The sequence below is a fragment of the Littorina saxatilis genome, linkage group LG17 (assembly GCF_037325665.1).
Source record: "Littorina saxatilis isolate snail1 linkage group LG17, US_GU_Lsax_2.0, whole genome shotgun sequence".
NCBI classification, from domain to species: Eukaryota; Metazoa; Mollusca; class Gastropoda; order Littorinimorpha; family Littorinidae; genus Littorina; species Littorina saxatilis.
In genome coordinates this window covers 12043553-12175084 of record NC_090261.1, presented here as the reverse complement: position 1 = coordinate 12175084, position 131532 = coordinate 12043553, and the positions used below count along the sequence as shown (strand labels likewise).

The 131532-nt window shown below is 41.1% G+C and overlaps 3 protein-coding genes across 19 annotated transcripts; 2 read left to right on the top strand and 1 right to left on the bottom strand.

Annotated features, from left to right (window-relative positions):
- Window positions 1-10506: 10506 nt before the first annotated feature.
- Window positions 10507-17281, bottom strand: LOC138952327 (DNA-directed RNA polymerase II subunit RPB7). 3 transcript variants are annotated; one of them, XR_011451348.1, is made up of 9 exons: window positions 17134-17281; window positions 15285-15394; window positions 13341-13500; window positions 12869-12919; window positions 12476-12541; window positions 12061-12132; window positions 11559-11592; window positions 11090-11178; window positions 10507-11009 (listed from the first exon to the last, which is right to left on the bottom strand). XR_011451348.1 is itself a non-coding variant. In XM_070323967.1 (8 exons), the coding sequence occupies exons 1-8, from the start codon at window positions 17143-17145 to the stop codon at window positions 11165-11167; spliced, it is 519 nt and encodes a 172-aa protein (XP_070180068.1). In that variant the 5' UTR covers window positions 17146-17281; the 3' UTR covers window positions 11026-11164. The 3 variants fall into 3 exon arrangements, 1 of the variants encoding a protein (XP_070180068.1); XR_011451347.1 differs by having other exon boundaries at window positions 10507-11019; window positions 11092-11178; XM_070323967.1 differs by lacking the exon at window positions 10507-11009 and having other exon boundaries at window positions 11026-11178.
- A 142-nt stretch (window positions 17282-17423) lies between these two features.
- LOC138953461 (tubulin polyglutamylase TTLL5-like) lies at window positions 17424-78959 on the top strand. Of its 10 annotated transcripts, none has more exons than XM_070325285.1 (36): window positions 17424-17561; window positions 19480-19736; window positions 20150-20176; window positions 21386-21495; window positions 21922-22111; window positions 23406-23469; window positions 23944-24010; window positions 25309-25391; window positions 26141-26210; window positions 26665-26749; window positions 28716-28817; window positions 29197-29288; window positions 30016-30123; window positions 30467-30548; window positions 31010-31071; window positions 32137-32228; window positions 33349-33381; window positions 39401-39576; window positions 41322-41384; window positions 42144-42203; window positions 42440-42491; window positions 42877-42979; window positions 43613-43689; window positions 44033-44380; window positions 45716-45862; window positions 47118-47230; window positions 47872-48089; window positions 50746-50889; window positions 53297-53383; window positions 55967-55996; window positions 65635-65712; window positions 67434-67741; window positions 70545-70739; window positions 71481-71668; window positions 74205-74299; window positions 74876-78959. In XM_070325285.1, the coding sequence occupies exons 2-36, from the start codon at window positions 19603-19605 to the stop codon at window positions 74881-74883; spliced, it is 3891 nt and encodes a 1296-aa protein (XP_070181386.1). In that variant the 5' UTR covers window positions 17424-17561; window positions 19480-19602; the 3' UTR covers window positions 74884-78959. The 10 variants fall into 10 exon arrangements, with proteins under 10 accessions (XP_070181386.1, XP_070181385.1, XP_070181387.1 ...); XM_070325284.1 differs by having other exon boundaries at window positions 74205-74312; XM_070325286.1 differs by lacking the exon at window positions 33349-33381 and adding an exon at window positions 32474-32485 and having other exon boundaries at window positions 74205-74312.
- Window positions 78960-79792: 833 nt separating this feature from the next.
- Window positions 79793-126982, top strand: LOC138953464 (nucleolar and coiled-body phosphoprotein 1-like). 6 transcript variants are annotated; one of them, XM_070325301.1, is made up of 14 exons: window positions 79793-79853; window positions 90007-90127; window positions 92377-92493; window positions 93151-93237; window positions 93740-93994; window positions 96152-96271; window positions 98557-98769; window positions 100117-100332; window positions 111251-111441; window positions 113162-113211; window positions 113767-113847; window positions 118781-120421; window positions 121129-121244; window positions 122673-126982. In XM_070325301.1, exons 2-14 carry the CDS (start codon window positions 90116-90118, stop codon window positions 122679-122681), a joined length of 3108 nt encoding a protein of 1035 aa, XP_070181402.1. In that variant the 5' UTR covers window positions 79793-79853; window positions 90007-90115; the 3' UTR covers window positions 122682-126982. The 6 variants fall into 6 exon arrangements, with proteins under 6 accessions (XP_070181402.1, XP_070181404.1, XP_070181405.1 ...); XM_070325303.1 differs by lacking the exon at window positions 96152-96271 and adding an exon at window positions 95264-95287; XM_070325304.1 differs by lacking the exon at window positions 96152-96271.
- Window positions 126983-131532: the final 4550 nt, after the last annotated feature.

Sequence of the window (131532 nt, the reverse complement as noted above, 5' to 3'; positions counted from 1 at the left end):
CACTGCCGCAGAATCAATGACTATCGACTTCGACCCAACGTGTGAAAAGCCCAAGACACAAGCCAGCAGGGCAAAAGGGATAAGAAGGGGAAAGGGTGAGAACTGCGCCAAGGGAGAGCACTGTGCTAAGGGAGAGAATTGTGCTGGGAGCGCCATCATCTGTAGCCCTCTTGTCTCCCTTTGCCCCCTAGGTCCCGGCCTTACGTCTGAGGGGTCGATCTTCAAGGTCTTCCTTCCTTCCACCCCTTTTACTTTTCATCAACCCTCCGACGCTGACTTCCCTTCCCCGTAATCCGCGCAGCGTTCAGGCTTGCAGGCCAAGTGCAGTGAGGTACAAATTTCAAGTGTCTGGAGGTGAAAATTTACTTGATTTCGAGAACAGAGGTTGGGCTTCCAAAATGAAAAGGGGAGAAGAGTTGGGAATGGTGAGATGGAGAGGTGGAGGGAAGGTGAGGGTGGGAGGAGGAGAGGCCAAACAAGTCATGTTAAGCTTGCCAGACAATAGGGGGGGGGGGGGGGATTGACAGTACTAAAACAGATTTGAAACTAACTAAGCCAAACATTATTCTGTGGTATCTCATGTGTTATTGATCTGCTCTGACTATAAATTAATCTGTCAATACTGTCTTCGCTCGATTATTTTTTAGATGAAGAATAGGAAGACCAAAAAGTTCTATGAGACAAACTGACGACTATGACAAAGAATGAATAAGAAGTTTGACAACTGACGACAACAATGCCCCATGTTGTCAGCACCAACAATACCAAATAACGATCAAGGTAGTTAATAAGTAAAGATTGAAGCAAGTTCACGTTACGGCAAAAAATAATGAACTCTGACGCCACAGCGAGGGCTCAAAACTGGAGCAAACTCAAACCACAACCGGCAAAGAAGAAAAAAGTGAATGCTGATGCCATAGCGCGAACTCAAGCTGAACCCTGCAACAAGCAGACGATCGACACGCCTGCAGGAAAGCCATTAGGCTAATGGAACGAGACCTTCGCTAGATTCCTTCTCCGTCCCATCAAGATATCAGATCGGAACAGAAGCTTCTTCGTTGAATAACTGTTTCATCCTTCTCCGTTCCATCAAGATATCAGATCGGAACAGAAGCTAGCTTCTTCGTTGAATAACTGTTTCATCCTTCTCCGTTCCATCAAGATATCAGATCGGAACAGAAGCTTCTTCGTTGAATAACTGTTTCATCCTTCTCCGTCCCATCAAGATATCAGATCGGAACAGAAGCTTCTTTGTTGAATAACTGTTTCATCCTTCTCCGTCCCATCAAGATATCAGATCGGAACAGAAGCTTCTTCGTTGAATAACTGTTTCATCCTTCTCCGTCCCATCAAGATATCAGATCGGAACAGAAGCTTCTTCGTTGAATAACTGTTTCATCCTTCTCCGTTCCATCAAGATATCAGATCGGAACAGAAGCTTCTTCGTTGAATAACTGTTTCATCCTTCTCCATCTCATCGAGATATCAGATCGGAACAGAAGCTTCTTCGTTGAATAACTGTTTCATCCTTCTCCGTTCCATGAACTGAGGTCGGCCGGGGTTCTCGGTAATTGAACTTTGACGCGAATGGCGACTATTCTTGCAACCGATGTTCTACCTGCGTTGCATTGAATTATCATCTTCCTAGCCTACACCAGTATCCTTCCAGTACCTGTCCGAAGCTATATCTTCTGTTCGAATCCAGCATTTCAAGAGTGCAAACGCGTATAGGGTTGGCTGTCGGTAAGAAGCTTCTATTCTTCTCATTGAATCCAGCATTTGATCGCACCCTGGTGTACTTTGAATACCTGTCAGAAACCAACTTTTCCGTTTGAATCCAGCATTTCAATACGGACCAGTATACTTACGAGTATATATCAAAAGCTACAACGTCCTCTACCTTCGTTCCATGTGCTCACTAATCTTTTGTAACTATGCCCTATTATTTCTTGTTGGCTACCCACAAACATCAAAGACATTCAAACGAGTTTAACTTTTGAATACACGCCATTATACGCGAATATCTGTCAGAGGCCAACTCGTCTGTTCAAATCTAGAATTTGACTGGCATCGGGTGCCACCTTTCCAGCAGCCCTCATGGTGACTTTTCAGCCCCACCTTTGGCCTCATGCTGTCACCATCCCATATTCTGCACAGATCAGCGCATCACGGTGCATTGAATGGCTCGAGGAGTAAACGAGGGGTGAGAGTCGCTGTGGTGATTGGCAGGACGAAAGACCTAAATGAGGTGGAGTGTCTCTCATTTACTCAGCGTCGTGTACGGCCAGTGTCGCACCCTGCAATCAACGATCTGGAGTCGGGGCTTGCAAGACATTCACGGGTAATATTAGGTCTGAGACTCCAAGCCCTAAGCTAAAGGCGTGTGGATGTCAACCGGTCCATTCAGACAGCAGTGATGCCCGCCGCCTAGTGCACATCAGTATGCTTCGAATATCTATCAGAAGCCAGCTCTTCTTTTCCAATTCAGCATATGAATGCACACAGATACTAGTATATGTCCATGTCTCTGTCAGAAGCCACCAGTCAAAGCCCTAATCCCAAGGACTGACAATATGACCCGTTCGGACAGCAGTGGTGCCTAATAGTGCATATCAGTATGCTTCGAGTACTGTATCCGTCAGAAGCCTACTCTTCTGTTCGATTCCAGCATTTGAGTGCACTTAAAGTTAATGTCAGATGCTAACTCTAGCGTTCGAAATCTGAGTGCGCACTAGTATACTGTTATCATCGGTTAGGATTCACGTCTACTGATAAAATTCAGCATTTTAGCGATCACCATGCAGTATACTGTCGTTAACCTTCCAAAGCCAGCTCTTCTGTTCGAATCCAATACATGAGTGTATTCGAACCCTGCATCTCCAAGTTAGCTTTTCCTACGTCATACTATGTCACCGTCCTATATTCTGTACAGATCAGCGCACCAAAGGTGCATTGAATAGCTCGAGGAGTAAACGAGGGGTGAGAGTCGCTGTGGTGATTGACAGGACGAAAGACCTGAATGAGGTGGAGTGTCTCTCATTTACTCAGCGTCGTGTACAGCCAGTGTCGCACCCTACAATCAACGATCTGGAGTCGGGGCGGGCAAGACATTCACGGTTAATGGTAGGTCTGAGACTCCAAGCCCTAAGCCCAAGAGTCGTTGCTGTCAACACGGTCCATTCGGACAGCAATGGTGTCTGTCCAGATCAATAGGGTCGCTGACTTTCATGATTGTTTCTTCATGGAGGTTCGCGTGGTTTTATTTCAGAGAGTTTGGTGTCCAAGTGCTGGCTGGCGTGTTTCTGATAGGACTTTCACGGTGAGGAACGGGTTTGTAAAAAAAAAAAAAAAAAAAAAAAGGTGGGCATTAATTAAAGAGTCGTGGTCAACGCTACAGGGACAAATGAGAGTTCGTAATTTGTATTATAAGCGCATAGTGCTTTTAGTTATGCGCTATAGAAATCTCCTTAATAAATAAATAAATAAATAAATAAATAAATTCCTGCCTCTGATTTATGCTGAATTGGGGTGAGGTCGGGATAGAACAGGCTCGTAACTTAAAGAGATAGTGGACTGAGCTGATCATTCTGTGAGTGTTAGTGTCGACGACCTAAAGCCATGCTTCTGGAGCGAGGGGGCGGGTCAGCAAAATAATAGGAGAGTCAGAAATGGTCAACTGTGAGTCCTCTGAATGATGGTTCACGGATGTTTCAATCCAAGTGATCAATCAAATTATATGTGACCCTCCACCACGAAATGAGTCGCATGTCACCTTTGCATGATTTTCATATTTTTACATTTTCCTAAAGAATTTTTATGCTCTATCCAGTGGTGAAAACCGTTTTAGAAAAGAGCGAAAACTGTTTGAGTTATAAGCATGTGACTAAGTTGACCCTCACACTGTTACCAGACACTCCCCGGACTAATATTAAGCCTAGCGCAGAACCGCGCGAGGTGACATGCGACTCATTTCGTGGTGGAGGGTCACATATAGTCACTGACTTTCATCCCATGCGATCAAGGTAAATCTCCCTATATTTTGGTCCGGTGTGGTTGGAAAATCCAGAGTGTGTCCTAGGGTTAGGCTTACTGCCAGGCTATCCAGCTCTAACGTCACAGACATTTGGCGCTTGACTATCGTCACGCACCGAATAGGTCCGCGTAGTCTTCGTTACTTTAGTCATGGGCCCCCAGATAGGCTTGGGTCGTGTTCACGTCATACTTTAACATGTTACAAGTTACAATCTTTCCCGTTTAAACCATCACGGACTGCATGACAGACAGGTTTGGCTGTTGCGTGGAGTAAGAGCATTCTTCCACTTGGACACATACCAACAATCACCACCTTGGCTGCTTCCTGTGAAGAAAGGGAGTTTTGTAGTTCATTCATTTTGCAGATTGGTATCAGTTACAAAGTTGTTTCATAAATAAAATCTTAATCTGCACAGAAGCAGCTGCGCGTTGTTTTCAGGTATTTGTTCAAGTGGAGGGATTGTCTTCTTCTCGTGAGACCTTCGCCTCCCAAAATGTTGTTTTTAAGTACTTTTTTTTTAAATTACTATTTCATTTCCTTACATTTAATTTTTTGAACCGATGTCAACACCAATTTTTACCCCACCAGAAAACACACAGACACACACACACACACACACACACACACACACACACACACACACACGCGCGCGCGTTCTTTGTCGAGACCTTCACTTCTTCAGTTTTTGCTTTATATTTCACTTCACTAGGTTTTAACCGGTGTCAACAACATTTTTACCCATGCCAAAAAAAAAAAAAAAAAAAAAAAAAAAAAAAAAAGAGAAATCACAGCGGGGGAGGCCACCAGTGTCGCCAAGAAAGAAACCCGCCCCTTGTCCGGTCGGGGCCGCAAAATCGAAAGTTATTTACTCGCGGACGACAGGAAAGCAAAGAAAAAGCACAGAAAAAAAGAGAGGTGAAGAAGAGGAATCTCGCCACTCCCCTTGTTTCCCCGTTCGATCGGAAGAGGTGAAGCATAGTGGAGAGAGCCGGGAGGAGATCTGAGACAAGCGTTCGATCCTCCACAGGCCAGCACCACTGCCACCGGGCACTGCCGCCAAGAATGAAAGGGGGCGGGCAGTTGGAACAGGGGAGGGGGTTCAGGGCCCACTTGAAAGGGAAACCGTTCACCAAACACCGGGAAACCTTAAAAAAAAAAAGTTAAAAGGAAGAAAAAAAAGATGTTTGGAGAAAAGGGTGGGGATGAAAGGAGACAGTGGTTGAGGTGACGGTCTGAAATCTGAAGTTGTGAAAACAGAATAGTAAAAGCCTGCCAGAAGGGCGAAGTAAGTGGGGAGAGTGTGTGTGTGTGTGTGTGTGTGTGTGTGTGTGTGTGTGTGTGTGTGTGTGTGTGTGTGTGTGTGTGTGTGTGTGTGTGTGTGCGCGCGCTCGTGTGTGTATGTGTGTATGTTTGACCACGACGTTTGCTTCGTCTTTCGCAAGACCCGACGTGAAGTGAATCTAGATATTCGGGTGTCTGTATGCCATTGAGATCAATACAATTTTTCCTTTGGGATGTATCAGTGATTAAAATCCACCGTTAACTGTAAACATCGGTCAGTCAGTCAATCAGCCAATCAAACAGTCGGTCAATCAATCAGTCAGACGAACGCAAAGAACAATAGAATCAGTGAATCAATCAAAAGCGATCTTGCCAAGATTTAAGAAAGAATTACCAAGCACAAACATTACGATGAAACCACAAACTATAAACAGGGACGGAGGGTTACCGTTAGCTTGACACATCCAGCAACTAGCCATTGAGAAGTCATCGCAAAGCAACCCATTATAAGGTCATGACGAAAGAAAATCGCTTATTAAGTGCAAAATTCACTGAGTATGCAAGAAAGTAAGATTGACTTTACTTTTGATTTGGAACATCCAGTGCAACATGCCCCCTTACAGGCCTAACACACACAGCGCCCCGATGACAAAGGGTGCCATCTGCTGGATGGTCTGTTGTGTCTAACAAGAGCAAGACCTATCCAGCAGAGCATTCTTAGCTTCAAAGCTTCCGAACTATCCCTGCGCTATCATGAAAATGATACATTCATTCCAGATGACGATTTTTGTACAAGGCCAAACCGGGCAAAAATATATGTGGTTTAGGGTAACGTGACCAAAAAAGATAAGGTTGGTCGGTCTTTTTTTCCTTTTTTTATTTTTTATTTGTTTAAAGATTTAGTCGAGTTTAGTAAAGGAGGTTACTTCCCTTAGTCTCGGTATGGTACGCAAAATGTGCCAAAAGTTGATTTTTTTTTTGGAAATGAAAAAAACTCTTTTAGGGTCGGCGGGAAAAAATAGGGTCGGTCGGGTTATCCTAAACAAACGTATACTTTAGTTTGGCCTAACGACGGGCGCAGTGGCGTGGTGGTAAGACGTCGGCCTCCTAATCGGGAGGTCGTGAGTTCGAATCCCGGTCGCTGCCGCCTGGTGGGTTAAGAGTGGAGATTTCTCCCAGGTCAACTTATGTGCAGACCTGCTAGTGACTTAACCCCCTTCGTGTGTACACGCAAGCACAAGAGCAAGTGCGCACGGAAAAGATCCTGTAATCCATGTCAGAGTTCGGTGGGAGTTATAGAAACACGAAAATACACAGCATGCCTCCCCCGAAATCGGCGTATGGCTGCCTGAATGGCGGGGTAAAAACGGTCATACACGTCAAAACCCACTCGTGCTAAAAACACGAGTGAACGTGGGAGTCTAAGCCCATGAACGAAGAAGAAGAAGAAGAAGAAGAAGAAGAAGAAGTTTGGCCTAACAGCTCCTTCGTGGACTTGCGCCTTGCAGACAGCGCGGTGTCCCCGTAGTTCAACGTTCAGTTACCTGGTTACAACCAAGATGACCGAATGCTTGATAAACTGGTGCTTTTATACACGGGCAATTGACTGAGGCTTTGGCTTTAGTCCTCGACAAATATGATAGTTTTAGAGTTCCGCGAGCAAAACAACAACAAATACGATCGTTGAGAACAACTATAGATGTAATCAGGTATGTATCATAGCCTTTCTTGATTTATACAAACTAACGTTAGTAAACTGAAAATAAAAACAACAAGAAGGGCAAAGCCCATACGACTCACATGCTTGACCTTGACATGACCTTGACCTTCAGGGTCAAGGTCAAATAACTAAACCTAGCAATGACATCATACACTAAGAACTGCTTTACACATTTTTCCTACCAAAATACATGTGACCTTGACCTTGGGTCAAGGTCATCCAAGGTCATGCAACACAAAGCTGTTAATTCAAGACATAGGAAGTACAATGGTGCTCATTGGCTCTTTCTACCATGAGATATGGTCACTTTTAGTGGTTCACTACCTTATTTTGGTCACATTTCATAAGGGTCAAAGTGACCTTGACCTTGATCATATGTGACCAAATGTGTCTCATGATGAAAGCATAACATGTGCCCCACATAATTTTTAAGTTTGAAACAGTTATCATCCATAGTTCAGGGTCAAGGTCACTTCAAAATATGTATACAATCTAACTTTGAAGAGCTCCTGTGACCTTGACCTTGAAGCAAGGTAAACCAAACTGGTATCAAAAGATGGGGCTTACTTTGCCCTATATATCATATATAGGTGAGGTATTCAATCTCAAAAACTTCAGAGAAAATGGGAAAAATGGGAAAAATAGCTGTTTTTTAGACAACATTTATGGCCCCTGCGACCTTGACCTTGAAGCAAGGTCAAGATGCTATGTATGTTTTTGGGGGCCTTGTCATCATACACCATCTTGCCAAATTTGGTACTGATAGACTGAATAGTGTCCAAGAAATATCCAACGGACGGACGGACGGACGGACGGACGGACGACTCGGGTGAGTACATAGACTCACTTTTGCTTCGCATGTGAGTCAAAAAAACGTTTTATGTCTAATGTTTTTGCTTTTTGTGATGGAGTAGCTGTACATTCTCAGCATTCGGCATCGCAAAAATGCAAGACATGACGTAAAATGCAAGACATGACGTAAAATGCAAGACATGACGTTAAATCAATCTGCAAACGCCAGTGGTTGCACAGAGAAATAACTTGGAGAGAAGGGGGGAGAGAGGGAAGAGGGGGGGGGGGGGGGTATTAGAGAGAGCTGTACTTTATTCAACAAGGATTCGGATTCAAGGATGAGACTTTAATTACATGTCTTTTACAAATATCATCAAATACAGAGAGAGAGAGTCTTTAGCGAAAGGCTGTAAGAGACTGTGTGTGCCGTGCGTGTGTGTGCGTGCGTGTATGCGTGCGCGCGCGCGCGTGCGTCTGTACATGCATGTGTGCTTGCATGCGTGCGTGGGTGTTCACACTCTTCTGATCATCTACATCCAAAAGAGACTCTCAGGGCGTATTGAGAAAAAGTGAGAGAAGAAAAAAGTTCCCAAAAGAGAGTCACGTCAGCGTGATTGTTATCTGTCAGGCGGTTGTCATCAAAGACTACCCACCCCCGCACTGTCTGTCTGACGGAGACTGAGGTCGCTCATGTCAGATGAGAGGCAGAGTATCAAACAGAACGCTGTTCAAACTGTCTTTCCATCCCCCAGCTGGACGGCTCGATCACCGCCGGTCAATGCAGAAGAACACACCCCTCCCTCCCCCCCACACACAAAACCTATCATAACCTTCTCACCACCCCCAATCCCCCCCCCCCCCCCCCCCCGCCTTCCCCCGTCTTTTGTCCATCGATTTCCACTGCTCCCTGGATGAGAATCAACTTGAAAGTGAAGCCATGACTGCACTGGGAATCAAATCGGTAACAGTGTTGCTTCTCGGTCAAGGATATCCGGCCGCCACTTGTGGTGGAACTGTACCAAAAAACATAATGTAAAGGCACGCACTCCTTCTGAAAACATCATCATCTCAGATGTGGCCAGGCTTTTACATGGGAGAAGACCATCCCTCCACTGGGTCACATACCAAAAGTTAAGTCTGGGTGCTCTCTGAGCACAGATGGATTTTTTTGTTAAAGAATTTATTACGTGAAATCTTTAATGGCTTTTTTTAAGAAATTGATTCATCAAAACATTCCAACTCACTACAGCAAGACTCCTGTCCAATCCAAGAGAAAATGAAAACAGTGAATGCCTGCTCAGTCCGTCATCAAAGCTCCTAATGTCACAAACATCTTCAAGTTTTTATATCTTTTGCAATACATAAACAAAAACGGCCAAAAGTCAAGTTTAAACCAGACAGCTGACCCCCCCCCCCCCCCACACACACACACACACACACAGCTCCTTCCTCCGTAACAATGAATATGAGAAAAAGGGAATCTGAAGCTTTGGACTGAAATAAATTGGCATTAATTAGTGCTCACGTGTAAAAAACAACAACCGTGTAACAGGTAAAAAGACCCGCCTCATCAACTGACTGTAAGCAAAAATCGTCATTCCTCTGCTAAATTACAGAAATATTCCAGCAACGAGAAGAGTCAATTCTTTAACTATTCCAGATGATATTCCTTTACTTCCAATTATACCGTTTCTGCTTCGCATACTTTCTGCTAACCAAAGAGTCAGTATAAAGTGTATAACAATGCCTGCGTACAATTTACAGTGTGCACCCACAGTTCAAGGGAGGCTACTCCTTCAGAAATAGGTCTCGCTACAATTTTCAATGATTTCCCTTGAATATGCAATTCAGTTCTCTCTTTACCTTGAGCATTGACCTATATTAGAGTCCCTGCCTTGAGCAAAGAGTGCCGACATTTTAGCCAATAAGACATTAGCTCATTTCACTCTGTCTTGTTTTTTAAATTTCAAACAGCATTTTGGAAAGAGGGCTTTAAGTTGCACAACACTCTTTCTAATTATGTGCTTATAAACATCAGTGGATGAACATTTCATTTACGTATCTTACATTTTTAGTTTATTTGACTCGACATAGTAAAACCCATCTATGTCCAACATTTTTGTAAAATTATGACACACTGAACAAGTTAATATTTTCAGTGTCAACTCTGTATCCCTGTAAATTCCATACTTTCAGAGATCTGATAAATAAAGGGAAGTAAGCACTCTAAACGCATACATGTGTAATGGAGTGCGAGTTATTCGGAACCTCCAGTGATGAGGTACCAGGAGACAGGTTCCGCATAACTCTCACTTACCCTATTGCACATGTCGGATGCATTTAGAGCGCCTATTTCCCTTTGTTTATCAGATTTCTAACCAGCGCTATATGCCTCATTTGTTTCAGATTTTCAATACTTTCAGTTCAGTTGAATTCCAGAAACTTCGGTATTTGTTTCAGGTGCATGTAGAAGCTTTAAATTTCTGAAGTTAGAAAGAATCTGTTTTTGCATATCATTAGCATCCTTTGCTCTTGCTCATAACATTATCGACCAATACTAGTACCATTTGTGTCAAAAATGTCCAAAATGCATATAAGGTCATATTTAGTCATCAGTTTTGTTCAATGCTTTTTGATTAACAATACATCCAGAGTTAAAACAAACAAAAACCATGCAAAATAGGCTTGTGACAAACATTTAGTTTATTTTGGCATAGACATACAAATTTCACTCCCATGCACAACATTTTTGTCACTTGTTTATTCATACAAACACTCCATACACTGGTCAGGCACAATTTCATTTTTCACAAAATCTGCAATCTCATTATTTCAGCACAAATATACAGCAACAAATATCAACCAGCATGAGCATACATTTGAAAAACTGTTTTATTGCTCAATGGAAGATGTTTTAATGAAAGGTTTTTTTCTTCACAAACTTTGTTCAACTGTTGAAAACACACTGCCACTTGCAATCACAAAATCTTGTTTTCATGCAAACTGTCATTATCTCTTTATTACTCTGAACATCATCAACTTGTCAAAAGTTTCTCATAAACAGCACCTTATTAAAGATTGCACCCACAACTTTTACTGTAAAATACTGTTTGTTTTTTTATCAGCACATCAAACCTATGTTTACCTCTCTATCACACACACACACACACTCTCTGTCTCTCTGTCTCTCTCTGTCTCTCTCTCTCTCTCTCTCTCTCTCTCTCTCTCTCTCTCTCTCTCTCTCTCTGTCTCTCTGTCTCTCTCTCAAACCCACACAGCCATTCATTCCTTTGCAGTGAAACAGTTCCTGTGCAGACTGGGCACCATTGTTTCAAACCTCAGCTCACCAAACCTGTAAAAAAAATATTATCAATAAATAAGTATGGCGTACCACACGTTTGGGAACAGAGTTTTGACATTAAAATATAAGTTGTATGCACACAAAAAATTAAAGTTTATGCAACGTGTTATTACAATTTACAGACCAAAATACACACTCTAAAACTGAATTTCCAAACATACTTTATTTGTACGTAATCTTCCTTACTGATTTCCAGATGACAGCTGCATACTGTTAATTTATGAATGGATCCTAATCCTTATTCAAATTTCTTGAAAACATTTAGAAAGCAATCAAATTGGTTGAATTATTTAATAGCCATTTTTCACCCAGTTTTCAAGAATTCTGTCTTTCACCTAACTGCATTTAATATGTATGGATATCTTACTCACCCAAAAAGTCATCCATAAGCGAGCCAATCGCAAACTGAAATGAAAGCAAGAACAAATTACATCGAAAGAAGAAAAAGCCAAAGGCAAAACTCTGTAGTTTACAGTGATCAAACTTACAACACTAGTTAAATGTGTATCATGAAAGACTGTACTATTCACTATGGACACTATGTGAACTCTTCTGCCTTAACAAATTACTGTTTCAATAAAAGAATGGTAATGTTTTATCAGGACAAAAGAGTGGTTAAATCCCCACCCCCTCCCTCCTCCTATGCAACAGCGCTTAACTTTCAAAATTAAACTTAAAGCTGGTATCCAGCCTGAAAGTGAAACGAAATTCAATTTTTGTAGCTGACAACTGCAGAACTAAACCTGTCTACTAGCCTTTGAAAATTAGGTCTGAAACACCATTCTCAAACCTTAGTTCAACCCAATACATTTACTTTATGAATTGAAAACTTCTTTAAAAATATCCACCCAGAAACAAAATGTAACAACTCACAATGTCTTTGGCATCCACACGTGTGCCGACAATTTTTATTCTGATTTCATCATCCTGTTGAATAACAGTGTCCTGAAAGATACCCAAAATAAAATTAACACTGAAAAGAGCACATCCATTATCAAATACATGTATAATTTAATGATGTTATGACAAACTTGCAGGAAAAATAGCTAAACTGAGCATGTCGCTTGTCAACTCATGCAGATGAAGAAATTAATATGCCTTCAAGTTCAACAATAATAACAAGAATATGCACACTTCTTGATAAACTCAATTGCATTTCCAGAAATAAAGTTCTAAACCTTCACACAAATGTCAATAGCTCTAAGCTGCAAGGTAGTGAATAACATGACGTTGAATAGCAAAGCACATCACTGAATAATAGGGTAAGACAACAAAGAACTTGGCTTACCTCATCCTTAGTTTTGTAGCAGGGAGGGCTAGAGTTAGGATCAAACTCCATGTCAGCTGGGATTGACTGCAAAAACAGCAACAAGAAATGAACACAAGTCACTGCATGAAGAAACAATTCAAAGAAATTTCAGAACTTGAAGACAATGTAGAAGATTAATTCAACGAGTCCTATTCCTTGCATCATAGAGTTAAATTGCACACCGGAAAATGTATGTATGGCACTTGGCTTTACATTTTTTTCTGTAACTGACAATCTTCTCTATTATGCAAAAACATGCATCAGTACATGAAAAGGGACACACAAAATTTATGCCGAGGTTTTAAAATTCATCGATAATCTCCCAGGTTATATAAAAATGTTTAGTAATAAACTCATTTTAGATTTACTCACATGTCTGGAGATAAAACAGGACAGAGGGCCCACTTCTGTGAACAGTCCAACCTTTGGTTGAAAAAAAAAAGAGAAGAAAAAAAATCAGCATCGAGAGTTAAGTGTCTATTAAAAAAAATATCAGCTATTACCCTTTACATGAGAATCAAATCAATGATTGAGAAAACAACTAGTATTACTATTACTAACACTGCACTGACATGAGTTCAGGCTCTAAGACCTAGGACACATCTAGGTACAAAAGACAATCATGAAAGGTACGTATTTTACAACCAGGGTTATAATATCTGAATTATAAGGACACTATTAAAACTTTAAAAAAATTAGAAGCTGAAAATTGTTTACATTTTAAAAATAAAATGTAACAAACTTTGCGATTGCAACATAAATATTTTTCAAAAAGGCATATCTCCCTTTCAAACAAGCACACATCAGCAAAATTACAATAAAACAAATGACAAAGGCAAACTACCTTGTTAACCTGAGTTACAACTGCATCAAGGACTTCCCCCTTGAAAGGTCTGAAGACAATGGCTTTATACTTCACAGGATAGATGACAAAGCCACGGCTTGGCTGAATCAGTCCAGCCCCAATGTTGTCAATGGTTGTCACAGCAATGACAAAGCCATATCTGAAAGTGAAAGAATTATCAAAACTCCTCAGTTAGAGACAACTACTGTATCAACTGCTAAACAAAGGGAAGTAAGCCCTCTAAATGCATGTTGCGACCCATCTCGTCATCGGCGCTTTTCCGGAAATGACCTGATGGCCGCCATTGTAGGAATTCCAACTTTGCGCTACGCAATTCTAGAAATGTACCGCGCGCATAGTGAGAATTCTGCTCTTTCTTAGAATGCGATGTAAAATGATACAAGTCATGATGGCCCATGATGATCCTTGTGTTTTAAAGTGATCAATGCTTAGTCTTGAAAAAGCAGATGCATTGTATAACGCACCAAACCAACCAAATTACAAAAAGCAAAAACACTTTTGATAACTTCGGCGGGCTGTAACAACACAGTTCAACGACCCATCCCACTCAACCAAAACGCACCAATTTTACGTAATTTTTAACGTTTCAGATCTTACATTTTACAACAACAAAAACACAACAAGAGTGTTCCGATATAACTTTTCACTGGTAACTATCGATTGTAATAATTTTTTACTCAGTCAGTCTTACCTGATTATATATTAAACTCACACAGTCTCTCTGGGCTGCAGAGACAGCATTACGTCCCTTTACTGAGTAGGCTCTTGTCACTGCATGGTAATCTAGGCTCTTGAAACGTAATGTGCAAGTCTGTGCGCTATATTGATGTGATTGATTGTTGCAAAATGTTGATTCAAATTAAAGATGATTTCAGCCTGTTGTAACAAACTAACACTCTACTCTGAGAAAAAAAAATCATTGTGTTCAAAATAGATCGAGACAGCAGCAACTAGCTAGCTGCATTCGCTGAGTGTCACTGAGAGAAGTGTTACACAGTGTACACCCCCCCCCCCCCCCCACACTCCCAATTCAAGACTTCTCCTGTATAAGACCTTGCTTTTTCATATACCTTATTCATGACCTGTGAAAAGGGTATACTTTTTTGTGCCAGTTGAAGGGTTGCCATTTCTAGAACGAGGCAGCTGGTTTCCGGAAATGCGGCGCTTTGTTGGAAATCAAATGAGGTTTCGGGAAATCCCGATTATTCTAACTCTGCCCCGGATTCTTACTTTGCGCCCAACATGCATATATATGACATGTGTAAAACTACTAAAACAGTAAAAGAGTAAGTGAGTTATTTGGAACCATTCTCCTGGCACCTGAGAGAATAACAAGCATTGAAATTAACAAGCGACTTTCATCCTCAAAAAGTCAAGTTCCCTTTTTTCTTTGAATCGCCCACTTGTTTTCGAAGACAGGCCAGGCCGATGGTCTTATGCAATGTAGTGACTCACTGACTGACTGAATGCTGTCTGCTTTCCTAGCTAAATTTGTATTGAGATACATTTTTAGAGAGAAAGAGAATTTTGTGAGACACAGTCGAGAGTGGACCTGTTTTGTTACTGTTAATGAGCTCCATATAACAAGAAGCAGTCAACTTTGTATTTTTGTGGCCATGGCCACCCGACTTCAGTCAGGTTGGCGAGTCGGACAAGAGAAGAGAGACCCACGTCACACAGGAATAAAGAATGCCATGCCAGTGCTTTCTGCTGCTGTTGTTGACAGATCTATGGAGAGACCTAACAAGACTTGAATGTCTGTGTGTATGTCCACAAGCGATAGTCCACAGACTTCAGCCCTAACACATCGTAACCTCAAATCATAATCAATGTTTATATGCCATTGTTTTTTGAACCTGGTACTGTCACAGTACCAATGGTAATTCAATTCTGTACTACAAGTCTACATGTGCATGTACTCACTTTCCAGTGCAAGTCCCTTCCACCTCAGTGAAGAGTTTCTGTTTGACTATGTTCAGAAGATTTGGTCCAAAGTAGCGAGGATGAAGGAGAATCTCATGCTCCAAAGATACCTAAAAATTGAAAACACTACATTAGTAGTATGTAAGCTTACAATTACATCATGTGATAGTGATAGTGATACCTGCATTATATGGGTCATTCTCAGAAATGGTGGTCCAAAGTGTTACTGTACATACAAAGTAAAAAATAAAGTGTCAAGAAATACAAAATAATTGTTTTTACTATGAAGTCTATTGTTTGCTATACATAAAAATGCAAAAAATTAGACAAAAAGAGTTATTGGTTGCTGAATAAGAGACGTTTTAAAGTGTTGTATAAATTTACGTGATGAATGTTGTAACATGGAAACCAAATTCCAACTTTAAACCACCTAAGCCTTCAATCCTTTGTGCATTTTTTATCAGTTCTGCAGTATTTTTGTGTTCTACCCAACACATTCTAGTTATGAAAGGTAAGGACTTCAACTAATATTGGTAAAAAAATGACATTTGGAACTGACTAAGGTGAATGTCGCAACACAGAAACGAAATGCTTGAACCACTTTCGGTTCCTGTGCGACAGACATGAATCTGCACTGTTTGGCCTTTCCTGCCGGCAAAACCCGTCTGACCCAAAATAACTACACAAAACACAATTCGTCAGAGTTTGCTGTATTTGTTGAAAGTTCCTGTTGCGTTCAGATTACCCATTTTAAGTACTTGATGAATGTCGAACATCGACAATCAGAGGATACGAAAACTTCTTGGCTGCTTTGTTCCGCTAAACTTCGCGCTTTGAGACTGAGAGACTGTTTGCACTCGATATCCTTCCGACACTACATTGTCGCCATCCGCGGTGTGTAAGTTTGTGACAAAGCTTTGCAGGCTCGACAATTAAGTAAAAACTATCTTCAGTCGTAACGTAGGTCGGGAAACGACGCCATGAGTTTCAGCAAATGATATGATTCTGATGTTTTCTGTGAATATTTGGCTGTGATTCAAAGGACATTTTCTTGTTCGAACTTCCTGTGCGCCAAAGAGCTTAAAATAGCCGTGATGTGGCAAAGTCATGGAGCACATTGCTGTCCGATGTTCGCGCGTCGAGTCCGGATACGATGCGTTACCACATTCATAATATTTTGTTCGAAGCCCGTAACTTCAAATTCAGCGTGAGTTTTTGCAAAGATGTGTTGCTACGTCCAAGACTGAACTCCTGACTGTCGATTGCAGTAATTTGTTGGTGTTTGCATGTTTGCATTTAGCCATGAGACTGAACATGTTGTTGATCACGAAAGTCGTGTAACGCTTCGGAGATCCGGAAACGGCCGAACTTCGCAATTGAAAAGCACACAAAAACAACACCAACGTATAGAAACCATTTTTATTGACATACAACAATGCTTTAATGTCTCAGGAATAGATTCAGATAAAAAAAGTCGTGGTAGAAATAATTTTAATTTACTTTTTCATGATTTCAAATGTGTCACCCCTACTGAGGCTACTCACTCTCACTGGACCACCATTTCTGAGAATGACCCATATATATTCAAGCATACTATTAACCAATCAAACGCTAAAAGATGGCAACGTTTGTTGTAACAAAGCATTGGTCATTTAATATATATATTTTTTCATTTATAAAACAAAAATACACATTTGAAAATACAATTTACACACATCAACTGTGATTAGACAAAGGATTATGTAGCGCACAAACAATGGACACAAGAGAATTCCAAATTTGCATCCAAAATAATTACTTGTCACAAAACCGCTGATTAAAGTTTGAAACGAAAGTAAATGTTAGTTACGTGGTAAAACATCTTCGAGATGGTCGGCTGCCACTGCCAGTGTCAAACGCGCACACTAGCGGAAGTTGAGATTCTGCACTAGTAAAGACATTACTCATTTTAGTATATAGTTTCGCATATAAGAAACCAGGACATTTTAAATAAATCAAAAGCGAAAGTTTATTCATTTGTATAAAATCATTTAATTTTTTTATGATAACGTAACAGACAAACTTCCAAGAACACTTAAGTTTTCCAATCCTATTTTCTACTTTCGGTTTTCACTTAAAAGGTGAACTTCTGTCGAACTGCGCGTGTCCAAACATGATGGCGGTTTAGTCTCTTCCTGTCAATCAGCTGCCCCAATTACTCACGGAAAAGGGCATATTTGATTGAAATTACGTCTTATGAGTCAGTTTTTACATCATCTGGATTCATGGAGAAGTCAGGTTAGTTGTTTGGCATTCATTTTTTCTTTAAGTTTTCTGTGCGGTTTGGCGTTTTGGTCCCTAGCGACGTTGGGCGCTTGAAAGCTTTCTTCAAGCTTTCTTCAAAGTTCAAGGTGTATTGGGCCATCTACACACTCATGGTTCTACAATTGGAAGTGTTGTTTAGCAGCTTAGTTTGTCATTCGTAGTATAAAATATTCATTTGATTAAATCTGTTCAGTTCTTAATTGATATGTTGAAGATTTGTTCTATTGTTATTTTGAAAAAGACAACTTCCGGTGAAACAGGTGCGAATACCTTCAGGGTTGCAACCATGACAACATGTAAACTGCCAGCATTTGTCTAATGTTAGTTTATCTTTAAGCATGATTAGTGATTAAACAATTCGTCCATAAGCGCTGTAGTAAATCTGGGTGTCCATTATCTCTTTTATGAGCGTTTTTCCAGCTCTTTGCGTCAGTTTTAGTTGATCTACCACGTACAGTCTATCGAGGTCCAGTTTCGTTTGCATAGGGACTGCAGCTTACAGTAACAAACATACCCATGTGCAGTGCCAAGTCAAAATGCTGTGTGTGTGTGTTTGTGTGTGGTTTTTATTTTTAATTGGTCCATGCAAAATCTGACATGTACAAGTTGTAGACAAGTTGAATATGCTTAGGTAGGAAGAAGAGTTAAAAGACATTCAGTTCCAATATCAGTGTTTAGCTTTCGTGCAAGCTTGCTTGAATGCTGATAGCATAAGTTTAGGATGCGAAGGGTAAGCTTGCAAAACAAATTGTAGTCAAGTTATACACAGATAAAAGAAACAACATCCACTATTGAAAACGAAGGCTAGCTCCAAGTCCAAGCAATATTCTATACCAGATAAGTAGAGCCTTTGCATGGGAGACGTATGGCACCTTACGTGACTGCTGAGTAGCTTTTGCCCAGGCCTGTGTCCATAAGGGATTAGATTTTATCCAAACTGTGGCCCTGCACGCTACTCAGTATTGTTTAGGCCATGCCTGATCAATCAGCAACAATGAATGGGCTCGAAAATATATTACATTAGCTGTGCCTTGAGGTGTTAAGTTGTGCAAAGGCAGTGGTTATAGTGGTAATTGCTGAGATCAGATAGCTTAGCTTTCTAGTCAAGCATGTAAATGAAGAAATATTGCACCGGTTTGTATTAATAATGTTATGCATTATCATGATTATGTGTAATCACGCAATGAGCAAGAGAAGTTTTCTCTTCTCCAATAGCTCGACTTTTACTGCTTTTTTCTCTGAACAATTCTAAGCTAACCATAGCTTCTTTGCTTTTATTGGAACTCATGGTTGTGTGTTTTTGTTAGTGTTGGTTGTTACTGTTAGATTGTATTTATAAGCAAAACTTACAACCCAACTCCTGTCAGAAATGACATGTATAGTATACACAGCTAATTGCTTTAATGTTTCCATCAAGTTTGACAGTTCACTCAGACTTTTCAATAGTGATTTTCACCTGTAGCTTCATAACCTGAAAAGGAGTATGGTATTATAGAATATATATATGCTGCAGAACTTGGAAACAAACAGTTGACGTTAGCAGATCTATCTCAAGAGCAAAAAGTAATATGTCGCTGTAACTGAATACTCCAACAAACTTTGGTTCTGGCTAAATGCAACTACAGGAATGTTGCTGGGATTCTTCAGCAAAATGGCCATACAATTTTTTGACACATTTTGGAAGTTGACGGCAGTTCTTGGTGACACTTTTTTCCCAGTGTGAAATTAAAAAGTTTGTCAGCTCAGTGTTAACGTGACGGCAAAATTGTTTGTCAATTTAAAAAGAATTTTTTAGCTTTTTGCTAATTTAAACCAAGATCCCATAACTGATATTGCCATGCGTTCACTTTTAGTTTTGTTATACAGCTCTTGCTCTGTGTTTCATTTTCAGCAAAGGAAGCAAGACAGGAGGAGTTAATGTCATGAACTTCTCAGAACCGTACAACAGGAGGAACAGAAGACTGATTGACTGACCACTGAAACAGAGTCTAGGGGTATTTTGATTGGGTGAAGTATGGCGTCACGGGTGAACGATTCTGACGGAGGTGGGTCCCTGACGCCATCCGAGCAGAGCGACGGAGAGGAGCGCAGCGAACACGACTCAGACTATGAGACTGATGACGGGGAAGAAGAAGAAGATGACAGTCGGTAAGTGGAGAAAAAATGTTCTTGTGGTATTGAACATAAGCAGGGTTGGTTGTTGCTAGTATTTATTATCCTTCAGCTAATTTGAGAAAATGGCTGTGAAGGTATTGGCATTAGGGTTAGAAGTTTCAGGCAGTTCTTGGCGTAATCTTTCCCCCACTGGGGGAGGGGGGGGGGGGGTGGTCAAAAGAGGTTTTTCTGACGCTTGGAAATTCTGGCCACAGGGATATTGACTGTCAATGTAAAAATAAATGTGTCTGAAATGTATAGGATAACAAAGTCTTTGAGCAACATCAACAAAACGAGACACACTCAGACATGTGCACTCTGACATCACAACAAGTCCATTGCATTGATTCTTTTGTGTTCTTCATTAATTTGTTCCCAGTACATGTGTATTTCCTGGGTTGTTTCAGTTTCAGGAAGAAAAGACAACGTACTAGGTAATTTCCTGCAGCTGTAGCCAAAAAGTACAAATAATTTCTCTGCAGTGCTAATGCTTTACAACTTTATCAGTGTTTTGGGTATTCAGAACTGTTTTTACATCAAGTGTAATTGTCAGTCTGTATAAAAAATAAGCTAGAGTACAGTACACATTATCACAAGGAATTTTTTTAAAACTGCTTTCATCGGTTGTACATTGTACTTGTAGTCTATGGCTACAATGAAGATACTGTTCAATGCTCTGCAAAAAATTATTTGAGCTACACAGATCTTTGAAGTAGTTTGGTGTCTGCTAAGTGCTGTAGCACCAAAGCAAGTCTGTTTTTCTTTTCTTTTTTATGTCTGTTTGTTTGATTGGCTACAGAAATGCAGCATTTTGCCTTCTGTCTTCCATCAAGTTTAATATGTGTAGCCTGTGTTTGAGTTTAGAAATTATAGAATTGTTTTGACGTTTCGTTATCTTTTCCATATGCCTGTTACAATTTACAGTTTGATTAGGCTCAAACTGCATCTTTACTTAACTTTTCCATTTCTTCGTTCCATTGACTTCTGCAGCAGGAGTCAGTGTGTTTCTCTGTGTGCCTGTACATGTGTGCGTATGTGCTGAAATCTGTGTGTTTGCCTTCTTAAAATAATTTAGCCAGGTAGCGTAACTGTCAATTACCTAGAAACGTCTTATTTCTGAATCTATTGTGGGTTTGAAGGAACTTGATTGATACACTAACAGTAACACTTCAGCTGTCGAAAAATTATTCTCTAATTCTCTCTCTTGATCTTTTTTCTCTCTGTCTCTGACGTTGCTTAACCTGTGGCCAGGACCCTTGTTTAGAAAACGCAGATGAATATTAAACTGTTAACTGCAGTTAGCACCTCATTGTAGTTTTTAATTAGCGCATAACCCAGTCCAGTCCTAAATAAGCGACAATGCTTTGGCCTGTAGGACAAGAAGTCTGAAGTGTTTAGACTAAGATAGAATTGTAGCTTTGTTATTTTGTCGTTGTTTTTGTTGTTGTTTAATTTTTCTTTGATCCAAGCATTTTGGAAGTTGTTTTGATTTTTCAGTTTCAGTTACAGCTTGTACGCCATTTGAAACATTTTTTACGTGAAAAATGTGTGATTTGTATGCTTTTCTATTTTCCTTGTTCTAAGATCCATTGAGCTCCATTCCTTGTAGCTGTTTCCATCTTCAATCAGAATATTGTGTGCAGGGACAAAAACCTCAACATTATTTGGACTGGGTTCGCCAAGAAAACACCCACTGTTTTGTTCAACGCCGGCAGTGTTCTCCAAAAACACTTGAACTTCAAAACTGTTGGAGGTATGAAATAGCATGCTTACGTTTATGTGTCGTGATGTAATCACAAAAATAAAAAAAACACAACTATTGTGCATTTGAGCTGTGTTGATTTGCATCTGTATTTCACATTGCCACAGTTTTCTTTCAGAAAGTTAAAACAATAAAAGCATACCGTATGACAAGAAGGGGCAGTGTCATTTTAAGTACCAGGGATGCAACTAGGATTTATTTTTCAGCAACATTATCCACAGTCATAGTCTTTGGTGTCATGTTTCCCCCATCATTAATGTTTTTGTCTGTCAATAATGTTGTGGTTCTAGTTAGTGTTTGTCTGTGAATACATTTGAATTGTCAGATTCTGTTTTGCTCCAAGTTAGGGTTTTTTACGTGGAATCTTAAGGTTTTACATGTATTCGCAATGCATCTGGTCCTGCATTCTTTTTACAGAGAGGTATCACCTGGCCTTCAAGTTTGGGTCGACAGAATGCAAGATTATCCGCAACATCCTGGCAGCTCATGGATTTCATGAGGTCCACCCCAACAGCCAGGACTACAACATTGTGTGGACCAACTCTCATCTCAAGCCTTTCACACTACGCACCATGACAGAGTTTCAGAAAATCAACCACTTCCCCAGGTCTGATGAATGATAATTGATCTTGGTTAGGAAAGAATATGAAATAAAAAATGGTAAATCAGAAATGTTTAGAAGGATGGGTTAGAAGAGGAGTGGTGCTAGCTTGGAGTGTTGTTTTCAAGTACAGCTGTAGTTAACTAGGTTAACCCTTTTGCTGTCTAACGTAGGACGTCAGCTTACGTTCTGGGTAACTTGCTTTAACGGGCAACAAAACCATTCAATAAACAACAAAGAGGAAGAACGACAACAAAAAGCAAACAATGTGTGCATGTGTGGTGTTTTCATTTATACATTAAGGGCACAGTGTACTGTAAGTTGTCAATTCAGGTAAATACAAGTTCTTCTTCTTCTTCTTCGTTCATGGGCTTAGACTCCCACGTTCACTCATGTTTTAAGCACGAGTGGATTTTTACGTGTATGACCGTTTTTACCCCGCCATTCAGGCAGCATACGCCGATTTCGGGGGAGGCATGCTGGGTATTTTCATGTTTCTATAACCCACCGAACTCTGACATGGATTACAGGATCTTTTCCGTGCGCACTTGGTCTTGTGCTTGCGTGTACACACGAAGGGGGTTAAGTCACTAGCAGGTCTGCACATAAGTTGACCTGGGAGATCGGAAAAATCTCCACTCTTAACCCACCAGGCGGCAGCGACCGGGATTCGAACTCACGACCTCCCGATTAGGAGGCCGACGTCTTACCACTGCGCTGCGCCACTGCGCCCGTCGGTAAATACAAGTAAATGCAAAGGTCTATAAAAATTATTTACTGGAAACGAAACAGGTAAAGTGTGAAAATACCAAATCAATGTCAGTTTGTCAAACAATTACTCAGAACTGCCAGATAATTTAGCCTGAAAAATAATGTCCTTGACTAATTCATTCCTAGGGGAGCTTATAATGTGTCTCTTTTGGTACATGTAACACTGGCTGAAAATCTAGTGTGACCAGTGAAGGATGTTGCACAGGATTTCAGAGTTGTTCAACTCTTCTTGATGTTCATTCTCATAATTTTGTTTAAGCTCACCATAGGTATAGCTTTTATTTCCTTTCATGTCAAGTACGGTGTTTTATAATCATATACTCATTTATTTCTACAGTTCTAGGACATCCTGCTCGCTGGCGCACGCGCAGAGAAACATTTTCCCTCTTTATCTTCACTGAGCTGGCTGCAAAATCCCTCCAGCGGGAGGTGTTTTTAAACAGGCCATGCACTGATTTTCCCTTGACTGTCTAAGATATCTCTTGTTTTAATTCCATTCTTAAGTTATCATCATTTGTATGTGGATCAGGTCTTACGAGTTGACGAGAAAAGACAGACTGTACAAGAACATTCAGCGCATGCAGCAGATAAAGGTACAGTATCTGTTGTTTGAGTCTGCTTCTAAACATTTCACTGATGGGTATTGTTTAAGGGAGGAAACGTGAGAGGAAGCATATAGGTCATAGTTGACGTTGAAATGAACACGTTGTCGGTCAATGAAATCATGGGTAGGTTGACAATGTACACTTATACACAGAGTTAACACTCAGCATATTTATTTAACTTTGAGGTGATGGAGAAAAATATCTCTTTTTTATTCATTTTATTTTGTTTCAAAATTAGCAACGTGGTGTGCATCTCATGAGTAAGAATGATTTAGTTTCTGTGATACTGTGGAACCGACTTTTGGACCCGACTTTCCAGTTTTATTGTAGAGGCATTAGGGTGGGGTTCCGCTGTATTAACTCTTCCTCTATCTCTACCGTAATCTCTGTTTCCAATGTTGTTGAAAAGAAAGACATAGACAATAATGAAGCTAATCTTTACACATGTCTTCATGTTTTCAGGGTGCAAAGCACTTTGATTTTGTGCCACAAAGCTTTGTCCTGCCTGGGGAATATCAGGAATTTTGTTGTGAGTACTTTTTCCTTATTTCTGTTGTTAGAATGTGTGAAACGGATGTTCTTTTGGAACCAAGGAAACAAATTGTTGGATAAGAATTAAGATTTTTGAGAGTGTTTAATTGACTTCCGTGGGTGGGATTCTTCCGGTATATGCCGGAAATCCGGACTTGCAACGTCTGTGGTGACGTTTTTTTGGTTGATGATTATACAAATCCTTCAGCGTCTTGGGGCCCCCAGACCCCCCCCCCCCCCCCCCCCCTTAAAATTCTTCAGGATTCATGACATTTTTCTGTCCCACCCATGGACTTCTCTTCTTTACTCCAGTATTTAAATGTTAGAATTTTGAAAGTAAAAAACAAAACAAAAACTTATTTACATGGCTTGCATGGGTAAAAAAAAAAGAACAAAGAAACAACAAGAAGAATCAATAAGGCTGTAAGTGTTACAAAATTCAAGAAGCCAAAAATAGACAAGATAATATTTTTGGTGGTGACTTGTGGAATCCAGCTATAACGAACCTGGGTATAACGAAATCCCTCTTATAACAAACTGCCATTGATTTCTCGGCAGACAGCCTTCTATTTCTTACTTGTTACTTTCCGGCTACATCAAACCTTTTGAACTCATTTTGCATTACGAACCCCTCTTTTAACAAACACGTTTTCATCGGCCCAGAGCCGCTTTGTCTCTAAAAGTCACAAGGCTACAACGATCTGCGTGTGAGGCAAGATCAAAGGCAGGTCCATTGTGATAGCTGGGGGGCCTTGTTTATAGACACTGACCTTCTTCCCAGGGGTCATTGACCCAGTTTTAGCTATGAGAGGTGGTTCCCCTTTCATATGAGAGAGGAAACACTTACCTATGGGGAGTTTAACCTATAGGGCGGTCTCTTTGATGTCTTGAGAGGAAACTTGGCCAGGGTAGTACATGCACCAGAACTGGTGGACACCATGAAATCGGAGATTGATCAGAATGTACATGTACATGCTTTTACACGACTTTTTAAATTTTACTTCTAAAATTGTGACAGTAAAGTGAACATTTGAACTATGCCTCTCTCTATGGATTATATTATGAAGCTGTTGAAAACATGCAGAGATTGTACTCTCCAAGGAAAGATCGATGGGACGATCATTTGAAGGTGAGTGGGAAAACTTGTCTTAAGGCCATTTAGGGTTGAAAACTCTACAGCGAATTGCTGATATAACGAACTAAAATGTATCTCCCTTGAGATTCGTTGTACCCGGACTTCACTGTATTCTGTCTTGTTTATTACATGACACTGTTTTCTCTTTGTGATGATTGCAGCACAATTTCTGAAGGACAGGGGGCCATGGATTGTCAAACCTGTGGCCTCATCCCGCGGCCGTGGTGTCTTCCTTTGCAACCATGTAAGTTGGACCAGACAAGACATGTTTACATCATTTATGATTTTTCATTCATTTCATTGTCCAGTAGTTTTCATGAGTCCATTTAGCCAGCACTACAATATTAGTGTTTACACACAGAGCTTTGCTCACAAACATACTACAGGGACTGGGTGGCCGAGTGGTAACGCACTTGCGCTCGGAAGCGAGAGGTTGCGTGTTCAGGCCTGGGTCAGGCCGCAATTTTCTCCCCCCTTTCCTAACCTAGGTGGTGGGTTCAAGTGCTAGTCTTTCAGATGAGACGAAAAACTGAGGTCCCTTCGTGTACACTACATTGGGGTGTGCACGTTAAAGATCCCACGATTGACAAAAGGGTCTTTCCTGGCAAAATTGTATAGGCATAGATAAAAATGTCCACCAAATACCCGTGTGACTTGAAATAAAGTGTAAAAAAATTCCATCTCACACGGCATTAAGTCTCAGGGCTTGGTAACATGAATACACGCATGCAGGGAAAAAAAATTTAAAAAATGGGTAGCGCCGTATACTGTATGGCAGCTCGCTTTCCCCAGGGAGAAAGCAGCCCAAATTTCTGTGAGGTTACCCTCATGGACTATATAAAAATCTTATCCTTATATAATGCATTCATTATTGTCCAATCTGAGGGGTTTGGGTCTGATTGTATTTTTGGAGGTGTTCAATACAGATTGGGGGGGGGGGGGGGGGTGGATGTTCCCTTGTACATGCAAGTGTTTGTGTATGTCTGTTTACAGCCTGACCAAGTGCCATTAGATGAGAACCTGATCGTGTCTCACTACCTCCACAACCCTCTCGTCATTGATGGTATGTTGTGAAATATCCCCATCCTTTAACTCATTATACATGTAGCGTTGGCCAGTTTAAAGACTGAATAGCAATGCCACTCTGTATAGTAAAGTATCTTTTTAATAACTTAATCCTTTCAATAACTGAACTGTTCCTTTTTATTGACTTTGTTTCCATCTGGATTTAAAATCCTTTTGTAATTTGTCTTGGTAATTAAGACATTTCAGATTGTATGATTGTATTTATTTTTATTTTTTGTACAGTTCTTTAAGCAGGATATTCCTGGTTAATGCCATTTATGAAAACAATGTTATTATTAGTAGTATTAATGACATGTGTGTTTTCTTTTAAATACTGAGTTTTGATCTTGATATTGAATCATGTACCAATAATCTTGATACTTTGGGCAACACGTGTTTGAACACATTTTCAACATTGTTTTAACCTTACTCTATCAGTACTTCTTTTGCAGGTTTCAAGTTTGACGTACGTCTGTATGTTGCTGTGACGTCCTATGACCCCCTGGTCATCTACCTGTATGAGGAAGGCCTCACTCGGTAAGTTGTGATCATGGCAACAGTGTGGTCCAGTTACAGTCGAACTCGCTTAAGACGAATCACTGGGGATCGGAAAAAAAGTTCGTCTTAACCAAAATTCGTATTAAGAAAATTGATTGATTTTTTTTTTTTAAGTCTTGTACATTTTATGGTGTTTCAATTTGTTTCTTTCGCAACTTTCATGCTGCTTCACGTTTGGACAATAAAGTGACATATTCAGTTACATGTTCATGTGTGTCTCATGTTGAGTGATGATTGTTGAGTTTGAGTGAGAGTGAGCACACAGATGTTTCATCCATTGCCGATAACTCACCTTGCCGCTTTCAATGGAAAGCAACGGCAGGTCACCCTACACATCCTACACATCAATGTAGGAATACGAACAAGACCTTCAACTTCGCAATTACCCGGACGTTTTTTGCGTTTTAACAGCATTTATATCGACTACAGCGAGGTTTGCCATGTGCGTTATCCCAACCGGAAGCGCGAGCATTTCCGATCCGAATGTTTAGGCTTATGGGATACCGCGTACAAAGTACCGAGCGCCCGCGAAGGTTACATAAGGCGTATGAATACTTCGGTCATCACAAACTGCGATGACTTTTGCGGGCAGCGTAGCTACGGAACGCAGTACGCTTGAACGCTGATAGAACTGAAAGAGGTTGTATCGAAGAATAACAACAATAAACCGCGCCCGCTTGGAAAGAAAACCAAACACTCATATTTTAAATTGTTTTGTGAGTACAGTGTAATCAGTTTAACTTTATTCAGTGATCGGTTGAGCGATGGTTCAAGCAGTCGACGCAAGGGAAGACTTTGACACATTCAAACTTCTCAAATTCCCATGATTTGTCGATCTCGGAAAGATTTCGTCATAAGCGTGAGTAAATTACAGACATTATGCATGCTTGGGAATCCAAAAAGTGCTCGTTATAAGCATAAATTCGTTACAAAGAATTCGTTTTAAGCATTTTTTTTAAGCATGAAGAAAGAGGTATTCAGTTGGGAACTTAAAACTAATACGTTATAAGTCAAAATTCGTAACTAGCGTGTTCGTTTTAGGTGGGTTCGACTGTAGTTGTCCGGCAGTTCGGTTTTATCGGAATCCTCATGTTGGATGAGAAATTTTGCTGTTGACTGAATCCCCCATCTCCCAGCCACCCCTTTTTCATGCCTAGAAAAGTCTGAGAAAATCTGCTCTTAAAAAGGAGTGAGTTTTACAATGGAAGAACATTTTATTGCATGAACAGAAAAATTGAAAAAAGTTAGGAAGTTTTAAGTTGGGGGTTTCTGTAAAGGGGTTTCTACTGTTTTCTCATTTCTTCTTCTTCTTCTTCTGCGTTCGTGGGCTGAAACTGCCACGTACACTCGTGTTTTTTGCACGAGTGGAATTTTACGTGTATGACCGTTTTTCACCCCGCCATTTAGGCAGCCATACGCCGTTTTCGGAGGAAGCATGCTGGGTATTTTCGTGTTTCTATAACCCACCGAACTCTGACATGGATTACAGGATCTTTTTCGTGCGCACTTGGTCTTGTGCTTGCGTGTACACACGGGGGTGTTCGGACACCGAGGAGAGTCTGCACACAAAGTTGACTCTGAGAAATAAATCTCTCGCCGAACGTGGGGACGAACTCACGCTGACAGCGGCCAACTGGATACAAATCCAGCGCGCTACCGACTGAGCTACATCCCCGCCCTGTGTTTTCTCATGATTACTGCAGTTCAAACACCTGCGTCCAAGCACATAAGTATCAATCACGTAAGGGCAGTAGTGATTCTTTAAACATTATTTAAGTCCATTCCATTATTATAAGCATACAGGCATGTTGTTGCAATGTATGTTAACAGTTGTTGTCATCACGTTTCATGAAAAGTGTGACTCTAGTTACTCCCTAGTTTGTAGGAAGGAAAATGTTCAGTGTATAAGTTTTAATGTTACAACATACCTTCTTTCATTTCAAAGGTTTGCAACAGTGAAGTACGAGCGCAGCACAAAGCACATCCGCAACCAGTGCATGCATCTGACAAACTACAGCGTCAACAAGAGGAGCAACGACTACGTCAAGTGAGTGTCATTCATTTCCCCATGAGAAACAGCAACAGCAACAGTTTTATGCATTTTAGAGCTGTAGGGAATAAACTATGCTCATGAATGCTGCACACAATCCCCAACCCCCCCCCTCTCCCCTATGTGCACACACACATTCACTTACACACACACACCCCTGTTAGCATTTTACCATTGTTGCCCAGATCTGTTTTTCCGTAAAGCCTGTGCTTAATTGAGCCGAAGTCGACTACGTGAAGACTTAGCAAAGTCTTTTTACCAAAAACTCAGTGCTAAAGCTCCGTGCTGCCAGCTTCGCGAAGTATACTTTGTGTAGTCGAGGTATCTCCTCAATATGCACCCCCCCTTTCCATGCTTTTTATGTGTTCTTCTCCAGGAATGATGATCCTGACGTAGAGGACTATGGAAACAAGTGGTCCATGGGAGCCATGCTGCGATACTTGCGATCCATGGGCAGGGACACTGCAGGTAAGTGCAACATCTGATCTTTCTTCTTCTTCTACTTCTTCTTCTTCTTTTTCTTCTTCTTCTTCTTCTTCTTCTTCTTCTGCGTTCATGGGCTGAAACTCCCACGTACATGTGTTTATTTGCACGACCGGGTTTCTACGTGATGTATGCTTTGTATTTTGTTTTTCTATAACCCACTGAACTCTGACACGGTGCGCATTTGATCTTGTGCTTGCGTGTACACACGAAGGGGGATAAGGCACTAGCAGGGCTGCACATACGTTGACCTAGGAATTCGAACCCACGACCTGCCGCTTGGGAGGCTGGCATCTTGTCCACTAAGCCACTGCGCCTGTCCATCTGGTCTTTCAATTCATACTTTATTATCCCATTGCTGGAAAAGCGAGTGGAAAGCTAGCAGCAGTAAAAGTCGCACTACCCAAGTGTATGCTGTTTAGATGTAATTAGCCACATGCACTTCCGGTAGAAATGACTGAGGTCTTATTAAGTGCCAGATGGTCACCTAAAGTTGAGCTGTGTTCAAAACCTGTGACTCCAGGACAAGTCCAGTGCTCTCTGCAGACTGAGCTACCACACATTGCCTCCCCAACTTACCTGGAAGACATGTAGATGCTCTCACTGAATACTAGACAGACACATTTTTCATTTTGAACTAAATGCTTGAAAAAGTCGTACAGCTCTATCACAGTTAATTTTGTGGGTACAAGGTTTGGTGGTGTGTTTGCAGCTCTGATGATGCGGATAGAGGACGTGGTGATCAAGACACTGCTGTCTGTGGAGCTCTCCATCGCCACCGCCTGCAAGATGTTCATGCCTTACAGGAGCAACTGCTTTGGTTAGTCCCTCATCATCTCATTTGTTGCTTCTCTTTTTCTCTTGTTTTTTTGTTCGGTCTTCTTTGTTTTTGCTTTGGGGTGTGTGTCCATGTGTTGTAGTTGTGCTTAGCAATTTTACCTTTGGCTTGTGTGTGTGTGTGTGTGTATATATGCAAGTGGGCAGTGTCGTAGTCCAACCTGCTCATGCATGTGTTAGCACAGACTGGGTGTAAGTGCTGTTGTTTATGATTGTACTTTTTTTGACTCCTGTTCCTTAGCATCCATGTGCATGAGCAGAGTTTAAATGTGTTAAATGCCTTTTTTCCCCCTGGGTTTTAATGTGTACCTAACTTTTCACTGCAGAGCTGTATGGTTTTGACATTCTGGTGGACAACGACCTCAAACCCTGGGTCCTGGAAGTCAACTTGTCCCCTTCCCTCGCCTGGTAAGTAAATCATGTATCAGGTAACACTTCTGCAGATTTAATACCCCCAACCCATCCCCGCCCCCACCCCCATCCCCCCCCCACCCCCACCCCCCATCCCCCCCCATCCCCCCCCATCCCCACACACATGCAAAGAAATGTTATGAAAGAGTTCATCGGTTATTTTTTGTCTCTGTTGCTGGCGGGCGCAGTGGCGTGGTGGTAAGACGTCGGCCTCCTAATTGGGATGTGAGTTCGAATCCCGGTCGCTGCCGCCTGGTGGGTTAAGAGTGGAGATTTTTCCGATCTCAAATGGGCAAACGAGCTCACACGTAACCGGAGAATTCTGGAACGCTGAAGAAGAAGAAGTCTCTGTTGCAAATGTCATAGATGTCACTTCTGTTAGATTTTGAGGGGATAGTTCCCTGTACTTTTAACACATGTTGTATTGTACGAGTGTATAGTTTATCCTTCTGTTTCAGTGACAGTCCACTGGATCTGAAGATCAAGGGAAACATGTTGTGTGATCTCTTCAGTCTGGCTGGTGAGTTTGTGTCTTGACATCAAGGGATGAACAGATTGTGTTGGTTATGCATTTTAAGCTCTTCACAACAATCAGTCACCAGCTCAGGGATGATTTTGAAGGCTTGATTATTAGCTTCCCTTTCGGAAATGATGCTTTTACACAGCAGACACAAACAAAACATACACACACACACACTCACACACACACACACACACACACACACACACACACACACACACACACACACACACACACACACACACACACACACACACTTTTTTCCTTCCATTTAGGCAGTCATATTTCATTTTTGAGTCTCTTGAGAAAATGTGACTCTATGTAATCGGTCAGTGTTAGTCTGTCCGGCCGGCCGTCCGGCCGGCCGGCCGTCCGGCCGGCCGGCCGTAGACACCACCTTAACGTTGGACTTTTCTCGGAAACTATCAAAGCGATCGGGCTCATATTTTGTTTAGTCGTGACCTCCAATGACCTCTACACTTTAACGATGGTTTCGTTGACCTTGGACCTTTTTCAAGGTCACAGGTCAGCGTCAAAGGAAAAATTAGACATTTTATATCTTTTCTCGGAAACTATCAAAGCGATCGGGCTCATATTTTGTTTAGTCGTGACCTCCAATGACCTCTACACTTTAACGATGGTTTCGTTGACCTTTGACCTTTTTCAAGGTCACAGGTCAGCGTCAAAGGAAAAATTAGACATTTTATATCTTTGACAAAGTTCATCGGATGTGATTGAAACTTTGTAGGATTATTCTTTATATCAAAGTATTTACATCTGTAGCCTTTTACGAACGTTATCAGAAAAACAAGGGAGATAACTAGCCTTTTCTGTTCGGCAACACACAACTTAACGTTGGGCTTTTCTCGGAAACTATAAAAGTGACCGGGCTCAAATTTTATGTGAACGTGACTCATTGTGTTGTGAATAGCAATTTCTTCCTGTCCATCTGATACCTCATATAATATTCAGAACTGCGAAAGTGACTCGATCGAGCGTTTGCTCTTCTTGTTAGTGTTTGTACTTCTACAATCTTTTATTAACCCAGAGTTCTGTTCTTTGCAGGAATTGTTGCTCATGACCCCATGATGAGATCTCAACAGCAGCAGAATCGCAGGAACACAGAACTCGCTTCCAAACTTGCTGGACGTGCCAAGGTGGGTTTTGAACTCGGATTTCATGTGTTGAATTTGGTATGGACTCATCCATATGTTTGGGTTGTTTCTTTTTGTTGAAATGAAAGGAAACAATTAAGAAATCTTGAACTTTTTTGGACATTGGTTGGTTTTTGTGTGTGTTTTTGTGTGTTATTTATTAATTTGTTGGTTGGGTTTAAACTGTTTTCATTCATTCGCTTTGACGGTTCAATAGATAAGTCCTATGAAATTCTGCTTTTTTTCAGATTCGCACGAAGGTGATCATCTTCAGACATTTTAATTAAGAGCATGCTTTAAATATGCATTTGTATCACCATTACTTTGCACACAAGTGGCCCGAAAGTCTTTGGAACTTGGTGTTTACTGTGTTTTTTTCTAATTAGTCATTACTTTGCATGTCAGTTTTATTCATGTGGTAGTTAAGCATTCTAGTATTGTGGCATCCTCTTTTTTCCAGTTCTGACAGTTATACACCCTTGTTGTGTTCATGGGAATACCGTAGCATGTTTATTCTGTTTATAATAACCCGCCCCACCCACCCTTTGCCACAGTTGATGCAAGTAGAATAATCAGTCCTTGAATTGTTCAAAGTTAAGACTTGTTAGGAATCACAAAATTTTGGCTTCCGTCATTTGTGCTCATTGTTGTGTTTTGTGTGTTCGTTTTGGTTGTTGTTGGTGTTGTTGTTGATTTTGTTGTTGATTTTGTTGTTTCCATTGTTTGTTTGTTTTGTTGTTCTTGATCCAAACACCTTGCGTTGATCCAAACAATGTGTTTTTGTTGACTGAATTTATACTATAAAAGTAATTGTTTTCTGTTCTTTCAAAATGCCTTTTCAGTCAGGCACAATTCTGTAGATTTAGTTTCTTCACGCAGAGTTTATTGTAAACCGACCCCACCGATCCCCACCCCCACTCCCATGCCTTCAACTATGTCCCATTGAAAGTTGGTTGAGGGGGTCAAATGACAGAGAGAGAGGGGGAGAGAGATGTCTTTTTCCATGCTGTGCAGTTTTTCACGCTAGAATGCAACCGACTGACAGCTCTTATCAAGTCTCCATGGGCTTTGTCTTTGGATGCATGATTATTTCTACATTAGATTTATCTTTTTCTCCCATTAGAGTGCTTTTACTAGACCAGTGTCAGCAAGGCCGGTGAGTTGTCTCTCCCTGTTGCTTGGCTTGCCTCCCTTGTATATCTTCTCTTGTCTTCAAAGACCTGAACTGTCTTTGGGATTTGTCTTCTGCAAGCATGTGCTCTACTATTCTATATATATATTCACTGTCCTTTGCCACCCATCATTTGTAAACTTACAAGAAAATCATATATTTTGCACCTCAGTTTTCTGATTCCTCTACTATTTTGTTTATGATATTTATTTATTTTCACACTGTAGTTCATTGTTGTACTGTTTGTATTTGAATCTGAAATTTGATTTTCCTTCAATATTTGTTTACCTCTTTTCCTTCTGTGTGCTTTGGGGATGTTTTATCTTCATCTAGGATTTTCATTTACAAATGAAGGAAGAGAATTAAAATATTATTTTGGATTCCGGACTGTATAGTAAGATCTAATTGTTATGAGGAGTTGTTAACAAACACAAATTGCAAGAGTTTCAAACGTTTTGCTCTTTCTTTCATTATTTTCAGTTAGATTGGTGAGGAAGAGGGATTAGTTATCATTGTGTATAAATGTGATCATCGAGTGTTTAGAGATATTTTATCCCTTGGGTAAACAGTAGCCAACATGTTCACCATTAAAGATCTGTTCAAACTTTCACAAACGATGAGAGCAATTCTTTTCACTTGGACATGTGCCAAAAATGAACATCCTGGCAGCTTCCTATGCAAAATGGTCATTTGGGGGGAAATTTCCTGACAGTGACACCAGTGTCAACTTACCAAATTAATTCAGCCACTCTTCACAGGGAGCAGCCAAGGTGTTGATTTCTTGTATGTGTCTGAGTGAAAGGGTGCTCTTAATTCATGTTAAAGCCTGCAGGTCAAACGTGGGCTGTTCAAAATGATTATGTTACCATGAGGAAAAACAGTACTTTTAAACTCTATGTGTATGAGTGAAAGGATGCTCTTAATTCATGTTAAAGCCTGGTCAAACGTGGGCTGTTCAAAATGATTATGTTACCATGAGGAAAAACAGTACTTTTAAACTCTATGTGTATGAGTGAAAGGATGCTCTTAATTCATGTTAAAGCCTGGTCAAACGTGGGCTGTTCAAAATGATTATGTTACCGTGAGGAAAAACAGTACTTTTAAACTCTATGTGTATGAGTGAAAGGATGCTCTTAATTCATGTTAAAGCCTGGTCAAACGTGGGCTGTTCAAAATGATTATGTTACCGTGAGGAAAAACAGTACTTTTAAACTCTATGTGTATGAGTGAAAGGATGCTCTTAATTCATGTTAAAGCCTGGTCAAACGTGGGCTGTTCAAAATGATTATGTTACCGTGAGGAAAAACAGTACTTTTAAACTCTATGTGTATGAGTGAAAGGATGCTCTTAATTCATGTTAAAGCCTGGTCAAACGTGGGCTGTTCAAAATGATTATGTTACCATGAGGAAAAACAGTACTTTTAAACTCTATGTGTATGAGTGAAAGGATGCTCTTAATTCATGTTAAAGCCTGGTCAAACGTGGGCTGTTCAAAATGATTATGTTACCATGAGGAAAAACAGTACTTTTAAACTCTATGTGTATGAGTGAAAGGATGCTCTTAATTCATGTTAAAGCCTGGTCAAACGTGGGCTGTTCAAAATGATTATGTTACCATGAGGAAAAACAGTACTTTTAAACTCTATGTGTATGAGTGAAAGGATGCTCTTAATTCATGTTAAAGCCTGGTCAAACGTGGGCTGTTGAAAATGATTATGTTACTGTGAGGAAAAACAGTACTTTTAAACTCTATGTGTATGAGTGAAAGGATGCTCTTAATTCATGTTAAAGCCTGGTCAAACGTGGGCTGTTCAAAATGATTATGTTACCGTGAGGAAAAACAGTACTTTTAAACTCTATGTGTATGAGTGTTTGATCTGTGTGTTAGTTTTAATTTTTTTTGTCCCCAGTCTGCGTGTGTTTATGTGGTTGTGCTTGCATGTGCAAATTCATACTGTGGTACATTGCTTTAAAAATGACGTGATTGCATTAGATGCGGTCATCTGGTTGTATCTTGACAGTCCTTTTTCTGTGCATCATGAGCTGTACCTTTGCTAAATATGTTTTGTGTTCGTAATTTTCATTACAGTATCCTGCAGTAATGGTAAATCAGGGATGTTGCCTGTGTATGCTAACAATGTGAACATATTGGTGATGGGATTGCTGAGGTCAGCGAAATAATTCTTAATGTCAGTTTGAAAGGGGACTTGTGCTTCTGCAATTAAATACTGGCTTATATTTAAGCAAACCAAACAGTAACAACAACAAAAATATGACTATTTTATGGTTTCTTTTGGCCGCTTGTGCATTTCAGCCGAACCCCGCTTCTAGGACGTCCAAAAGTCTGACAAAAAGTAGGTTTTAACAAGTCGTACGAAGTGATATAAAAACATTTAGTCAGTCGTTATCAAGCTTTAAAGATCAATAACCAAAAAAAAAACCAGTCATCGCTGAGACTACCTTGATAGTCTCAGCGAACCCGAAGACTGGGGCTTGTCACCCTCGTCTTCGCGAAGCACGCGACCGACTTACTGAACCTATTTTCTTTCATTCTGAGCACATTTTTAAAGTAAACCTGACATATCTATATATTTATGAATTCAGGAGAAGGTGGAGAATACAATGCGATCATTTTTTAATCTGTAACGGAAAATTCGATTTTAATGACAACTTTAATTAGCAAACTAATTTTCTCATTTTTAAGCTCCTAAGCTCAAATGCAATACCATAGTCCGGACTTGGTCGAAGATTGCTTGACCAAAATTTCAATGTACTTGGTTGAAAAAAGAGGGTGTGACAGCTAGTGCGGCCTCAACTTTCAATAAAAGCCGGATATGACGTCATCAAAGATATTTATCGAAAAAATGAAAACAATTCTGGGGATATCATACCCAGGAACTCTCATGTGAAGTTTCATGAAGATCGGTCCAGTAGTTTTATCGGAATCGTTCTGCACGCGCACACATACATACACACACACACACATACACCACCATCCTCGTCTCGATTCCCCGTCTATGTTAAAACATTTAGTCAAAACTAAATGTAAAAAGGAGGGAGTCTTCAAATGAGGTAAATTTACAGAGGTTATAATGAATAGAACATCTGTAAAAGCAAGATTTTAAAAAGGAGAAGGCCTTAAATTAGGGAATCTTAAAAGGTGGGTTTTACTGTATGAGGAGGTGTCCAGCTTATGAAAGTTACTATGGTTGAGGTGGTTTTGTGTGCATGAATGTTGTTTCGGAGTGTCTCGCTGCTTTATAAAGTTCAAATTATCTACAAACTTCTTAGTATGTTACTGACTGCTCTCAGTTCAGTATGATGTGTACATATATATAGGTATTTGCTCCTATACTCAGTTTTTTTTCGTGTGAATGTTTGTCACAAATCTGTGGAATTGTATTCACTGTTACTTTTGTACATTTGCCCAAAACAGAGATTGTTACACAGCAATTTCAGACAAACTATACTGTTTATTATATACCAAGCAACAAAAGAAACGCGAAAAAAATCGGCATTGTTTGATTGACAAAACCTCGAACAATTTTAGAGTTAGAATGATCAAACCACAAAATATTGATGAAGGCATGTTTGACCTAGCTGTTGTGTGATTATTTTGATGCTGCGACTGTTTCAACACACGGGACAAGCAGGTTTAACGTTAATGAAGCTTTGGAGGTCTTGCTCAGTCAGTCTTCATCGCGTTTTCTGGGCACTGATCGGACACCACTGGTGGCTTCCAGTGATGCTCCTGGTAGTGTCAGTGGCTGTATTGAATTGATCTCGAAGACGTTGTGGCAGGAAATTGCGATCTTGTCTTATTGAGGTAATGCGTATATATAATCCACTGCGTTGCATAACTGCAGCACTTCCAATGTCAACAAAACATTGCGGAAGGTGATAGACTGTTGACATGTGTACGTTTAAAGCACATGCCAGCGCTTCTGGATCATCCCCAGCTCTAAATCGACCTGGCATTTTGATGGTGTCAATCTTGGCATCCTCCAGGCTGTTTCAAAAATGAGACTGGCAGCAAGCGTGTCTCTTTTAGTTGCTAATGCATTAGTGAACACGTCTCACACATCAGATTTCTCCTGCTCCACTTGCACGTGCTGCGAGCGCGCATTATGTGTTTAACGTTAAACCTGTTTGTCCCGTGTGTTAAAACAGTCGCAGCATCAAAATAATCACACAACCGCTAGGTCAAACATGCCTCATCATCAAACGTTTGTCGTTTGATAATTCTAACTCTATAAATGTTCAAGATTTTGTCAAGCAAACAATGCAGAATTTTTTCGCGTTTCTTTTGTTGCTCGGTATACTATACATGTACTATATTGTGCCTTATTTTCCAATTATGCTTGGTGTGATTAGAAGTGCTTTGTATTTCTGTTTATTCAAGTGCTGCACAATATATACCATGGTATTGATGTTTTTCATTCAAAATTAAAATGGAATGATGAAAAACCAGCTCAAGTTGATCTGGAAAATGAAAGTTTTATGACGGGAGTGCAGGCACTTTCATTTTTGTGACAAAAATTATTACAGGGCAGATTTGCAGCCAATTTTGCATAAACAGGTATTTTTCAAGGTATTAACCAAATGGTTTCGGAATTGTTTTGAATATTTTCTCTTAGGTTGGCCAGACTGGTGTGTTAGTCGAACAATTGTCAACATGGACCTTTGGTTATGGGAACATAAAGTCTTTTTAACAAATATTTTACGCATGTTATTTATTTCTTCTTCTTCATTGTTTACAGGTTAACTTTTTAACATTTGGTATAATTTTTCAAATTTTGGGAAAATATGCATGGAAACTATTTGGAACTAAACAGTTCAGAAAGAACAGAAAAAAGACTAAGTCTGTAATATTTGTGTTTGCTTTTGTAACCTTCAGACAGTTGCCTTTGGCATAAAACTTTTCTGTAGGTTTTCATTTGTTGTCTATTCTTTCAGTAAAAGGTGTACATGAAAATATATGGGTACATTTACTTTATTTTCTCAGTCAATGATTTTTATTTTCAGTTGCATGTGCATGTATTTATTTTTATTTTTGCTGTCCATTCCTATGGTGTGTTTTTCGGAAATGCCTACCCTTAATAATACTTTTGTGAAATACACAATTCCCTTTGTTGTACCCTTCATTTCTTTTGATAGCTTGAAACATTTCATAATTTGTCATTCCCTGCCATTAGTTTTAAGAGTCTACCCCAAGGATTTTGAAGTTCATTATATCTTCCTTTAATACTTTTGTGAAGTTCCCTTTGTCCTACCCTTAATTTCTATTGAAATACGTGTGTGTGATTTTTTTATAGTTACCAACAATTCACCTGATTTTTCATTCCCTGCCATTAGTTTTAAGAGTCTTAGTACCCCAGGGACATTGAAGTTAAAAATAATGGAAACCTGTCTCTCTTTTGTTTTGCCTGTGTGCTCTAAAGTTGTGGTATGTAGTTTGGAAGAGACGATAAAAAATGGGAGGAATAATGCTTTTTGATGCAGATTTGTGAGGTATAATATGTTCATTCATGTCTTACACTTAGTTACAGACATACTGTTTAGAAATGTATATGCCGGCATACATGTCAAATTAAGTTAGACAACCACTTAGTATCACACAGAGCTACAATTCCTGAAAACTAGTAGCCCAGTGGGGAATTGTCTGTTTCTCATGTAATTCAAATGAGTTCTACTCACTCAGACTGCAGGTATATATATGATGGTGACTTTTAATAGAGTCTTCTTTTCCTTGTAAAAATCGAACTTTGTGGTAGGAATCAAAACTCTGCTATGGAAATTGTGTTAGTTAATTCATCTGCAGCTTTTCTCAAGATGGTCATCATGTTTTCCTATGTCACTTTTACTTTAAACTTGTTTCAATTTATGCATTTGTAGATTTTCTTTCTTTCTTTTTTTCTTCTTTTGTTCCTTCTCTTCTTTTTTTTGTATCTCAAGATTGATACATGTGGTCATCATGGTTTTCTATGTTTCATTTTTAATACAGAAAGCTCGACCGCTGTCAGCCACAGCCAAACCTGGTTCAGCACAGGGTTCGAAGACAGGCATGGCGGGGTTGAACAGCGACGAGATCAAGATAGTCCGCCGGACCAAGGAGGAGGAGCAGAGGAAAGGGGGATGGATCCGTGTCTTCCCGAGTGCTGATACCTGGGATGTGTATGGGTGAGTGGCGGAGTGTATTCTTGTGTTGAGGAATAAAGAAGTTCATAATGTCAATCTTTTGTTGTTTTCATCTTTAAAAGTTAGCAGTACATCTCTTTTTTCATACAGTGGAACCGCCCTTGACCCAAATTTAAGACTTCCTCCCTTTTAAGACCCTGTTTTCTCAGACTTTCTGTTCATTACCTCCCTTTTAAGCCCCTGTTTTCTCAGACTTTCTGTTCATTACCTCCCTCCTTTTTAAGAACTTTTTTTCTCAGACTTTCTGTTCATAACCTCCCTTTTAAGACCCTGTTTTCTCAGACTTTCTGTTCATAACCTCCCTTTTAAGAACTTTTTTTCTCAGACTTTCTGTTCATAACCTCCCTCCTTTTTAAGAACTTTTTTTCTCAGACTTTCTGTTCATAACCTCCCTTTGACCCTGTTTTCTCAGACTTTCTGTTCATTACCTCCCTTTTAAGACTTCCTCCTTTCTCAGACTTTCTGTTCATTACCTCCCTTTTAAGACCCTGTTTTCTCAGACTTTCTGTTCATTACCTCCCTTTTAAGACCATGTTTTCTCAGACGTTCTGTTCATTACCTCCCTTTTAAGACCCTTTTTTCTCAGACTTTCTGTTCATTACCTCCCTTTTAAGACCCTGTTTTCTCAGACTTTCTGTTCATTACCTCCCTTTTAAGCCCCTGTTTTCTCAGACTTTCTGTTCATTACCTCCCATTTAAGACCCTGTTTTCTCAGACTTTCTGTTCATAACCTCCCTTTGACCCTGTTTTCTCAGACTTTCTGTTCATTACCTCCCTTTTAAGACCCTGTTTTCTCAGACTTTCTGTTCATAACCTCCCTTTTAAGACTTCCTCCTTTTAAAAGACATGATTTTTCTCACATTTGTGGATGTCTTAAAAGGGAGGTTTGTTTGTTTGTTTGCTTAACGCCCAGCCGACCACGAAGGGCCATATCAGGGCGGTGCTGCTTTGACATATAACGTGCGCCACACACAAGACAGAAGTCGCAGCACAGGCTTCATGTCTCACCCAGTCACATTATTCTGACACCGGACCAACCAGTCCTAAGCACTAACCCCATAATGCCAGACGCCAGGCGGAGCAGCCACTAGATTGCCAATTTTAAAGTCTTAGGTATGACCCGGCCGGGGTTCGAACCCACGACCTCCCGACCACGGGGCGGACGCCTTACCACTAGGCCAACCGTGCCAGTTTAAAAAGGAGGTTCCACTGTATATGCTGGTACCTGTGATGTCAGGTCCCTCTAAAGAGAGGACATGTCCCAATAAAGGACACCTTCTGTAGTCCTAGACTGCGTATTATCTTTACCAATCTCTACCTGTCATGACAGGCCACCTGCAATGTAGGGACACTTTCGGCTGGTCTCAAGGGTGTCCTTTCATCACAGTGAGACCTCCCAAAATCTGAGAAAATAAGATTTGGAATGAGATGGGGACCATGTTGTTATTATTATTGTTGTTTATGGAGTAACATGAAAGAGAGAGAGAGAAAGAGAGAGAGACACACACACAAACATCTACATCCACATGTCCATACACACACACACACACACACACACACACACACACACACACACACACACACACACACACAAACAAACACACAAACACACCCATAGAGTGACAGGGATAAAGAGAGAATGTACAAGATATGATCTTACCTCATCCTCTTCACAAGACTCACCAACTAGTTCTACATAATTGACTTATATGACTTAATTGTTGCAGGCCCTTTTTACAGTTCAACACAACTCACAACCTCATGCTGCACCAGAGGCTGTACCCAGAAAGGTAGCTATTGTTCTGTTTCATAACATTTATTTCTGCTACTGTTCCTCCGGGCAAAATTACCTGTTTGCTTATAATATATGCTGTTATAGTGTTATCCCTCAGATGTAAATGAACATGAAAATGAACATGAAAGCATAATGACATTGTTTGTCATTTTAACCGCTTTGGTTGTAATTGTATGTGCATGCATCTCTGTCTATCTGTGTTAATCTCTCTCTCTCTCTCTCTCTCTCTCTCTCTCTCTCTCTCTCTCTCTCTCTCTCTCTCTCTCTCTCTCTCTCTCTCTCTCTCTCTTTCTCTCTTTCTCTCTCTCTCTCTCCCTCTCTCTCTCTCTCTTTCTCTCTCTCTCTCCCTCCCTCCCCTCTCTCTCTCGCTCCCTCCCCCTCTCTCCCTCCCTCCCTCCCCTCTCTCTCTCTCTCTCCCTCCCTCCCTCCCTCTCTCTCTCTCTCTCTCTCTCCCTCCCTCCCTCCCTCCCCCTCCCTCCCTCCCTCTCCCTCCCTCCTCTCTCTCCCTCCCTCTCTCTCCCTCCCTCCCTCCCTCAGTCCCTCCCTCCATCTCTCTCTCTCTCTCTCTCTCTCTCTCCCTCCCTCTCTCTCTCTCTCTCTCTCCCTCCCTCCCTCCCTCTCTCTCTCTCTCTCTGTATGCCTCTTTGCTGTCTGTCTGTGTTGGTGGGCTTTCTTTACATTGTGCTTTTATGCATATTGCGCTTGTACAGATTTGTGCAAAAAAATCATGTTTTGTTTTCTTTTGTTCCTCAAGACACAAGATGAGTGGTACGAAATCTCCTGCTTCCAGTTTGTCTTCAGCTTCAAGGTCAAGGTAAGATCAGTCAGTTCCATTTTGACCCTTTGTGTGTGTTTGCTTTGTTGCTTGGATTTAAATGAATATTTGCTGAAATAAAGATGAAATGTTGCTGCTTTTCGTACTGCTGATTTGTGATTTTTTTCCAGTCATCTTTTTATCATATTAAAAACCTGCTGGCCTGCAAAGCTGCTGCCCTAAATGGGTTCAAGAATCGTTTCTTTAAACTGACAACGATTGTGTGTGTGTTTTAGGACAGGGTACTTGCAGGTGACAGGAACGTCTCACACCAGACTTGACGCCGAGGTAAGACACATATATATTTCTAGTGAAGGAGCTACTTTTTGAGGTTATAAACATATATTTCTGGTTAACAAGCTACTTTTACCTGTTTCGAAAGTGATCAGCAAGCTGATCATTGGCTCAGAATTTTTAGACAAGTTTGCATCAGAGTTGTTCCTGGTTTGTAGTGTAAATAAGTGAAATAAAATAAAAAGAGGTTTTACTTTTTTTTAGTAGCCAGTATGTTTGATTTGCAACAGTTCTAGAATGATTTTGTTTGATTAAATTGTAATGCTTTAAATCCCCCAGAGCATTTTGATTGAGCAGACCTTGCTTTGTGCATCCAGAACATAAACGAAAGTTAAAGAAAAATTAATGAAGACATCAATACAACTTTTTTTCTATGCAGAGAACCATCGAATCCTACACATTGGCTATGGTTCGTGCAAGGCAGTACGAACGTAAGCTTGGTTCCAGATCTCGCAGAAAGAAAAAGGGTTTACTCAGAAAAGGTGAGGACATCTTTTATTTTCCACTGCAAATTGTCATCAACATTTGGACTCACTGGAGTAATCAGTGAGTCTAAGTAATGAGCAGTGTCCGTCTGTGTGGGCGGGCGGTCAAAATGTCAGGTTTTAAGGATCGATACCTGAAGTAAAAACTTACAGATGTTATGATAAGAAAATCTGAGAAAGGGTGATAAAAGGTGGGAGCTGTTCAATTTGGGGGAAGGGGGTGAGGTAAAAGAGGGGCCTCTCGTGTATTAATGTCATTTTAACTGGTTGAGTAAATTGGGGGCCCGCTAGCTTAGTTGGTAGAGCACTGGACTTCTGATCCGAGGATCACGGTTCAAATTGGGGCTGGGAAACATCAGTCAACTTTATGTGCAGACTCAGTGGTTGTATCCCTGTTCCACCTCCGTTTCATCACTGTGGCACGTAAAAGACCTCAGTCATTCGGCCATAAGTGCAGGTGGCTGATTACGCCTAAACACACACACACCTGGGTAGCGCAACTCTGTTGCTGCTGGCTTTCCACTGGGAGGAAGCGACCCGAATTTCCAAGCAATGGGACAATAAAGTAACGAAGATTAAAATTAAATTAAATGAAAATTGAGTGATGTTGTACGTGATTGATGTTTTCAGGCTCGCGGCCAAGACTTGCACAGGGTCTGGCTGATGATGAAGAGGAAGGGGAGAACCAGTCTGGCGAAGAGGACGAGGTAAGATCATTCAATTGCATTCTCACTGTGTCTCTGCCACTCTGTGTGTATTTGTATGCTTGTTTGTGTGTGAGTATGGGCATGTGGATGTATGTGTGTTTGTGTCTCTCTCTCTCTCTCTCTCTCTCTCTCTCTCTCTCTCTCTCTCTCTCTCTCTCTCTCTCTCTCTCTCTCTCTCTCTCTCTCTCTCTCTCTCTCTCTCTCTCTCTCTCTCTCTCTCTCTCTCTCTTTCATGTAAAAAATATCAAAACGGAACTCTGACCTTTAATTTCTCTTTTACAAGTGTGAAAATATACTTCCAATACAACAAGTGAAAAAAACGCTTGCAACACTTTACTCACAGGGAGACGGCAGAGGCAAACAAGACGACAGTCACCCCAAACCCTCCTCCTCCTCCACCTCCGCCACAAACCAGGAGGCCGCTGCCGCCGCGGCCAACCCACAAGACACAGCAGAGGTCAAAGTTCTTGAGGTGAAGGTCGAGGCTCCGCACCCCTTGCCTCTACCTGTCCCAACCCCACCCCCTGAGCCCAAGTACGATGTTGTGGACCGGCTGGTGAAAGGGGGAACGTTGACCAAGGTTCAGGCGCGGTCAGCATTTGCCATGTACCTTGTTCGAGTCCAGCAGCGACTGATTTCTGAGAGCGGGCCTCTGCTGCAAGATGACGTCGATGCTTTGAACGAACAGATGGTGGGTGCTTGGGGTCTTGTGTTTTGTTCATTTTAGAAAAGGTTGTATTGGAGGTTGCTTGTGCAGTGGAAACCCCTTTTCTAAGGCCCCATATTTTATGTATAAGAGATCACAGTGTGGTGTCTTGAATGAATTTAAGCAGAAAATGAGAAAAAAACATGAAATCTGACAAATATTTTAGTGACTTTTACTTTTGTGTGCTTGATCTTAAAATGGTGGCTTTGGAAGGTGGCTTTGGAAGGTGGAGACAAATTAGAATGATCATATCAAAACAAACAAGTCGCGTAAGGCGAAAATACAACATTTAGTCAAGTAGCTGTCGAACTCGCAGAATGAAACTGAACGCAATGCCATTTTTCAGCAAGACCGTATACTCGTAGCATCATCAGTCCACCGCTCATGGCAAAGGCAGTGAAATTGACAAGAAGAGCGGGGTAGTAGTTGCGCTAAGAAGGATAGCACGCTTTTCTGTACCTCTCTTTGTTTTAACTTTCTGAGCGTGTTTTTAATCCAAACATATCATATCAATATGTTTTTGGAATGAGGAACCGACAAGGAATAAGATGAAAGTGTTTTTAAATTGATTTCGACAATTTAATTTTGATAATAATTTTTATATATTTAATTTTCAGAGCTTGTTTTTACTCCAAATGTAACATATTTATATGTTTTTGGAATCAGAAAATGATGGAGAATAAGATGAACGTAAATTTGGATCGTTTTATAAATGTTTATTTTTTTTTTACAATTTTCAGATTTTTAATGACCAAAGTCATTAATTAATTTTTAAGCCACCAAGCTGAAATGCAATACCGAAGTCCGGGCTTCGTCGAAGATTACTTGACCAAAATTTCAACAAATTTGGTTGAAAAATGAGAGCGTGACAGTGCCGCCTCAACTTTCACGAAAAGCCGGATATGACGTCATAAAAGATATTTATCAAAAAAATGAAAAAAACGTCTGGGGATTTCATACCCAGGAACTCTCATGTCAAATTTCATAAAGATCGGTCCAGTAGTTTAGTCTGAATCACTCTACACACACACACAGACAGACACACACACACACACACACACGCACGCACGCACGCACATACACCACGACCCTCGTCTCGATTCCCCCTCTACGTTAAAACATTTAGTCAAAACTTGACTAAATGTAAAAAGACAAATTCGTTCATAAATGTCTGCATATTTAATGCAGACAATCCGGATAGAGAAGCTTCCCTTAAAAACCACTGTATGTGCCATGTCAAATGGATTTTCTTTGGTTTTTCTTTTGGTTTATTTGGTTTTTTTAATCATGAATTTGATTCAATGGTCTTTCTGTGTGCAGGACCTTGTGCTGAGATTTCTCAAGCGTGCGGCTGTCAACTTGCAACAGACTTTCCGAGTGGTTGTTCCGAGTCGAAAGCTGTCGCTTGGGGACCGGCGTCGAATCCTAGCCAAGCAGCTAGGGGATTTTGTGCACATCTACAATAAGGTACCAGCGTTGTGGGTTGTTTTTTGGGGTTGTTTTTGTTCACTGCCAGCGTTTGTAGTCCTGGGATGGTAGGCAGGAGTCGAATTAAAACTATTTGGCCTGGGATAAACGGCATTGAAGGCAGGGCCGGACTAGGCGAAGAGGAGGGGGGGGGTTGCCAGTGGTGGCCCAGGGGGATGTCCCCCCTGGCGGCAGGGGCGGATCAGTTCATTTTATGACTGTTTTTTTTCAAAAGTATATTGTGAAGATATGGGTGTGAAGGCGCGAAGCGCCGAGCCGACGGCGCGAAGCGCCTAGCTTGCTAGGGGGGTCCGGGGGCATGCCCCCCCCGGAAAATTTTGAAAAAAAGGATGCAAAATGGTGCAATCTGGTGCATTCTGAGGATGATCATTACCAGTTTCAGGCAGCAGATTTTGTCACTGATTAATACCCCAAAAATTGAAACTCAATGTAAAATAAAGAAATGCATACCTCATTCAATATTTTTATTCTTTGGCTGGGGGGGGGGGGGGGGGGGGTCCGGAAACCCTAGAACCCACCCCCTCCCCTCGTTGTGGGGGTCAGGGGGCGAAGCCTTCTGAAGCTGACGGGTAGGTCATATTCTGAGATAGGAAAATGGTCGCTCCTTGCATGAAACGGTATAAAATAAGCAATAATAAAAAAAAAAAATTAAATAAGTAAGGTACATGTTTAGGCTAGGGGGGGGGGTTGCGCAACCCCCATAACCCCCCCGGTAGTCCGGCCCTGGAAGGTACAGTATATCCAAGACTAAAGTCTCTAACTTCGAATCTTGCATATCGGCCATGGTCAGCTTTGTTTGTTTGTTTTCATCTAAACACTCATCTTTGTTTTGCTTTGTTGCTGTTGTTTTTTTCTTTCATTTTTACCCCCATTTCTTTACACTGTTAAGCAGAGTTTTAGCAGGGGGCCGACTAATCTTAAATATGTTAAATGAATTTGTACTTTTTGTAGACGTGTTTCATACAGAATACAGTGTCAATCTAGATCTTTGGGGAAGGGATTTCAAAGAAGTTTCTCATTTCAGTAATGTTGTAAATGTGGTGTTGTCTTTCTGTCAGTAGCACTAGCAGTGTTATCTAGGATCTAGTGATTTATGATTCCTGTTGGGATACTGAAGCTATTTGTTCTTTCTGCGTGTATGTCAGCGAGAGCCCACTTCCTCATGTCTCTCGCTGATAAAATGCTTTTAGCGTGATATTGAGCTAAAGGTGTTTGTTTGTTTTCATTGGTGCAGGAGACAGACCAACTGAAACAACAGGTGAAGGCAGAAAAGCAGATCCGAGTGCTACGAGATTCTGACGAAAAACTGGACGACCGCAAGTTTGATTTCTTTGTCACCACTGCTGCGTCAGTTTGTTCAGCTTTTTTTGCTGTCTCTGCCTCTTTCTCTGTGTCTCTCTCTGTGTCTCTCTCTCTCACTCACCCCCCCCCCCCCCCCCCCTCACACACACACATACCTCCTCCTCCTTCTCCCCCCCCCCCACCCCCAATAGAAGACTTTGACACTACAAACTGGTCAGTGGTCACTATTCAGCAGATGGGCTTGCATATGGAAAATTGGGAAATGTATTGTATTTTTCCAATATTCTGTCTGTAAATTTAACTTGGTTTTAACCCTTCCTCCTTTTAAATGTAACTGAGTGTCGGAGCACAACAATCACCTTTGGAGGCGAAGCCCAGTCAAACAGGGGTGAGAAGTTTAGAGCTAATTTCTTAGCCCTATAAAAACTGTTATGGGTACACACAAGTTCCCAAGAACATACAAGGAGACTGCAGCAGCCAGACCCTATCACAAACAGAACAATGCACAAGTGTCGACGACATATAAGAAACGTCGCGCTCCTCAACGGCCGACAATGCAGAGCCTGCTCTGAAGGGTGACGCTGTAGTCTCCCTGTCACATAATGATTATCTCAATTTTGTTAGAAGTTAAGGGGGAATACCAATGTACACTTAACTAACTTCGCTTGTGGTTTTTCCCTGTGCAGTGAGGGCGAGCTGGAAGAAGTGCTGACCACGTACACCAAGTTGAACAAGTCGGCCAGCATTTTCCTGGGCAGCAACTCCACTGCAGCAGTCAGTCCCACCAAGCCCGCCCACAACCCTGTGCCCGCCCCCTCCATGCAGCGTGCAGAAATGCTGCACCGGCGCCGCGAGGCCAGCGAAGGAGACTCCAAGGGAATGGGAGAGAACGACCCTCAGAGAAGTAAGGAGACTAATCATAATACAGTGGAACCCCCCTTTTTTTTCTTCTTCTTCTTCTTCGTTCGTGGGCTGAAACTCCCACGTACACTCGTGTTTTTTGCACGAGTGGAATTTTACGTGTATGACCGTTTTTTACCCCGCCATTTAGGCAGCCATACGCCGTTTTCGGAGGAAGCATGCTGGGTATTTTCGTGTTTCTATAACCCATCGAACTCTGACATGGATTACAGGATCTTTTTCGTGAGCACTTGGTCTTGTGCTTGCGTGTACACACGGGGGTGTTCGGACACCGAGGAGAGTCTGCACACAAAGTTGACCCTGAGAAATAAATCTCTCGCCGAACGTGGGGACGAACTCACGCTGACAGCGGCCAACTGGATACAAATCCAGCGCGCTACCGACTGAGCTACATCCCCGCCAACCCCCCTTTTAAGACCCCTGGATTTAAGACCTCCGTCATGCCAACCTCCTTTTTAAGACCTGATTTTCTCAGATTTGTGGAGGTCTGTCAAGGGGGGTTCTACTGTACTACATTCATATATGTGACCCTCCACCACGAAATGAGTCGCATGTCACCTTTGCATGATTTTCATATTTTTACATTTTCCTAAAGAGTTTTTTATGCTCTATCCAGTGGTGAAAACCGTTTTAGAAAAGAGCAAAAACTGTTTGAGTTATAAGCCTGTGACTTAGGTGATCCTCCCACTGTTACCAGACACTCCCCGGACTTATATTAAGCCTAGCGCAGAACCGCGCGAGGTAACATGCGACTCATTTCGTGGTGGAGGGTCACATATAAGTGTTTTCCTTACAGCACAAAGCGCTTTACAATGTAAAGCAATGTTTAGAGAATGGTGTTTCTCTTGTCACTGTTGTGTCATTTGTTAGTGGTTTCCACAGTACTTCAATAAAAAACTACCGTATTTGACGGACTACAAGCCGCGACTTTTTTTCCCAAAAAAATCGCATTGCGGCTTATAAAAAGATGCGGCTAAAACGTTACCTAAACTTGAATAGCATTCACCTAATGGAAGTCGCCGCGGATTTTCATTTCGCTTGATTAGCGATTACAGGTACTTTATTAGCTCTCTACTCAAGACTCGGCGCTTTTCTCTTTCTTTCGCGAATCTTCGTTTGTCAACAAGTCGTCGTGACAAGATAGCGTACAGAGAAACACTGGCTGGATGTATCAGGATCTCACGCGAGATTTCGTTTTTTTGTGTCGCGATAGTTGGAGGAGCGAGAGCCGCCATGTTGTGTTTTCATCTGCTCGAAATGTGCGCAAATGTCGTAAATCATCCCAAAAAAGCTTATTCTGGGCGGGACTACATGTGTGTGTTGGTTACAAATTGTGTGTGTGATATTTTTCTTCAAACTTTTTCACTTTTCTTCTTTGTTTCACTTGTTTATTCTCGGAGCCGATTTCACCAAATACCGTACTTTCGTTTGCCTGGTTGTTTTGATTGATTGACACGATCTGATTATATTTTTTTCGACGGCGGCTAATATAGTGACGCGGCCTATACGTGGCTCGTCCCAATTTTTTTCTTAAAAGTCCGGGGTGCGGCTTATAAAACGGTGCGTCTTGTAATCCGTCAAATACGGTAGTTCATCATCTCAGATTTGGCATAAGGCCATCCTTCCCCTTGGACCTATACAAAAAATCAGCATCCTGACTGGTTCTGTGTAAAAGCCTGGCATTGGCAAGATCTGAGATTGTCAGCTAATCGTGTATATGAGAAGGACTGTGCTTCGATTGGCATTAAGATTTGGCAGCGGGGTGAATGGGAGTGTGTGTGTGTGTGTGTGTGTGTGTGTGTGTGTGTGTGTGTGCGTGTGTGTGTGTGTGTGTGTGTGTGTGTGTGTGTGTGTGTGTACACAGTCATTTTTAGAAAGGCAAGAGATGCAGGCTTTTTGTGTTATTCAGAGATAGATTATAATGGCTTTCAAGAGATTTCATCTTGCTTCTAGCAATCTCTGCTGGAAAACATTTTCTGACAGAAGTTTTGCAGTGGTATTTGCATCGTTAGATCTGGTTCCAGGCCAGATAATCCTTCAAGGCATTTATTTGCCTGTGCATCTGTTTTACTTATCTGTTTTGCTTATTTTTGTATAGTTTTGATAAATGAAGCAGCTGAGTTAGTCTTTTTTTACTTGTTTCACATAAATATTATTGCTTAATGTGGTTTTTGTTTGGGGTATTTTGTTCATTTTCTCAGCATATCGAACTAACTTTTAGTAAGCATAGATCAGATCAAAGAAAAAATTTTAATCCAACTTTCTCGACAAGCACATTTTTGGGCAGCACTTTCCCCAGGGAGAAAGCAGTCCAAATGTCCATGAGGGTAATCTTACAAGAGTATGATGCTTTGCCTTGCCTTTACCTTATGGTTCATTTGCCTGAAGAGACTGCATGTAAAGCTACACAATTTTGTTTACCAATCTATTATTTTGAAGAAGAAATGATTTCTTTGCCACTGACTTTTTTGCTCTGGACAGTTTTGTTAGCTTTTAGCTGTTCAGTACATAAATGATTGTATCATCATGCATCAACATTGAGAAAATCACAAGATAATGTGATCAATGCCATTACATGTAGTATTAACTTTTCTTACCTTTGTTAAGAATCTTTTTTTCATTTTTTTCTACTAACGTAGTACGTAGCGCTTCCTCAGTGGACATTCGCGAGACGGGGGGAGCTGGGGGTTACTCTGCGTCCTCCACGTCCTACATCAACGCTGTGTCCATCTACTCGCAAAAGTTGAGTCGCCCTCGCTCGGCTAGCATTTACAAACCTCCAGGTAACTAGATTTTTCTGTCATATTGCATGCTATGTTTGGAGACCCTGTGTGCAAATTCTGGTATAAACTGCATGAAACTGAGTTTGAAGTGAGAAGTTTGAGTAGAGTTTGGTTGAGTCTCCTTTGCTCAGCTAGCACTTACAAACCTCCAGGTAACTAATTTGTTTCTGTCATAATGCTAAGTGTGGAGACACTGTGTGCAAATTCTGGGATAAACTGCATGAAACTGAGTTTGAAGTGAGAAATTTGAGTAGAGAACTGATGCCAAGTTTGAAGTAAGAAGTTTGAGTAGAGTTTGGTTGACTCACCGTTGCTCAGCTAGTGACCCTTCAGGTAACTAGATTTTTTCTGTCATAGTGCATCCTGTTTGTAGACCGTGTGTGCAAATTACGGAAATCTTATGTCAAGTTTGAAGTGAGAAGTTTGAGTAGAGTCCAGCTGAGTTAACAGTTAACACTTCTTTAGAGCCGCCAAATATTAGATTTTTTCTGTCACACTGCATGTTGTTTGTAGACTGTGTGTGCAAATTACAGTAAACTGAAGCTGAGTTGGAAATGAGAAGTTTGAGTTTGAGTAGAGTTGGATTGGTCAACCGTAGACCTACAGGACATCTGCAGGTCTTCCTTTTTAAACTATTTTGAGTGCTTGAGCCCTTTATATACTTGTGTGGATCTTTGCAGCTAAAAACTACAGTGGTACCAGTGATGTAAGGCCCCTCCAATGTGATACAGTCCTCCCTTATGTTGGTCCTTTGCCTATTATTTCTGTTAAAATCTACCTGTCATGACAGTCCTCCTGCAATGTAGGCATGCTTTTGGCTGGTCCCGAGGGTTTCCTTTCATCACAGGTACCACTGTACTGAAAGCTTTTGTGTCAGATTTGTCACAACTGTTGATGGGTCATAACACTATCACACAGATGACTTGGTGCCTTATATTCTGTTTTTCACCCTCAGTACTAACTTTTTGTTTTTAAAAATTCAATTGAAGTTCTGTCCCTGTTTTGATGATCTGTTGGGCATAACAGATTCACTTTTCCCTGTCAAGTATTGAAGTTTTTACTTCTGCCTTTTAAAAATATTCCGGACTTACAATTCTGTTTGCTCTCTGTTTGTTTTTCTTTTTTTCCGGGGTAGGGTGAGGGGGGGGGGGGGGTCTAATCCTTCCACAAAAATGCAGAAAAGAATCAAACAATAAATCCTCTGTCATATGGCATGCAAGAGTGAATATGGGATGCAACATCACCTTCCAGAGTTTTAAAATCAGTTCTTCAGGTGATAGAAAACACAAACAGCAAGATTTTGTCTCACACTTGCATGCAAATGTAAAAACATGTTCATGCTGCAATGCAAAACATGATCTGCTACAATCGTTGGCTAACTTCTCTACATTGATTTAAAGGGTATGCTGAAAATACTGGTTTTCTGTCTGTTTCTTAATTTGTTACTGGTATTTTCTTTTCTTCTGTCTTCCTTTCGTCTTTGTATTTCATTTTCGTTTCAAGGTAAACCAGATTTTTTGTTTCTTTGTGAAATATCCCTACCTGATTCTAAATTGATAAAGGAATTGTGTATGCTGTCATTTTTCTTTGTTCAAATATTTTAAGATACAAGAAGATGAAATGACTTATGTGTGCAACTATTTAACTGTACTGTGTCAGCTAGGACACACACAATATGCATCTAAATCACATGATTGTGATGCATATCTGTCTGTGTGATGTGTGTTTTAGTCTCTGTGTGCATGCGTTGGAGTGTTTGCACACATTCAAATATCAGGAAAAGCTTTCCAGATGATAAGGGTTTCAGCAAACAGTTATGCAAGCATGGAATATCTCCTGGCTATAGGCATTAATGTTTTAATAACATGTGCAGATGATTGACAATCAATTTAGGGAGCTGGTATGTGTTGGGGGGAGGGGAGGGCCGGGGGGGGGGGGGGGGGGTGTAGGATGAGAAGACAGGTTTTGTATTTGAGAGATCACAGGACATGCAGTAAGTTTTGTATGACATTTTTCAAGCAGTTTTATGAAAAATGAAAATGAAAATTTGTCTCTAAAACATGTTTTCCACTCCAAATCTTAAACCAAGTGTATCATTGTTAAAGGTTGAGGCAGACAGGTTGAGCTCAGTTTTAACCTCTTTCAGTCCCATCTGTTGTACTTCTAGATTTCTGTCAAACATTGGTATTTTTACCAGCCTGACACAATGTAAATTTCATTGTTCATCTGCTTGTATCTTTTGATGAAAAGTAAAACGCCATTCTTTTATTTGACAAGTATAAATCAAGTGACATCAAGGCTAAAATATTAGCTGTTTCTAATTTGAAACTTTAGAGTTGTAAGTGTTAAACTATTAAAGGCGAATGCAGTAAGCAATTTTCAATCAGTCTAAAAATGATGTGTACAGTGAAACAACAGCCTGCTACTGCTAGCGCTCCTCTAGCATGGACAGAGGGGAATAAAAGATTGGAATCCTATGAACTGTACCCACTTCGTGAGTCAAGCTAATCTTCTCCTGTTTCACATTGTTGTTGTGGACTTGCAAAAGAAGCTTACAGCTGCTTCAGTGTTTCCCTGTTGCAATTCATCCGCTTTGATCCGTGCAATAGTCTTTGGTTTCCTAGTGTACAGTGGAATACTTCTTCTAAGACCCCTACAAATGTGAAAAAGGAAGGTCAAGGAGGGATCGATCAGTCTCAAAATTGGCAGGTGTTAAGTAGAAAAAATCTGAGGGAAAAAAACCCTCTTAACTTGGGGGGGGGGGGGGGGGGGGGGGGATCTTAACCACAATTTAGTAGGATTCACGGATCAGAGAAATGACATCTCATACAAAGTCCTAACAAGTGTTTGCTTTGTTGACAATTTTAACATGTCCGCTAAATCATCAACACTCATGTAGATGCAGGTATGTCATCATATTTTGCATTGCTTTGTTTAGTTGAAGTTTGTTCAATTGGCATTTGGCTTATCACACCATTTTTGGCACGCTTTGCTGATAGTTGATGATAGTTAATAATTACATTGTGGTGTTTGTGGCTGCTTCGGACTTGTTTGTTTGTTTGTTTGCTGGTTTATTTGTTTGTTGTTGCTTTGTTGGTTAGTTTGTGTGTTTGTTTGCAAGATCGGGATGTGTGTGGAAGGGTGGGAACAGGGGTTACATGAGGGAGAGAGGATGAGGGGCCAGTCAGGAGAGAAGAACATTAGATTCAGGAATATTTGGATTTGTTTGGATCATTTACTGTTGTGTTATGTTGTTTAGTTATTGTGTTCTTACCTGTTACACTTTATATTAGTTAAATTGAATTGTATGGAAGATGTGTTTCATTTTTACATTTAGTCAAGTTTTGACTAAATGTTTTAACGTAGAGGGGGGAATCGAGACGAGGGTCGTGGTGTATGTGCGTGTGTGTGTCTGTCTGTGTGTGTGTGTAGAGCGATTCAGACTAAACTACTGGACCGATCTTTATGAAATTTGACATGAGAGTTCCTGGGTATGAAATCCCCATACGTTTTTTTCATTTTTTCAATAAATGTCTTTGATGACGTCATATCCGGCTTTTCGTGAAAGTTGAGGCGGCACTGTCACGCTCTCATTTTTCAACCAAATTGGTTGAAATTTTGGTCAAGTAATCTTCGACGAATGCCGGGGTTTGGTATTGCATTTCAGCTTGGTGGCTTAAAAATTGATTAATGACTTTGGTCATTAAAAATCTGAAAATTGTAAAAAAAATATTTTTTTTATAAAACGATCCAAATTTACGTTCATCTTATTCTTTATCATTGTCTGATTCCAAAAACATATAAATATGTTATATTTGGATTAAAAACAAGCTCTGAAAATTAAAAATATAAAAATTATTATCAAAATTAAATTGTCCTAATTAATTTAAAAACACCTTCATCTTATTCCTTGTCGGTTCCTGATTCCAAAAACATATAGATATGATATGTTTGGATTAAAAACACGCTCAGAAAGTTAAAACGAACAGAGGTACAGAAAAGCGTGCTATCCTTCTCAGCGCAAGTACTACCCCGCTCTTCTTGTCAATTTCACTGCCTTTGTCGTGCGCGGTGGACTGACGATGCTACGAGTGTGGCATTGCGTTCAGTTTCATTCTGTGAGTTCGACAGCTACTTGACTAAATGTTGTATTTTCGCCTTACGCGACTTGTTCTTTCTCAGTTGCTTTAAATTGGATGCATGTTGGTTCGCTACCTGTTGCACTTATGTACATGTATTGACATTTCAAGGGCAGACTGCTAGAAAAACAATTAAGCCTTCAGACATAAATACATGTATATAATAATAATACTACTACTGTATATATACATCTTGTCTCCAACATTTCATCAGCATTTAGTTTCCTATAAGTATAACATGTGATCAGTGTGCTAAGACATGAAAGTCACTGTCTTAATTTTCTTCAGTTGATCAGTCTGCTAAAAATGCTATTACAATGTATTTATTACAACGGATTAGTTCTTTCTTTATTGTTTTTTTTTGTCTCCCATAATATAACCCCCCCCCCCCCCCCCCCACCCTTTCCTTAGGTAGACCTTTCTTCACTTCAATTCCTTTCAGAATTATCTGTTATGTACATTCATCTTTGCTGCTATAGTTGTAAATAAGTGGATGAAGTATTTCGTTGGAGATGAAAGAAGTTTTGCTGGAGTTTACCTGTGAAGGTTACATGGAAAAATGTTTTTCTATAATGATGTCTGTTATTTTCCTCCCATGTGAGCTCTTTTTTGGTTGATTATATAAGGCACAAAAAAAAATAGTCTGTTTACGGTAACCCGACCGACCCTATTTTTTTCGCGCGACCCTAGACTTTTTTTTGGCATTTGGGAAAAATAAAAAAAGATTAAAATTAAAAAAAATATCTTTTGTTTTTTTTGCAAAATAACGTAAAAATATGGTGGTTTTTTTTTTTTTTAAATCCCGACCTACCGACCCTATTTTTTGGGCCTATGTTACCGTAAACAGACCTTTGTTTTTTGCCTAACCAGTATGCATGTGCATGTTTGTATATTGCACAGGTATCACACTGTAACACTTCTTGTATTAATTATTTCAGAGCTGTTCACTGCTCTTGATTCAGATGAAGGTAATAATTAAATTGGCTTTTGTGCAGCTGGAATATTTTCTGAACATGTTTCATTTACTTTCCATTTTACATTTCCCTTGATTTCTCTGTTCAAAAGTAGTAGTAAGAGCAACTTGTTGGTGTTGGGGACATTTGTCTTACAGTTACTTTGTAGTTTTTACTTTGTAGTTTTCATGTTTCTGTTCAATTTTCAAATAACAATAAACCCTTTTTTACATGGCGCCACTCAATCTTTCATCTTTCTTTTTCTTTTAGTTAATAATTTGACCTTCCTTGCATACTTCTCTTCAATTTTTTCTTTCACATTACATTTTTTGACAGGATCAGATAAATGGATAGAGAGATATCTGAACATGCAACAGACACATTCTTCAGATCACTTGAGAAAAATAAAATCTGTTTCATTTGCCATTGCCGTTGTTTTTTGTGTGTGCAGTTTTTGTTTATTGTTTTGCAGAGCGCAGCTAGGCTAGAACACTTTTTAAAAACCCTAACAGCTTTTCTAATGCTGCAAAGCTTTTTTAATTCTGCAAGAACCTGATCTGGACAGAATACCCTGTTTATTATTTACGCCTTCAATTTTGATAAACTAATTATTATTGCCAAGGCAGTTGAAAACATCAGGATTAGCGCAAATGCTGGCAAACTTTGTGGATTTGGAAAGATTTTGAAGAACGACTACAGCTGTTTCCACAGCTGTTAATGTCTAGCAGTTTAATCTTCCCATCTGCTGACTGTAAAAAGTTCACATTGCTTATGTACATATGCTGTAGAGTAGTCATGAAATAGATAGAATGTTTCTGTTTCTCTAGTACCTTTTATTTTATACAATATCCTTTTCCTTTATCAGAGGTAATTAGTGTGTGTGTGTAGAGCAATTCAGAGTAAACTACTATAGACGGATCTTTATAAAATTTGACAGGAAAGTTCCTGGGTATGATATCCACGGACGTTTTTTTCATTTTTGACTCACATGCGAAGCAAAAGTGAGTCTATGTACTCACCCGAGTTGTCCGTCCGTCCGTCCGTCCGTCCGTCCGTCCGTCCGTCCGTCCGTCCGTCCGTCCGTCCGTCCGTCCCGGCGTCCGTCCGTCCGGAAAACTTTAACGTTCGATATTTCTTGGACACTATTCAGTCTATCAGTACCAAATTTGGCAAGATGGTGTATGATGACAAGGCCCCAAAAAACATACATAGCATCTTGACCTTGCTTCAAGGTCAAGGTCGCAGGGGCCATAAATGTTGCCTAAAAAACAGCTATTTTTCCCATTTTTCCCATTTTCTCTGAAGTTTTTGAGATTTAATACCTCACCTATATATGATATATAGGGCAAAGTAAGCCCCATCTTTTGATACCAGTTTGGTTTACCTTGCTTCAAGGTCAAGGTCACAGGAGCTCTTCAAAGTTGGATTGTATACATATTTTGAAGTGACCTTGACCCTGAACTATGGAAGATAACTGTTTCAAACTTAAAAATTATGTGGGGCACATGTTATGCTTTCATCATGAGACACATTTGGTCACATATGATCAAGGTCAAGGTCACTTTGACCCTTATGAAATGTGACCAAAAAAAGGTAGTGAACCACTAAAAGTGACCATATCTCATGGTAGAAAGAGCCAATAAGCACCATTGTACTTCCTATGTCTTGAATTAACAGCTTTGTGTTGCATGACTTTGGATGACCTTGACCTTGGGGTCAAGGTCACATGTATTTTGGTAGGAAAAATGTGTAAAGCAGTTCTTAGTGTATGATGTCATTGCTAGGTTTAGCTGAAGGTCAAGGTCATGTCAAGGTCAAGGTCAAGCATGTGAGTCGTATGGGCTTTGCCCTTCTTGTTTGGATAAATGTCTTTGATGACGTCATATCCGGCTTTTTGTAAAAGTTGAGGGGGCACTGTCACACCCTCATTTTTCAATCAAATTGATTGAAATTTTGGCAAAGCAATCTTCGACGAAGGCCAGACTTTGGTATTGCATTTCAGCTTGGAGGCTTAAAAATTAATTAACGACTTTGGTCATTAAAAAACTGAAAATTGTAATTAACATTTCTTTTTCATAAAACGATCCAAAATTACGTTCATCTTATTCTTCATTATTTTCTGATTCCAGAAACATATAAATATGTTATACTCGGATTAAAAACAAGCTCTGAAAATTAAACATATAAAAATTATGATTAAAATAAAATTTCCGAAATCGATTTTAAAACAATTTCATCTTATTCCTTGTCGGTTCCTGATTCCAAAAACATATAGATATGATATATGTTTGGATTAAAAACACGCTCAGAATGTTAAAATGAAGAGAGGTACAGAAAAGCGTGCTGTGCAGTACAGCGCTACCGCGCTAAACAGACTCATCAATTTCACTGCCTTCTACGGACTATTTAATTGCATACCAAAACATTCTCAGTAAGTTATTGTAAGGATGTTCCCGTTTGGTGAGCGTTCAAATGGAAGGGACACTGTTTGTACTGTGTGTAAAAGCCTGACAGTATCTGTGATGGTTTACGGGAGGCTTACTGTCCGGGCGTGATTTCCGGGATATTCATAACAGCCGTCCAGCACCAAAACGAGGCGCCATTGTTGTAAAGGGCCTAGTCCACGAAAATAAATTCTTTGAAAATTTCTCACGCTCGACAGAAAGCAGGCAGGATGTTCCCGTTCGGTAAGCGTTTAAATGGAAGTATGCTTGTACTGTATGTAGACGCTCGGGGAGCTCTGTGATGGTTTACGGGAGGCTTACTGTGCCTTTAAGTCAACACCTTTTTTTTTCAACTGAAAGACTGTTGGGTTCCTCTCTCTCTCTCTCTCGCTCTCTCTCTCTCTCTCTCTCTCTCTCTCTCTCTCTCTCTCTCTCTCTCTCTCTCTCTCTCTCTCTCTCTCTCTCTCTCTCTCTCTCTCTCTCTCTCTCTCTCTCTCTCTCTCTGAAAAATAAAGTTCCATCATCTCTCGATCTCTCTCTCTTTCTCTCTCTCTCTCTCTCTCTCTCTCTCTCTCTCTCTCTCTCTCTCTCTCTCTCTCTCTCTCTCTCTCTCTCTCTCTCTCTCACATGGTATTGCAGAGGTGTTTCTTTTCAGCAAAAGCAGTGGATTAAAGTTGCTAATTAAGTTTGTTACATACTCCTGTGGTATGAGAGCAATTCCTTGCGATGGAGACACTGCATTTAGAAAAATAAATGCTCTCATTGAACAAGCATGTACAGATCAGTTTGAATCACACTTTTCTTCCATTGTGACAAATATTTTGTTGAATATAATTATGGTACGCTATAGTATACAATAGATGTTTGAACAACATGTTTCAGCTGCAAGACTACAAATGTTCCGGTTACTATTGATATACTCTGCCAGTCTCAAAGAAACTCTTTCATGCTTTTATGGGCTTAGTTATTTTCTTTAACGTTAACAGTGGTTCAGTGTTTATTGTTTTCATTTAGTCATCTCTTTTAGTTCATGAGTTACATAGATGAAAAACTTAGTGATAGCAGGATAAGTCATTTAGTAAGATTTTTAAAGGATATATAGCACATTAATTACTTGACTTTTCAGCGTGACGCCATGTAACATGTTTTCTTGGTTGATCACATAAACTCTACATCTTATAGTTGTGTTTTATTCCCCTTACCTTTGTCAGTTTGTTCAGTGTTTTGCATTATTTATATTGGTTATGATATTGTGCACATGAAAATAAATACTATTGATGCAGGTGATATTCAGTAATTGTGATCTGCTCATACTTGTCAGAGCATAGTAACTTGTCGTTAATTGTTATATCTGTCTGCTGATCTATTTTGGTTCATCCTTGAATGCTTTGATGTACAAAATATGAGCAGGATTTACATGATATACAAAACGAGAGTTGGAACTTTTTTTGTTCAGCAAATTCTAAGTGAATTAAGGGGTATTTTTTAAATTTCTTTCTTTTTGTTATTTTCCTACTTAATTTTTAATTTCTCTTTATTTGAGATTAAATTACATATTCTTACGCAACTCACATAGAAAGCATTAACTTCAGTTAAAGTGCTAGGACACTGAACTACGCTTCACCCCAAAGGGGAAGCAACCCCCTAAAAAAGAACGGCCTTGACCTCTAACCCAAGCTATACAAGAGTCGAGGTCATACCGTCACGTGACCTATCACGCGTGACTCAACTGCCGCCATGTTGAAACCTCACTCCCACTTCAGTCACCAAGTAGTTCGGACGCTTTTTACACTACGCTGCGGGCTTTTAGCCTACTGTCTTCTAGACAGTGTTTCACCCCGTCTACAGGTCCCTGCTTCTCATGCACAAGTTTGGGTGAGCTCGTTCTAATTGTTTGCTTTTGCTTGCGTTTGTTTCTTTCTCCGTTGTTCGGTCTGGTTGTTGTTTATCAATATCATAACTCAGACTGGTTTTTTGTCAGCAATGGCTGACAAGGAGAAATAGAAACCACAGACTAGTCAGTAGCTGCTGAGGTTTCTCCTATTAAGTTTCGCATAAAGAGAAAGGCAAAGGCACTACCATTTCTGTTCTTGACCCAGCTTCTCTTACTACTACGTCTGTTAATAGCCTTGAATGGTTGAAAACGACGTTAAAGGCATATGTACGCGCTCCCGTGTTTACAAAGTGTAGTTTGTCTATAATCGATGTCAAACGCACCATAAGACCATGTAATGACGATATGTCGCCATGCGCCGACCATATACTTGTTTTACAGCTTGTTCTAGCCTCTGAAAGTGAGGATGTCAACAAAGACGCGGAGGTATTTCCCTTGCGTCAACGCTACCTCTGTGGCAAATCTAGATAAATAGGACGATCTAGATCAAAATAAAATTGCAATATCTTGCAGGGAACTTAATTTAGCATGTCTCCAGCTGTGGGTAAAGCAATTAGTGTGTATAGTCATCGAGTACATATGGCTTTAAACACTATATGAAGAAGAAAGAAAGAATGTCTGTTAAATTTCGGACCCTATGAGTCCAATCATGCCGGTGCTGAAGCAGGTTAAATTTAGGTTACTTCAGCCAAGGCAAACACAGTGGGAAAGAATACTTGTGTTAAAGATGGTTTTTCTTCCCTTTTTTGAGATGTTTTCGACCCAAATGTATAACATGTTGCCATTCGTCGATTTTGTGCTCGCTCCCGGCGGGAGTGGGCGACGCGGCTTGTTGTCACGCATCGAGGTTCCGCCTTCATGCACAGTCACTTCGGCTGACGTGCACGCAGAGGAGTGTGTTTACTTCATACGAGGAGCTTTCACGCTCTACAGGTTAGTCAAGTTCACCGGTAGCCAGGTTCTCTGGTGAAAGTGTTCAAGTTGGGCCGGAACTAGTAGCCCCCCCGCCACGGCCGGGGGGTGAAAGTACGACTCCCCGGAGGCTATCGCTCTTAGCAAGCGGAACTCGGGGGGTCGACACCGGACAACAAGTTGGGCCGGAACTAGTAGCCCCCCCGCCACGGCCGGGGGGTGAAAGTACGACTCCCCGGAGGCTATCGCTCTTAGCAAGCGGAACTCGGGGGGTCGACACCGGACAACAAGTTGGGCCGGAACTAGTAGCCCCCCCGCCACGGCCGGGGGGTGAAAGTTCGACTTTCCCAGAGGCTATCGCTCTTAGCAAGCGGAACTCACGGGGGGTCGACACCGGACAACGAGACAGTTGTACTCACAGGCAGACTGGTTTGTCTCCGGTGAATGTAAACAAGTCTCAACTTCCTCCCTCTGGGCAGGAAGCTGCTTTCGGGCAGGCTTTGCACGGTTCTTCCGTTTTGCAATCAGCCTCGCCTGTGGTGGATCGTTTTAGTGACGCAGCTAGTCACAGTGACTTTCACGGTCCGGCCACAGCAGATTCGGAGTTCGACGATTCTCACTCAGTTTCTGAGGAGGAAGTTGATGTCAAGTTGTCACTCAGACTTAAACCGGCTATGGTTACTGCAGCTCAGGTGTCTGCTAAGTACTTCGCTGAAGGGGTGACAGCTATGACAAGCTCTGCGGCACCACCACCCTCAGTGGTGGGTGATTTCCGCCCTGCTTTAATGGAAGTTCAGGGATATCGTTTTAGCGAGTCTCCTTCTGTTGCTTACGAACTTTCCAGGGTGCTGGCTAGAACTTCGGGTTCTGAGAATAGCTTGCCTGTGGATACTGTGCCTTTACTGGCTGCACACGGTCAGGCTCCTGATGCTGCTCAGCCATGGCTTGCCTCAGACCAGTTACGGAGGTCGAGCACTTCGTTTCATTCACGCAAGTTTGCTCTCTCCCGTCGTCATCACAGTCTTATTGAGACTTACGCTTTGCCGAGTGCACCGCTTCCGGTCACTCCGGAGTCGGCTAATCTCAGAGAGGAGGAAGATACTCGTTGGAACTTGCGTCTCTTTCAGAGACACTTCTTCGATCTCTTTCGCGGTCGATCGCGGTGTCGTCGGATCCTTTCGTATTTCGAAACGACTCTAGCGTGAAAGACGTCCCCATACTCCTGGCCTCTTTGGCTAAGGTTTCAGCCGAACAAATGTCAGTCGTGGCACGGTTGTACGCACTTGCGGTTTACACACGCAGGGACGCTTTCTTGTCTGGCTCTAGAATTTTAACTTGGGGAAGTTTTCTCATATGATTCTCCTTTTCCACCACTTCCTTTGTGGGCAGCGATGCGGCGTTGCTTTCGCTTGCGTCACCCGCGCAAGTAACGCTTCACTCGCTGAGCGATATCCGTAGTCCTAGGTTACACCAAGCCTAAGAACTTAGTTTATTCTTTTCTTCGTACTACGGAACCGCTTCCGGTTGCACCGGACTTGTCGATCATACATCTTAACGTTTATAGCAAGGAGAAACTGTCTGTTTTCAAGAACAATGATCTCCTGGCTGTGGAAGATTGTGGCCGCTCTTCTTTCTATTATCCGCGTCTTGGTACAAGACTTTGATTCGTTCTTTCCCTTGTGCGGTTTCCTACTCACGGGATGCCTTTGTGTTCTGTCGGGACACATATACAAAGGGTTTAGCTTTGCTGTTCGTCTGGGAAAAGGCCGCGGCCGACAGTATTGTTCTGTCGGTGAGACTTAAATCTCTTCCTTGCTCGAGGGTCTTCTTTGCGAATCCTCTTATTTGCACACGGACTCTTCTCTAACAGAGAGAATCTCACAGCAAAAGGAAAAGCCCACGGCAGGCCTCGGCTTCTCTTATCAGAGAAAAGCGCTAAGCTGGCCGTTCTCAGCTTTGGTTTTTTATCTTCTTCTCGGCATGGCACGTTGCCAAATACCCGCCAACCACTTTATCTCCTCGAGGCGATTTAGCGGTAGGGTTCAGTGGGCAAACAATAGCATGCTTTCATGCATACTCTTGGCACTTGTCAACTGGAGTCTTAGCGTTCGGCTCCACTCTTCTCTCTGCCTCTGTGTTTTCCCACAGCGGCTGGAGGGGCGTTTAGAACTTCCACTTTATTGAGGGAGGCACTGGGGCCCTTCCTGTTGGGTCACTTATATAGATCGTGCATATATTTAATTCAGATCTTCAGGGCTCTGGTTTCGTTTTCTAAGCAATCAAATGAAGAGCTGGAACATGTTAGTGTCTTTTCTTGACTGGTTCACAGACACAACCAATCTTTGGGTTCTCACACCACTGCTCATGCAGGGCGTTCCCGTTGGTTCTCTCTCCACCAGCGAAGCAGTTCTGTCTCTTGCGGATTTCTTTCCTCTTGTCAGGGGAGAACATGTGTTGATTCAATCAGACAACACCACAGTGGTCTTTTATCTCAATAAGCAGGGGGTGGCATCTCGCCCCTTATCACTGCCACAGCGAGCATGCGAGGTTTTGATGTGGTTTTTACCACCACGAGATCTTTTTAGCAGTGAAGTACCTTTCTGAGAGGCTCTATGTTTTTATTGGCAGACTCTGGTCAGTCGGCCAAGAATGTCCACTCGGATTGGACCCTATCTCACTACGCGCTTCTACTCCTTCTGGTGAATTTGGAGAAGCCGCTGATAGAAGTTTTGCCTCTCGGTACTATCACCTTCTGCTAAATGTTCGTCTCCCTGTTCCCGGATAATACTCTCGATTTTACTTTGAGCGGCCTGTTGGTCGCACATTATGGGCCCATTCAATCTTGGTTGCCAGTCCTTTGGGCTGGCAAGAGGGCGCCGTTTTTACACTCGAGCCACACGGGTGTCTACTGTAAGGGAATCATTGAGACGCTCAGGGGCTTCTGCCCCAACTCTGGATTTGGTCTAGAGATTCCATAGGGGTTCAGCGTCTTCGTTTTGTGTCACTTTGACTGGCTTGGAACTAATGGCGTATATTAACGGAAAGAACTCCACTTCTCTCCGTTCAATGCGGGTGGCGAACCACCTATCCTGGCTTTCCGATTTTTCTCCCACGTCTCTGAATTAAGACTTTATGTGATTTCAGTTGCACTGACACAGCTAGGTCGCAAAATATTTTCACTTGGGTTCTTTGTAGCCAGCGTGATTAAAGGGAACCTCCCTTTGGTTGGCTGAAAGCAAATCTCCAGTCCCGACTTGGGACTTGCTCCTAGTTTTGGAGTTTTTGAGTTCGGATTGTTTAATCCTTGACAAAATTAGCCTCTTCTAGAGGCAATGATTTAGTGAAGTCAACCTTAGCTAAATGGACTGCCACATTGATTAGGCATGCCTACAGTGGTGGCAAGGAAAAGGGGGGGGGGGCAGTCAGTCCTCCCTTTTCAGGCAGCACGGGCTCAAGAGGTCAGAGTGTAGGCCTCTTCTTTACCTGTTCTCAAGTCTGAGAGACTTACATAAGTCATGAATGCAGCTCATTGAACGTTCAGGGACGTAGTCATGAGTTTCTATCGGCGGGGTATTTTAAGTACCCGCTATCTTAGCACACATCTACTAGACATCTTCTGCAGAAGATGTCTTTTTATGTTTTCCTGGGGACGTATCTGGTGCTCGGCAGAACAGAAATTTCGGTTTGCTAGCTATTGTAGCTACAGGCCAGATACTTGCAAGATGTTAACTGTGAGTTCTTTTGCCCACCACCTAGATTAGCAATCTGCTTTCTATGTGAGTTGCGTAAGAATATGTAATTTAATATAAAATTTCAAAAATAAATTTTGATTTAATTAATATACTTACCAACTCACATATTGAATTCCCTCCCAGCCTGCCCCGCAAATTTTTTTAAAGGGGGTATATGTTTTAATACGGGATGAGTTTCACCGGTATACATCCTGCGCAGGCGCAGTACACCGGTAGTGGAAATAACAGCTAAGGACCATGCCTTATATGGCATACGGTTTTTGTTTCAGAGTTATTTCCCTATGTTGCCATGCAAGAGTGCTTCAATGTCTTATCGCAAAACGAAGTTATTGCTTAGGGTTTCCCTAAAAATGAACAGATCACTTCAGTGGGAGTGAGGTTTCAACATGGCGGCAGTTGAGTCACGCGTGATAGGTCACGTGACGGTATGACCTCGACTCTTGTATAGCTTGGGTTAGAGGTCAAGGCCGTTCTTTTTTAGGGGGTTGCTTCCCCTTTGGGGTGAAGCGTAGTTCAGTGTCCTAGCACTTTAACTGAAGTTAATGCTTTCTATGTGAGTTGGTAAGTATATTAATTAAATCAAAATTTATTTTTGAAATTTTATATTTAGTGAAATGCTTGATTGCTGATCCAAACCTTGATTAATTGCAGCTGTGAAGGTAGCATCTCGACCGTCTTCCGCATACGGCCCGAAACCAACGCCTTTCTCCACCTCTGAACCAGTTGTTGGTGAGTAGGGATTCTGTAGTGTATCAGTCAGAACAGCCCAGAAAATTCAACACTTTCAAATATTGACTGTATTACAGAGGTAGTGGTCGGTTAAAAGGTACAGCACTGCTTTAATTCTGCTCAGACATTATTGTAGCTAATTTATAATTGTAGGTGTTGTAAGTTTGAAACTACTCTTGGAAGGCTCATGCAGTGTTGTTACTTTGCAAGGCTGTTTGGAAATCTGGATAATCTTCCTTAGGACATTTTATGTCCAATCTATCTGGTTTACACAGGTATTTTGAGTCTCATCTGAGAGTTTTACACACATATTTTATGTCTCATCTGTGGGGTTTACACATGTATTTTGTGTCACACACTTATTTTGTGTCTCATCTGTGGGGTTTACACATGTATTTTGTGTCACACACTTATTTTGTCTCTTATCTGTGGGGTTTACACAGGTAGAATTTTGTGTCCAATCTATCTGGTTTACACAGGTATTTTGAGTCTCATCTGAGAGTTTTACACACATATTTTATGTCTCATCTGTGGGGTTTACACATGTATTTTGTGTCACACACTTATTTTGTCTCTTATCTGTGGGGTTTACACAGGTAGAGTTTTGTGTCCAATCTATCTGGTTTACACAGGTATTTTGAGTCTCATCTGAGAGTTTTACACACATATTTTATGTCTCTTATCTGTGGGGTTTACACATGTATTTTGTGTCACACACTTATTTTGTCTGTCATCTGTGGGGTTTACACATGTATTTTGTGTCACACACTTATTTTGTCTCTTATCTGTGGGGTTTACACATGTATTTTGTGTCACACACTTATTTTGTCTGTCATCTGTGGGGTTTACACATGTATTTTGTGTCACACACTTATTTTGTGTCTCATCTGTGGGGTTTACACATGTATTTTGTGTCACACACTTATTTTGTGTCACACACTTATTTTGTGTCTCATCTGTGGGGTTTACACATGTATTTTGTGTCACACACTTATTTTGTCTCTTATCTGTAGGGTTTACACACGTAGAATTTTGTGTCTAATCCATCTGGTTTACTCAGGTATTTTGAGTCTCATCTGAGAGTTTTACACACATATTTTGTGTCTCATCTGTGGGGTTTACACATGTATTTTATGTCACACACTTATTTTGTCTCTTATCTGTGGGGTTTACACATGTATTTTATGTCACACACTTATTTTGTGTCTCATCTGTGGGGTTTACACATGTATTTTATGTCACACACTTATTGTGTCGCTTATCTGTGGGGTTTACACATGTATTTTATGTCACACACTTATTTTGTCTCTCATCTGTGGGGTTTACACATGTATTTTATGTCACACACTTATTTTGTCTCTCATCTGTGGGGTTTACACATGTATTTTGTGTCACACACTTATTTTGTGTCTCATCTGTGGGGTTTACACATGTATTTTATGTCACACACTTATTTTGTGTCTCATCTGTGGGGTTTACACATGTATTTTGTGTCACACACTTATTTTGTCTGTCATCTGTGGGGTTTACACATGTATTTTATGTCACACACTTATTTTGTGTCTCATCTGTGGGGTTTACACATGTATTTTGTGTCACACACTTATTTTGTCTGTCATCTGTGGGGTTTACACATGTATTTTGTGTCACACACTTATTTTGTCTGTGGGGTTTGTTTACACACGTAGAATCTGTCTGGTTTACACGCATACTCTCCACAGACACGTACAACGAAGAAGCCATACGGGAAGCCTTGCAGCGCCTGGCGACGCGTCAACAGGCCCGACAGTACTCTGCCATCAACAGCTCCAGCGCCCTCAAACCCGGAGAGGGCAGCCGACCCTCCAGCTCCGGATCCCACCGCCGCGGATCCTTCTCCCGCCAAGAAGAGCGACCCGATGTGACCGTCCATCCGGGGAATATCAAACGGTCGGACTCCCGCCCGAGTAGCAGCAGCGGAGTTCGCTACATCAGCAAGGAGGAATACATGGCCAACCAGGTGCGCCGCATCCATGCCGGAAAACCACCGGTGGGTAAACCGCCCCCTGGGGGAGGGGGGAGGAACTCTCAGCCCAACGTGCATTTGGCGAATGCCAACGCCACCTTCAATAGCTTCATAGATGAGAGCACGCCTCAGTGGCAGACGGAGATCGCGTCGGCCTACAGTCAGGTGGGGGTTGTGTGCTGGCTTAATGGTGTGTGGCCCTTGTGTGGTGTGAAGTAACGTAGGCTTGTTTTGCAGTGAGTATACACCTGTCTGTGTTTGTTTGTTTTTAAACCGTGTTGTGCTGAGGCTTTGGGTGTCGAACATCATCTGTCAGAAGATTGAATTAATTGTCCAATGGAATTTGCCTGTATTGTGTCAATCGACCAAGGGTTAAAGCTTTTGCATCCAAACAAATTAAAAAGTCAAGCTAGAATCTTGAACATCATTCTCCAAAAGCATCAGATGCTAATGCTTGATTTTGAACTGTTTGGTTAATGGTATGTGAATCCCACCACCTCGATTTTTATATCTAATCATCAAATGTTGTTCTGTGCAACGATCCATAAGCTTTGCAAGTCAACTGGTAACTAACTACAAACGTAGGGCGGTCTTGTGTGTATTTGATGCAGTGTGCTCAATGGTATTTTCCTTGTTGTGCAAAGCATCAGTTGTCAAGCACTACAGATATAGGCCCTGCAGGTCTTCACATGGCATAAGAGCATTCTCCAACACACACCCAAATTCATCGGCCAGCAGTTACCTTCTATGCAGAGTGGGAATTTTTTGTTGAATTAGTTGTAGACGATGTTTGGAAATTACTCTGTCAAGTTTGTATCGGGTGTGGCTTGTGTAGCTTAACTCAGTGTTTTTTCTGTGAAAAAGCAAGGAAAAACAAGGGAAAGCAACTCTTCTGCAATCCACAAAAACCTGAGTTATTTCCAGAATTTGTCTATTCAGCAGAAATGTTCAACTCTGTAGAGAACACAGCCAGGCTGTTGATTTTATGTATGTGTTCAATTGGAAGGATGCTCCCATATTATGTAAAAGATGGTTGACATGATCGTTTGCATGGGACATTTCCAGTCTATTGCTTTATCATGTTCAAGGTGTTTTGTCTGATTGCACCTTCAGCCCCGATGCAACACTGTTATAGGCTTTTTGGCTTTGGGTTGTGTGTGTTTTTCTTCTTCTTTTTTTCCCTTGCGTTTGTATGGTGGCAAATATCTGTGTGTGTGACCACCAAACCTTTTTGGTTGTCATTGTTATTGTTGTTTTTGTTGTTGTTGTTGTTGTTTGTTTGTTTTGAACTCACCGTGTTTAAGATTTAGTTTGCTCACGCGGCCGAAGGCCAACTTTCACCCAGGTGAGTTAACTGGCTTTGGCTAGTTAAGTGTGTTTGGTTTTTAACTCCGCATGTTCATGATGTAGACAGTACACATAATTTACTTTTGTTCATACTAACTAATACGTGGGATTATTTCTTTATTTACTTTTCAGTTTGGAAATACCCAGATTACGTTGTTGTTTTTTACCAGAAATTAAATTTAAAGTTTTGTTGATAATAGAAATCAAACTTCATCAGATATACATACCAGTTGATATTTAATTTTACAAATTTCTTCCTGACAGGTGTAATGTAATTACTGGCTTTTAGACTTGGTTTGAGTGGATGACGTAACACTAGAGCGACTGTTTTTGTGTGAGAAAGCCAGTATTCGTACTTGAGAAGGATTACCGGTTTTGAAGTAAATGTAGCTTAAGCGCAATCACTGCATCATTGCTCCCATGGGGTCGCCTTCATGCGGCGGGAGTGTTTCCACAGAGCTACCCCACCCCTTTACTTCTCTTCTTTTGTCTTATTTCTGCCTTACCAGTCCTTTCACCTATATTTCCTTCCAAGAAAACTCTCCCTACTATTCCCTGCAGTTTTCCAATTCTTTTCTTGTTATCTTATTTCTACCTGACTGGATCCATCACCTTTATTTCACTTACCAAAAGTCTTCTTTTCCACATCCTTATTTCTCTGCCCCCCCGCATGTCGTATGAGGCGACTAACGGATTCTGTTTCTCCTTTTACCCTTGTTGAGTGGTTCTTGTATAGAATATAGTCAATGTTTGTAAAGATTTTAGTCAAGCAGTATGTAAGAAATGTTTAGTCCTTTGTACTGGAAACTTGCATTCTCCCAGTAAGGTCATATATTGTACTACGTTGCAAGCCCCTGGAGCAATTTTTTGATTAGTACTTTTGTGAACAAGAAACACTCAACAAGTGGCTCTATCCCATCTCCCCCCTTTCCCCTATCCCATCTCCCCCCTTTCCCTCGTCGCGATATAACCTTCGTGGTTGAAAACGACGTTAAACACCAAATAAATAAAATAAATAAAACTGCATCATTGGCATTATTACTATAGCGGGACACCCATTTTAAGACCCATTTCCTGGGCTTTCTGTTCATAAGCTCTGTAAATGTACCCCCATTCTAACCCTTAGGCTGGTTGTCGCGACATATGTCGCGCTACTTTACGTATACTGTCACCTGGTTGTCGCGACATATGTCGCGCTACTTTACGTATACTGTCACCTGGTTGTCACGACATATGTCCCGCTACTGGCTCTGTCTGTTTGGTCGGTTCCGATTACCTCCCATGGATGCGAAAACCTATATGACCATTTTTCTTTATTTTTCTCTCTGTTAATTCACCAGTGGCTATGTAACATGTGTTACAGAATTGCACCAGTGTAAGGGTTAAGACTCTTTTGCTGTTATGGCCCCATTTCTCCGATTTTTCTGGTCTTAAAAGGGGGATACACTGTATAACATTGCATTTTTTTTATCATTTTCAGGTGACGGGCGTTCCACCCAACAACTATCACACAGCCTCCGTCAACAGTCGTCAGTTTCAGCTGGCGCTGCAGCAAGCCAGAAACAGCACCGCATCCGATACCACGGTGGAAGCCATCCAGTCCAACACCCAGCACCGACAGCAACAACAGCGACTGTTGGAGCAGCAGAGTCGCACCATGATGGAGGCTAGCAAGGTGACTGCTTTGAGGTTGATGATTGTGTTGTGTTACACCCTCACGGTCAAACCATTCGGGGCATGTTTGTGTGTGTAACCCCGACTTTAGATGAGATACACAGGTGTATGCGTGTTTAGGTGCAATCAGTCACCTGCACTTATGGCAGAATGATCGAGGTCTGTTACGTGCCACTAAGGTTTGGGGTGGAACATCGATACCGTCTCTGAGTCTGCACATAAAGTTGACTTATGGCCGTCCCGGCCTGGATTCGAACCCGTGACTCTAGCATCACAAGTCCTGTGCTCTACCTCCTTGGCTACCCGGCCCCTCCCCTGGTTTGAGGGCTGATGATTGCAGTGCTCTGTATTTCTGTTTGTCAGAATTCACAATTTTAAAGAGTTTATAGCAATAGTGTGTTCAAGATACAATACTTTTTTCTGCAGCCTTAACAGCCCTTCGCCCTCTGTTTGTTTTTTCTATCATCCATTCCCCTAACCCCTACCCCCTCCGCCCCCACCCCTCCCTCCCTCCCCCCCCCCCTCCCCATTACCTCTGTCTGTCTGTCTGTCTCTCTCTCTTTCCCTCCCCCCTCCTTCTCTCTGTCTCTCTATCTCCCTCCCTCCCTTCCTCTCTCTCTCTCTCTCTCTTAGTCTGCATTTCTGTGAGAGCCATATGGACATCAATTATCTCTCCTTTCTTTCTTTTTTTTTTTGAGCACAGACACCCAAACATCCAGCTAACAACAACTGTATGTTGCAGGCCAAGCACCATGCCATGGTAGCCCAGGCCCATGCTGCGCAGCGCAGCAGCCAGACGCTAGGGGACAACTTCAACGGTCACCTCAGCATTGTAGACGTAGAGGCACCAGTCATTGGGTTTGCCCCCAAACCCCCCATAAAGCCTGCACCGCCACGCTCCAAGCCTACTGGTGCCCACAGGCTCACTCGGTAAGGGGCTTGGTATACCTACAGTTCAGTGAAACCCCCTTTTTAACTCTTACCAGTTCGCTCCCTTGCTTGCTTACGATGCCCCCACTGTAGTTTTCCACGGACCAATTATCTAATTATAATTGTTGTTTTTTTGTGTTTTTTTTACATTGGATGGGTCGGACAGTGGATAAACTCATATTTAAGACACACTTTATGACTGAAACAAGCTGGGTTTTTGTTATAAGTTAGTTATAGAAATGCATTATTAGGCAACAAACAAAAAAAGTCTGTTAACGGTAACATAGGCCAAAAAAATAGGGTCGGTAGGTCGGGACTTTTTTTTATTTTTGGTTTTTCCCCAAAACATATTTTTAAGTTATTGTGCAAAAAAACAAAGCCCCTTTTTTTTTACTTTTTTTTCAAATTTTTTTTTTCCATTTTTTTTCCATTTTTTTTTTTAATTTTTTTTTTTTTTTTTTACCAAATGCCAAACAAAAGTCTAGGGTCGCGCGAAAAAATAGGGTCAGTCAGGATACCGTAAACAGAATATTTTTTTGGGGGGGGCCTTAGGCATGAAACGTCCAACTTTGAAATTTGGGTGGGGGTATTCAGGTGACAATAACTTTTTTGTTTATCAGCAAAACTCAAAAAAACTTTGCTATGTTATGTAAAATGAATGCCAAAACAGACTAGTTAGCAGCATATCTAAAATAAACTGAACACAAAAAAAATTTCTTCTTTGTGCTTGTCACGTGTTCCAAAAAATGGGCGTACAAATTTCAACAAAAATCATGTTGTCACCCCCATAACCTGTTTTACCTTTACAGATAGCACAATTCTCTTTGCAAATATGAAAAGCTTATTCATTTTCCTTTCATTTGATATATAACTTTCTATATTTCATTTAGAATATGACCCCAGCTAGTCACTCGGCAAGTAGGCACCAACAGCACTGTAAAATATTCCTTAAAACCCCCGAACTAGTAAGAGTTAAGACCCCTCACTTTAAGACCCGTCACTTTAAGACTCCCTTTTAAGACTGTTTCCTCAGACTTCTCTAAGATGTACCCCAATTTTAAGATTCCCATCTTTTTAAGACCTGATTTTCCACACAAAAAAATGTCAGGTCTTAACCCCTTCACTGCCCACCCCGTATGTAATACGTGGTCATTTTCGGTTTGTCCTACGCCCATAACCGTTTCTCATACGTGGGATTTGTGTCAACAACATTTCAGGACATTTCTGAAAACTAAATGGGAGGTAACCACTGTCCAAGTACTTGTTGGTTTAAACATAAGTTTATTTTAACAAGGGTTACAATCATGACATGTATACAAAGTTCACAGAAACAGCAACAAGCTAGAAGCTTATAGTGGTGTTCCAAGTACTTGTTGGGGTTCTAAACACAGTTCTTTCCCATAGACCGTTCGGATAATGCTGTTATACTGTGGCAGTGAAGGGGTTAAAAGTTGGGTTCCACTGTACTGCAAAGTTGTATTCAACTTACACCAATGTTTGTACTAGCTGGCTTTCAAGGTGGTGCAGTGGAACCTCCTTTAAAAGACCACTGTTTTTATAATGTGATAAGGTGGAGTGAAAGGGGGAATGGGCCAGGAAGCATTCAAATGAGATGCAGAGACAGAGGTTGCTATAACATGTCTTTATTTAACATATACCAGAAGTTTAAACCCTGAAGGCAGTGTAGTTCTCTCCTCAAGGAAGAACGACACACAAGTCATCACACAACTTTAACACACTGAATCGTCCACCGAAAGTCGTCTCGCTGATAAGAAATCAGCTATCAAACACAGTTCATCAAGTCAGGCAAATCAATCAAGGAAATGTTCACTTGTTTAAACTGCAGACTTCACACTAACACAATAAGATTGTCACTTCTAAAAAACCAGTTTCACAAGGCTAAACACACACTGACAGACCGCTACACGATCTGGACACCACTAAGTCACCGGTCCGAATGTTCAAAACTCCCGCTGTCGGGGATGACGCTGCACGCATCCTAAATACAAGGGCGACACCTACGAAAACATACACGCATGATTGCTTCAAGGGGAAATAATTGGGGTAGGGACTGGAAGAGAGGAACAACACGTTTGCCGTGAAATCGCCACACGGCTACAATAAATTCCTTTCTTTTAGGACCTTTGCTTTTTCAGAATTCAAGGGCGGATCTGGGGGGGGGGGGTTACACGGGTTACGTAACCCCCTCCCACCCCCCCACCCCCCCAAAAAAGAGGTAATTTATTGGCTCAGGATGCACCAGATAGCTCTATTTTGCTTCTTTGGATAAAAAAAAATTTCCGGGGGAGCATGCCCCCGGACCCCCCTAGAGGCTTAGGCGCCTTCGGCGCCGTCAACTTGTATCTTCGCAGTCATTTTGTAACGCGCCCCCCCCTCCAAAGTGAATTGATCCGCCCTTGGAATTCCTGTTCATAACCTCTGCAAATTGACCCCCATTTTAGGACTCCCTCCGAAAAGTGATGAATGTACTAGCGCTCTGTGAAATCTGCTTTTAAGTCAAACTTGAATTGTGCAGTGTGTCACCAGCAGAGGATCAGTCACTCAACTTCAACTTTTACAACAGTTTGCAGTACGACATTCACACCGGTCAAATGCGAAGGAAAGCAGAAGGTAACCAAGCTAGGTAAACTCACACATGTGCTCTTTCCTGAAAACTACGGAAGCTTCTTTCTTCTGCTGTCCTTTTCAATCAACTAAATAGCAGTTAGTAGTTTTGGTTCCATGAAGCAGACAGAGAGAGTTAAAGATTGTAAATAAGCTCTCTCTCTCTCTCTCTCTCTCTCTCTCTCTCTCTCTCTCTCTCTCTCTCTCTCTCTCTCTCTCTCTCTCTCTCTCTCTCTCTCTCTCTCTCTCTCTCTCTCTCTCTCTCTCTCTCTCTCTTATCTGACTGTTACCCCACTCTTCCTACTCCTTGCTTCAGCTTCACCATCATCGTCATCTTTATTATCACGTGCTGAAGTTTTCCGACCTCCTTTTGTTGGTTAACTTTTAAACTTTTTAATTTTCAATTTTTTAATTATATAATTGTGTGTCTATGCGTCTCAAGGACAGATTGTAAGAAAAGGCGTAGCCTTAAATCTTAATCCTTGTTAAATAAATTTCAATTCAATTCAATTCAATTTACTTTCCAACCACAAAGTAGCACACAAAGACACGTCGATTCATTTCTTGTTGATCTGATTTCAGGTAAATGAGGTTTCACTGAAGCAGGACTGCTGCCATTGGAAATTTTGCCATCGCTGTCAGCCGAGAAATACTTTATGCTGCAAGAATTAATTTATTCAGCACTCTGTGATGCTATGCTTGTACAGGTTTCGTTAGAGCCGGCAACTTTGAGCAATATAATCTGACCTGACTTTGTTGGACAGATGCGTCACTCAAATGTGTCTCACTTTTGTGTGTGTGTTTGAGAGTGAGTGTGTGTATGTGTGCTTGTGTGCGTGAGTGTGTGTGTGTGTGTTTTGCAGCATGCTTGCATACGTGTATTTGTGCTGTTGCGTTAACGGAAGATCTGAGGTGACAGCAGACGGTCACAATTTTACCACAATGTGTGACATGTTAATGCGTATAAAAATTGCTAATGCCAGGATTAGGGCATCATGTACAAATAAAGTCAGAATTACTTTAGGTACATGTACTTTGATAATGATTTTTTAAATTATTTGAATTAGTCATGATTTATATTGTTTGTTTTGACGTTCTTTGATTTTGATTCTTTTTTTTTTTTTTTTTCTTTTTTTTTTTGTGTTGTTGTTTGTATGCCTTTCTTCATATTTTGAAGATGAGTTCAGAGCGTTGTTCGTTGATTGAATTTGTGTTCTAATATCAGTAGAATGTGTTATATGTTGGATTATAGATTGGCTATACTGGAGTACATGAGACTCATAATCAAGAGAGGCATGGCATAAATGAAAAGATCTAAGAGAGCAAACGGGAAATAAGCACTCCAGTTATAGACAACTTCAACAAGTGAGAGTTATTTATAACGGATTTTCATTTCAAGAGGAACTGGGGAGAAATACAAAGAGGTGCATATAGACATCTTCAGAAAAAGTCAGACTGCAAACATTGAAGGTTGGCAAAAATGAAAAGCAAAGACTGTCACTCTTGTTCAGGATAAGGATAAGGATAAGATTTTATATAGTCCATGAGGGTAACCTCACAGAAATTCGGGCTGCTTTCTCCCTGGGGAAAGCGAGCTGCCATACAGTATACGGCGCTACCCATTTTTAAAAAAAATGTTCCTGCATGCGTGTATTCATGTTTCCAAGCCCTGAGACTTAATGCCGTGTCGAACGCTGAAGAAGAAGAAATGCCGTGTGAGATGGAATTTTTTTACACTTTATTTCAAGTCACACGGGTATTTGGTGGACATTTTTATCTATGCCTATACAATTTTGCCAGGAAAGACCCTTTTGTCAATCGTGGGATCTTTAACGTGCACACCCCAATGTAGTGAACACGAAGGGACCTCGGTTTTTCGTCTCATCCGAAAGACTAGCACTTGAACCCACCACCTAGGTTAGGAAAGGGGGGAGAAAATTGTGGCCTGACCCAGGCCTGAACACGCAACCTCTCGCTTCATAATTATCTCTTAACTTATTTGTTACACAGTAGAAGAACTTGTCATTTAGTTCACAAGTCCGTAACAAATATTGTCTCTGGTCTTTGCTAATATTGTATATTCTTTATCAAAGCTCTTTCGGCAGCCAAAAATAGTCTGCTATTTTTGGAAATTTGTGATATATATGTTGTGGATATAGTGGCACTTGTTATTTGAGGTCCCTCTAATGAGAGGACATCTCCCAATAAAGGACAGCTTCTATTATCCACTGCTCTATTTAATTGACCAAGATATAGCTGTCATAAAAGAGCATGTACGATGTAGCAATCATTTTGTCATAACATGTTAACCTCTGTACATGTACTTAAAGTCATAACTCAAGAAGCTGTCATCTTGCAGGAATCGCTTCATACAGGTACCTCTGTACTTAAAGTCATAACTCAAGAAGCTCTCATCTTGTAGGTATCGTTTCATATTAAACAACAGTTATGGTATAATGTTATGAAGTATGCGTAGAGTGTACAAAGGAAGTATTTAATATATGCAGTTGAGAATCTGTACGTAACTCTCCGTCCATTAATGGGTTGTGATACTTGTATGTAGAGACATTCCACTTCGTCCAGAAGTAGAATGGCATTTTGTGTGAAACCAGCAGTGTTTACATATATTTTTATGTACGTGTGTCGCTGTGTACAAGTTCTCAGGAATAGCGCGTAACCTAGCTGACCTTTTGTACCTTTGTAGAAATCAGAGTACTTAAAGATACTGTACCCATGTAAACTATTGTGTGCGCGAGCAACACACCTCTGTCCCAGCTCGTATATTGAATAAGAGTATTCTTCCACGTGGACACATACCATAAATCTATGGCATGGCTGCTTAGCATGCAGAGTGTGAATTTTGTGTAGAATTTATTTTACAGATTGAAACAGGTGGCACTTGCGACATTGATTCAACAACAAAATAGCAAACAGGCGGTTGATGTTTGGTATGTGTACAAGTGGAAGGGTGCTCTTATTCTGTGCAAAATTCAGGTCAGGTATGAGGCAATGTACATGATCGCTTACACTAGAAGGATAGTTTCTTTAAAAGCAACAACTGAAATTAAGCATTTTCAGTTGAGTTTTGTAGCCGGATAATGAGTGTAGCAGGATATTATGAGTGTGTCCTTTTTCTCGCATAAAGATAAGGCACAGAAACCTGTGCATTGCATGATCTTTACACTGATATGAGTTCATTCCATCTGAAAAAATATTATAAATCTTGAAAATGGGCAGTCGTGTAAGGATTATACAAAAGAATTTAAATGTTATTGAATCGTTGTATCATTAAGGGTAATTAAATCAGTATTATTGAATTCTGAAATTATGAGTTTATATAATCTGCGGTTTGGCGCACAAGAGAACATTCCTGCTGGAATTCAAAGTGAGACAGTCATTTGGGGCATTCTGCTTTGTGTACAACTGTAATGCAGAACTTTGCCATGTTGTCAGATTTTCCTGTCGTCTATGCTACACAAATGTGTGTCAAGTCATTTGGAAAACATTAATGCAGACATTAATTTTGTCATATTGTCAGAGTTTTCTGTGGTTTGTATGGCAGAGATTTATATGAAGTTTAGTGCGACTGTCCTATTGTCTGACAAAAAACGTGTCAAGTCAGTGTTTTCTACTAGTCAGAATGGCAGTTTTGTTAATGGTCACTGTTTTACATGTTCGTCTGTGACATTAAGGTGTAGTAATTGCATGAAGAAGTTCATCTGAAATAGTGTTTAAGCTGTGTAAGTCGATGACAAATTTCAAGAATGAGTGTCAGCAAAATGCTACATGTGCCTGAACTTGTATAACAATGGTTAGAAGTCACAACAGGCGGTGTAGCCTTGTGGTAAACACATCGCCCTTCAACCTGGAAGGTTTAGCTTTCGAATCCCTTCTGTACCTGGTTGGTTAAGAGTAGAGATTTTTCGATCTCCCAGGTCAAACAATGTGGCAGCCCACAAAAGCAGAAGATGTTGGAAGCCACAAATCAGGAATAAGAAATCTGTTGGATTCCTGAGTCTCATTAACTTTGTGAGAAACCAAGTTGTTTCTTACTGCTTCAATTCTTCTTTGATGTTTTTTGTGTTTTTTCTCACAGATTTTTCTCTATGGATGACTAAACTGCAATGCATTTGGCAGCCACCAGAATTTCAAGCATGTGTCAGGCTATCTTTACAGGGGTGAGTTTGTTCTCAAGGAGGATTGAATTTTGACAGGAGTTTTGTACACACACAATTTTTTTTAAATCCCTTCATTTGTAATTGTTTGTATGGTTTTTTTTTCTCCTTTGCCTCTTACTCCCGTTTACATTTCTATTTGTAATTTGGTTACTGTTCACATTTTCAGCCAGGTTTTACCTTTTAAAATCTATTAGAAAATGAGGTAAATTTGTTCACGACAAACGTAATGATTGTGAAAAAATTGCATGTTCTGTCACTCCAAAACAGTCAAGCTCGCTTTTCCCATCTCACAGTTTCTACAGTTTTCAGGTTTAATTTATTCGTCGCAGTGGGATTAAGTTGATTTGTACATTTTGTTGTTGTTGTATATTGGTATGCATTTTAAAGCTCATCCACCAGCCATAATTCACATTTATCAGAAAGGAGGAGAACTTTCTGTTTTCTCTGTCGCCACCATACACAAAAGAATAAAGATGTGGTAATTTTGACTTTGACTGTATCAGTGTATGTGTGATATGCCCCCCTCTCTTTCTTTCTCTCTCTCTCTCTCTCTCTCTCTCTCTCTCTCTCTCTCTCTCTCTCTCTCTCTCTCTCTCTCTCTCTCTCTCTCTCTCTCTCTCTCTCTCTCTTTTGCTGTAAAAATGTTGGTTGGAGTGTTTTTACACTGATTAACATATGTATCCATCTGTTTGTGTGTGTGTGCATGCGAGGTGTTGGTAGTAATAAATTAACAATCATTTCTGTCTCTCTCGATCTCTCTCTCTCTCTCTCTCTCTCTCTCTCTCTCTCTCTCTCTCTCTCTCTCTCTCTCTCTCTCTCTCTCTCTCTCTCTCTGACAGACGTATATATATGTATATATATATATATGGCATAATATGCACACACACACACACACGCATGTCTACTAACAAACACATGTGAGCACATATATGTTCCCCAGTAAACTCAGTGCTTGCAATTTGCAATGCAGAGAATAAACCTCCCCTCCACCCTTGTTAAATAAATCTTAGTATTGACCGAATGAAAAAAAAGCAACAGTTACGGGATAATGAAATATGATTGTAAATAAGATAGCGTCAAATCCCCTTGCTTATCGGTGTTTTAACTGGTTTGGGTTGGTATTTAGTTTCCTTTTTGTTTGGTTGTTTGTATGTCTTTTGAATTTCTGTCTATTGTATCTTTTTTGGGGGTGCTTTTGTCAAAGGGGAGGGGTGTTTTTAATTGTTTATTCGTAAAACCTACAAAAACTGCTTTGGCAAAGAAAAACACACACAATCATTTCCTCTAGCAGAGTTGCGCCCCTTACAATAACACATGGAGAGAACTCTTCAGGCAAAGTTCACAGAAGGGTAGCTGGAGGTTCGGATCATGGACCAACTTTCGTGAGTAGGCTTTGGAATTTTTGGAATGTTGACAGTTTTTTAATTGATGCATGCATTGTTATGCAATAGATTGTTCGTTGGTGTTCTTGTCCTTAACATTCAGTCAAATTTAGTCACGATTAGGACGTAGAAATTGTGTGATGTCCAATGATAGCTGGGTCTGAGAATTCCCTGTTGCGTCAAGTTTCAAAGCCGTCTGCTTCAAGGCGTTTCGACGGCAGAGCAGATGTGCAACTTTCGTGTACGTGTGCCACAGGAGGGGGGTCTGCGTTGCTAGAGAGTATCGCAAATCGTTCGTACTCTCGTGAAAGAACAGGGGATGTTCTGTCCGCGATAAATAGCTCAACATTTCTTCTGTCTACACAACAACAAAAAAAGTTAAATCGATCTTTAAAACTCTTTGAAATAGCCCATCACTGTCTCAACCGAACACGTAGCATTCAGCTCAAATGGTGATCCAACGTAAACGTAAAAGCTGCAAGTGCTAAATTAAAGTGCAGTCTGTACTTTTGTTCAATGTTTCATTTGTTTGGCTTTCATCCATTTGCAGTAGCTTTGCTCATATCGTTTTCATGCATTATTTTTGTTACCAATTTTGAGACTGAGAGTGAGAGGTATAGTCTGATCATAGACCTATATTCTAAATATAGGTCCCTGCCTGAATTAATTTAAAGGGATGATTCCAAAAAATAAAAATAAAAAAGGCCCTAAGATCGCTTCCAAAGTAATAGACTAATACCATAAGATTCTGCGTTACAAATAATGCTGTGTAGGAGGACTGCCTAATTCACTTTGCGCAAGTGTTTAACTCATTGTCTCCCAGGTACAGATATATCCTTACCCACTCATATGGCTCTATCTGACCAGGTACGCATATATATATCCGCTCAGATTGTTAGCTTCAGTGGCTTAAAAATTCCTGTAACGTCCATTCCAGCGTGTTGATACACAGTTTCTACACAGTTACTACAATTCTGAGTGACCTGCTGCAGTGAAGCTGGTCTCGGCTTAAAAAAACTTGGTCAACATAGGTGGGGTAGAAAGTTTTAAGTGTTTAAAAAACAAATTTAATTTTAAATGTCGTCAAATAAGCAAGGAAAGAGCACCATGTTAGGGTTACTTCCAGGGCGGGGATGTAGCTCAGTCGGTAGCGCGCTGGATTTGTATCCAGTTGGCCGCTGTCAGCGTGAGTTCGTCCCCACGTTCGGCGAGAGATTTATTTCTCAGAGTCAACTTTGTGTGCAGACTCTCCTCGGTGTCCGAACACCCCCGTGTGTACACGCAAGCACAAGACCAAGTGCGCACGAAAAAGATCCTGTAATCCATGTCAGAGTTCGGTGGGTTATAGAAACACGAAAATACCCAGCATGCTTCCTCCGAAAACGGCGTATGGCTGCCTAAATGGCGGGGTAAAAAACAGTCATACACGTAAAATTCCACTCGTGCAAAAAAACACACGAGTGTACGTGGGAGTTTCAGCCCACGAACGCAGAAGAAGAAGAGTTACTTCCACTGTGTTACTTCCTTTGTTTGTGCACATGATGACGGTAACTAGGGGGCCGTGTCATAGAGAGGCGGCTAGCCGTCTCCCCGCCAAATGGTGTCTTTTGACGGCGTTATGTTTCTAACACTCGAGAGAAGCAGCAGCTCAGCCCTGATGCATACTTGTGCGTTTTCAAGCAAATCGTGCCGGTTGCGTCTCGATTAAGATACAAATTACAACAGATTCCCAAACGTCTCCCCCCACCCACCCACCCCTACAAACACACACACTTATTGACCTGTGTACAGTGGAACCCCCCACCCCCACCACCCCCCTTTTAAGACCTTCGGAAATCTGAGAAAATCAAATCTTAAACTGGAGGGAATCTTAAAATAGGGGTAAATTTACACATGGTTTGAACAGAAAATAGGGAGGGAGTCTGAAAAGGCGGGTTTTACTGTATATAAGTTTTTTACTTGCTTGACGTTAAAATGACACATTTTTACATTAGGGTTCTACACACTTTAGATACATTAAATGTGTCACAGTTGTGGAGTGACAGAGAGAAAAGACGATAGATTAATCAAATTAAAAGTGCAAGTCTTCTAGCTGTTATCTCCTATTCCTAAATAGCTGCACACGAGGTAATTAGAGAATTCTGACCAGCTGGATGGTAAGCAAAACTGAAAGAGCAATAATGCAATCCAGATGCGGACACAGAAAGGAAATTACTCTGTGTGCTGTTTGACAGACATGTGTGTGTGCAGTCTGGTTGGTACCAATCCCTCAGCACACGTTGGTATACAGCTATTATGAGTCATTACCCTGTCATGTTACATTCACGTTTTCAGACAACTAACACAGATTTAGCACAAACCGAAAACATATCTATGTGTGTGATGAAAGTTAAATTGTTGGATACAGCATCTAGTGCAGCACAACTCCTGGGAATGCAAAAAAAATTCATTCTGATTTATTATGCATACACTGAAAATGACCTTTAGTTTCATCTATATCTATATACGGCTTGTGTGTGTGTGTCTGTCTGTGTGTTCACGATTCACGGCCAAAGTTCTCGATGGATCTGCTTCAAATTTGGTGGGCATATTCAGGTAGACCCCGGACACAATCGTGGAAAATTTTGAACACGTGCGTGCTCTCAGCGCTGCGCGCTGAACAGATTTTAGTTTTTCTGTACAGCAGTCCCTCTCATGAACGGACACCCTTGGGCCATAGCAAAACTGTCCATTCCCAGTAACTCTTCCTTATCTTCTCCAGGCAGTGTTTTGCGCGTTTATCTCCTGATTATTTATTCCAGACTTTACATTGTTACTTGAAGGTTTCAGTGTGTGTGAGATAGAGAGAGATTGCATGTGTGTGTGTGTGTGTGTGTTTGTCTTCAATGTATTATGCTTGATACTTTCCTTGTGCTTGGGTTCTCAAAGAATTCACACCTATTCTCACAAGTTTGTGTACCTTTATTTAGTAGAACGAATACTTATTTCTAGCTCTTTAATTATCACTTAAAACGCAAGGTTGTAAACAATTATTCCAGACATTGCATACTTGTCGGGGATATAGCTCAGTTGGTAGCGCGCTGGATTTGTATTCAGTTGGCCGCTGTCAGCGCGAGTTCGATCCCAGGTTCGGCGGAAATTTATTTCACAGAGTCAACTTTGTGTGCAGACTCTCTTCGGTGTCCGAACCACCCCCCGTGTATACTACATTGGGTGTGCACGTTAAAGATCCCACGATTGACAAAAGGGTCTTTCCTGGCAAAATTGCTTAGGCACAGTTAATAATTGTCTACCATACCCGTGTGACTTGGAATAAGGCCGTGAAAGGTAAATATGCGCCGACATGGCTGCAATCTACTGGCCGTATAAAATTTCATCTCACACGGCATCACTGCAGAGCGCCTAGAACTGTACCCACGGAATATGCGCGATATAAGCCTCATTGATTGATTGACTTGTGAGGAGTTACAGCATGTGTCTGTGCCAACTTTATGCAGACGAACAGGTGCCTGCATGTTTGTAGAACTTTATTTTATCACTTAAAATGCAATTGTAATTGTAAACATAATCCAGACATTGCAAACTTGTGAAGTGTAAAGTCATGTGCCTGTGTCATCCAATGATCCATGCATAATTAGATTGTGAAAGTAGATGCTTGTTTTGAGGGATTTCTGTAAAGCTCCAATTTTTAAGTTGCTGGTGCAAAGGAAAATGAAAGAGTTATGATTATAATATATGCTTCCGTTACTGTACACATTTTTGATATAACAAAAACATAAGGAAACAGTTCATTTGGCTTCTGTTCACAGTGGTCTCGAGTAGTCATGCTGAGAATTTGGCCTGGTTTTCTGTGAGTGAGAGAGGCGGTGGGTCATGTCAAGAAAGCCATGATACCGGTGCAGTGCGGTGCAGCCACTCTCTATGCCTCGGCTGAGTCATGACACACTCACTGCCAGACACACTTTCACTGATCCAGTCAGTGTTGAATGTCAGAAATGGTCTGCTTTTTACCTATGTAATTGCCACTCAAGTTACTACTCTGACACATTAATGATCAACCCGGACGAAGCATCCCCCCACCAGGTTGCCCCCATCCCCCTCCCCCCCCCCCCCACACACACACACACACACACACACACACACACACACACGGCACTAGTTGCAAACGACGCGGGTTGTCAGGACCCACCTTTACTCCCACCTTTCTACTACAGTGGAACCTCCTTGTAGGCTCGACAGAAATAAAGAGAGGAATTATTAAAAGACATGTTACCGAAAATGTGGAAATGAAACGTTTCAAATTCTTTGTTAGAAGGTGGTGGTGGTCTAAAGATGGGGGTTTCATTATACTGTAACAAAAAACAGCCACCTATTCTACCTGCCTCGATCTGCCTTGTAATATGTTTTGGCCTAACACAACGACCCCCCTCCTATTCCTAATGCTCTAACTCTCTATCAGAACATCTCTCCTTCTCCTCTTCCTTCCTTGGCTTCTGACCTTTTACCTGAGTAGTAACTGAGGTCAGACCTGCCTTTTGCTCACCTGATGTCAGTACAGTGGAAAGTGGAACCCACCCACCCCTTTAAGCCCCCCACCTTCACCCCCTTTTTAAAACTTCTATTGGGGACCTTGCTTTTTCAGATTGTCTGTACATCTCAAGACTCCTTCCTTTTTAAGATCTGATCATTTTCTCGCAGTTTTCGAGGTCTTACGGGTTCCATTGCAGTGTTCAAAGCTTGGCTTGTACTCCAGTCTAGTCCAAGATGTAGAAGCCGTTAATTTCTGTCTGAGTTTCTGTTCTGTGAAGCGAGAAGAGAATACCTTGGTGCTTTATCTCACCCTCGTGGCGGCAACAACGATAAGGGAATATAGTGAATTGGCATGAAATCACCGGTCTAGCGTACATGTCTGAGAGCAGTCTGCTGTTAGGTTGAGATGTTCTGAACTTCTTGGGCAGTGGCGAGAGAGGAGTTTGTTTCAGGATTTCTGTTCGGAGAGAGACGGAAAGTCAGGTGTCTGTGTGTGTAATTAGTGAACTAGCTGAAGCTGTGTCCAAACAAATACAAGTGTGGAGGCTTTTGATTTGTTATTAGATTGGGTATTGTGAATTAGCATGGTGCCAGCCAAGTTCAGGGAAAGTTTAAGGTGATCATTAATCGGGATAGACTTCTTGTCAGGATGATAATAATGATTTAAAAAAAACACACCATTACACTGGCCCTGCAAAGAAAAGCAACAACACTTCAAACGTGATCACATAAACATGACCTTGTATTGTGGTACTTGGACATAATGCAAGGATCTTCAAGACTAGCAACACTGTTGGTGCTTTGATGACACGGATAGGGTCTTTATGTATCAACAATAGTTCGACTGAATCAGATGTTTTGCGGCTACCACTACTGATGGTAATCTTGTGTTCTCCAGACAAAACTAACATGGAAAGGAAAGATGTTTTCGGTACACCTACACAGGAAACAGGGCAGGAAGAGAGAATGGCAGCGTTCCCAGACTCGTTGCTAACAGATACTGTCTGGCGGTAGTGGCACTGAGAGAAAGCGGTAATGAATAGCCGAGTAGAGCGGCTGTGAGTAAGCGCATTGTGTTTGTTAATCTGTGTGTGTGTGTTTGAGAGAGAGAGAAAAAGAGGGATGACTGAGTAGCCTAGTAGACGGTTGTGAATAAAAAGCGTGTGTGTGTTTGAGAGAGAGAGAGTGAGTTAGAGAGAGTGTGTGTGAGAGAGAGAGTGATGACTGAGTAGCCTAAAACTGTTGTAGGCGGTTGTGAATAATAACCGTGTGTATGTGTGTATGACTGGTGGCATTGCAGAGCTGTGTGTTTTACGCGTGTTTGTGAAAAAGAGCTAATGATGACGGCCTGTCCTCGCGTCAAATACCGGCAAAAGGATAAAGAATAAATGACCAACAAGTAAAACAAAGAAAGAAACACTGAAACCGAGAGAGGGCGAGATGTGATGATTAATCTTGTAGAGCTGTTTACGTGATACGTGTGTTTGTTAGAGAGAGAGAGATTGTGTGTGTGAGGGAGAGAGAGAGAGATGTAGTAACTGGTCGTGATGTCTGCTATGCCTTTTTTTGACTCACATGCGAAGCAAAAGTGAGTCTATGTACTCACCCGAGTCGTCCGTCCGTCCGTCCGGACGTCCGTCCGTCCGGACGTCCGTCCGTCCGTCCGGACGTCCGTCCGGAAAACTTTAACGTTGGATATTTCTTGGACACTATTCAGTCTATCAGTACCAAATTTGGCAAGATGGTGTATGATGACAAGGCCCCAAAAAACATACATAGCATCTTGACCTTGCTTCAAGGTCAAGGTCGCAGGGGCCATAAATGTTGCCTAAAAAACAGCTATTTTTTACATTTTTCACATTTTCTCTGAAGTTTTTGAGATTCAATACCTCACCTATATATGATATATAGGGCAAAGTAAGCCCCATCTTTTGATACCAGTTTGGTTTACCTTGCTTCAAGGTCAAGGTCACAGGAGCTCTTCAAAGTTGGATTGTATACATATTTTGAAGTGACCTTGACCCTGAACTATGGAAGATAACTGTTTCAAACTTAAAAATTATGTGGGGCACATGTTATGCTTTCATCATGAGACACATTTGGTCACATATGATCAAGGTCAAGGTCACTTTGACCCTTATGAAATGTGACCAAAATAAGGTAGTGAACCACTAAAAGTGACCATATCTCATGGTAGAAAGAGCCAATAAGCACCATTGTACTTCCTATGTCTTGAATTAACAGCTTTGTGTTGCATGACCTTGGATGACCTTGACCTTGGGTCAAGGTCACATGTATTTTGGTAGGAAAAATGTGTAAAGCATGTGAGTCGTATGGGCTTTGCCCTTCTTGTTTCTCCCTTCTCTCATGCTGGCATTTTGCCAGTTCGGCGTTTTTCTCACACCACTCGCACACTATCTCATTCACCGCCTTGAGAGAGTGCGGGAGGAGATGGACGGAGGCAGAGGGGCAAGAAGGGGGTAGGTGGGACATAAAGTGTAATACAAGGAAAACCTGAGCTCCATCATAGACTATTTGGTCTATGGCTCCATGAAGAGACTGGGGAAAGGGGGGTGGGGCAGAGAAAAAGCGTAGTTATTCCAGAAGTGTTCAGAAAACGATAACATGCCCACGGTAGGCTACACGTACAGAAACGGAGGTGTTGAAAAGTTGTAATAGGTTCATGTGGATTCTGCCTTTGGACTTGTTTGATGTTAGATTAGAAATTGCATTTGGTAGCAAAGTGTACATTGTGTGAAGGATAGATCGTACGGAAGCTGTGATGTTTTCTTTTGTGCGTGGGAAGAGAGGCTGCGGGGAAGATATTGGGGGGGGGGGGGGGGGTAGATAAAATGACTCGATATGCTGTAAAATACAGCTTTGTGGTTTTCTTTGGAATTATAGAAAAATAAGTGTTATGGGTACAGGGTTTTGATTATCCCTGATTCCTTATCCTTGATAAGAGTTCTGTCTCTTCCTGTCGAGATGTGGTATTGTAGCAGAAAGGGCGAGGGTTGCCTCCTTCAACAGAATATAACTCTTCAGCCATGGGCTCAGTACAGTGTGTTCCAAGGAAGTTCCCTTTGAGGTAGAATGAATGACATTTGTTACAGATGTGATACTGCTGGTTTTAAACATCTGCCATGACTGGCAGTAGAGTGCATGCACATACACAGTTACATACACACATACACACACACACACACACACACACAAGCGTGTGACCTTTAGAATGAAAGAGCATGAGGGAGAATAGAAAAGTGAAAGTGTGGCATACATTGTTTTCAAGGTTTACATGCACTAAAAGGAAAACTGTGTAGTCAGAATGTTTGAAATAGAGTAATCATTTTGCAGCAATGTGGGTCTGAACGCTGCCCCACCCCCTCCCCCCTTTTTCTCCTCAAAACACAACTAAGTAGTAGAAGCACTGTTCAACTTTAAAATATCCCCGGAATGCAAAAGGGGCTATCAGTGCAGACTCAGCCTAGGTGTGGGAGGGGTAAGGTAATGGAAGAGAAAGGTCAGCCTATTTGTGATCACAGCCACCGGCTTTGAAGTGACTGACTGACACTAGAAGTAAGTGATAGCCTGCAGGGCTGGAATGTTTATGGAGTCCCACCAGCAGTAAGCTATAAGGGAAGTCAGCGGTCCAAGCTGATAAAGCTACTGCTTCCATTTGGAGTTACACAGCACACATCTACATCGACTGCTGATCGTGACCGCACACACAACACACCCACAAATTATTATTATTATTAGTATTATTGCATCACATGCACTCTTCCGTACACGCCATTGCTTGTCACTGCAGTTGGCTTGACAGCTGTCTGTCACAAGGCATTGACAGAAAAGTAATCCACTGCATGTTCTTTTCAATGCTGCTTCAATACTTTGCTGTTAATGACAGTTTTGACCAAAGCAATTGCTTTTCAACAGCGATAAATTGTGTTGTGGACACAGTCCCTTATCTTCCACCATTCCACACATTTTCATCAAATCTTATTGGTATGCTTGTTTTCTCTGTAAGGTCAAGAATTGCTATAATACATGGGTGAAAGTAGCCCGTCAATTGACTGAAATCCGTCAATCTGAAAATAAGTCTGACGGAAATTCCGTCAATCCGCAATATTTATTTAAAAAAAAAAAAAAAAAAAAAAATTATTTTTTTTATTTTTATTTTTTTATATAAAGCGGAACGCGTTTTTGAACTGCTATGCGGTAAACCCCGTAGGTGAGGTTTCTTCGCTTTCGGATTCGCTCTGCATCACGATAAAAAAAAAAGTTCTCGCGTTTTGGCAGGCATTACGAAGTGGTGACATGATTTCTGCGGAAAACGCATGGACAGATCTTAATTCTTATTGATGCTGGTCTAGCCAACAAAGGCGATGGGACTGGTTGGAGTTCATGAAACTAAAACTGTGTGTGATAAGTTTGGTGCTTGAAACTCAAGTGCTTTTCCTTGAGAACTTTGCACTATAAGAGATGCTACTGCTTAGTTGCTATTTTGTGCAGTGCTACATCATGCTGTTTGCATGTGTGACATTCTGTTTCATCATTTATTTCAATGCCTGTCTGGCAATGTTTGCTTCTTATAATTAAATATTTTGAACTTTTATTTCAGTTGTTCAGTTTCTATTTCATTTAGTAATTGGCTGTTGTCAATGTTAATTGTTATCAATTGTGTCGTTGTGTTGGAAGATGCAAGTGTGAAAAGATACAAAAGAAAAATGATTACTTCTGTGAATTGTTTTGATTTTGTTTACCCTTTTTACCATATCATTAGAATCTGAAGGTATTTTTTTGACCTGCATGATAGTGACAAAAAGTGTATTTTTTTTGCCAGGAAAGGCCACAAAATCACAATGTATAATGCAAAAATTCGTTTTCGGCCGGTGCCCCTTGGACCCCCTAACGGGGCCCTGCCCCGTACCCCGCCAGGGCCTGGGCGGTCCCTGGACCCCTGCCTCAAACATTTTTCAGTCAATTTGATTTTCATAGCTTTCACTCATGATAATATGTTAAGTAAGGTAGGCCTATGTGCTGTGAGTACATGACCTAAATTTGAAATGTATTGCCTACTTTGATCTAGCACAAACAAGGGCATCCGCATGTTCTCTGTAGGTTAGTCCAAAGGTTTTTTTTGGTAATTTTTGTAATTTGGCTGGGCAAGGGCACGATTTCTCTGTGTTTTCTTGTTCACGTTTATTTGCTTTTTTTTGTTCGTTCTGTTTTTCGTCCTCTTTCTCCTTCTCCCATTTTCTGTGGAGATGACGTCATTCTGTAACAAAAACCTAACATCCATGTTAATACTTGAATTATTAATTAATATTATAATTGGACATCAATGTACGACACACATTTTTTAACTTTTTATTTTTACAAACTTTTTTTTTAACTTTCCTTACATATCATAAGATTTGTATCTTCTTCTTTTTTTTTATTGATAATGATAATGATAATAATGAGTATGTATTAATTGCCCTTTGCTGCAATAGCTCACTGTGATTTACAACAACAAAGTACATACACTCACTGAAATACAGTTAATAAGTAAATTTTAATACTATCTAGACTGTTCATAAAACAAAGCTATAGGTTAATCAGTTTTATCTTGTATTTGCAGGTAACAGGGGCAGTACATTCCATCACACAAAAGGCCATCTGCAAAGAAAAAGAAAAAAAGAACTACAAACTTATTTCAAGGGGAACTGAACCATATCTGCAAAGCCATAATGGCTACACAGGTAAGGGTTTTGTGGAACATGTGAGTTAAAACAATAAAACTGTATATTTTTTATATATATATATATATACTATCTTGACAATTGGATCAAATCCATGTGAGTCAGCAGAGATTTAGTCTATATATATATATATAAGATGATTATTATGTCTTACACATTTCTGAACTTGACTTTATGTGAACAGCTCGTTCAGATCATGGGTCAATAAAGTGTTACACAGATGGTCAAAATTAAAGTACAAGATATTGCACTGGAAGTGGAACTACACTGTTGCTTAGTGTCTGTATGAAGCTACAAGGTGAAAATAGAAAAAGAAAAACACGATTCTTGACTTTGATGGGCTTTTTCTGCTCGTAAGCACACATTCTTCTACTCATCACAGCATGCCCCATTATTGAGTTTAAAACACCAATTAAATTTGTTTTGAATAAAACTCACAATTTTACAATAAGAATTTAGAGACCTGAATCAATTAGGTATATCCTACTTAGTTTGACTTTTGCAAAACTAAGTAATTACACATTTAATTGAATCAGTCAGACAGACGGAGACAGACAGAGGGCAAACAGAAATCTGAGAAAGAAACCCCTTTAAAAATGTTACCATGTTTGAAATGAAACATCGCAAGGTGAAGCCATAATTCATCACCTTTCAGTATGACGTCATGAGCGTGTTCCACACTTGAAATGACGTGTTTTTATCATGTTGTCAGCTGCACGGAGCTTGGAAGTATAATTTCCATTCAACGATCCGAGTTTGTTAAGTTTTAGCCTATTTTCAACGTCAAACACCATGAAACTATATATATTTGGAATCAGAAAATGGTAAGGAATAGATAGAAGTTGTTTTTAAGTGTCTTTTTTCATAAATAAAGATAGTGGTTATTTATCGGTTTTCTTCATTTTTAAGCATAATTATCAATACAAAACAACAAAACTATATAGTTTTAGATACAGGACGCAATAGGGAATACACCAATATAAATTTTTGGTTTCAAATATTAGTTTTTAAAAATTTGAAAAAATGACATATTTCGAACAAACATTTCAATAACAAAACTTTAAGTGACCAAACTGAAATGCAATCCCATAATCCGGCCTAGATCTGAGATTGTGTGATAAGAAATTCGATCAAATTGATGAAAAACTGTAACTGTGAAAGTGCTGCCTCGACCTTTTGGCAAACGGTAAAATATGACGTCATCAAACTGTCCTATCAATAAACGGAAAAACCTTCTATGAGAAAATCCAGTCAAAAATATCCATATCAAATTTCATAAAGATCCACTCCGTAGTTTTTGAGATATGATCTGCAGTGTGAAAAAACGCCCATAACGCCCAAAACGCAAACTCATTTGTCATGATTTGGTCGTGTTCTGCCGATACTATAATGTTTTTCTTTCCTAAAACACTCTATAATAGTAGCCTTTCCCAATGTCTATGCTAAAACTGACTTGTCTGTGTTGTCAATGATTTTGCTACAGTGTGAGAACAAAAAGTCTAAACAATCTCACGCCCATAACGCTGTGACACGAAAACTCATTTGGTCGTGTTCTGCCGATACTGTAATGTTTTTCTTTCTTAAAACACACTATAATAGTAGCCCTTCCCAAATGCAATGCTAAAAATGACTGGTCTGTGTTGTCAATGATTTTCTGCGAGAATGCGATCTATCTGTTTGTCGCAAAGACCGTGTGACACGAAAGTTATGAGCGGAAGACAAATCTGCTGAGTGCAATTACGTTTCAGAAGATAGTTGGTTAAAACAGTTTATCACTCAGACACGCAAAGGAACACTATAACTTTATTATTCAGGCCATATTTGCTTTCCTTTGTCATGTATGAAAGTACTGGCCTTGGTTGAAGAAAGTGACCTGTCGCTGTGCAACAAATTTGTCGCCATTTTCCGCCGTGTTTTGTAAATAAAACGTGTTTACTACCCACACATACAAAACGATGCTGTTGGTTCTTTTTATTTTCTTATTGTTTGATTCATGCTTTGCAGTTTAGTATGCTTTGTTTTCTTCTCAATTCAATGGATGGCTATAAAATAAGCATTTAAATGTGAAGGTGTTAAAATTACCCATGATCTGAGCTGTTCACTTATACAAAGATGTACAGTAGTAATAATGTGAAGCAAGAAACTGTGCGTTTGGCAAGATGTTTCTCTTGTTTTGCCACTAGCAGGATTTAACACCAAAATTCCTGATCTTGTGTGTGTGTGTGCGCATGTCTGTCTGTGTGTTCCAGGATGCTCACAAGGAACTCTTCCTGGACATACTTACCAAGGAAGAGAGGGAGGCTCTCCTCAACAAAAAGATGGAGAACCTCCGCAAACAGAATGAGGCTATTCAGAAACGTTATGCGGTGAGCTGCAAGGACACAAGCACAGTTTTCTTTGAGTTTAATTTGTGTCTTTTCTTCCATTTCAACACAAAGTTTTGAGAACCTCTGAAAACAGAATGAGCTCAGGACATTCAGAAATGTTATGCAGTGAGCCAATGGCAATGACACAACCACTCTTTTGTTTGGGTTGTGTACCTTTCTTCCACCTTAGCACATAGGAGTGTTTAAGAGAAACGCACTAAACTTTTCTGTTTGTCTTTTTATCTCCCCCCAGGCTCTAAGAGGGTTGCTTTTAGAGAAGCTTTGAATAAACTGAAGGTGACACTTTGTGTGTGGTTGCTGTTACCAAGATTGATTCAGAATGTGTTAACCTATAGGGGAGATGCTGAGAGGATTTGAGTGCAATGCATTGCTGTTTGGCAGGGGCAGGGGCTGTGTGTGTGTACGTGCGTGCATACATTTATGTGTGTGTGTGTGAGCAATAGGTTTTGAATGCCTTTGTACAGCAAAAAAACATTCTTCTTCATTTGTGAGTGTTTAGCAACTATATGTTGGAAACTTTCTGCAGGATTGCATTTGCAGTGAAATTTTTACTTTATTGGAACTAAGGCTTTTAAACCCTTTTGTAAAGGAAGAGTTAAAAGTCCATTTCTGACCTGTGTGCGCGTTTTTGTGCAGGAGGTGGAAGCTGACAAAAAACGTGCTGACGTCAAGCTAGGAAGTAAACTTCCTGCACAGAAGGAGACGTATATTGTGCCTAGAGCAGTGAGTAGTTGAATTTTAAATTCCTTCAGCACTTGCTCCTCTGGTGTACTCAACTTATTTTGGACTGAAACTGCAATTGAACCTGAAGCAGACCTCGGCTGGACTAAAAAAAAAAAGTACAAAATAGTATTCCCTACAAGGACGAAAATGGTGTTTTTTTTCCGTATTGCTGATTACTTAAAACTTAACATGTTTCATGTTTGTACAGTGAAATCCCTCTTTTAACAACCATCTGGGAAAAACAGGTCTAAAAAGATAGGGATTATTAAAATGGAGGTTTATTTATGGAGTAAATGAACAGAAAGTCTGGAAAAGCAGGGTCTTTGAAAAGGTGTATTCTTGACGCAGGAGTCCTAAGGGGGGAGGGGGTGGGGAGGGGGGGGTCCAATGTGGAACAAATGTTACTGTTTTGTGGAATTGGAGTCTATTTCAAACCTGATGCTCTGAATATCAAATTGCACAGGAAGAGTTAAGCATCATCCACACTTGATTGTGTCCACAGCTACCTCCGTCTGAGGACCATGATCCACGCAAAATTAAACAGACACAGCAGCAGCAGCAGCAACAACAGTCGCAGCAGCAGCAACAACTGTTGCAGCAGCAGCAACAACAGTTGCAGCAGCAGCAACAACAGTTGCAGCAGCAGCAACAACAGTTGCAGCAGCCGCAAAATAGTCGCCCAGCTACCCGTAACAAACCCCCACCCGCACAGGGGGGAGGGGGAGGGAGGGGAGCCAGGGAGCGCCCCAAATCTCAGGTACGTTTTCACAGGTTGTGTCCTAGTTTCAGTAACAGCGGGGTAGCTTTTTTTTCTTTTTTTTCTCCCTTTTCTTTTCTTTTGTTTGGAAGCTTAAAACTGGTACCTTTTGTTCCGGTGTGGACAGTTTTGTAGATCACGATAGATTCGTTCGGGGTTTTACATTCCTGTTGTTCACACACACAAAAATATCCTGTTGGGCAGTGCTTTCTCAGCGGAGTGGGGTTATTTTTTTTTTTAATCAAACTTGTAACTACAGTATAAACGTCTGTATCAGTCGGTAAAACAAATTCATTTGAATAAGAATCTGCCCTGCACTGGTAGCAGTAGCAAGGCTGTTGATTTTTGGTATGTGTTCAAGTGGAAGGATGCTAAGTATGTATCAAATGTAAAAACCAGGGCAGATTATGTACATGTAAGTTGTGAACACAAGTTTCATTGATTAAGCAGGTGTTTGTTTGTTACCATAGTTGCTTTAATTTCTTAGGTATATTTCCCTCCACGGCCTCTCTTCCAAGCCCAGTTTTTTTAAAACTTGTTATTGCTAATAGATAAAAGTTTTTTTCATTTTCTTGTCTTAGGGACCTTTTTTTTTTACGGCTTTGAGGTTTAGAATTCAAATAGTTGCTGAAACGCACCAGGTGCTAATCTATTGCTTTGAACACTTTTGGCAGGCAGGCATAATTTCAGTAGAACTGTTGCAGTCGCGGCTAAAATGTTCACTTAATTGCTTCATCTTGCTTTCGTTGTCTATCACTGGTTTGTGAATTATTTCCTACGTTGCAATGTAGCTGTTGTCAGTCACTGTTTGTGTTATTTTCTTACATTGCTGTGTAGGTGTTGTGCGCGTGTGGGATGTCTGTGTGTGATTTTCCCATTTTTGTCACAGGTTCATTTGGTGTTGTAGTTTTTGACATTATTGAAGTGCCATCTTTGTTTTCCCCATTCTTTCTTTACATTGGTTCCAAAGATTCAGTGCTAAAGTTACTGTGAGGGGGACTCAATAGTTGAAGTTTAGGATGGGGGTGGGGTAGAGGCAAGGATGTTTTGTGATGTGGTCAGACCCTTACTGATTTCATAAACTGTTGTGAGCGCTTCACAAACTATGTTCTTGGAATGGGTGTCCCTGTCTGTTACATTTTGTTTTGTTGGAGAAGAGTGTACCTTTAGGAGCTGTGCACAGGATGCAACTGCAAGGGACACAAAGAACATAAAGAATGAAAGAAAAGAGGAAGAAATAAAGCTTCCAGCTGATGGACTGTGTTTCAGAATTTTGGAAAAACAAGACGATCTGTAAGACCCTCTGCTTTGTATTATGGACGATGGATACAGGAATGACTTAAAGAATGTTTGCATCTTTCATACTGATGTATATCATTTGCATCTCTTCCTTGCCTGTACTTCTTTCCCCTTAATTATGTACACCTGGCGTAAAAAAAATGATCAGGCCTGAAAGTGGCGAGTATTTTACTCGACATGGCGAGTAGAAACATGTAACTGGCGAGTAGAAATGTGCACCTACTCGCCAAATACGAGTAAAGTTGCTTAAACAATCTTTTTGGTTTGGCTGGTAAAATTTGCTCTCTGGCTAGTACATTTTCATTCTTTGGACTCTCAGGGCCGGTAATATGAATAAAATTACAAACGACCCTGAATATCGGCCAACAGATTTATAAATGTGCATGCTTTCATAGTTACAAACAGATACACAGACACACACACTCGCGCATATGCAGTGAAATCGGACAATGCACCTGTTCAGTAGGTAAGGGAGCTGTGATGGAGTTTTCTATCAAGGGAAATGGGAACACAGGAAAAACACCTGTCACAGAGATCAGCTACAAGCATGTTTTCTCATTTACTTATTCAGCTGTTCACAAACTCTTGTATCATAGTCTTGGAACCAATGTTTTCTTATATTTCCACTTTTGTTGTTATTGACATTTTGCCATGTGTCTCTCCATTTACCATGCTTGCAAGGACTGGAAAATGGAATGCAGAACATTGTTCCTTTAATTTTTGAGTTCCTTTTCAGTATATACCGCCTGTATTAACCACAATCCAAGCAACCCTGTCCTGACTTCAACAAAAGCGACTCACATTTAACCCCCTTCTGAGAAGAATGCGATGTCAACAGATTTCTCCTTTTGTACGCAGGACTTTCGATCTGAGGCGGGGTATCAATATGAACCTATAGTTGACATCGCTGATCTTGACTCTAGGCACGCAAAAAGAGCCCTGTCTCCCTCCAAAGCTAGGCGGAATGCCCCTAAAGAAGTGAGTGAAGAGCGTATATATAATCATCAGTCATATAACGTAGACTATTCATTTGGAGGGAAATTATAAGCGGAAAGTTTGAACAGAGCTAAAAGTCGTATTCCTCATAAGCAGGTATGCCTTCTTCATGAAGAGTCAAATTTGATTAGATAATTGAACTTGTAATACTTTTTTTGCATTAAATGCCATTTTACTTCATTATCCCCAGGTCATCAGTGTTAGTACAATGTGTGTTTAATGTGCTTTGTTCAGTTCCCTCCTTATTTTTATGTTTTGGCACATATCCCAGAGTTCTTTCTTTATTGATTTGTCTTTGAATTTTGTAATGTAGAAATACAAATGCATAGAAGTAGTTTAGCTTTAGTTTTTCCCAGTGTGTTGTGATTAGTACTTGCATGTCACATATTTTCTGTTCCTTTTATTCAACAACCGAATAATCAGGTCAACGTCTGTATATACATGTATCTCAGATATTGGACAGTTTTAAATGTCGTGTTTCTGCCCATGAATATTGTTCGCATGCCTTAAAGGCATACTAACGCACTCCCGTGTTTATAAAGTGTAGTTTGCCCACAATCGATGTCAAACGCACCATAAGACCATATAATGACGATACGTCACCATGCGCGGACCATAATACATGCATTACAGCTTGTTCTAGCCTCTGAAAAAGTGAGGATGTCAACAAAGCCGCGGTGTTCTCTCCCTTGCATCAACGTTACATGTGTTGCCAAATCTATAAATAGGACGATCCAGATCAAAATGAAAATTCAAATATCTCAACATTTAAGGGGTCCTAGACCACAATATTTTGCAGGGAACTTAATTTAGTCTGTCTCCAGCTGTTGGTAAAGCAATTAGCGTGTATAGTCATCGAGTACATATGGCTTTAACATGTACATGCATAGACACTGTCCTGCATAAATGCACACACATGATCCCACATGCACACATACATATTCTTGCATGCATACACCCAGACACACACACACACACACACACGCACATGCACACAATGAGACATTAAGAATTAACAAATGATATGATATAGGAGGCATGGCTCATTATTAGTTGAATGTTTCCTATGTTTGCAATGCTTTTTGTTTGTAGAGCTATAGAGGACTGATTTAACACAAAGCATTAATGGAAATCACAAACACTTTATTAGAAATTAGGTGCTGAAAAATATAATGTGTGAATTACTTTTAGGTTTGGACTCTTAGATCAGTTTTGGATGAAATTAGTATTTTCTGCACTGTTTTGCTGTTTTATGTGTACTGATTATAAAGTTTCTTCAAACTTGTTGAAATATTTCATAGTTGATTTTATTGCCTGTGGAAGAAAAAAATATACACTTATCTGTCAGCTGCAAATTATTATTTCCCAATTTTTTGTTTCTGAGGAAAAGACTGGATCGGCATGTCTTGTATTAACCCTTCCTTTTTATGAGACTACTGTTTCCTTTGTTGGAAATGTGAATATTTCACTGCTTATATACTTGTACACCTGTATCTTTACCCTTTGAATCTATTTTGCGTAACATTTAATCTATGGTGTTAACTGCTACAGCACCAGAAAGTTAACGTAGATAGTGATTTTTTTGTGTACACAAAAAATTATCAAGATTACAGTTGTGACTGATACACTTGTTTGCATTTTACAGAATATCCCAGAACCAAAACTCATATTTGAATAGATTTTAAGTTCAGTTTTGCCTCTTCTTGCTTAAGATATAATTACTGAGACATCTTTGAATGTATGTTCAGTAATATTTTACTTTGATATGCAGATTTAATGTGCTATAATGGTTAATATGATTCGGGATTGAGTTATTTGAAAAATGATGCGGGGCGTTTTCTGTCTACATTGACATTGGTTCAAGACATGACAGCAGTTTATCATGGATTTTTGTGAATGGCATTAATACATTATTGAAAGTGTCATAATACTTAAAACGTTGTCATAACGTGAGTCTCTCATTAACTTTACAATGCTGACACAGTCAAACTGGTTACAAGAAAGGGCAGAATTTGAATGTTAAAGGAAAACAATGCTTCATTTTTTCTTTGATCATCACAATGCTTTTGAAAATGTTTAAGCTACAAATATTTTAATTGAATTGACAGTTTGTAATTGAGCATCAGAGTGGGGAAAAATATAAGACAAGAAGATGAAAAACATAATTTGAAAGTACATTTTGATTGTGTCATCATTGCTGTGTTGACTAACCAATAACTGCATGTCGGGTGACCCTGACCTTGGCACGTTTGGCTCCCTCCTTTCAGAACGCCCCTGTAGTTTCGAACAACACACACACCTCTCTTCCACCAGGGGGAGCCTTTGAAGCCAGCAACAGTTTCTATCATCCTCGCCAGAGTAGATCGTACGGTAACCGTGACGACCAGTCACATGCAAACCTTGGCCGTGGAGGTCGCAGAGGTCGTGTGTATACACAGACCTTTAACAGTCATAAAGAGGGTAGCGACCCTTTCGAATATGTAAGTTGGATCCTACCTTTAGCAGGTGGCAAATTCACTTTTTTACTTTTCTGTTCTTATGTGAAAAGCTGCAGAATTTGTGATGAGTGAAAGGCTGTTTCTGGTTGGATGTATCCCTGACTGCATGCTGTCTGTCTACATGATACTTAGGTTTTCAGTTTAAAAAAAGATAAGAAATCAAAGGGGTTCATCTTCAAGATTGGTTTAATGTGTATGTTTTGCTTACATTCTTCAGCTTTCTATCTCAAAAGGCTTGCATGCAAAGCACATTAAACAAAGCATGCATGACAACTGTGCCTATTTTTTGTGATATTTTAGCTTGATGGGGAAAAGACAACAGCGGAAATGTTGAGAATACTCAGAATAAGTGCAAAATTGTAGATTGTGTAACCAATCTTGGCAGACGTTTGTTTAAGTGTATTTTTTTCCCCTTTTGGTCACAATTACCCTGGGAGATTCCTACTTAGAAGACTGTTCAAGATAGTTTAAATGAGACTGTATCTATTGTTTTTAGCCTTATATTACAGGACATCAGGATGATCATTTCTGTCTCGAATATTCTTTTCAACTGGTAATCATATTCCTATGAAGACTAAGCTGTAATCAACATACTGGACTGTCAGTCATATAATTTGTTTACCGTTATTAACTTTTAACATATCCCTGTAGAAACTATGACTATTAACCCATAGGCTGGTTGTCGCGACATATGTCACGCTACTTTATGTATACTGTCACCTGGTTGTCACGACATATGTCGCGCTACTGGCTCAGTCTGTTTAATCGGTTCCGATTACCTCCCATGGATGCGAAAACCTATATGACCGTCTTTCTTTATTTTTCTCTCTGTTAATTCACCAGTAGCTAAGTAACATGTGTTACTACACTATACTTAAAAAGTCTTATTGTGTTGCATTATATCACAGTTTTTAATCAAGTTGTTTCATTTTAAGCATATTTTCTGTTTTCTATTTTATTGTTGCTGTGAAATCCTAGGGGGTGTAGATACTGTTTTCTCCTGCGTTTGCTGTGTTCCTGAGATTGTTTGATTTGTTAGCGTTTTCCATCTCTCTCCTATTCTACCTCCTCCCTCCCCCCTCCTTTTCCTTCTTTGTCTTATTAAATTCTCCCACATGCACGGACACATCAACAACCACTGCATAAAGTCTGAACAACTGTGATCTTCATTTTTGTTTGTTCCTTGGTTAGCAACGGCTTTTCTATTTTGCAAATCACAACGGTCATAATCTTCAGTTTGTTTTGTTCTTTAGATACTGACAATTACAGCAACACATGTACCTAGTGTGCAGAATTATATTTGAAATAATCTTACATGTATTTCTACAGGGCCCGCCGCCAGATCCTGCATATAATTATCTTGCTGACCGCACACGTGAGTCCAACGCCGGTGGACGACAGATTGAAAAGTCCAGCAGCCAAGATGGCTTCGTTGGAGGAGGGGGGTCGACACGAGGGGGAAAAGACCTTCGTAGACACCCCAGAAATTTCGGTGGACAGGACTTCACTAACGTTCGTCAACAGATGAAGACTGTGAAAGAAAAGGTTGCTGGAGTTTTTATTTTTATTTTTTTGCTCTGTGTGTGTGTATGTGTGTTTGTTTGTTTGTTTGTTTGTTTTTGTGTGCTCATTCATACATCCCTCATTCTTTTTTCTTCTTCTTCTTCGTTCATGTTTTTAGCACGAGTGGATTTTTACGTGTATGACCGTTTTTACCCCGCCATTCAGGCAGCATACGACGATTTCGTGGGAGGCATGCTGGATACTTTTGTGTTTCTATAACCCACCGAACTCTGACGTGGATTACAGGATCTTTTCCGTGCGCATTTGGTCTTGTGCTTGTGTGTACACACGAACTGGGTTAAGTCACTGGCAGGTCTGCACGTAAGTTGACCTGGGAGATCAGAAAAATCTCCACTCTTAACCCACCAGGCGGCAGCGACATCTTACCACCACGCCACTGCGCCCGTCATACATCCCTCATAACACAAACCTTTGCTGACTTCAGGAGAGAAAATTAACATTCCATACATCCCATTGGTTCAAACAAGATTTTATTCAACTGAAACATGATACGGTAATAAAAAGAAAACCAGCAGCGGCATGACATGAACTGAAGAAAACAGTTATATCAAGTGGCCCAAAATAATCACTCTTGAGTTTGAAACTCTTTCACTCTAGCTGGGAAAAAGATCATTCATACTGTGCGCGCCTTCGTGAGCGAGGCTGGTACTACATATTGTTCATACGAAATGACAAACACAGGTTACAAGCGATAACGCGCAAAAGTACTGGTTTATTATTTTACATCTGACACTAGGGATCAGTAATGTATAGATATATAGTTACAGTACCACGTAATGCGATACTACGTATTGCGATACTACTTATTGCGGTAAAAAACTTATGGACAGAAAGAAAAAGAGAAAAGAAAACAAATTATTAGACATGGCAAAAGTATCAAAAGCATTAATAAGACACGAGAAGTAAATACAAGAAAAATAAACAATCACAAGACAGGCGAAGACAAACAGACAAGAAAGTTACAATTACCAAACACTCGTTGGTTAGTCCTTCAACAACAATAAAGAGTTACGTTCTGTACGTTCAACAATAAAGAATTACGTTCCGTACGTTCAACAATACCATAAGCACTAAGAATACTCAAGAAACTTAGCATACATACGTTTAAAACCAAAATGGCTACTTTCAGAAAAATACAAAACGTTGACTCATCAGGCCAGGAATACAAAGCAAACTGTCATACCAAAAAAGTCTAACGACAACGTTCCTGCGTTAATCAAAGTCACAAACAAGATATTTACTCATCCACTTTCCCTCAATAACGTTACAAGAAATAAGCCCGTTTACAAACGATCACCACAGACCGCAAGCTTCTTTTACCTAAATTCTTTTAACGTAAGGCTGAAAAAGTCGGAGAAAACGTTTCACTTCGAACTTCGTTAACCACAGAAAACACAAGTTATCATTATAAACATTAGCGACTTTCTAGCGTCTACAAAACATTGCTGTACGTTCACAACACTAGAACAGTTGAACACACAATAAAGAAACACTACAACAAGTCAGACTTTCAACTCACGTTATACATAAACAACTCACAAAGTCATTACAAAATGGCGACCAAAACACAACACAAAACAAGTAACAACAAAATTACCTTATGCGCTGTGTGGGTTGACCAGCAGTACCAAAACGTGTTGCCTCACAAACGAAGGGCACAAAACGATTCACACTTGAGAAACAACTGTCTCCAAGAACATTACGTTGACGTTAAAACATAAGAAACACTCCGTTGGTTCACTTGATAACCTTCATACGTTTACATCAAAACCAAACGCTTCCTAAAACCCTCAGATCGACTGACGAGACAGGAGTCAAGCAGCGGTATTTATGGAAACAAAAACCTAACATGGAATAGTTATTCAAAAGTCAAAGGTCACCGGATTGACCAACCAACAACATTCCTAAGACAGAATCGGGTGAAACTACTATTTTACAACCAATCAGTAACCGATCACGCACTCCGTGCATGCCCAAAACTTAAAACGGTATATTTAACAGAAAGAACATCAAGGAACTAGCTGACATCACAAAGCTAAAAACACGTGAGTCACACGTATTCTAAAACTTGCAACGCAGATTCGCAGGGCTCACCTCAAAATCAAGACACGAAAAATAGCACGTGAATCTCACGGTGTTCTAAGACTAAACGACGCAGTTTGTGACGCTCCGACCAAAACCAGGTCACAACAACTGAACAAGGAGCACGTGAATCTCACGTAAAAATATTAACGCTCCACAAAACGGGTCACAACAAGGTGCTACAATAAAAACACGGTTTACTTCTTTTTACATCGTGCAATGACTTGAGCAAACGTAATTACAACAAAAAGTAGGTGAATGCATGCCACATCGGCATGCACACTCCCACCGGAAATTATATTAATATAATTTACTTCAAAAAACCTTTGTACAAACACATTCCTTATATCAAAAGAAGAATAACGCAGATTTAGACATTTCAAATTTACAACTCAAAACCATTGTGTTGCAAAACATTTACACAGCAATATTACGGTTCAATCATTTTCAATGTTTCAACACATCTCGTTTCAACTAAATGCCACTAGTCATTTACTCGACGGCATAAAAAGAACGCACCACTTAAACCATAAATGTCCGTTACATCATCTGGTATAAAAACAAACCGCAACAATCTACAACTGTCAAATTGGAAAAACACTCCAACGTTCAATGTTCTTTCAGTTCGCCTACGCAGCTTTGTCTTCGTGATTTTCACGATCAACTAACACAGTCATTTTGTGAATAGGTCGCTCTAATATGCGACTATCACCAGTGGGACGGCCGTGATTGTCTAGATCCTTTGTTCCAACATGCACTTTCACTCGTCTGACCAGTCCATCAGATCCCGGCATCACTTCGACTACACGAGCCATGCACCACTCTGATCTGCACAAGTTCTGGTCATGCAAGACAACAACATCTCCCACCTGTACGTTTGCCTGGGGACGTTGCCAGACACGACGTTTCTGCAAGAGTGAAAGGTACTGGCTCTTCCATAGCAGCCAGAATTCGTCTGCCATCCGCTGGACACAGCGCCAACGTTTCCTGGCGTACAGGTCTGGATCTTCAAACACACCAGGGGGCGGAAGGATGGCACCTGACTTCATGGTGAGGACGTGGTTGGGGGTCAAAGGGCGTGGTCCATCTGCCGATTCCAGTGACTCGACAGACAGTGGTCGACTGTTCACGATGGCCATCACCTCGTATAGGAACGTACGAAGTGATGAAGTAGTGAGACGCTGGCCTGATCTTCTGAGAAGACCATTCAGGATGCTGCGTATCGTTCGGATCTGACGCTCCCAAACGCCACCCATGTGACTAGCTGCAGGGGGGTTGAACTTGAACTCACATTTGCTTTCCAGCATCTTCGATGTCAGTCGTTCAGAGTCCATCTCCTTCCATGCCAGTTTGAACTCATTGCATGCACCTACAAAGTTCGTTCCTTTGTCACACCAAATGCGTGATATGTTTCCTCGCATGGAGACAACAATGCGTAGGGCGTTGATGAAGGAATCACTTGACATGTCATCCAGGGTTTCAATGTGGATTGCCCTAGAGGCAAAACACGTCACGATCAGTCCGTACCTTTTCACCTCCCTACGTCCATCTTTGACGTGAAATGGGCCGAAACAGTCAATGCCACAGTACGTGAACGGTGGGGATGGGTCAAGGCGCTCTAGAGGGAGGTCGGCCATCTTCTGTCCAGCTGGCCCTGAGCGATGCCATCGGCAGTGAACACAGCGGCGCACCAACGAGGAGACGACGTGACGAATGCCAATGATCCAGAAACCGCTGGCTCGTACTTGGTTGATTGTGAACATTCTCCCTTGGTGGGCTATCGCAGCATGACAGTCCTGAGCCACCAGGGAAGAGAAGTGACTGTCTCGAGGTAGTAGTATGGGAAACTTGTCAGCTGAAGAGGATGATGAATTTTGAGAGCGACCGTATACTCTCAGTATTCCATCAGCGTCCTTGTGAGCGTTGAGTGCCTGAAGCTGGTTACGTAAAGAAGGCGTTGGGCGTTCAAAATGTTCTTTCTGAAGACATACGATGAACTTCTTCTCAGTGACTTCAAGCACTTCAAGGGGAGACGACTGGTGCCCCTTAATGGCATTGCATTTGCGTACCAAAACAGCCATGGCTCTTATCAGAGATGTCTTGCAGGAGAATCGTTGGGCGATCTGCTCAAACGATTGAACAGACACTTCTTTAGAGGTAGTAGCCTTGCACACTTTCACCTCAACATCGTCATCTGGGATCTCGAAAAAGTCATCTGATTCCGGAAGGGACTGGCTCAAGAACGCGGGACCATGGAACCACTCTGATGTCATGAGGTCACTCACAGACAATCCCCGTGATGCATAATCAGCTGGGTTCTCCTTTGTAGAAACATGATTCCACTGACTGGCCTGTGAGAACTGACGTATTTGTTGGACTCTATTTGCGACAAAGACGTGAAAACGCTTGGACTCGTTCTTCAAATAAGCGAGTACAATCATAGAGTCAGTCCAAAAGAAATGTTCAATGCTCTCAAAGTCCAGTTCTTCTTGAAGAAATCTTGCCATCTTGACGGAAAGTACCGCTGCCGTTAGCTCCAGACGAGGGACAGTGACGTGTCGAAGCGGAGCCACGCGTGCTTTGGCGACTACAAGCGTACTGTGAATGTTGCCTAGATGATTCTCAAAGCGAAGGTACGAACACTGGCCGTATCCTGCTGTAGACGCGTCTGAGAAGTGATGTAGCTCTACATTCTTCACGGTGCCAAAGTCTGTAGGCAAGTAGTTCCTGGGTACCTTGACGCAACCCAGACGGGATAGATCCTTCAGCCACTCTTCCCAACGTTCTTGAAGTGGCTTAACGACTACGTGCATGGACGAGCCTACACCATCAAAGGCGACGGAATGCGGTGACTTGCCGACGATGCTCCAACCTAACTTAGTCTCTACTGCAAATGGCAGTCCTTGGACAACGTTTAGGGGCATGAGGGCTTCAGCGCAGTCATAGCCGATGAGGAGGCCTGCTTCGCAATCAGGGTACAAGGGGGGCAGTTTTGGGGACAGGTGTTGAAGATGTGGGTAAACTTTGACAGTCTCTGAGGTGGGGATTTGCGTGGGGTCAACGGACAGGTAAGGTCGTGAGATGGCAGAAGGGAGCCTGACAAACTCACTGGAGGTAGGAGAGCGGACACGCAATCCAGAGTACTTCCTGCCGGAGACCACAGCATTGTCCTCAGTCAGTGTGGAGACCCTGAGTGTAGTCGGCTGCGATTTGGCTTTAACTTCTTCAGCCACTGACTGCACTACAAAAGTGGCGTTGGACATAGTGTCCAGTAGTGCGTACGTCAGCACTTCTACGTTGGGGTTAGAGTCACTGGAAACGAGAACGGGAACGATCATAGACGTGAAACCGATGCTGTTTTCCTCGCTGGCCTTAAGAGCAGACACCGTAGGGGTCGACGATGTCAGTGGCTCTTGAACGTCAGCAGCAGAGGTACGGTAATTGTTCTTGTGTTCACTCGCCCCTTTGTTTTCACTCATACTGTTCTGATACTTGAAATTGTCATCATGAAGACAAGTGGGATGAGCCTTCTTGCACTTCTTGCACGTCTGTTTCTGCATACATTGACGGCTCTGGTGATCCTTGCTTCTCAGACATCCGTAGCAGATACGGTTCTTGAACAGAAAATCTCGTATCTCAACCAGAGGCTTCACTATGAGTTCCTTACATGTCCCAGCGTCATGGTCCGGAAGTTGACAGTGCAGACATGCGGTGACATCCTCTGTCAGGGTTGACAGGTTCGTTGTGAACTTTCTTGGTGTCCCCGATGCACTTGTCAAGCCGAAAACAGGGTCGTTAGAAATGTCTGCTTCGAGAGTAACGAACGACACGAGTTCATTGAACAGAGGATACCTCTTCTTTTCAACCTTGGTTCGAGCAACTGTTCTAGACCATCTGTGACTCATCCAGTCTGGGAGCTTTCCGACGATCTTCCGTAGGTACTGGGCATCATCCAGGATGCTCAGTCCACCAACTTCCTGGGCAGCAACGGAACATTGCTGCAAGAAATCGGCCAGACTTCTGAGTCCCTTGGGATCCTTGCTTTTGACTGGGGTCCATTCGTCCAGCTTGGTCCGGAAAGCTTGCGAAACGACGTATGAGTTGCCGAACCGATTTTCCAGCACTTCCATGGCTCTCTCGTAGGCATCACCTTCTCTTAGCAGAAAGAAGCCGGTCACGGCCTCCTTTGCTTGACCTCCGATGTACCGTTGCAGATACAATAACTTCTCACTGCTGGTTATGTTTTGTCTCTCGATGAGGAACGAAAACGACGACCTCCAAATTGGATATTGGAGAGGGTCACCAACAAAAATGCACGGCTCCTGCATCGGCAAACGGTTGATCATCAGAGCGTCTGATAGGGTTTTGGCAAGAGAGTCCATAGGAGTGTCCTGCTTGGCAGGAGTAGCAAGTGGACGTTGGTAGTACGCAGACGGGGGGTAGGAGGCAAATGGACGATCTGCATGACATTCCTTGTCAAAGTTCATGTACGCAGGGGGCCTTGCGTTTTCGTTTCCCCAAATAACTTTGGGGGTGGTCTGATGTGGGTCCAGGAATGTGGGCACGAAAGGCTCTGGTTTGGGATGTAGGTGGGTATCATAGGGGAAACAGGGTGGGGTCACTTGAAAACGTCTGTGGTCCATGCGTTGGTGACGTTCTTCTGGGAAGTAGGTGTGTCGTTCTTGCGTCTCATCACCTTCCCTTGTCTCTGGTAGGTGATAGGACCAACCTGTGTGGTCGAGATCAGGCGGGCGAGAGCCTGTGACGCTTGTCGTTGAGTGTCCAACGTTGTGCAGAGGCGGCTGACCAGTGTATGCACCGAGAGGGTGCTGCAGTGTGGTCAGCAGCGCTGTAGGCCGCATGGAGGATGTAGTTGCAGCCGTCGTGTAGTTAGGTGTGAAGGGCTCCTGATGGACGAAAGGAGCGCTCATTCCGACGTGATGGGGGGCGTTGACATCCTCTCTACGTTGAGGTCCGTACGCCTCGTAGGTGGCGTTGTTGGTAGTAGCGGCGCTTGTAGAGGCGTTGACTCCAACGACGAGGTCCACGACAGGTAACGCGTGCTGTCGTGGCTCAGTCGTTGTGGTTCCTGCGACGAAGTTGGTGACAGCAGCGTTGACGTTGACAGTCGAGATGTCATGGGTGCTGGCGGCTTGGCAGACAGGAACAGACGTGGCGTCCAAGGCTGGCTGGTGTGTCCCTTGGTCAGCAATGACGGCAGCACCTGTCCCTATTCCTATCGCTGTTTGCTCATTGTTTAGAGGAGGGGCTTCAAGACTGTACAGGGGAACGGAAGGACGAGGGTGGAACCTAGTGTTCAACAAATCGACTGACGGTAGATCAGGGAGATCCTGCTGAACTGTATCACATTGTTCTAGTACCCGTATCCTAGCCTGCCGCTCTCTGTTGATACTTTGGCGTTCAGTAAACTTGATAAACCTCAACGCCTTCTTCTGCTTTAGTTCATCAAGAGCTGCTTCAGCTGCGTCGTTAGCCTGCAGAGATTCTTCACTAGCCTTCCTTTCAGCTTCCTTAAGAGCTGCTTCAGCTGCTACAGCTGCATCCTTAGCCTTCCTTTCAGCTTCTTTAAGAACTGCTTCAGCTGCTACAGCTGCATCCTTAGCCTTCCTTTCTGCTTCTTTAAGAACTGCTTCAGCTGCTACAGCTGCGTCCTTAGCCTTCCTTTCTGCTTCTTTAAGAACTGCTTCAGCTGCTACAGCTGCGTCCTTAGCCTTCCTTTCGGCCTCTCTAGCCTTCCTAGCTGCTGTTCTCTCAACTTGTTGTTGCTGCAAGAGATCTAGTTCACTGAGCTGAGCTTCCTTTATGGCTTCTGCTTCGACCTTAATGCCAATAGACACAGCCTCTAGCTTAAGAGTCAATTTAGCCTCTTCAGAGCTAACACTTCCAGAGCGGAGAGACTCAGGGTGAGAACCGGCTAGGCTACCTGATCTTCTGCTGCCTGACTTGAAGCTAGCTGGCTTGTAAATGGCTGACCTAATGCTAGCTGTTTTATGGCTGACAGGCTTGACACTGACTGACTTGTGGGTGGATGACCCAACGCTAGGTGTAACACTGCTATGCCTGGAAGTAGGCTTCTTAGTCACCTGCACGCTAGTCGTCTGTCTGTCAAGAGCTCGATCAATGTCAAACATAATGTTCTGAACTGTTCTCTGAACATCATCCCAACTTTCCTGAATGGTTTCACCGCTACCAATACTACGAAGACCTTTCTCTATGTCACCAAGATCCTTGTACATGCTCAAAACAATTTGTTTTTGACTGGTTAACGACTCTTGATTAGGAGTTTCTTGGTTAAGCTCTGTTACTACCTCATCAATTGCTCGTTCCAAGAATGTTCGTTGTCTTGCAAAGTTTCTAGTTTTGATCTCAATCTGGTAATCTCTACCTTTTTCAGTAGGCTTAATGTCACGCCTAGGCCTTTGAGAATGTTCATCTTCATCGCCGTTAATGTCATAACCTGAAGCTTCCAATGGTTTATCTGCTGGAATCTCCTCCATTACAATGTTCGCTTATTCAAAAGCACTAAAAAACCTACATAAGGTTTATCTGTTTAAAAAGTAAAATGAATCGATCTGAGGGTCGTTTGGGATAATACACAAAAGTCACACAAAAAATGCGCCGGATACGGAGTAGGAAGATCTCTAACCGACAAGTTGATCTACGTTGAACTATGGTTCACTAACACAGTGACAGGTAACAATAAAGTCCTTTGCTGGTTATCAACAGCTACGTTTACGTTCATTGAGCATCAATAACAACAGTTCTTTACATTCACTTGGCTGGACTTCAGCTAAGTTTGTTTACTTTAGCTAAAGTTCTTTCACTGGGCGTCAGCAGCTAAGTTTTTTACTGGACGACAGCAACTAAAGTTTTTTACTTCAGCTAAAGTTCTTTCACTGGGCATCAGCAGCTAAGTTTTTTACTGGACGACAGCAACTAAAGTTTTTTACTGTGCGCGCCTTCGTGAGCGAGGCTGGTACTACATATTGTTCATACGAAATGACAAACACAGGTTACAAGCGATAACGCGCAAAAGTACTGGTTTATTATTTTACATCTGACACTAGGGATCAGTAATGTATAGATATATAGTTACAGTACCACGTAATGCGATACTACGTATTGCGATACTACTTATTGCGGTAAAAAACTTATGGACAGAAAGAAAAAGAGAAAAGAAAACAAATTATTAGACATGGCAAAAGTATCAAAAGCATTAATAAGACACGAGAAGTAAATACAAGAAAAATAAACAATCACAAGACAGGCGAAGACAAACAGACAAGAAAGTTACAATTACCAAACACTCGTTGGTTAGTCCTTCAACAACAATAAAGAGTTACGTTCTGTACGTTCAACAATAAAGAATTACGTTCCGTACGTTCAACAATACCATAAGCACTAAGAATACTCAAGAAACTTAGCATACATACGTTTAAAACCAAAATGGCTACTTTCAGAAAAATACAAAACGTTGACTCATCAGGCCAGGAATACAAAGCAAACTGTCATACCAAAAAAGTCTAACGACAACGTTCCTGCGTTAATCAAAGTCACAAACAAGATATTTACTCATCCACTTTCCCTCAATAACGTTACAAGAAATAAGCCCGTTTACAAACGATCACCACAGACCGCAAGCTTCTTTTACCTAAATTCTTTTAACGTAAGGCTGAAAAAGTCGGAGAAAACGTTTCACTTCGAACTTCGTTAACCACAGAAAACACAAGTTATCATTATAAACATTAGCGACTTTCTAGCGTCTACAAAACATTGCTGTACGTTCACAACACTAGAACAGTTGAACACACAATAAAGAAACACTACAACAAGTCAGACTTTCAACTCACGTTATACATAAACAACTCACAAAGTCATTACAAAATGGCGACCAAAACACAACACAAAACAAGTAACAACAAAATTACCTTATGCGCTGTGTGGGTTGACCAGCAGTACCAAAACGTGTTGCCTCACAAACGAAGGGCACAAAACGATTCACACTTGAGAAACAACTGTCTCCAAGAACATTACGTTGACGTTAAAACATAAGAAACACTCCGTTGGTTCACTTGATAACCTTCATACGTTTACATCAAAACCAAACGCTTCCTAAAACCCTCAGATCGACTGACGAGACAGGAGTCAAGCAGCGGTATTTATGGAAACAAAAACCTAACATGGAATAGTTATTCAAAAGTCAAAGGTCACCGGATTGACCAACCAACAACATTCCTAAGACAGAATCGGGTGAAACTACTATTTTACAACCAATCAGTAACCGATCACGCACTCCGTGCATGCCCAAAACTTAAAACGGTATATTTAACAGAAAGAACATCAAGGAACTAGCTGACATCACAAAGCTAAAAACACGTGAGTCACACGTATTCTAAAACTTGCAACGCAGATTCGCAGGGCTCACCTCAAAATCAAGACACGAAAAATAGCACGTGAATCTCACGGTGTTCTAAGACTAAACGACGCAGTTTGTGACGCTCCGACCAAAACCAGGTCACAACAACTGAACAAGGAGCACGTGAATCTCACGTAAAAATATTAACGCTCCACAAAACGGGTCACAACAAGGTGCTACAATAAAAACACGGTTTACTTCTTTTTACATCGTGCAATGACTTGAGCAAACGTAATTACAACAAAAAGTAGGTGAATGCATGCCACATCGGCATGCACACATACCCTCCACATTTACCTCCGCTGTTTTTGACTCTACATTTTTACACGCTTACAGTCTAGCTGATTTTCATTTCTGCAGGAGAAAGATCGTCGCAGCTTCCCTCCACGCAACCGCCTGGAGATGTCTGTGAACATGACGGGGACCGAGCGCGTTCAGTACGACGAGTGGAAAACGGAGCGGCAGAAGGTCGACCAGGATAGGATCGACCGACAGAAGACCTCCTCCGGTGAATGGCGCAGGGCCTGGGACCAAGAAAAACACCAGAGAGAGTGAGTTGCTGTATTGTCTGTCAAGACATCAGTTAATGTTAAAGGCCCACTCGGCCTCGCTAAAACAGTTCACTTTACAATCTCTGATCTAGCCTGGCTTATTGGATAAGACAATCCCTCCACTTGGTCACATACAATCAACACCCCAACTGCTTGCTGTGGTGAGTTGGAATATTTCAGAAAAAGACCTCAGTGCCTTTAACCCCTTCACTGCCACAGTATAACAGCATTTTGGTATTGCTGTGTGCCGGGGCAAATTTCGCTTTCTTCGGTAGGTTCACTAATCTGTTCACTGCTCAATCATTTATTGAGATATCTCTTAGATCTTTGGCATGTGGTTTGCTTGCACCCTTGGCTATTATCTAATAACATGATCATTGGACTTTGTTTGTGATTGTTATAGTAAAAATTGATATAATGACCATTTTTGTCAAAAATTACAGTTTCCAAACTTTCACCCACACACTGCAGCATGTAAAACCGCAGAAAACGCAGCTAAAACTGGTGTCAAACATCAGGTACTCACATTACAGTATTCTTCTGTGTGGTAATCCATAAATCACTTCTTGTAGAGCTTCCAGAACACTGTATCATTTGAAAACAGGTCTACGAGTTGATGTCCGACTTTCGGCCGCCATTTTGAATCTTATAGATCGGAAAAAACTTCTAAAAATGTTTTTACCACGTGGTACTAACTTATCTGAACGGTCAATGGGAAAGAACTGTGTTTAAACCCCTACAAGAAGTTGGACAGTGGTTACCTCCCATTTAGTTTTCACAAATGTCCTGAAAAGTGCTGATGTAAATGCCACGTACGCCACGTACCTAGTACGTGTATGGGCGTATGACAAACCAAACATGACCACGTATCTAGTACGTGCTGGGCAGTGAAGGGGTTAAAACCAAAATTAATTTTTTTACTACCACTGTGCACAGAGAGTACCCAGGCTGTTCATTTTTGGTATGTGACCAAGTGGAGAGATCTGTTCCTGTGTAAAAGTCTGACCAGATCTGACACAGTGAGGCAAACTGTTTTGCAAGGCGGTGTGGGCCTTTAACCCCTTCACTGCCCACCCCGTATGTAATACGTGGTCATTTTCAGTTTGTCGTACGCCCATAATCATACGTGGGATTTGTGTCAACAACATTTCAGGACATTTCTGAAAACTAAATGGGAGGTAACCACTGTCCAACAACTTGTAGGGGTTCTAAACACAGTTCTTTCCCATAGACCGTTCGGATAAGTTGCTAAAGTTGCTACCACTGTTGAAAATGCTGTTTGTGGCAGTGAAGGGGTTAAGTTAGAGTACATGTGAATTACGCAGGTCGTGGTACCAGGAAAAACACCATAGAGAGTGAGTTTATGTGTGAGGAGTAAGGTTAGAGTAAGTTACTGTTTGTAAATGATCGACTGACAGAAAACCTGGTGAATGGGGCAGGGCCTGGGACCAGGAATAACACAATAGAGAGTGAGTTTATGTGTGAGCCTTGACCTGGCGTTGTCATGTGACCGTCAAGGTCGTTCTATTTTTAGGGTTACTTCCCCCCTTACCAGGGTTGAGCGTAGTTTCAGCGTTCTAGCACTGAACTGAAGTAAATTGCTTTATGTGAATTGGGTAAATATATTAATCAAATGAAAATGTATTATTAAAATTTTCGATTATAGATACCTTCTTAGTTTCCATGGTAGGATTTAGAATCACATTTCATGATTTTTCAGATATGAAGAGCAATCTTCATCTAACAGAACTGAGCCCGCTAGAAGACCAGGTGATTACCTCACTTTTTTCATTTTTTGAAAGCTTCTTGTATTAGCTAATGAACTTTTAATTATAAGATTTACAGTTCTCTGTGGTCAATTTTCCACCTAGAAATGGGGCATTGGCAAGTGAGATTTTAGATAATTGTATTGTTATGCACAGCTATCAAAGAATGAGAGTAAAAAATCCTTGGCCGCTTGCAGTTTCAGCAGTGGCACTCTGCCAAAACAGTAACAACAAAACCAACCTTGTTTTTTATTTTTAATTCAATATTATACATTCACAACAAAAAAGTGAGGTAGAAAAATTATCCAACAGCCACAACAAATTAAGCCAGAAATTGTATGTAGGCTATCCTTTGTTTCCTCTCAGGTAAATGTATTGGAGGGATACCTCCGCCTTTCATGTACAGATTTCTGTATTAGATGTTTTGTTTGTCTGTTTGTTAGACTTGATCTGGACCGAATCAGTATTATTTCTTGAGTTCAGGTATTGCATAAATGTGGGCTTCAACTCATGTGTTTCTGACATTGATTGAGAATTGTCAATTCTTTTCCTCAACTAGTGGGTCGAATAGGTAGCGGACGATTTGACCGCGGCGATCGTGAGGATCGACGGGCGGAAGGTCTGAGTCAGAATCCTAAAGGTATCCAGGAATCTGAGCTTGTATGCACCCTCACGCATGCTTGACTCTAATTGCCTCCCCTTTTTGTAACACCGTCATGGGCGTGGTTGTGTCCCTTTAGACACCCCTGATTGATGGTTAACCTGTCACCGCTGATACGCTTCTTTTGACTGGATTCATTTGTCACTCAACTGGATAGGGTACAGTGGAACCCCCTCTAGTAATGCCTCCACAAATCTTACAATATCGGGTCTTAGAAAGGAGGGAGTCTTCTTTTACATACATTGTTTACACCAAAATCTGGAAAAGTCGTAAAAGGGAGGGTCTTGAGAGAGGGGTTCCACTGTACCGTTCTTGTAACGTAAACAATCTTGTTGCCCCCACAGATCTCTCTCCACTTTCAACAAGAGCACCCTTCCACTTGGACACAAAAATTAAAAGCAAAAACCAACAGCTAGGCCGCATTCTGTGCAGAGTGGACTTTTTGGTTGTTGTTTTGCTGAACCAATTGAGCAGATTGACATAAGTAGCAAGGCTGTTGATTTTTGATGTGTGTTAAAGTTGAGGAATGCTCTTATCCCGTGTAAAAAGAAAAGAAAAAAAGTAATCCTGTACATATCTGTGGCCGGCATGGTCGCATAAACGAGAAGGAATGACCTTTGAGCCACTTTTCTTTGGTTTTTGTCATTTTTTGGTCATTTTCAGTTCTTTTGATCATTCACAAAACATCTTTCTGGATTTCTTTTATTGCTTCAGTTTTGACAATCAGTGCTCTGCTGTTTTGCCATCAAGCTTGTCTCCTATTGTGTTTGTGTTGTCACTTTATTCTTGTTTTAGTCTTGGCAAGTTTCACTTTTCAGTTATATATTTGCGGTGCCCCTGTATTTAGCATGTGTTCATGCATCTAACCGGAATGTGCTTAGATAATGTGCACATCTCTGAATTTTAGTGCCAGTGTATGCGTGTTCATGTGTATACTTGTTTGTGTGTAGTTTGGTCACTGAATATTTCAAATGACATGCACACAATCATTTATTGTACAGCCTTTGATGTTCTGCTGAGTTCCCTCGCAAACTTTGGTTCAAAGAAAGCTGCTTTATTCAGAATTATGTCAATTTTTGACTCACATGCGTAGCAAAAGTGAGTCTATGTACTCACCCGAGTCGTCCGTCCGTCCGTCCGTCCGTCCGTCCGGACGTCCGTCCGTCCGTCCGTCCGGACGTCCGTCCGGAAAACTTTAACGTTGGATATTTCTTGGACACTATTCAGTCTATCAGTACCAAATTTGGCAAGATGGTGTATGATGACAAGGCCCCAAAAAACATACATAGCATCTTGACCTTGCTTCAAGGTCAAGGTCGCAGGGGCCATAAATGTTGCCTAAAAAACAGCTATTTTTCACATTTTTCCCATTTTCTCTGAAGTTTTTGAGATTGAATACCTCACCTATATATGATATATAGGGCAAAGTAAGCCCCATCTTTTGATACCAGTTTGGTTTACCTTGCTTCAAGGTCAAGGTCACAGGAGCTCTTCAAAGTTGGATTGTATACATATTTTGAAGTGACCTTGACCCTGAACTATGGAAGATAACTGTTTCAAACTTAAAAATTATGTGGGGCACATGTTATGCTTTCATCATGAGACACATTTGGTCACATATGATCAAGGTCAAGGTCACTTTGACCCTTATGAAATGTGACCAAAATAAGGTAGTGAACCACTAAAAGTGACCATATCTCATGGTAGAAAGAGCCAATAAGCACCATTGTACTTCCTATGTCTTGAATTAACAGCTGTGTGTTGCATGACCTTGGATGACCTTGACCTTGGGTCAAGGTCACATGTATTTTGGTAGGAAAAATGTGTAAAGCATGTGAGTCGTATGGGCTTTGCCCTTCTTGTTTCTTCTTTTCTTTTTCTTTATTTTTAATCTGCGGTACATGTGCTGTGTTTTAATCAAAACCACGACTTTTTTCCCCTGTGTTGCTGATTTTCGGTAACGGAGCAAGAATATTTTACCCCTATTTTAACTTCATTTCTTTAGTATTATTTTGGCGATATATATAAGATCTATTTGATTAAATCTGTATGTACAGTTGTATGTGTCACAGTATAGATGTGTATGCAGGCATTGTTGTACATGAATTTGCCAACAGTATCCTGCATATGTGTGCTCATGTATATGTGTGGCCATGTTGCAAACACTTGTGGATTCTGTTTAACTCTGATACGTCATGCTTTGTTCATATATTGTTATAGTGGCGCTAGACGCTGATGCTAGGCCTTCACCAAAATAAAGAAAAAGAAAAATAGAAATTCTTCTTCTGCGTTCGTGGGCTGAAACTCCCACGTACACTCGTGTTTTTTTGCACGAGTGGAATTTTACGTGTATGACCGTTTTTTACTCCGCCATTTAGGCAGCCATACGCCGCTTTCGGAGGAAAAAAATAGAAATAAAAGCATAGGTTCTTTAGACTTCAAGGCCTTCAGGAAGAATGTTCGCGTTCTGCACAAATTTGTGGCATAACATATATAACTTCTGTATTGAATATGTGTATATGTACATTAGCCAACACAAAACTCATTTTGTTAAGTTCAACCCTGATTGATATTGCACTACCTGAAACATTTACAACCCAGAATTTTGTTGGTGGCTACCCGGAAAACTACAATCTCAGGCCTGAAAGTGGTGAGTATATTACTCACCATGGCAAGTAGAAATATATGTAACTGGCGAGTAGAAATGTTCATCTAGCTACATGTACTCGCCAAATGCAAGTAAAGTTGCTGAAAAAGTCTTTTTGGTTTAGCTAGTAAAATTTGCTCTCTGGCTAGTACATTTTCAGAAGCATTGACCATTCTTTGGACTTTCATGGCTGAATCTACAGACGTTCCACCTAAAGTGTCCTGGGACCCCTAACTTGAATGTGGAACTTTACAGGGTCGACATACCTGGAGGTTCATATTCTTGCTTTCGCACATTCCTCAACGTCATATGATCCCGGGAGCACTCGATTATTTAATGCCAACTTTTGGGAGTTTTCTGAGCCATTCACAAAAAACATTATGCTTCAAGAATGCATTAGTTTATTCCTGCATTGCTTTAATGCTTCAGAATTAAACTGGCTTGACCCTTCTCTAGAATGTTATTTCCTTTTGCTCATTTTCTCTTTTCCTTTTTGACTCACATGCGAAGCAAAAGTGAGTCTATGTACTCACCCGAGTCGTCCGTCCGTCCGTCCGTCCGGAAAACTTTAACGTTGGATATTTCTTGGACACTATTCAGTCTATCAGTACCAAATTTGGCAAGATGGTGTATGATGACAAGGCCCCAAAAAACATACATAGCATCTTGACCTTGCTTCAAGGTCAAGGTCGCAGGGGCCATAAATGTTGTCTAAAAAACAGCTATTTTTCACATTTTTCCCATTTTCTCTGAAGTTTTTGAGATTGAATACCTCACCTATATATGATATATAGGGCAAAGTAAGCCCCATCTTTTGATACCAGTTTGGTTTACCTTGCTTCAAGGTCAAGGTCACAGGAGCTCTTCAAAGTTGGATTGTATACATATTTTGAAGTGACCTTGACCCTGAACTATGGAAGATAACTGTTTCAAACTTAAACATTATGTGGGGCACATGTTATGCTTTCATCATGAGACACATTTGGTCACATATGATCAAGGTCAAGGTCACTTTGACCCTTATGAAATGTGACCAAAATAAGGTAGTGAACCGCTAAAAGTGACCATATCTCATGGTAGAAAGAGCCAATAAGCACCATTGTACTTCCTATGTCTTGAATTAACAGCTTTGTGTTGCATGACCTTGGATGACCTTGACCTTGGGTCAAGGTCATGTATTTTGGTAGGAAAAATGTGTAAAGCAGTTCTTAGTGTATGATGTCATTGCTAGGTTTAGTTATTTGACCTTGACCCTGAAGGTCAAGGTCATGTAAAGGTCAAGGTCAAGCATGTGAGTCGTATGGGCTTTGCCCTTCTTGTTCCTTTTTTGCTTGAGGCACACCAAATATGAATATGAATGTAGGATGCAGTGTGATGCATCGTGTGTATCATAATAGTCCTGTCTCCTAAATGCAGTTTTGCAAGCGATATTTACTTCTGTACTTTCTCAACTTATATTTTAAGTAACATCATAGTCAGAACTGCATTGTCTATCTGATGTGTTTTAGTGTCTTGGATATCAGTCGAAATTAGGTGTTGTCTTTTGATGGGATGGGAGGGGAGAGGGGCAGAATAATTCATACTTCCAGGCTTGTGTGTCTGTCTGTCTGTGTGTGTCTGTCTGTCTGTCTGTCTGTGTGTGTCTGTCTGTCTGTCTGTGTGTGTCTGTCTGTCTGTCTGTCTGTGTGTGTCTGTCTGTCTGTCTGTCTGTCTGTCTGTCTGTCTCTGTCTGTCTGTCTGTCTGTCTGTCTGTGTCTGTGTCTGTGTGTGTGTGTGTTTGTGTGTGTTTGTTGTAGCAGGCGTGCATGTGTGCATGCATGGGTGATAATTTCATGATCTCTGATGCCTGAAAAAAGTTTTAAGACAACAACAAATGGAAACTATTAAAACCTCTATTCGAATGAATGCGGACAAGTAAGTTCTGTGGCTTCAGAAACAAGGCAGGTAAATTCTACTTTGCAAAGGTAAATGTACTCTTTAAGTTGGTCCTTGAACACAGTAGTGGATGAAGCTTCTGACAAGAAGCATGAATTTTTATGACAGCACTGAAATAACAAATTAGGACAGGTGGTAGGAGCACCTGATTATTTGAGGTGGTAAATACACTTTCCCCAGGACTTCTAGGGAAAGGTCTTAAAAGAATCAAGATTAATTGCAGTGTTACATCTCTTCAAAGTTATTTCCAGACGCTCTAAATTGTTCAGGCACATAGACTACCACGTCATTTTGTGTTTGCTCATCCAGTGTCACTTTTTTCCATTTCAGCTCCCAGCGCAGTGCAGAACATACCCCCTCCCGAGGTTTTAGACCGGAAACCACCTGGAGCAGGTCGGGGTCGCGGCCGAGGAAGAGGTCGAGCTCGAGCGCAGCAAGGGGGAGAATCAGGCAGACCAGGAGAGAGGCCGCCCCGCCCACGAACGTGGTCCGGCGGGGACGAATCTCGCACGGTGGAGTGCTCCAACGACATGCTGGTGGTGAAGATCGACAAGTCACGCAGCTCTGATGACCATTCCGTGGAGGTGGAATACGAGGAGCCGGAGAAGCGGAAAAGCTCACCCACGAAGAAAAAACCCACGCGGAGAAGCCCCACGAAACAGAAGCAGCAGCACTTACAACACCCACCCCAGTTCCAGGATGCAGACATCCACCCTGGTGCTAAGGGCGTCTCTCCTCCCCTCCTCACCACCATGTCGAGCCAGGACAGCAGTAACTACGACGGTCGGCCAGCCAGCCTATCGCAGTCTCTGTCCATCGGCAGCACTGATGACTGGGAGACAACGGAGGATGAGGGCGAGGCGTTGAGACGCACTGCGAAACTCAACCCAGAAGCTCCCGTCTTTCAGCCAAACTCTCCCGACCTCACCATATCCCCGCCCGTCCAGTCTGGTTTTGGGTTGCCACCCAAAGAGCAGCGAACAAACAGGTCTTCCAGAGTGGCTGGGGGGTTGACAGGGTCTCTGAACGTTGCTGCCAGTAGCTTTGGCGGTCCCACGTCTGCCTCTAGCCCCAAAGCCGCTCCACTTACGTCAGTGAAAATTGCTGAGGAGACCACGGTTAACGGCAAGGCTGCTGATGACATCGCTGAAGAGGAGGAGGAAGATGGGGAGGAAGAAGAAACCCTGGCAGAAAGGGAGTTGGAGGATGTGGACGAAGAGGAGGATGATGAAGAGTATTTTCATGATTCTGAGGACAAGGTGGAAAAGGAAGGCGAAGAAGAACTGCCTTCAGAATCTCACGATTCACAAGAGGAGAAAGACAGCAGAGAGGAGGCAGAAGCACAAGGAGAATCATCCTTGGCTGATGAGCTGTCAGGGTCTACTCCTTCCTCATCACTGGCTGATGAACTGAGTGCTGCTGGCGCTCCCAGACCACACGCCGATGGTCTGCACGCACACGAGTCTGTGAAGGATGACCCTGCTTCCCAGGACGTCCACGAAATTGAAGAGGATGACGAGATTGAAGATGATGAAGACGAAAGTGTACCTGTAGAAGAGGAGAAAGATACTGTGGAAGAGGAGAAAGATACTGTGGAAGAGGAGAAAGATACTGTGGAAGAGAAGAAAGAAAGCGTACTCGTTGAAGAGAAGAAAGAAAGTGTTCCTGTGAAAGAACAGAAAGAAACTGTACCTGTTGTCAGTGATGACACAGTACCCAAAGGGGAGTCTCTCCCCGAAACAGCAACTGCATCTGACGAGACAGCAACAGAGGAGGAGAAGAAGCATGCATCTCAAGATGCAGATAGCAGTTGCTCATCTGCCCCTGCAGATGGCTCCAGCGGCAGTTCCCCAATGCCGAGCGGCAAGCAGATGGCCGCCAAGGAGGAAGAAGGTGGCTCTCAGGAGGGAGCCATGGAACCGTCTTCCTCACAGCTGACTTCCTCTGCCACTGAAGGCACCAAGGAATCAGGTATGTGTGTGTTATCTAGTGGGGAATAGAGGGATGCGTCTGTGTTTACTGAGGAGGGTATGCTTGTGTTTTATAGAACACATTTTTTAGTCAGTTTAACCATAGCATAGGTATCTCTGTTTTGTGTAACTGTTACACTATCCTTGTTACCATGGCAAGTATTTCACATATATATGATTTAGAAGTCAAGATGTACAAGCAAAGGTACTGTCAAACCTGTCTATATAACACACCCAAGCTGTGCTGGTCTGCGGAGTAAATATTGGATCTGGGAAGTGACGTTTTTGAGACACAGAAGAAAGGCTAGTCTGGTAGTACATGTATACATAGTAATCTTAAATCACAGCTTTTCGCCTTTTATTCTGATGTGCTCTGTGTCTGCAAGTGTGCACCCATGTACCTGTCTGTGTTTTTACAAGTGTAATATTGAGCGATTCTGTACTTTATTAATTGTATTTTTTATTTTCTGAGCTTTTTTTATGCTGTGTACATGGCATCCAATAATTAAGAAAATATAACTCTTGATTTCAAGCATGAATTTTGACAGCTTTTTTGATGACAAAAGTTGCTTCTAATATTTTTAATTCTTTCTGGCAAAGGAGATATAATTATAACTATGCTCACTGTTTTCTGAAGATCTGAGAGCTTCTTATTGCTAGTTGACACAAAGTTAAAATGATACAAGTTATTTTTATTTTCATTCACAGCAAAAAGTGATGTGATGGAAAAGCCAGACGCAGAGCACGTCAACGGCGACACAACAGAAGCAACAGCTTTGTCAGAAGACAGCTTTGCTACGGAAACCATGTCCACAACTTCTCTAGTAATCATCATTAATATGCATGCCTTGTCTCGTGTGTGTTGTGTCCTGCCTGAAACTGATAGCAGGGATGTCGTTAGGCATCGGACATAGACCGATTAAGAGGCTCAAATGTCCGATTCACATAGCCGCATGGCGGTCAGATGTCCGATTGTTTTGAAATGAGCGCTGGCATTGTCCAATAAGAACTCAATTCCTTCGGACAGCGCGATATTCGTTAATTTTCCTTTCAAGATACACATTTTCAAAAAGTGACCAAGCACTCTCGCGTACAGGTGCACTGAAGTTGTACAGTGTGGATCTTGCGTTTGGGTGACACCCGTCTGCAGCACATTAAAGTTAGGAGTATGGAAGTCTTGCTTCTGCTTTTGCTTTCAGTTCGAGACATTTTGACGAAGCGCTTGAGTTATGCCACCGAAAAATAAAACTTAAGCTTGCCAAAGCTCAACAAAAGCTGAACACGTTTGGCTATTCAACGGCATCCTGTGCTACATTAGGGTCAAAAACAGGGGGGGGGGGGGGGGGGGGGGGCACAGCGAGCGTCATTCTTGAAAATGAAAAAATTCTGACGTCCAATTGAAATTCCTGAAAGCGGTCAAATGTCCTATTGATACTGAAGAGCTAGGACATTTGTCCTATAGGTATGAATTTGTAGCAACATCCCTGTGATAGTGACAGCTGATTGGTCAAACACTCAGGCAATTTGCATAGGGATATAAGGTAAGAAAGTTCAGGTTTCAGTGGTGGTGAGATTTGTTTCTGGTTCTGGAAGACAAGGTTCCTGGAAGTGGGTCAGGTGTGTACAGTTTGATTGTTGTTTGTTTTAGGATTGTTTGGTTTTGTTTTGTTTGGTTTTAGGAAATACTTTACTTTTTTTTTTCTTTGTTAATTTTGCCTTTGTGTTGATGAGGTAGAAAGTGATTCTTCACTTTTCATTTGAACAGTCTTAGGCTTGTTCGTTTCTCGGCATTTTATTTTATTTTTGTCTTTGGGCCACGTACAGCCACTGTCCTGTTGACTTACAATCCACAGTTTCAGCATCCCTTATGTCTGTCTCCTATCGACTCACAGTTTTTGTTCAGTTGATTTCTTTGTGGTTATGGAATGAGCTTGTGTTGTGAAATGTGTTCTTTACTCTGTTTTTGTATGCATGCGTGTTAATGTGTGTGTGTATGTATGTGCATGTGTGTGTGTGTGCTAAGTGCTTACTTTGCATACAAATGGATGGTTGCATTAAGTATGTATGGGTGCATGGGTGAGATAAAAGAGAGAGAAGGAGAGATAGTTGGTACAAATGAAACCGCACAAATCAATGGAATTACGTAAGTACATTGTAATTAATCATACTTGGATTCTATTTTCTTTTCTTTGTAGTCTTTGTTTGAGTGTTGTTATAATAAAACTGAAAAACATGTTGTTTTCTTTTTGCAGTCTGCCTGAGAGCAGTGGAGGGCTACAAGTTGTGAAACACTCTTTATTTCGACCATTGTCTGACTAGGAAAACTGACAGAAAACTGGACTGCAATCAGCAAACTGCAGAAAAGTTGCTGCTTCTAGCAGTGGCAAACATTGCTGTGTTGTAGGTCATTCAGTGGTATATGTGTACAATATCTCTTGAACTTAAGCAGTGTTGAACATGCACTTGCTTTGATCACAATTGAGAGTGTGTGCATTCTGAGCTGAGAGTTGTATAAGAGTTCTGGCTCTTCTTTCTTGTTCATGGCCTGTGTGTTGAGAAAGATGTAAATGACACAGCAGATATGCTTTTTAGTCAAGCAGTATGTAAGAAATGTCAAGTCCTTTGTACTGGAAACTTGCATTCTCCCAGTAAGGTCATATATTGTACTACGTTGCAAGCCCCTGGAGCAATTTTTTGATTAGTGCTTTTGTGAACAAGAAACAATTAACAAGTGGCTCTATCCCATCCCCCCCTTTCCTCGTCGCGATATAACCTTGAACGGTTGAAAACGACGTTAAACACCAAATAAAGAAAGAAAGAAAGCAGATATGCTGCCTTTTGTAACATTTCACACCGGGGTATTTATAACACCATGACATTTCATGAAGTGTGTGTTCCTCAGCCAAACTGTGTTTGACTATTTCATAGTATAGTAGTTAGAAACAGTGTTGTCTCAGCTGTTAACCTGTAGATATCAGCTATCAGACTAGTTTTAGTTCTGATATGCTTTTTGCTGGTTAATGTTTCAACCAGTTTGTTCAGTGTTGATTAGTGTTCGAAGCTACTTGTATCTTTATCTTTCGCCTCAGCTAGATCAGCATTTAGAGAAAAGATTAAGCAAGTTTTATGTTTTGTGTCAGCAAAATCGGCATTTAGAGCTTGGGACTTTTTCCCCCTTTTTTATGTAGTGAATGGGCATTATGTACATTGTACAAAACCACTGACTTTTTTGTTATGGTATTTGTTTTTTCTGGAGAATGTTGTTGGATCATTCTGTCAAGCCAAATATGTACTTTTTATGCTCTGAAATGTGGTAAACAGATCTGTGTACACTGTAACGCTATGAACTGTTATGGGAAACCATGTTATGTGTGAGAAATCTATGGCTACCTAATCGAACACATTAAGTGACAGCTGTTTATTCAATCAAGAGTAAAAAATGGATGAGTGCAGAATATACTTTCACATACATTGATGGTTAGGTTGAAGAAGATAAAAAATTCACCACAGATGATTATTCAAAAAAGGACATGGAAAATTGTATGATTTTCTGCTTTGTTAAACTTACAATGTAAAATATGAAAAGAGTTGGGAAAATCTTTCAATTTTTTCTTCTTTAAATCGTTGGTTTTTATTGCCATGAAGAGAAACAAAAATCTGGTTGCTCATAGCAAATTCTACTATTATAGTTGTGTTAACAATTGTTTAGTTCTATTCTTCATCACACATATGTGTATTCATGAATTAGGTTTGAGTCATATTGAAATAAGAATAATGTAACCATTGTCACTGGCAAATTGTAGATGCACAGTGTAAACGTTTAAAATGAAGTTGATGATTTTTTTTGTGTAACTGGACTATATTTCAAGAAAACATACACATTCATAACTATAACTGGACTATAGTTAAAAACAAACATACACTTTCATAACTGTGTACAGTACTTTTGTATGTCAGTACATAGGCGGTTGTGAAATTAACATATAATCTGGTGTAACTTACTTAAGAAATTTGAAAAAGGCTTTCAGGGTTTCATTGTGAATTGGTGTCTTCAACAGTTATGCATCTGGCATTTTGATTTGGAATAGATTTGTTTTGTGAATGATCTGTCATCTAGGACCATCACATTTTCATGTGTACACATTGCTTTAAATGCCTTGTAGCATTATGCATGGAGAGCGTTCATTTTGGGAGAGAGTGCAACGATACTGTGGGGTGTGTGATATAGATATTTTCTCCACACAGATTTGACTACTTGTATGAGATGTTTGCGTGAAACCCCTGAATTGTTCATACATCATCAATCAGAATGGCTGTGTTTGAATCTCGGCTAAATAAGAAACAAGTTTGTGGCTATATTTCTGTGTTGCGGTGTCATCTTGACATTGGTTTGAGTGTGGGAGTGATATCATTCATTGCTGTAGTTACATGTGAGTGAAATTATGTCGAAACCTGTCGGCTGTGAGTCTTAACTTATTCTTTTTTCCACTTTTGTTCATGTTATGATTTTTTTCAGTTTCACTGATGATGATAACCATGTTTCAGCAATTTTATTGGCCTTTTCTACGCATTGCTTTGGCCAGTTGTGAAAATATTCATGTGCAATAAGATTGGGTGAAGGTGTCCGTTTTGAATGGAGATTTTGTGAACAGATAAAGAAATTATTATGCACAAACATTTCAGCAAGTTTATTCATTGAAAGACACTTTGAGGAAAACAGAAGTGCTTTATTTGAGTGTGCTGTGTTTACCTGAAAGCTATGAAAAGCTTAACCCCTTCACTGCCCACCCCGTATGTAATACGTGGTCATTTTCGGTTTGTCCTACGCCCTGGTGATGCATACGTGGGATCATTTCAGGACATTTCTGAAAACTAAATGGGAGGTAACCACTGTCCAAGTACTTGTAGGGGTTCTAAACACATTTCTTTCCCATAGACCGTTCGGATAATGCTGTTATACTGTGGCAGTGAAGGGGTTAATGGTGCATTGCTTTATGATATATGCATGATGCATATTTTTTTAACGTTTTTTTTTCTTTTCTTGATTTCTACTAAGACATGGTTAATGAAATATATATGGAGAGAGTTCGATCTGAAGAAAATAAAATAAACAGAATTATAAGAAACCTTTGAATAATGAACTTCAGTGTTTCAGAATGGGAATTAATTCTTTGTGATCTTCCATAAGAATAACGTAATATCTTGGGTGAACCGAGTTGTTATTTTATTGTGATTGTGGTTAGTTTAAAAGGTGTTTCAAGCTTTTTTGGCTCCCAGAAACGTTATGCACTATTGTAACATGAGCCTGAGAATTTGTTTTTAATCTTGATGTTATGCATTTAAAACCTGCAGCAAAACTGTTTTTATAGTAGCATATTGTGACCATTTTTCTTTCACAAAAGGAAGAGTGGAAATCTTGATAAATGTCCTGCTTGGAACGTGCTTTTATAGACAGTTGCCTTTATTCTGTCTCTGTTGTTGTGTGTAGTGCTATGCCTGAATCATCGCCGTTCAGTGTTTCATTTCAATCTCATCCTTTTTACTTCATACGTGCTTTTAGCCTTCAGGAGTTAACACTATTTACTAGTCATCTGTCACCCATTACAAGTTGTAGATACTACTTCATTTACTTAGTCTTAGAATCATGAATGTTGCATAAATTAATTGTCTTACCCATTGGCTGCAATTTTGTTGTGGGGTGCCTGAAGATGACTAGATTGTGAAAAACATTTTAACAATACTTTTTGTACTGTAGTTTGTTTCAGCTTAAAACGGTATTTTGTTAATTATTTTGATCAATTTGGATTTCTCTAATATATTTTTAATTTTTGGGTGAAATATTATTAAGTGACTGTTTGGTTTTATTCCTATCTAACCTTTATTTTAACCTGTTGTGATTTCTACCAAAATCGGAGCTATTTCCCATGTAAGATTTGTTTTACTCCTGTGTTCATTTAATTTCACCCGAAGTTTAAGCTGTACTCTGTTCATACGCGTGGTATTTTAATGATTTGAGAAAGAGTAATCGTTCATGCCCTATCCCCTTGTTTGGATTTGATAAGATAACAGTTATATCCCTGGTTCTTTTTCCTAAATGGATTTCATGGGAGAAAATAGGCGATGTTCAGAAATAACTTATAGGTTTTTATAGGTTGTGGAAGAGATGCTCAACCTTGGAAATGCTGGTGCAAACAAATAAATGTGGCATTGTAGGCCAATCATAAACGAGTGGTCGCACATGGTCAAGTTTGCCGCTGTATTTCCAAGGAAAAGCAACTCTTCTATTCCCTGAAAACCCAAGTTATTTCTGAAATTTTTTTTATTGACAGCGTATTTTGAACTGGGAACATTCCCACATTGACTACTTTTTTCACTCTGAGCGATTTATTACCTTATTCACTGGGTGTACATTTACAGCATGTATTTCTGTACCGCCTTGTATAACAGATCACTGTATGAGTCTGGCATATGATACAGTGCCTGGAGTCGTTTTCCCCACATATTTACCCAAAAGAAAAAAAAGAAACAAAAACACCTTGGATATAAAAAATGAAAAATGAAATTGTATGTGTTTGCCTTTGTGTGTTGTATTTGTGGTGTATGTGTATGTATTGATATGTTTGTTTGTTCATATGTATGTGTGATTAAGAGAGAGAGAGGGGGGGGGGGCTGAGTGAAGGGGGAAGGGTTGATGCAGTCTTTGCACACAATTAGAACACGCATACACTCTCTCCATCACTCTCTTTCTCATGAATGCACACTTACATATTCACATGCCAACAAACACTCATACCCCCCCTCTCTCTCTCTCTCTCTCTCTCTCTCTTTTCTCTCTCTCTCTGTCTCTTCTCTCTCTCTCTGTCTCTCTTTTCTCTCTCTCTTCTCTCTCTCTCTCTCTCTCTCTCTCTCTCTCTCTCTCTCTCTCTCTCTCTCTCTCTCTCTCTGTGTCAGAAAGGTCGACTCCAAAATACATTTGGTATACTCTGATCTACACTTCAGTAGTGAGAGTTAAGAATAGAAGAGCAAGTGGTCAATACAATGGAACCCTTTTTAAAGACCCCTCTTTTTTAGACCACCCTAGTTCTCCAGATTTTATTTTGAGGACGTCTGTAGATTTGGCTCTCCCTTTCAAGGCCTCGATTTTTGTTCTTTCAGATTTTTTTCTTTCTGAAAAGGGGGTTTACACTGAACGTGTATAATGATGACTTGCCTTGACATCTCATACTCAGGAGTGAAAGCTATGTGTAGCAACTGGTCAGCCAGTGTATTATAGACTGACCGGATGGCCTGTGGGGGGGGGGGGGGATGAGCGGGGGGCGCGTCCCGATAAGGTCAATCCTTGAGGTGACCAGTAAGTGACAATGACAAGTCCAGTCCATTTTAAGGTGACCATTGACTTACAATGGGTCTACCTACTTGCGCGACGGTCGACTTAACGATGGCGGATAGAGTTTCAGAGTTCTAAGGGTATTTCATCAGAATACGGTGTCTGACCAAGGTTGACTCATAACAAGGCGAATTACATAAAAAATAAAAAATAAATTAAAAAAATTCATCTGTCACCTACCATCACTATAGTAATACCACTTTAGTTCCACAGTGACAGACAGACAGAGCGCCTTAAAAGGTATTACTTCCGAATACAGCGTCTGTCCTGTGTTGACTCATTAAGAGGAGAGAGTGGGAACGTGTGTGAAGAGGGAGGGGTTGCATAAAAGCAAAACATCATTGTCATCGTCATCCTCCAAGTTTTCAAGAAAACTTATGACAGAGTAGACTCTGTGAGAAGGGCGGACCCACCGCACCGGACTGACCCAAAACGTCCACTCCAGGCTAGAGATGTCCAGTTTGTTACTGTCCAGGGAGTGACCGGCTGCCCGCTGAGAGTCCGAGAGGTCCGTAGAAAGCGTACCAGACGACATGTCCTTCACACTTTCTGCTGGAGAGAAACTCTTTGGCAGCCACAAATAGGCTCTTTCACCGAATCAAGTTCTTCTCTCAATTTCTCTTCTTGTTGAACGTGTCTTGCTTTGTCGGTAATAGTCGAGAGTGTCACATGTTTGAAAAAAAGGGGAAAGAATAATGAGGTTGGCTGGTCCCAAAGTGACAAAGGGACGGAATTGTTATGACATATCGGGAGTAGCTTCGTTTCAGAACACTAGGCTGATTATGAGGTCTCAAGGACGATGATAATGAGTTGGTAATGGAGAGAGAGAGAGGTGGTTGAGGTTGTCTTGGTTGTCACCTTGATGGCGCTACTGGGAACCTGTTCTGTAATAAGTTTTCTTGAAACAGTTTTGGATGATGACGATGATGATGCCAATGACGACGATGCTAATCAGATGATGGTGACGACGATGATGGTGATGATGACGACGACAATGATGATGATGATGAGACCCATCATTTCTTGATATTGTTCTCCAAAACGTTTCAATTTTAATTTCAATTAATCTGGTCATAAGGCATACGCCTTTAGGTTGGAAATAGAGCTTCAATGTCAAGGTGCAAGCGTTAATTATTCAGGGAATGAGACACTTTTATGACCACATTTTTGTGCGTTTTTGTTTTTGTTTGCTATGTCGCTTTAACTCTAAATGATACAGGCAACAGTCATTGTGTCAATCTGGTGAAAATACATAGAAAACAAATGATATACACAAACGTATTAAAATGGGGTCCACCTGTCTGCCCTACATCTCTCTCTCTCTCTCTCTCTCTCTCTCTCTCTCTCTCTCTCTCTCTCTCTCTCTCTCTCTCTCTCTCTCTCTCTCTCTCTCTCTCTCTCTCTCATAAATTTATACAAGAATTTGCACTCTGCCATGCTGGTGATTTTCTGTATGTGTCCTAGTGGAAGGATACTCTTATTCCACGCAAAAGCCTGGACTTGTGTTAATTCTGCACAGCTATGAAGCAAAATTAAAAAGAAGTTTTTAAAATAAAAAAAACAAGAAAGGTAAGTTGTTGGATTTTTGTCGTTGGGTTGTTGTTGCTTTTTGGTTTTTTTATTCTGAATTTTGGAACGTTGGCAGTCTCTTTGTTTTTGGATTTAAGAAGTTTCAGGTTAAAGGTACTGAACTTGTCAAATCCTGGTGCACGGAGGCCCTGGGGCTTTTAGTCATACCTCAGGCAGCTATCCGTTAGAAGAACTACCAAGTTTCATTGACTTGCACCCAAAGAGTCAAGAACTGCGATTTTTTTACGAATTAATTTCGTACTCGGACCCGGCTGGTCTTGACCCATTTTTTGGATCTAAATTTAGACCAGGTAGATCACCACATCATGCACAAAAAGACTCATCACTAAGCAAACTATGTCAGACATCATCATGAGTTTGTGTAAAACAAAATCGAGGCCAGAATCACTCAGTTGAATCGAACTCCGACCAAACACCAACGTAATAACTAGGTTAATTTATGCACTCGCGTGAACAAGAAACTGTCGAGCTTCACAGATGTCGTCGTTGGGTAGTTTTGGGTTTGTTTTACTACCATAGGAGGATTTTTGAACTGTAAATGCACTCAGCTGCAACAAAAACGCAAAACGAAGGCTGTGAGCTGCACTCTGCCTTTCATTGTTGGTATCTGTCCAAGTGAAAAGATGGTCTTAACGCTGTGGGAGCCAGGCCAGATCTGAGATGATGAGCTTGTTTTCACAGGAAGGACTATGCTTTCGGTCATTGCTTCGACCGTCTTTGACACATTACAATCACATTTTAAGATAGGTCATGGCATCAGTTATTTTTGTCCGTTGCATGTGTCTCTTGTTTTCCGCTTTTAAGGTCGATAGGTCGAAGTTCTTGTGAATAATTTGTTTTGTCCGGAATTAAAAGGTGTTTTTAAAATTCTTGATTTAGTACGTTGCCAATCTATCTGTTTTGGATGTGTGCCTTTAAAGGCACAGTGCAGCTCACAGCCTTCGTTTTGCGTTTTTGTTGCAGCTGAGTGCATTTATAGTTCAAAAATCCTCCTATAGTAGTAAAACAAACCCAAAACTACCCAACGACGACATCTGTGAAGCTCGACAGTTTCTTGTTCACGCGAGTACATAAATTAACCTAGTTATTACGTTGGTGTTTGGTCGGAGTTCGATTCAACTGAGTGATTCCGGCCTCGATTTTGTTTTACACAAACTCATGATGACGTCTGACATAGTTTGCTAGTGACGTGTCTTTTTGTGCATGATGTGGTGATCTACCTGATCTAAATTTAGATCCAAAAATAGGTCAAGACCAGCCGGGTCCGAGTACGAAATTAATTCGTAAAAAAATCGCAGTTCTTGACTCTTTGGGTGCAAGCAAACACTGTACAAAAGGAATTCCCATTGTAGTTTCTTTGGTGCAAGTCAATGAAACTTGGTAGTTCTTCTAACGGATAGCTGCCTGAGGTATGACTAAAAGCCCCAGGGGCTCCGTGCACCTGGATTTGACAAGTTCAGTACCTTTAAAATGATGACAGAAATGTCAATATCATTGCTGACAGTAATCAGCAAAAACCAAAACTTCGTGTATCTGATGCATTAAGTGTTAGGCTCCTATCTATATACGAGACACGTTCATCTGTTTTATTGCAGATTGATATTTTACATATTAGTTTATTACATTCGTTCGAGATTTACATTCAAGATGTCGGTGGTTAATTGCTGCATTGTCGCATTGTGTGTGTGTGTGTCAGTGTGTGTGTGCCGTGTGTGTGTGTGTGCTGTGTGTGTGCCGTGTGTGTGTGTCACGGTGTGCCGTGTGTGTGTCAGTGTGTGCCGTGTGTGTGTGTGTGTATTTGTGTGTGTGTGTGTGTGTGTGTGTGTGTCTGTGTCTGTCTGTCTGCCTGCCGGTCTCTCTGTTTAATTGTCTGTCTGAGACAGAAAACCAGACACAGACAGAAAGTGTGCAGCGCAATAGACTCTCTTAAATTAACTTCTTCCGTAAACGTCCGGTGCAACTGAATTTCACGCACTTTTGAATTTTACGCTATGAATTTCTCGCATTTCTTAACACATGAATTTCACGCAGGTTTCCAGTTAAAATCTCTCCTTACTTGTCATTTGAATTGACGCACACGCATGCACACGCATGCACGTATCCTCCCCCCCCCCCCCCCCCCGCATCGGTGTGTT

Excerpts from the sequence above, each read along its gene's own strand:
- LOC138952327 (XM_070323967.1), bottom strand. Across the intron at positions 13,501-15,284 it reads GAAGGGACTTGCACTGGAAA|ATATGGCTTTGTCATTGCTG; the intron begins GTGAGTACATGC and ends TTTCACTTTCAG. Across the intron at positions 12,542-12,868 it reads CCTGTTTTATCTCCAGACAT|TCAATCCCAGCTGACATGGA; the intron begins GTGAGTAAATCT and ends CTGTTTTTGCAG.
- LOC138953461 (XM_070325284.1), top strand. The coding sequence starts at position 19,603 with ATGGCGTCACGGGTGAACGATTCTGACGGAGGTGGGTCCCTGACGCCA. Across the intron at positions 26,211-26,664 it reads CAACCCTCTCGTCATTGATG|GTTTCAAGTTTGACGTACGT; the intron begins GTATGTTGTGAA and ends CTTCTTTTGCAG. Across the intron at positions 41,385-42,143 it reads CAGAGGCTGTACCCAGAAAG|ACACAAGATGAGTGGTACGA; the intron begins GTAGCTATTGTT and ends TTGTTCCTCAAG.
- LOC138953464 (XM_070325301.1), top strand. Across the intron at positions 92,494-93,150 it reads CTATTCAGAAACGTTATGCG|GAGGTGGAAGCTGACAAAAA; the intron begins GTGAGCTGCAAG and ends GTTTTTGTGCAG. Across the intron at positions 93,995-96,151 it reads GGGAGCGCCCCAAATCTCAG|GACTTTCGATCTGAGGCGGG; the intron begins GTACGTTTTCAC and ends TTTTGTACGCAG.